At 46.0% G+C, this 125,551-nt stretch overlaps 3 protein-coding genes across 8 annotated transcripts; 1 reads left to right on the forward strand and 2 right to left on the reverse strand.

Annotated features, from left to right (window-relative positions):
* The first annotated feature begins 8,437 nt into the window (after positions 1 to 8,437).
* Positions 8,438 to 69,760, forward strand: LOC120949895 (uncharacterized). 3 transcript variants are annotated; one of them, XM_040367480.2, is made up of 16 exons: positions 8,438 to 9,884; positions 27,429 to 28,580; positions 31,106 to 31,269; positions 35,443 to 35,542; positions 44,443 to 44,553; positions 47,749 to 49,036; positions 55,660 to 55,750; positions 55,912 to 56,121; positions 56,451 to 56,574; positions 62,811 to 63,396; positions 63,474 to 63,650; positions 63,722 to 64,086; positions 64,221 to 64,313; positions 67,451 to 67,628; positions 68,127 to 68,138; positions 68,403 to 69,760. In XM_040367480.2, exons 2-16 carry the CDS (start codon positions 27,953 to 27,955, stop codon positions 69,484 to 69,486), a joined length of 5,211 nt encoding a protein of 1,736 aa, XP_040223414.2. In that variant the 5' UTR covers positions 8,438 to 9,884; positions 27,429 to 27,952; the 3' UTR covers positions 69,487 to 69,760. The 3 variants fall into 3 exon arrangements, with proteins under 3 accessions (XP_040223414.2, XP_040223415.2, XP_040223416.2); XM_040367481.2 differs by having other exon boundaries at positions 8,438 to 9,549; XM_040367482.2 differs by having other exon boundaries at positions 8,438 to 9,529.
* Positions 69,761 to 75,224: 5,464 nt separating this feature from the next.
* Positions 75,225 to 81,285, reverse strand: LOC120949905 (nuclear receptor subfamily 2 group F member 6). The gene is made up of 5 exons (XM_040367498.2): positions 79,722 to 81,285; positions 79,483 to 79,621; positions 76,652 to 76,840; positions 76,460 to 76,563; positions 75,225 to 76,325 (listed from the first exon to the last, which is right to left on the reverse strand). Exons 1-5 carry the CDS (start codon positions 79,858 to 79,860, stop codon positions 75,967 to 75,969), a joined length of 930 nt encoding a protein of 309 aa, XP_040223432.2. The 5' UTR covers positions 79,861 to 81,285; the 3' UTR covers positions 75,225 to 75,966.
* A 568-nt stretch (positions 81,286 to 81,853) lies between these two features.
* On the reverse strand, positions 81,854 to 117,715 carry LOC120949900 (GATA-binding factor A). Of its 4 annotated transcripts, none has more exons than XM_040367493.2 (6): positions 116,820 to 117,715; positions 86,140 to 86,394; positions 85,844 to 85,948; positions 85,289 to 85,461; positions 84,111 to 84,378; positions 81,854 to 84,039 (listed from the first exon to the last, which is right to left on the reverse strand). In XM_040367493.2, the coding sequence occupies exons 2-6, from the start codon at positions 86,351 to 86,353 to the stop codon at positions 83,192 to 83,194; spliced, it is 1,608 nt and encodes a 535-aa protein (XP_040223427.1). In that variant the 5' UTR covers positions 86,354 to 86,394; positions 116,820 to 117,715; the 3' UTR covers positions 81,854 to 83,191. The 4 variants fall into 4 exon arrangements, with proteins under 4 accessions (XP_040223427.1, XP_040223426.1, XP_040223425.1 ...); XM_040367492.2 differs by having other exon boundaries at positions 84,111 to 84,375; positions 85,283 to 85,461; XM_040367491.2 differs by having other exon boundaries at positions 81,855 to 84,039; positions 85,283 to 85,461; positions 116,820 to 117,714.
* Between the last annotated feature and the right edge of the window lie 7,836 nt (positions 117,716 to 125,551).

Below are 125,551 nucleotides of genomic sequence, written 5' to 3' on the forward strand. Positions count from 1 at the left end.
GGACGGAAAGTTTTACTTAACGCACTTTAACCAGATGGCGTCGATGTAACTTTGTTATTGCTTTGGATTACGGGTTCTGGGTTCCGGAAATCGGAATCGGCTCTCGTCCTGTCCCTACAGCCCTGGGTCTGGGTCGAAAGGGGTAACAACGTGGTACGAGCACTGGGCAAAGCTATCTTGCCTATCGATAGCTGACCAATGGTTAAGCGGCAGTGTGTTGTGGGCATGTAGCTGCGTAGCAAAGGGTAAGGTTAAGCGGTATTATCGAGTTACGGGTCCCTCCGACCAGTCCATTAGTAAGCATTCCAGCTGTGATGGGCCGGGTAGATTGTATTTTCCTTCCGCCTGCTCCGTGCTTTCCGGGCACCGCCCAACGGTACCGGCTTTATCTGCACAGAGGATTAAGCATTTAACAGTGGCCGTGACCGTGAACTGTGGATCGGTTGCGGTTGGCGCACAATGGAACGGTAGCTGGAGCAATTGAAATAGTGAATATTTCTTTTAACTTATTTAAAATTTTAATTTATGTAAAATGAAATGAGTTATCATAAAAAATGTTTCATTCAAAGTTATGGTTTAGTACTCGCTTAAGACATTTAGGTTTATTTTTAAGTTCAATTTATACATTTTTCTTCTTCTTTTTCCTCTCATTGTTCTTATTCTTCTTCTTATTGGTATAGCATATTTGTTTCGTTACTACTCTTCTGCGGCTTGTTGCAAACATTGTCTCTTGCCTGTCGTGTTGCATAGACTCACCGTGCATCCAGACGAATAGTGAAGGTGATGCCAACATCGATGACATTGGATGATATTCGATGACAAGCCTATATAAAAACAATTTGTTACACGGTGAATATTTTGTGGTTGCGAGAAAAAATTGGCAATTCATCGAACGTCATCGCACCATACAGAATGACTGTTGTGTACAAACATTTAGGCGAGGATTGTTTCAGCCATATTGATTCAACTTCTATTTGACGTAACGTCCTACGCGAACATGTCGGCCTATATACAGGTTTTCGAGACTTAATTCATAACCACGTAGCCGGATAGTCAATCCATGATGGGCATGTTATTGAGTCGTTCGAGTTGGTACAGTCGTCCACGGGACCGCCCCTTATTGATTAGGGTTTCTTTTTCACGATTCACAGCGTGAAATTATCTCGACATGTCTGGTTGCACGGTCTGATGTCAGCTATCACGTTACAATAATATTTTTCAATCAAACTTTTGTTTTACATGATTTATTACGAACTCAGCAGCATTTTACAAGATTAATCACCATAATGCATTAGAAGTTCTATTTAGAAGTAGTTCTTCACGTCGTATTTGGAAAGCTACGAACACATTAAAAATCATTTTTGCAACATGCCTCATTCACTTAAATTTATTAACAATCATTCAATCAACCTTCTCGCTTCATCATTCATACCACTGTGCAGCCATTTTACTTTGCTAAGGAGTGTACCCAGAGCGTGTTCCAGAGCCGAGCCCGAAAACTCGTGCATCGTTCCCAATAGTTCGACTTGACTCAAGCATCGAAAACCGAACGGATACCGAAACCTAACTGGCACGGATTTTAATGATTTTTACGTATTTCATACATCCGCCACGTTACATAAAACGGTTATGCTTTACAGTCTCGCTCCTCGCAGCACCGAAACTGCACTTACCAGATTCGGAATTTAGGGGGCACAACTCGCTAACACCCTGCAACTGGAAAGTCACCCAAATCCGGGATCCCCGTACTCGTTTTAACGTGTAACGTGCATCGAAAAAAAAAAGCATCACGCTTTATTACCAGTCCCAACAGTTGATTGGCAACCGTGATTCGATCGTTTCGAACTCCCAGCGGAAAGTGAATCGTTGGATCGGCGTACCGTTTACGGGTCGTTTTGCGTAATGATGGTAATCTAAATAGTGCCTAGTGGCAAGAAAAAAGGGACCTCGCCTACCACACACGCCCGATTCCCGACGTCCGTATATTGGAAGTGATAGTTTTGCAGGTTTTGCTCTCAGATGACCCGGCTATAAAACTTCCATTTCTGTGCTCCGGAAGCATATAAATGCACGCACCAGAGTACGCGTAGTGTAAACGATCGTGATGAACGCTCATCAATTGCTGTACCATTTGGTCGTCCATTTTTTTTTCCCGGGGTGGGAGAGATAGAAGACAAATCATCTCAGCAGCCAAACCGGGCGCCTCCGTCTCCCAGTACACTCTGTTTCGCAGCTGTATCCGTCGTAATGTTTGATGTTGTCCACTCATACACACACACACACACACACATACTGGCATGCAGGATGCCGCAGCGAGCGTTTGCCTTTAATGAAGTGCTGAACCCGGGCGGTACACACTTAAATCCCAACTGGTTTTCGCGGCCGTAACGGTCGGAGTGGGTCATAAATAATTATAGGCCGTCGTCAGCAGTGTGCCGGTCATGGGACTGGCACGTTTATCCTTTTGCTGACGTTACGGCTGGTGTATGCAAATAAACCTCCACTCCACCCCCGTGCTCCATGTATGGATGGATCCATCCCCGGGATGGTTTCAAACGGGAAGACAGTTTCCAGGAATGTAAGGCAATGTTTAGCTAAATTTGACCGCTTTGCATCTCCGCCGGGTGCTTGCGGAAAGCGGTTCGATAAACAATATGTGCGCGTTGGCATTTTAGCATAAATTTTAATACTATTTTTTTTAAATACATTTTCAACGCGGGAAATGAGTTTTGTGCACGTCGAAACCAACAAAAAAAAATCCACGACAGCTTTATTATAGGATCAATTTCAATCGCATACCGCCGGGTGGAGGAAATAAACTCAAGAGAAACACAGCGTAGCGTTCGTGCATACCGTGAGTGGTCCTCGTCTTCGGAGCACTCATTACCGTGAGCAACGATCGGAAGGTGAGTGTTTGTTGAATCGTTGGAAAAACGTGGGAAACTTGATTGTGAGTGAACCGTTTGTCGCGGCCGAAAAAGTGTAGATCTCATGATATTGCTTTTTTTTAAATTAAACTATACATCATAATGACTACACAATAGACTCCTGAATGTACAATTGAGAAGTGTTTTAAGCCAGCACGTATTAAGCTTTGGTTGACGATAGAATAACGTCTGAAAAATATAACTCGTAAAGTATGAAAATGGGTCGGTCGGGTGGTACAGTCGTCAACTAGAACGACGTAATAACATACCCGTCATGGGTTCAAGTCCCGAATATTACCGTGGCCCCATACGTAGGGCTGACTATCCTGCTATGGTAACAATAAGTCATTGAAAGTCAAGCTCACTTCACTAGTGGGTACTGGCAGGCCTTGACCGACAGCGGTTGTTGTGCCAAAGAAGAAGAAGAAAGTATGAAAATATTGTTTTATTTTTATTTAGAGTTATCTTTGGCTTCGTCGAAAACAAATTGACAGTAGTCGAGGTTGTACATTAAATCATTTTGGAGTTCAAAAGTTTTTAATGAAAATTAAATTTCAAAACTTTTAAATCATACATTATTTTTCCACGACTTTAACTGTCCTCACAGTAGCGAAAGAAAACTCTTGGCCTTACGGCTTCGGAAATGTCATTTGTTAAAGGCTTTACGTAGCCACGCAAGCCAGAAAGTAATTCACTAGCTTACCAACCAACCAAACATCATCACCACAAACACACACATACACAGCCAGTTGTGGTGTCAGTGTTGCCACGGTAAACTACCGGTATGTCATTTTCCGTTGCACATTCACGCCCGTGCCATTTTTATGCATGCACGCCCTTCCAACGGCCCGTGGGCCCGGTGCGGTTCCTGTACGGCTCCCCAAGCTAAACAACTGCACAAAGCACCACAAGGATAGGTGATAGAGCAGCAGCAGCAGCATCAGCAGCAGCAGAAACTGGCCCGTTCCGCCATCGACCGTTTGTCACTAAATCGAAAGTGGGACAGATAATAAATTCATGAAACTCATTAAATTCCCATTTTTACCATCACCGCAATCGCCGGATCGCCACACCAAAACCACCCAGCGTCAGTTGTTTGTGTGCATGTGTGTGTTTGTATGCAGGGAGAGGATGTAGCAGCAGCCCTTCGGTTTATCCTCGCACGGACTGCGACCGAAAAGGGAGCGTACGATGAAGCGGAGTAGAAATTCATCGTCAGTGTTTGTTATTATCGCCTGACCTCCGTCCTTTGCAGCCGGATGCCACCCTCGTCCAGCCGGTTCGGAGATGCTGGTGCGCTGAGCGTTGCAGAAGGTGCAAATTGAGCATGCACTTCACTGAAGGTCACCTACACATCCGATCCGCAAGCAGGAGCGGTCGTGTTCGAGGTGTGCGGTGGGCTCCGCAGGAAATCGGCACAAATCGGTATGCTTGCTCACTGGCAGGTTCACATCGGAAAAATACTTTGCGGCAGAAAACGGTGTTAGTTTATTCCGAAATAATCGTGTTTTTAAGTTCTTTTCCCATCGATTATTCACCGAACGTGCGTGCAAAGGCAGGCTGATACGTGCGAAGGGTGTCTTCGCCGGCACGGTGATTGCTCGGGGAAGTATTTGCACACTCGTCTGCTCGAGCAACCATATCCGCGCGGCACGCGGTTGTGTAAACAGCTTCCCGACAGCCCGGCCCTTGTCGTTAGCTGTTTGACTAACATGCGTTCGACAGCATAGTTCCGTGTGCTGGCAGTGTGGATGGTTAGGTTGCAGCAACGCTTCGCTCGAAAGTTTGAATAATCTTTCACACACACACACATACACACAAACGCGAACGCGAGTAACCATACGCCTTGTCAATAAAGCATCGGTACCCGTGAGGCTTACCAAGACCGGGAGCAACTCGCACGAGTACATGATGAATAATTTATCAACTTTCTTACCTTGAAGGTACTTGACACCTTCTTGCTTTTTCTTACTCCAACATAGTTCGGCTTTCTCTCTCTCTCTCTTTCTCTTTCTCTCTCTTGCTCTCTCTATCATGTCTTCTGACCTTTCCTGGGGCGAATTACAATATACACTCACTTTGTTCCTCCCACTGAACTGAGCCATACCGTGTCATCAATTTGTTTATCGCTACTGCTAGCATGATGTTTATGAATTTTGAGCACCACGCACACGACCAACTTACACCTTTGCGCTTTTTTCTCCACCTTCATCCCTCCCCCCCACCCCCCCAGTTGAAATGTCCTCGTTTTGTAAAACAATGGACGGGTGGGATGATAGCGGATAGATAGACACACATTATTCAACTGTGGCGCATCACTTAAATCGATTTCTTTAAAAGATACTGATGAACTGCTCGCAAACACCCAGCTGCATTAAGTCACCCCACAGTTCTTTGAGAAAGTGTGAGACAAAAGCTATCGCTGTACCGACTTGCCTTGATTTCTCGGTGGATTGCCTCGTAAAAGCATCACACCGCCCAGTTTCAATTCACTGAGCTGACTTGAGTGCCATAAAACGAAATTTTATTTTTAGTTTCACCGCCCGACAATACTCGCTATTCCCGTATCGAATAAAAGTACGATAAGCAGGGAGCTGCATTTTAAATCATGATCATGCTCCCCATGCTCAATACATTGCTGTTGTGAGGACTGATTGACAACTTTGTCGTGGTGTGCGGTAAATATAGTTTTGTTCTTCTGGTGCATAAACCAGGAACGGTGAAGGAGAAAACCTTTTTAAGGAATCCTTTTTAAATTATTGAGTTTTCTGCAGAGTTTACTGAGGGTTCGCTATGTCTGAGTATTTAATGTAATTATGCTCGAAACACTTAAGCTAGATACAAAAAAAAAACCAAAATAAGAATAATCTTAATTTCTGATATCTTCTTCTATGGATGAATGTTTGCATGATTGAAGCAGCATTGTCTGAAAATTTGTTACATTTTAACTCTATTTAATTATTAATTATAATTGGTATTTTTTACATTAAACCACATCAACAGAGAATAACTACGATGCAGTGGAACGAAATTGTTGGGTGGATGTTTTCCCTCACAGGTGAAGCACGTTTACGCGTCCAAACGTGTACAATCCCAACCAATACAATCTCATCGTATCGCTGTGCATTGGCACTGTTGCTGTCTGCTGCTGTCTTACAGCGGCAAAGTTGCGCCAGAACATGCATCCCAGGGAGGGAAGGAAAAACAACACATGCCGGTACAATTATTTTCAAAACAGCCAAGCCAAACTTTAAACCAAAACGGAAATGAAACGTAACGGAACGTAACAGCCGTTTGTTTTGCACAATTTCTTTTGCCGCACTTTTTGTTTTTTTGGGGTGTGCTTGTCCTTCCTTCGGCGCCGACCGTGGATGCCGTTCTCCTTTGATCAAGTAAACAAGTAAACAAACAAGCATTCCATTCGATTTTCGCACCCACCTTCGACCCTTCCTCCCACCAGACGGGTCTCCCTCGACCAAGGCAACAAAGGAAAAACGGCCTACAGCTCCCTCCCCCCCCCCACCCTCCTACCGGTGCTGTTGAACTCCAGGGCTCTGTGACAGGTTTCGCCGCGCCATTGCACCATCATCCCAGGACAAGGTTAGACGGACGTAAGGACAGGCGGAAAGGCGACTAATGGTAGCTGGCCCGAGCTGACCATTCATCGTTCGGCTAAATTGGACCATTGGAACAAGCAAAGTTTTTGCACCCCGAAGCGGGAGCACCCCTTCGAAGGGAACAAAAAAAAAACGGAGCGCTCCTTATAAAGCGACCCCAGCGCTTGCCGTTTGCTGTGGAAGACTTTTAGTGGGCAAATGGAAGTTGTTTCAGTTGCTTTTGCTGGCAGTGTTTTTTAAGGCTAGAATTTGGCCCTCCATCACTCAAGCAGCACATGTTTGTCGGGAGCGAAAGTCACACGCTTGTTTGGTTTGATCCCATCTGTGCGGCCCCTTGCGGCGTGCGGCCGGCTAGTTAGGAACGGGGAGGCGCTAGAAGTTGCGCTTCGGAGGCATCAAAGCAAAAAAAGTTACCAAACAATTGTTTGGCGTGCTTTATTTGTTAGATGGAAAGATTTGATGCTTTTTTTGACTATTTTATTTTAACAATGATTAAACCTTTCCATAGAATAATGCTAGTGGCACCTTGTTTTATATAATTTGCAGCACTATTTATAGGAATTTCTACGAATAGACGATCCATATGCCTTTTTAAACTTGACTCTGGATGGAGAGAAAGAATGTACCGCGAGCAAAAACGTTAACAATTTACGCCTACCCCCTAGCGAAATTGACAAAATATAAAAGTGGGAAAAAACTAAAGTATATGTGAAAGTAGTATGTTTTTACTTAATACAAAAGATTCATACTTTCCCTTTGATTCAGCAATTTATGCGCACGACACCTTCTGTTTCTTTAACGGACCGTAAATGCTACTGGTTTTACTTTTCACCGCAAGGATTATGTTGCAAATTTCACACATTCGTAGAGCTTTTCGTTCGAAGCTTTAGAACAGCAGTTAGAAACAAAAGCACAGGATAAAGCTTTCTCCCACGAAAGCTAAGGATGTGTGCCATAATAATTTGCTGTGGTATCGTTCAACAGTGCAATCTTGTTATAGCTGAATGTTGAAAAAAGTGCATTGAATAATAATTTATATTTTTCTCATTTTTATTCTAATATTTTCTAACTTAACCAAAGGATTCAAAGTATGTTCAAAATGTCTAAATGCCGTTTCTTAAAACCCATTTCAATGTTCTATCTCCGTTCTATAGTTATTAAATTTCTTCCGTGTTGCGTGCTATAAAAAGAGTAAATTCCAAATAACTACATCAATGCAGCCCTACTTTCATCAACTAGAAATTAAAAAAAAATTAGCAGGGTTTAATGATAAAATAAAGATTAAATAATAAAGAAATATACAAATAATAAATAATAAAGAATAATAGGGTTTAATGATAAAATAAAGATTAAATAATAAAGAAATATACAAATAATAAATAATAAAGAATAAATAAGGAAAAATAGTAAGCAACATTAACAGACACTAATGAAAATGAAAATTCTTTATAAATGTGTTGGTGTTGTTGATACACAATCAAAGAAACACTCGTAAGTAATTTCTTTTTTCTTCTCATCTTCTCATTTTGCTTGTTAAGTTTAATTTACATTAAAAATAGAAAAACACACACACATGTAATGTATCGCCACTCGCTCAATATACGCAATACAGGGTTTCCCACGATTTATTGGTCAGTTCCCATGATTTTTTGATTGTATCTCATAGATTTTTGGTTCGTGCCCATAAATTATTAGTATTTTCCAATTGGATATCAATACAATTGGACCAAAAAAATCTGGAAAACAGCCAAAAAATCGTGGGAACGCACCAAAAAATATGGGAACCCACCAAAAATTTATGGGAGCCAACCAATAAATCGTGGTAAATCCTGTAAGCAGATCCAATAACGGGCACAGTTGTGCACCACACTGTTCCGGTTGCTCGCTCCGCAGCTTCCTTATCGCTCCTTCCTGATCAAAGCAACACACATCTTATCACACAGGATAAACATGAGCGGATGCAACGGCACCCTAGGACGGCTCCGTGTCCCGGTTTCGGAGAAAACGTCACCTTGCCACGTCGGCCAAACCCGCGTGCGAGAGTCGAGACGCCAGCGACCGCACATTGCTTCTACCCATCCCATCAAAACAGAGAGCATTCCGGAAGGGCTAATGTCGCACAGTTCGGCCGTGTTGGGTTCCCGAGCAATAGTAGTAGCTGTTTACCAGATAAGGGGTGGGATGCATCGAGATAAGCGGATGTCCTGCGAAAGCGAGAGCGAGCGAGAGCAGGCGAGCACGGCTGAGAGTATCTTGTCGCCCGGGAGAGCAGCCGCACGAAAGCTCATCGTGTCGTCCTTTGCCCTGTCGAAAAAGCACACGCAGCAACCGCGCGGTGGCTGTGGCGGGCCCGATCTTGCACGGGTTCGAACGAACTCGCGTTCAGTTACGGTGAGCAGCTCGTGCGATACGGACCAGACTACGGGGCTTTCGTCGAGTGTCGTGCGCGTCCTGCGAGTGTCCTGACTGGCTGGCTGGCTGGCTGCTGTTGCTGCTGCTGCTGCGGCCCTGCTTTAGTACCTGCTTACCAGCGCCATCGTCTACCCAGTGGGACGTCCAGTTTGAGCGAGTTTGTGTTTGTGTGTGTGTGTTTGAGTGCGTTTAGTGTGAGGTTGCGTTGAATAAACAGGCTCCAGCAGGAGCCGTTTCACGGGCAGATTTCGCCCGCTCCATCTGCGCTCGGATTTACATCCCTTCGCACCCGTGAGCACCCGTGCCCGCAGTTGGTGGATTTTGAGCAGGGAGTGATGTTTAATTGAATTACCCTATCAGCACAGTCGCACACGGGTTCGGGTTTTAGTTCGGTGCCTCTGCCTCCGCTACCAACAGTTGGTTCCGTGGAAGTGTGGGAGCTTCCGGGAGAGGGTGGGCAAGGTTAAGATTTACGACCGTGCTGGGAGGAACAAGGGGCGATTCCACCCTGTTTCGTTCCCTTGACCGCGTGCGTATGTGTGATAGTGCTTGATGGTGTTTGTACGATCATTGGTGAGTGCGCTAGTTTTGAGGTGAGCAGCAAAACAGAAAATTGAAACGTGTGCACAAAAGCGTTTTTCCATTTTGATTTCATTACAATTCCATTTCCATCGCGCGAGTGTATGTGTGTGTGTGAGTGAGTGTATGTATGAGTGAGCTGGCCCGTTCAATGTGTATACACGTACTGCTCGTGTGAAAAAGCAGTAAAGGGGGAAAAGCACAGCCTCCTGTACTCGCACGTGGCTGCCACACCGTGCCACGTGGAGGGAAAAGTTGTCCCCATTAGTGTCAGCGCCAGCAAACGCAATACAGAACCCATTTATCCCGGAGCATTTTGCGAAGGACGACGGCACAGGGCAGCGTTCAGGTATGCCATACAGCTTCCGGGATACAAACAAAACATAAGAAAAAAACACACAACGAACCCACCACCACTGCAAGCAGCAGCAGGGGAAGACGGTCTTCGACGGTCTGGCGGTTTGATTCATTTCTTTTCCGCTTTCGCGGATTCCCATCCAGCCACAGCCACCCACGCAACTATCGGGTTGCTTAACCCACCCGAATCAAGCTTATTGTTTCATGGCGTCCCGCCTTTGCTAGAGGAGTGGGAGGGAGCGTGACTCTCCCCCACGGTGAACAGACGCGAACGCAACCCACAATTTCTCCCCCATGAGAGCGAGAGAGAGGTGTGAAGGGTTGTGTATGTTTATGTTACGTACCGTTTATTATGTTCACTTAGCTTAACGAACGATGTACGGGGCGTCTATTGCCTCCCCCCACCCTCCCATTCCGGATATTCTAGGATTGGCTGGGAAGAAAAGGCTACTTCGCACACAAACACCAATAGACAAAACCCTCCCCCTCGATGTTGCTCGTTTCCTCCTTCCGTGTGCGTCTTGGTGCGTTGTTCGTTTCGATAGCAACGCCAAGCAAGTGAAAAGTGAAAAGGGTCAATCGGGTAAAGCCACGGCCCTACTACCATAGCTACAAGCTACTGGCCAACAGCTACCGCTTGCCCACCACGCTCGATAGTGGCTCCACTAGCTAGCCGCGCGGGTGGCTCTAATTCCCACCCGTAGGGGGTGGCATCAAACCTCCCTCCCCAACTCGGTTCAAGAATCACCAGCAACCGAATAAACATTGTCCATTTCCGAAACGGGCGCAAAGATGTGCTAGCGTGTGCTCCCGCTCCGCGCACAGTGAGCTATTTGGGGCGAATGTGTTGGGCAATTGTTGGATTCAGTGCGATTTTACATGTTTTAAATTAAAACAAAAAATCTACTATTGTATGACGATATGAAAACATTAAAGAAACAGTGTGCTATACTCGATCGAGATTGTAACCTTGAACAAAGGATTGAATGGAGAAGAGCATTGTTTTTAATTTATAAATAATTTATTACCAAACACAACACCTTTTGTGGACATTTCGCTCGCGGCAAGCGTTCATTGTGCGCTGGTGTGCCTTTCCATTCCACCGTTGCCGTGCCTCTTAAGTGGTTACGGGTACGGGAAAAACGGACCGTATCCTTCATTTGCTCCGTTGCTTTGCAGCAGATGCCCGCGTTAGCCCGTCGTCGTCTGGGAAGAATGCTTCGGTGAAAAAAAAAAGAAACACTACGCTCACACTCTCCCTAGTCGTAGGGCCATTCGTAGTTGTAGTAGTTTGCAACAGTACCCAACGCTTCGACCAAACGGAGAGCGAAGGAAGCTATAACGATGGACAGGCGAGGCAACAAAGAGTGTACGTGTGTTTGTGATGTGTCCTGGCGTGTTCAAAAGGAAACGGAGAAAGGACAGCAAAAACACTTAAAGTGACACAATTTCCATGGGGCTGGCAAAGCCCGTCCACGGTCAGGCTAGTGCCAGCGTGTAGCGGAGCTGCTGGGAACAGGGAACGACTGTGTACTGTAGTTCACCCAGGCGAGTGAGACGATCGGTACCGACCAGCCTCCCGACCAGCACAAACAGCCTTCCGGTCCGGCTGCCTGGGCAAAGGGGGTTTGTTGATGGTTCCGTGTTTGATGGAATGGAAAATATCGACATCGGGCCCGGGCACGGAGCAGCTGCTGCCGACTCTCACGCCGGGCGGGACCGTGCGGGCTAGCTGCCCAGAACGGATGCGGTATTGCTTATTGCTGAACTGACGAGCGAGAAAGCGAAAGAGAGAAAGGGAGAGCTACATAGAACAGACAAAAAAAGCAACGTCCCAGATTGTGCGGGAACAAGTGGAAGCTGTGTGAAAACTCGACCCCGAACAAAACTCGAAGCAAACCAAAACAAAAATGGATCCACAGTGGTCGACGATGGTGTTATCGGCCGGATTTGTCCGGGCATCTTATGTGTGTGTGTGTGTGTGTGTGTATTTCATTCCTCCTCATCGGGCTTGGCCGTCAAATGAAGCGGAAACTGTACGAACCGTGTAATGCGGCCGGGATTCGGGATCGTCCGACTGCCATCTGGGACCGGCGTGTCCTGTGTGACAAATCGGATCACCTCGAAAACGCGCTCACCCGTTCACACTCGTTGGGTGTGGGGGGCCGGGGCGAAACAAACTCTTCCCGGAAGCCTCCCACCAGCGGAGCAACAGTTGCGCTACGTGAAGGCTGGTTCCGAGCACCGGGTTAGATCCCGGTACCGTCTTTGGTCCGGGGGACGCCCGGTACGCCCGGAAAGCTACCGAAGCATTATGAATGTGCACAGTACCGTTTACACGCTTCTCTGAAGGGAGTTTCGTTAATGTCGCCAGGTGTCTCGTTTCGTGGAACACAAGTGCGGCCGAGTTTTAGGAACGCATTTAGATAAGGCACCGTCACAAGAAACCGCTCGAATGGTTTGAAGGGGGGGGGGGGGGGGGTTGTTATCGGGCACAGCGACCGGTCAGCAAAAGTATCTTCAATCTTTTTTGTACATAAAAAAACAATATCTGTAAATGTATTCCAATCTCCGTTCGGCCACAATATCAATTGCATATTAATTGTTAATATTTGGTTGTTTAAGCTCAATATAATCTCGCTAGGTTAGAGACCTGACCGAAAGGGTAGTAATCTACCACTTGTTGTAATTGCAACATGAATCAATGTTTTATTTTCCACAAAACGCTTGAAGAATAGTCCACAATCATCTCATTTGCAGCTCGATTCATTGTATTCATTTTCTTGTTGAATACTGAATGGTTTTCGCTACGGAAAAACTGTCCAGCTAGTCCAGCCTGTTCATCAATGTGCCATTTTTGCATTAATCTATTTTACTGCTCCCTTGTGTACACACGCTCAACTGCACGGTTTTGCACTCCCGCTCGACCTAATTTCCATGAGCAAACTGGTTATTCTTTTTTTTCCTCCCAACCGCCGTTGAACGAAATCGAAAACGAAAACGGAAATGGTATTTATTTTCGAATTGATTCTCGCAATTTAAACAAACCGATCGCTCATCACAGTGCCAATCCTTCGGTTCGCGTGCCCATTGGCATTGGTGTGTTTGTGTATGCGAGTGAGTGTTTGTCGGCCGCCAAATACATGACAGCATAATAAAAGCGGCACACAGCCGCAAGACATCCGGCTGGCAGCGGTACGGCGGCCGCCCCCGGCCGACCCCAGCACCGGGCCGTTGTTAAGAGAAATAATTAAATGCAGCCAGCTCGCCACCCTGCTCCCAACCAATCCATGAAACACACCCACAAACACACATACACACACTGTCTAAACGAGGGACCGCCACGAAAGGATGGTTGTGTTGTGTACTCCTCCCCGTGCTTGCCAACGCAGACAACCCTCCCTTCCCAGCAGCGAATGGATTGCGACGGAAAACTCAACCCAGCGCCCGTACTACTTCGGCTGCTGCTGATGCTGCTGCTGTTTGCTCAACGAGGAGCGTGGAGGATGTTGCCCGGTCGGCGGGGAATTTTATACGCTGTCAAACCACGGCACGGCTCGATGCCAAAGCGAAATTGAGATTTCGTGGGTAATCGTGCCGCGAACTCCGTTGCCCCCGTGCGCCGTGTGTTTCGTACCGCTCGCGGGCACGTCTCGTTTGCATTCCCGGGCCGTCAGGGCAGCCCGATGTCATCATTGACTAACCATCTTTGTCAGGTTGTGGCCCCGATGGCATACTATGGGACCGGGGCAGCGGTACAAGTGATGGAGGAGAGGGCACAGTTCGCAAGCGGTCTTGTCTCACACTGCACGGCCGGGGTTTTCTTGCTTGCGGGCGGGCTTGCGATGATCGATGGCACAGGTCCGATGAAATGGGAGCAATTTATCTAGTCGACAACTGTTGTTGTCCTTTTTTTTGTTTTCATATTCCTTTTCTTCTTCTTTTTCTATTTTTTTTTTGTTATGTGGTCTGCGTAACTGGCGTAAAAACAGGCCACAGGGTCTGCCGTGCCGTGGTTGGCTTTCGATTTTCACGGTCAGGGTGATTTATGGTGTGCTGATTTCCATCGATGATTTTCTGAGTGTGCCCGGGTGCCGTTTCCCTAGCCCGGAGGCATCACTCACATGTGTCATAACAACAGCACCCAGGGTGGACCCCGCTGGAACGGTGTCGGAATGGCTTAACTAGACGGTAATTAACTGGCAAATGATGATATTCATTAGAGGGTTGATATAAGAGGCGATACTTTGCACTTTGCCAGTGGATTCAACCGACGGCAAAGCAAAGACAGAGAGAGAGAAAGACATGGTGACAGTAATAACGATTATGACACGCGCTAGTTGACATTTTGACCGCCGGGTGAATTTGTTCCGCAACTCGCAAACGACACAGGGAGGGGAGAAGGAAATAGCGTAAGCGCGTTGGCGTGATTGATGGAGACGCCTGGTGGCCGTTTTCGTGGCAGATGGTTTTGGTAGTTAAATCTTTTATTTGTATTTGTGCTGTAGCTGCAGCAATCTTTTTTTTATTTCAGTTTTTCTAAATGTTCAAGGGAGTATTTAATAAACAGCGTAGAATGAATATGGATTAAAATGAATGTGATGTGTGATTTGTTTAATTAGTTTGCTCTGTGTCATTCACATGAAACCGCTTGATGGGGAATGAACTATAGAGAAACATGTTGTTCAATTATTTGAATGCCTCTTAATCCTTGTAAAAAGTTGAGGCTGACAGCAACTGTACTAATTGCTGTTTGAATAATATACATTCAGTGTTGATAATATAATTGTTAAGACAGTTTATTTTATTTGACATGTTCAATTGCAATGCCAATCATCTTTGAAAAATACACACTACATAATTTATTTGTCAGAGTTATGTATCCTACCTCGACATTGTACTTCGATACATTTCACTTGCGTTTGACTTAATCAGTGGCATTGCGGGTGCACCACTCTTTGATGTGTTTGACAGTGCAACATTATAATTACTAGAGCTTGCTTGCTTATTTAACATAGGTCGACCAAAAGGGTCGTTTAACACAGTTTGCCATAACGCACAAGAGACACATGGGCTACCTTCTACGTTATACATTCGTTTGAACTTTATCGATCAAACCGAAACCGCTGAAAGATGACAAATGCAGCGTATTGAACGAAGGGAAATTAGTTTTGTGGTCTACGATACGATCCTGCCAGTGGCAGCCAGCCATCAACTTCAATCAAGGGTATCCCTATTTGGACACCTTTTGCTTTTACAAACCGAAGAGAGTATTTGAGGGAGCTGAAGAGTGATGTGATCCCCGCTCTACAATCCCACCTCACAACCTTTAACGTGGGAAATGGGTGTGAGGTTGGTTGTGACATTAAGTCTAAAGCGTGGCAACTGCACAACGAGAACCATACATTTGTACCGCTTCTTGCCTGCTTCTTTCACACCGTAAGCCTCTTACATTTTGATCCTTGGGCACTGAAGCGCATGCTGTTCCTTAAAATACACGTTGGTAAGTAAAGTAAGCGTAACTGCTCCAGCGAGCGCCGAATCAATTTGCCCAACAGTGCAAAACTCCCGAAACGACCAGACGAAAAATCACCCATCAACTCCCATTCCCGTCCCATCGGGCACGGTTGATAGATTAGTGATTACTGTTTGTGTAACAAATTTAAGCGGCACATTAAACTGTCTCACATTTCAGCACAACCGATCGCGCCGGCCTGTCAATCAGCGCACCCATTTTCCATCTTTTCCAACAGCGCGAACCGGGATAGATATACTTTTTCCCCTTCCACACTCACACACACACAGTTGCTCCATGGCAGTTTAACGATTTTCGTGCAACGTTTTTTTTATGCTTGTTGTTCCGCTATGCTCATCCAATTTTTTCTTGACCTGGTCAGCGTCACGATTGAAATAAAAATGAACGACATGAAGCGCAAAAGGTTCACACGCCTTTGCATCCCTCGACCGCACGGACTGCCCGGGGCAGATCCATTTTCTCACCTGTTGCACTCCGGGCATTGGGCCGAGCGCCGCGATCATCATCCATCCCCCGGAGCGAAAGCATTATAAATTTTCAAGCTGTCAAAACAAAAGGCAAAAATAATGTACTACACACCGTGGCAAGCTCTTCCCTTCCCCGGTGGAGCCGGTCGGGGCCGGTCCGATATGGTTGCCAGATTTGTGTACCGTTCCGCTCTACTCCCTTCCCTTCCCATTGCTCGCGCGGGTTTACAACATCAAAAACTGCACCAACCGCACGGAGCGACACGGTGGAGGCGATGGAGCGGTTTATTGTTTACATCAGATCATACGGTGCACAACGCACCGTAGTAACTCCTTCTGAGCGTTTCCTTTCCCTTCAGTCTTCGGTATACGGGTTCGGGATATTTCGCGGGTTGGTTTTTGCTTCTGTAGATTATTCTGTTTTTTTTTTTTTTTTTTTTCATGGAAACCATTTTTATTGTACATCTAAACTCTAAAAAGATCGACTTCGCATCGGTTGCACGGAAGAACCATGGACGAGCACAACATAAACAGAAAACTCACCCCCCCATTCTGACTGTTTGTGTACGCGCGTGAGTTTGTGTGCGTGTGTTGTGTGTTGCGAACAATCTCGGCTAGGAAAACAAGTCTGGCGCTATTTTTAAGCAGTTCACCTCCGGGGTCAGATGTTTTTTGCTTCTTCTTCTCTTACTTCCTCACCTCCATCAATCCCCCGTCATCACGATAGGTCAAACCCGAAACGTGAGCTCCACTCGAAACAGCTCAGGAAGTTCGGTAGGAAAAAAGGGAGCAAGTGTGAGAGAGAGATAGAGAGAGAGAGTGTGTGCCCGATGGGTCACGGAACTGGCACGCTGTCGGTCGGTCAATGTTTGAACTTTTCCAGTCAGCATTGATAAATTTTATGGACTCATAAATGTTGAGATGTTGTGTGTCCTGGCCTGACCACCGCTCACCAGCCCAGCCCAGTGCACGCTTTGGGTCGCCTTTCAACGCGAGTGGGCGTTTTGGTATTAAAAAAAAAAAACAAAATCACCCATGCACCCCCCGTCCATCCGTAGTCACGCGGCGGCCAAGGGGAACGACATTAGCCAGCGCACGAACCAATCGGCAAGCGACGACCGTGCAACGAGCCATTAAATTGGAATGGTTTCGGAATGGGGCAATGGGATACGGCCAAAGTTTATGTAATTGTTAGTTCCGATGGTGCTGTTGTTCGTTAAGTTTACGTTTACGCTGATGGGGCACTGGCTCTTACCCCGGCCATGTTGCTCGCTTCCTTCAAAGATATTTGTACTTTGCTGGGTAGGAGAGTAAGAGTGGCTTGAGAAGTTAAAAGGTTGCGCAATTTAATTCAAGGAAGCTTCCTATCAGAATATGTGTAAGTGTGTGTGGTTCGGTGGCTGTTGCTGGCAAAATGTCGACAGTTTTCTTAGTGCAGCAAAACCAATTGGTTTCGGGAGTAATTGAAAGAACTGTTATCACTAAAGCTATGCGAACACTACACAATAACGCAACTGGTGTACTGTATGTCCCTACGATCAAACTTCTGTGGAGATGTGTTGCGAATCAGCGTTGCATTCTTTGCAAACTTTTTATATTGTGAAATGAACAAATTCATTGTATGACAGGTAAAGGTAATATCCTAAAATAAGAATAATTTCCTATTTTGTATTAAAATATGCATTGTATTCCACTCGAACTTCATTGGAATGGTAGGTTCAAATCCAACGTGCACTGTTTCAATATTCTGTCGCTTTAGATTGAGCCCATTTCGCAGAAAATAATGCTTGAATAAATGTGAACAAAATGCGTTGCTATAGAAAACTCAATCCAGTCTAAGGAAAGGAATTGAGTTGAGTCGAACATTTGTGCGGTGGGAGAACAGGACAACACAAACTATCAGATTTGTGAGATCCAATTTAATTGAAAAGTTAATTGAAGGCAATGCATTTATTCCAAACAGCAGGTTTTATACAATGAAACCTATACGTTATCCATGCCGTGTCACTACGTTATTGAAGCACTAGAAAGATCAAGCTCGTCATATACAAACATCATCATATACATCTGGAAATAGCATTTAATATAACTCTACTAATTATGTTAGTCATACATTTTTGGAACTAATAACTTATCACCTGTTTGATGTGCTACGGAAAATTTCACTTGTAAATAGCAAATATTGTACATCAATTCAGTTGAAATTTAACTCTTTTCCAATAAGCCAAGCGCACCACACCTTGAGGTTCCTGCGAGCAAAAATATTTCAAAATTCAAATTAGAGAGGGTGTCCCTAAAAACGGAAATAGATCCACTAAACTTATAGTGTTGCTTAACTTGGATCTGAACTTGAAACAATCTCGGTTAACGAACACTACGTACCGGATTGAGAGCGCTAATGTGAATTAGAAATAAAACAACTTAAATTCTAATGGGGGTTTCGTGTCTTTTGCGCTATCTTTCGTTTACTTTTGATTGGAACGCATTATCAAATTACCAAATTCTATACTTAAACTGCGACTTTAATGCTAAAATATTGTTCTATGTGTTCGATGATTAGCGTGTAGTTTACTTGTTAGCAGTTGCAATTGACACTTTCGCATTTAATGCCTCACCGAGAGAGAGAGTGTGTTCCGCCGTAAAATACCACCTTGTTAGTGGCTTGTGTCTTGCTAGCTTCGTTGATCTGCCAACAATTAAAGATCATAAAAATCACATCCCAGACAGCAGCGGACCTTCAAAACGGCGTACAAATTGCGGGCTGCCCGTTGCACAGCAAAGATCACATTTCGCTGTTAGCATCAACACACGATCCGCACACTTGGCGCTTATTACGGCAAGCCACATGGGGCACGGTGGTCCACTGCTGCCAACCCGCATATCGTTCAATTATCACTTCACATTCGTTGCACGCGCGGGAAGGTGTGTGTGTGAGTGTAGAAACTAAATTAAATTTGAACAAAAAAAGCAACACTGCAATAAGTACCTTCTGTACTGTGCGCCGCGATCCTACCTCTCATAGGTGAGGAGGAGAAGAAGGGGGGCATGTAGAGCAAACTGGGGGAGCGATCACATTCCCGGCTTGGTACGCTGCCAATCCGATACGGTTGCATCCACACCGTACAGGTGTTGTATTTTACCGTGCTTTCGGTTTCGGCGCACGATCTTGCGGTTTTGCTGTGCGAAGCGGTCCAACCCCAATGGGCCCGGGCGCTGATGGTGTTAAATTACACGCGGCAACTGGCCGGTGGAACGATGCCAAGATTTTATCTCGAGAAATTATTCACCAAACCAGCCAGCAAACGGTCACACTAACGCGTTTTTGGGTAAATCGCTTTGCCTATACCTGACACTGTGACTTTCCCTTCCGGATCAAAACGGATTCGATTGGACGAATTGCAGCATGCTGCCCGGCCCGGCACGGTGTACCAAAATGTGCACACTGGCATAATCGAAAATGGCATTCTGGCGTTCTGCAATACAAACACCAAAAAATGAAGGCAACAACAACAGGTGCAACAACTCGGCCCGTTTCGAGGGGCGCATTTATTTTTAAACCCAACCGAGAGTGAAATGTCGATACCCGTTGATGATCGGCATTTGCCGCCGGAAGCAGGACCGCGACCGCTCGAGCACGTTGACGCAGTGCTACGCGGCGTTACGCGGCGTCAAGCTGACGTCATCGCTGTTTACCGTGCGTCGATTGTTGTGTGTTGCGCGTGAAGCAGTCGCGCGGATGATGATGTACAATGCTGACAACTGCGGCGCACTCCATGCGGAGTGCCATGTGAGCAGGCGCGAATGGTGAACGCCGAAAATGTGGTCAAACTTTAAAAATATTCGTTCAATCAACCGTACGTGTGCGCGAGGGGCAGCGGCTCTGAGCGACCGGAACCGAGCTGGAGCTGGTAGACCGAGCCCGCGAAGCTGTCGGAGAAGATGCTCGCCGAAGTGTTGACGCGTCGAGTGCTTGAGCACTTGAAACCGAGATCTTGAGCAGCGAGCGTCAGTGCGTACTGTTCGCATGGCGTGAAGCAATTGGAAAGGCAAGTTTATGCTGTGAACGAAACATGACGCTGGGGAAACGGTAAGGTAGCATGCGCGGGAGACCAGCACGAACCTGCAAACTGCTTCATTTTGCCTATTCATTCACGTTTCCGGTTATTCCGTCCGTGCTGCCTGCCATTGCGCCCCCAAAACGGCGGCATTTTGGTGGCGGAACCGCTGAACGCACCCGGTGCTGGGGATTGAAGCGTGTGCTCATTAAGTGCGTCCGTCGGGCGGACTGTCGTTGGCCGGGGCCGGGCAGACGCGCTGCTCGGATAAACTTTGCTCCCTTTGCACCACTTTAACAAGCTGCTAACCGCAGCTAACATGACAGGCGCGCCATCGTGACAGATTCGCTACGAGCAATCGTTTCGCGCCCGCTGTCGCTGTCGTTGCCGCTTGTTTGTCGATCAGCTCGCACTTACTTGTGTAAAATGTGTGCACCCGGCTCAGCCCGCACCCTTCTAGTCGGTCGGTCGAATCCTTTCGTTTGGTTTGGTCTCGTTGTCTCAAACCGCAGGAGCGGGGTATGGTGGATGGCTTACAACTTGACGCTTCCGTTTTGGGCAGGTGGCGGAAAGGCCTGGTAAATAAACACAACAAGCACACGGCCGCATACAGGCCACAACAACCGGCTGCGGTTGCGGGAGCACTCATCGATAGTTTACGGTTTCAGATCTTGCAGCTGCAAAACTCTCCGCTCTATTGTAAGGTGCAGTTACGCTGTCACCTTCGACAACGATGGGGGAGTTGATTTTTGTTTGTGTGTGTGTGTGTTTTTTTTCATAGCTTGAAAAGGTCACTGTAGCACGAGTGATGTGGTTATTGTTAATTTTCGGCGAAGAGGAGGTTGTAGATTAAGGGTGTAAATTATTGTATGTCTCAGTTGAGTAGATGTTTTATATGAATTATTTGGTTTTTTTCATAGGGCCCAAAATCAAAGTGATGCATATTTAAATTTCATTATTTATTCTTTAGTAGTGTAACATAAAATTTTTCGAAAAAGACAGGAGCTTTTTTAAAAGAATAAAATAAAATGCAACTGCCACACGAATAATTAAAAATTCCGAAAGGACTGGTATGGGAATTCAGCTACTTGTCTAGCATAGATATGTATTCGGGATCATGGCTCGGAGCTCGGACCAGGTGTTCTGAACCAGTTCGAGGTTTTATAGAGTTTGGATCAGTTCCAGGACCAACATGTCTCCAGTGTTAGATCCTGGTTTAGGTTCAGTCTCATTTCCAGGACTGATATCGGTTCCAGATACAGTATGAGTTCAGCATCGGTCCTTCGATTTCCTGAAGTTCAGAATCAGTTTCAGAATCAGAAATGCATTCACTATCAGTTCCAGTACCAGAAAGTACGCGTATAAGTTACAGGGGTACGGCATGAGTTTAGGAATACTTCAAGTGCTGGTATGGATCATTTCTGGGACCTATTTTGGTTTAGGACCAAATTCACGTCTAGTATTGATAGAGATCAGTTTCTATTGTTGTGCTCCTGGGAAATAAGAGGCACGTTGTGTTTTTTAATAACCCATTAACTATTAAAATGATCATGGAAATAGTCCAGGAATATATAACATAACCGTTGTTCCAAAGCCTGTACGTGACTAAGGCTAGATGTAAATAATCAGCAACTCATTAAAAGTCCACCAGAAGCATCATTAATAACGAGACCACTCTGTGTCCTGCTACACTAAAATAAGTACAAAATCCTTCATGTCTGTCATGCTCGATATTGATTGCAGACCGATCATGGGCTTAGTATTTAATTTTATCTGCTATCATCAACACTCGAGCGTTCGCACGCATTAAGCAGTGATCTTAAATGAACATTTACAAATCCCCGTTACGGTATCATCAATTGCCGCGCATCAGTACGGTACAATACCACCAGTTTACTTCGCCATAAGCTTTAATTGAGTTGTAAAATCCCACCAAAGCGCATATAAACATGAACCATCTGGCAGCAATTAACGGCAGCGGTTCTGTACCACACTGACGGCCCTATCAGCCCCCCTCTAATAATGGTCCAATACGGCGCAAGAGCGTTTGCTTTGCGTTAGCTCACCTTCTCCTCCCTCTTCTTTGGTGAAATGATCGTAAAATGAGCATCAAATTAACAGGCCCCAATCTCCCGGTTAATCATGCCCGTGCCGTAGGGCTTTAAACGGACCCGGTGCAGCAAATTTAATTCACTAATCCACGATTATGCGGCGAACGGAGCATCAAAGTGACAGCGGTTTATCACCGGGGCAAGGTCACAACACACGTATGTAAATGCAATTTAGTGCAATACAGTTTGCTGCACGCGTGTACGATTTGTGGTCACACTTCAGCACGACAAAGCAATTCAATAGACGCCGCTATAAAAACAACGGAGCAGGAGGGCGAGAGAGAGAGAGAGAGAGAGAGAGAGAGAGAGAGAGAGAGAGAGAGAGAGAGAGAGAGAGAGCGAAAGACACACCAGATGCGTTGGGAGCAAACATTCACTTAAACCGTCAGGTTTATATTTATTGCGCATTTTATTACAAAGTTCAGGCAAAACCACGCACAGACACTCACACACAACCAACGGATGCGACGGGCGTTTGTTTCGTGCTCGATCAGTGCAATAAATTCTGGCTCCGTCTGGACCGAAATAACGTCAGCGTGCTGGCATGAACTGGCGGTGCGTATGCAAGTGTGCGAGACGGAAGTTTGCAATCATGTACAAGCAGATGCGTTTACAACAGTAAGCAACACAAACAAAAAACTGCGGCGTGCGTTAGAGTTTTCCCACCTTTGGCTATTCCACTAGGTTACGGTGGAAAGGTGATAAATTATGTACTTTTATGTACAAATTTTATTATTTATTGCAAACTATGCAGAGGAGCACTACTAATGGTGGATGTTGGCCTCTGATAGGTCCCACTTTGGTTGGTGATGCTGCAACTTTACGATCTGTTTTTTTTTTTTAACGCACACAAACGTGCCTAGAACCTAATGACAAAATATGGCTTGAACATTAAATTGTACATGCACGCTATGTGTAAAAAGTATCGCTGTTCACTTTGCACTAGCACTGCGGTAAATGCAATCGGGATCACTTGTCCTTCCTTAATCCGAAGCGAAGCACTTGATTATAATCCAGCCCTACAAGTCACAAGAAACTCCACTCCACTCCCGACAAAGAGCCTGTGGATCCAATTAAGAAATGGTAAAAGGGAACTCATCCACTCAGACCCACTCTTATCCTTTTCTAATCTATTGCATCATCTCGTGCTGCCAGTAATCCTTCAGCACACCGAACCAGTGCCCTAAGGCTTTTGCAATAGCTTTCAAACCACAGCACAGTGAAGCACAGCTGGCCGCACAAAGTGACCGCCAGGTACAGCCGCAGCCGGCACAAGGCCACAATAAAAAAAAGGGCGACCATCCGTAAGCCGTCATCGAGCGCATCGAAACTTTAAGGTGCGCTGGATACTGTCATCGAACCAATTGCTGCCGCTAAAGTAACGAGCAGGAAAAGGCTCACTTTCCGCTTCGGACCTGCAATTGTCCACCAGTCCCTTTGGCAGTGCTACAATTCCCACACGGTTTGGCATCTCTGTCGGCCCCTTGCCTTTCTTGCATGCCGCCGACAGGAGCCTTTTGATCAACGGCTTATTAATATTTATGAAACGGTGCAGCGACACAGAAAATGCAACCACAATTGTGCACCGCCCGGAATGCACCTGATACGGACAGCCGCAGCATCTTGGCGCATCCATGAGTTTGGAGCTCAAATGGCAAGAAAGGAACAAAACCACAAAAAAAAACTGGTACGATGAAAAGTGGCCTCATTCAAACTTCAACCTCTCCGTGTGCTGCAGGTCCTTCCCGATTATGAGGCATCGCGGTTGGGTTGGGAAATCTTTACATAAAAGCCTCAAGCCACCAGCCGCCCCATCAAGTGCCTTCCCGAGCCAAACTAATGTGCCACTGTTTTCAAGGGCTTTGCAAAGTGGTTCCAACTTGCAGCGCAAGAAAAAAAAAGTTACACAAACACACACACATTTTATTTCACGCTTCGCTTCATTTGCACCAGGCTCGCGCACAAAATCAACCCCTACGGGGATGTGGCGCATTCCACATTCAGTGCACCGGCTGTCAACGGGACCGGCAATCATACACCTTATTCGCAGCAGCAGCAGCAGCAGCAGCAGCATCGTCGCTCGGCTACATCATCATCGGCACATCGTTGCTCTGTGGTTGAAGATGCGAGGCACGGGGGAAAGGACGCTGAAGGATTCATTTCTGCAGCCCTGAACACGATGCCACCGACAAACGGAACGGGGCGGTTGGGCATGCTGCCGCGCTCCGCAGGAGCAGGACCAAACGGACACAGGGAGTAGCGATTATGCGCTTCATTACATATGCATTTATTTTTACGTAACCAAGTTGGCATCCCATCCAGCCCGAGAGCCTTTCCTGGTAGAGGAGTATGTACACACCCCGTCCGTCGCTTCCCCTTCTCATGACACTCACCGGACCCGGAGCGGCAATCGGTTATGAATGTCTTCCCCGTCTCGCCGACCCTGAGTGGTCGTGTGCACCGCTGGGTTCGCGTGTATGCATTTCCAGCATCCTGGCAGGAAGTGGAGCTGGTTTGACGAAAGATATTATCCTTCACTTCACTGAAGACTATAAAAGAGGAGAGGGAGTGAAACCGAGCGAACGGCAACAACTCGCGTGACACATAACGCTTTCGCCGAGCATCCTTTCTACCAGCCGGGGCTTGTTTTCGTTTTGTGTGCGGCACTTCCTTCGTTGCTTTCTGCCTTACTCCGACGGTATTCACATTCACCGGCGCTGGTGTGCACTCTTTCTCTGTGTTACTATACTTTCTGCGTCGAAGGTTAAACGTCGGCTAGGATTCCTTTTGGCCCCCCCACCGGAGGAGGCTCACCTTCGGCACCAAGGGCACCGCGGGCGTTACGGAGTGCTTATGAAATGCAGCGCTTAACTGAATGGTTTTCTGCTGAAACGTACTCAGGATGTGGCGAACCGGTGTGCGAGCTTCTTAGTCAAGCAGAGTCGCCCGCCCTCCATGCGTGCCATCCGTCCGCACCCGCGTACGGAATTAATTAAAAGTCCTTTGAAAGAGCTTTTGAGAAAAGTAATTATTTCAACATTTGATCGGTGTATGGGATCTTTGGTTGTTTTTTTTCTCTCTCTCTCTCTCTCTCTCTCATTTCGCTACTCTGGTACTACTCTGTTGCCGTTTCTTTTGCTGATGCTTTAGGCATCATGAAGTCGACCTTCGCATTGAAAGAATTTTTGAAACCCACAGCAACAAAGTTTGCTGTAAGCGGAAGTGGAAGTGAAAGGTATGAAACAAACTCCTCCGTTTGTGATCACTTCAACACCAAACCGCGGGAGGTGCACATTGCTTTGCTAGCTTGCTGTTACTACATAAAAACCGGAAGTGTGAACACTTTAGCTGTACATTACTACCTGTATTTTATGAGGTACCAGTAAACTCTTGCAGGTATTGCGCGACTGTGGGATGCTTGTGAACGATTGTGGTACTTTTAATTTACAATTATTCCCTTGCGATTGAGCTCAATTGCCGTTCGTGGGCTTAGCTTTCAATGGAAGCGTGTACTAATTTCCACAGCGTATGTGCAGAGCAGCAAGCAATCCCATCTGTGAAATTGGCACCGTCAGGCATGCTGTAAAGACTTTCAAACCAATTTTCATACCAACTCCATATCCCTTTCCCTTCATCAATCCGGTTGCAAGGACGTTGAATAAAAGGACCGTTGGCTTTTCCATTGCGAGTGTGCTTCGGGTTACCTACGTTTGTGAAATTTCAACCACAAAAAAAAAATGCGGCGAAAATTTACCTTTGCATTTTCTCCATGCCATCCCCATATTTGAGCCGCGCCACATTCTAATGCCATTTCACACATCAACAAGCGGGCACGTTTGCTGGGTCGTTGATTGAATTTCCCCCATAAAGCGGTATGAGCGAGAGCGACGCATAAAAAAAATCCATCATCGTTTGGGCGCATTGTTAAAAATAAATCACCGCACCGACCTGCCGAACGGCAGAAAGGTTGATAAATTTCCCATTTCCATCCATAATAGGCGTTCGGGCTGCTGCTGTTCACGGTTTAGCTTAACGGGGGCGCTAACTTTTCACACGGTTGTGTGGTGGTGGGAAGGGTTCTGCCGTGCGGATGTAGAGCGAAACGCAAACTAGAAGCCGTGTATCGTATGAATTGAACAGCTTTTGCATCTGCTTATTGATACCGGTCTTCAGAGTTATGTTAATAAAGTACGATTTCGTTCGACAAATTGATGTTTTGGAATATCATTTCAAAGTAGTAAATAGAATTATCATCGAGCTAACGCTATGTGTTTGAGGAATTTGATTTATGATAAAAGAAGTGACTTGGTCTTTCAATGTGTTTGTACGATATCATCAGCATTATTTAATAATAAAACTTGAAAGTTTGCTCAAATTATTGAATTCTATTAATGTTTTGAGTTCGATGAAATCATACTTTCAATTCAATTCAATGAATATTTTAATTTATTTCGGGTTTTATTAAACGTATCTACCGAGCGTAATGGATTAAACATGAATAAGCAGTGATGTACTTACCTTTTCAAATGTTTTGAACGATTTAGTTAGATTTGGTATTTTTCAGTCATTCTAATAAGAATGAACAAATTTACCATTTTAGTACATTTAAATGGTATTATGAAGCGCTTTTTAGCACCATTTTATGGCATCATTAATACTGTTACTGTTTCTATACTGATCAATACTGATGCTATTTCATACACATTCTGTAAATAAAGGTAATAAATAAAATCAAAAATTGTTGGGTTATTTGAAACAAAAAAATTACAAATGGTACATTAACACTGAAGCTCTTTCGGGGATTATTTTGTGATTGTGAATGATCATTGTTTGGAATGTTTTTTTCACGTACGAAACCTACCTTATGCTGATAGATTCTTCTTCTTCTTCCTCTTCTTCTTCTTCTTCTTCTTCTTTGGCACAACAACCGCTGTCCGTCAAGGCCTGCGCCTCTGTACCATTTATTTATTACCATAGCAGTATGTCCCACACGTATGGGGGCACACGTTCCCTGTTCGGGGCTTGTACCCATGATGGGCATTTTGTTAAATCGCACGAGTTGACGACTGTACCACCAGAACGGCCCTGATGCTGATGGATTAAAAGATGTTTTATACTTTAATATACCTAAGAAATAGTGCTGGCATAGTAGATCAATCCCAAAAAAGGTCGTTGATTCTGACTTTTATCTGCTAATTCTTGTCGACACTACCTTAGAGTCAAACAATACTTGCTAGCAAAGATTAGCAAACGCGCTTCTTCTCCTTGTTATGTGTCATTCACTATATATTTTCAAAGCAGAAACGAATGTGATACCAATTACTGCTCGCTAATAAATTCCCGCTTTCCATTCCACTCTCGTTCCAGGTGCCGGCTATAAATATGCAAACTCCGCTACTGCTAATGTCCGGATGAACGCAACTCGAACGCGCTCCCATGACAACGGTGCGCCATTTGCACTAACGATCCCCGACACTGGCACCATGGTAATGAGCTGATCATTCAGTAGCACTAATTAAATAATGCAACACTAGGAGCGCACCAGTGCAGCGGGGTCTGTGCAGCGGTACAGGTACCAGCGTCGATGCCACCCAGCTTGAATCGCCCGTGTTCGCTCGTGCTGTGTGCGCCCAAAGTGAGCTAATTTATCATTGACCGCGGAACAAAGCGGGCGCGGAGGCGAAAACAAAGCGAAGGCAAAAAAGGAACACATATCAAACGATATTTCGTGCTGGTGCTGGAGACAGAGCGGACACACAGACACACACACACACACGGCACACGAGTGGGGTATGAAAATCGCTACCCCCTACCGCCGGGGGTTTGCACTGCTGGGCTCAGCGGGCCAGGAACGGCTTCGAGACGTGCGCTAGCGGGCCGAGAGCGAACCAATGGTCACCCACAGGAAGCCACCGTTCTACCGCATGTGCAACGACGCCACCCAACGACGACTGCCGATCTTTGCAGTGCTCTTCCTCAATTTGTTCATTGATCTTACCACTATCGATGGTCACGTCCTTCCGCGTCCTCTAGCCACCAGTACCGTCACTACCTTCACGACCTCAACGTCCATTCCCAGCACTACCAGCATCAGCAGCACCACCACCACCACTGGCAGCACTGCAGGCGAGCGTAACTTTTCCACTGCTGGCAGCAATACCGCGGGCACGAGTGTCACACCATCTCTTCCATCCCGCTCGGTACCGTTCGATCTTTCCACCCTGACCAACATCGCGCCATTTGGTACGCGCACAAGTGCTACGAATTTCTCCACTGAATCAAACGTGCGCGCCAATCAGCATACCGGAACCGTGCCGTACGGTGAGAGCGAGGTGAACAACACTGCCGGCGGTAGGGTTTTGGTGGTCGTACCTGACAACTTTGCCATCGGGCAGCTTCGCCAAGGATTTCGAAACTTTGTCACACTGCTCCAATCGAACCGGCCACCTGTGCCGAGCGACCGGATCGACCAGAACGGTACACTGCTCGACAGTCTGATCCAGTTCCGCCCCTGGCGAGGTAAGTGTTGCTAGCTGGGTTGGGTGGTGGGAAAAGTTTCGAGCGTTCATTTCTGTTACGCAGTACGTCGTGCATTCAGATATTGCCGTTTGTAACGTTGCACTTGCTAGATTCCCTCATTGACAAACGCTCAATCTGAGTTTGAGCGGTTTGTTGTTGACGAACCTTTGCTCAGTTTTGCAGCAACAATCACCGTAAAAGGCTAAGATGTAAACGATACTGGAGAAACTTTTTTCATGCTTCTCGCCATTCCTTATATGTGTTGGGTACCTCTGATTCAGATTCATGAATCTGAATGAATCTTTGAAATGATTCAATGAATCTGAATCCCGATTGGTAAGATTCATGAATCGCAAAGATTCACGAATCTCGAGGGATTCATAAATCTCCAAAGATTCATCAAGCTTGAGCTACTTATTATTCTTCTTCTTGGCGTAACAACCTAAGCAGTCATGCCACCCTATACATACTTTCGAGACTTCTTGACAAGTAACAAGCGGCGGGATAGTTTTTGTTTCGCTACAGAAAGACGGTCCATGCAAGGCTTGAACCCACGACGGGCATGTTGTTGGGTGGGATAGCGCCAACTCAATAGTTTGAAAATCATGCATCTCGAAATCCTTCATGATTCATGAATCCTTGAAGACTCATGTATCGATTGGGATTCATGTATTCTTGAAGATTCATAAGTTTTTGTTTTGTTTTTGAGATTCATAAATCCTTTGAGATTCATCAATATTTTGAAATTCACGAATCTTTGAAGAGTCGATTCGAGATTCGGATCATTCATCACTGAACATTCATTGGAACGAATCTCAACGAAAGATTCATGAAACTCAACACTAATACAGACGTGTCGCTTCCAAACACTTGTCCCTGGCGAAAACTCAAAGGTGTACGATCTATTAAAAACTCACCGTATCCTACAAACTTATTTTTCTACCCAACGTTGCTCTGCGGTGTGGGATCTTTGAGCACTTAGTTTCCTACTACACTACCCAGCTGTTCTGGCATTGTAACGAAATACAAAACTTTCTTTTCCCTTCACCGTAGTCAGCAGAAGCTCGAAGTCGAAAGAAAAAGGGTTTAAATTGAACAACGAGCAGTGCAAAGTTTCGATTTGGTTGATTTCGTGCTGTCCTTTCATCCAGCACAACTGTCAATCTGTCCGCGTTACACTTTGAGCTGTCACAGCAGTAGCACAGCTGTGCCATAAGGTTGCACCAATCTTACAGCAAACTTTCACATAACCAGTGTTTATTAGATGATGCAGTTAGTGAAGCACACTCAGAAGTAACCCAGTGTTCGGTCGGCATACACCCGCTGGTTGTGATATCACCCGCCCAGCACTTGCCCGACTTGCCGTGAAATGAAATGATTTCGAGCCTGTTGACGTCAAGTTGTAATTACTTTAGCTCGAATCGATGAATAACTTCATTTTCCTGGAAAACGAATCCCGTTCCCGTTCGACTTCATTTCCTTTTCCCAGTCGCAAATCCATTCGCGCTGTACGGGGAACGGTGAACCAACCATTTTCCGCGAAACATCCGCACCGTGCGCGGACGATCGTTTAACGTGTATCGCACTTTGCAATCGCTTTTCCAAATTCCACTCCCTTCCTTCGCCGCTTCCATGTCGTTTGCTTTCGCGAAGAAATCGGCTTCTTTTTTTTCTCTCTCACAAAACGCTGTAAAATCGCTGAAGGAAGTGGTTTTCATTCCCAATTGGAGCTCCGTCCTTCTCACGCAACCCATTGCGCAGCCTTCTTACCCCACCGGTTCCTGCGTTGTTCCGGTGCTCCAGAAGACACCGCTACTGGATGCCGGAACAGCACCCTGCCCCAGTAATTGATTTATCTATCTAATATATTTGCTTTTTTATTTTACGCAGACGTAATCCAATTTATCCGTCATCGACGTACGGGTGGTGTGGCGGCATTCCCCGTCATGGCATTTCGGCTCGATCGGTTTTGTGCCGCACCCTTCTTTCTGGGCCAATGAACCGGTGCACGAAAAATAAACCCGGGCAAAAAAGACATCCTCCACCCAAATCGAACCAAACACAACTCGATTTCAGCCGTTGTTGGGTCGTTTTCGGGTTTCGATTTTCGTCGCTCACAGGCGTACGTTGACGGAATGGTGCTTTTTGCTGTTGAAAGTCCGGAATCGATTCCGACAGCGATGGAAGGTGTCGGCGGTGATGAACCTTCCATCAGCTGCGGGCGGGAAATTTAACTCATTTCCTCAGCTGCTCAACCCGATCCGCTTTGCCCCAACCCGGAGTGCGATTGCTCTGGTTGCATGTCATATTCGCCATGCCTTTTTTTATTTCAAGAGCGAAGTGGAGGTTTAAGTGCTCCGATACAATAAAAACGCCAATCGGGCCCCCATCGACGAGATTATTTATGTTGTTTACCAACCGTTGGACCATACCAATCGTCCAACCCGCTGCTACACAGTCTCTCTCCCTCTCTCTCATTCTCATTCGGCCTTTTACTAACACTCTCTTCCTATCTCCCGCCACAGATATGGTTGCGTTCGAGCGCTGGCTGGAGGATCCCGCCTTCGCGACCGTGCTCTACATGTCCGACGAAGGTGACAGCTTCATTGGATACTGTGACAGCCTTTCGACACACTTGTCAGCCATCTACCGGAAGTCGGTGCTCTTCTGGCCGTGCCCGCGCATGAAGGTAAGCGAAAGGGGAAGGATGGTATGCGCTGTATCGGAGCGTAGGCTCGCACGTTGCGAACGCCTGTTGCGTACGTGTACGCACGAGAATGCTGTCGATGGGTGTTTGCTTCTTCGAGAAGGGGATGTTTTCTTTGTTTATATATTGTTTTTACTCCGAACGCCAAGTACACGATACCCGTTTGGGATGAGATTGGAGATTGTTGGAAAAGCACAGACACATTATTTCAACTGATACGAAAGAATGAATTATTCCAACGACAAGGGAAATTCTGTTCCGACAGCAATGCATAGAGCACAGATTGATAAATAGATTTCTACCTAACATATACTCGCTCCATCCCTGCTTGCTACTTTTACCCATTGTATACTGCTTAACACTACCCACGAATCATCTCACTAAATCATTCACTCTAATCCACAAACTACTTCTCAGCGTACCATCAATCTGGTATCGCATGGGAAACGGTACGTTTTTATTAAAGACTTCTACAGAACCAGACAGTCGAAGCGAAGGTCTGCTGGCGCGTGATTTACGTTCCAAGAATCGAATAAAAAGCAGCGGGATTTTCATTGATAAATGTGCAGCGGTAATCGGATCTCGTTTCGGTCGATAGATTTACCACCGGGCCATTAACGGCCACCTGCTGTGCCGGGTTTGGCTAATTGTTGGCGGGGGAAGGAAACGTGTTGCCAACTGCAAAGAGCACAGAAAGTGGGAGGTGGGAAAGTTTTGTTTGCTTTTTTTTTCTTCTCTGCACAAACTTCTTGGCCTACCGAGTGAATCCCCCCACACCTCTGCCCATGCTACCGAAGCCATTAAAACGTTACACACGCTCTTTTCTGCAAATTTATCATCCTAAAGTTAGGCAATCATTTTGACATTCGCGTAGCAGCACATAGAGCGTGGTACGATCGCTTAATAATGAGTAAAGTCGAATGAAGCGCCTCCAGCCCGCTCTCTCTCTCTCTCTCTCACACACCATCTCAACCAGTTTTACTATGCAGCGAGATGATAAACACAAAAGGTGCGAAATAAAAACACCGACAGCCGAATTCGACGAACCAAGGCGAAACATATGGGGCCGAAACTGCCGCGAATGCTTCCGGCCAGTCGGGCCGGGCGAGTTCAAAGAGCGAAACAGAGAGACCGGTACGAGCGCGAAACATAATTTATGCAGTTTTATTTACATAATCACGCCGCAATCAACTTTCGCAACTAACAGTGGGGCGGTAGGACGGGTGGGCTTTTTATATATTAAACATTCTTGGTGAGAGGTTTTTTTGTTGTTGGTGTTGCTTCTTTTTTGTTGTTCTTGTCCTTCTATTTCTGTTCTGTAGAATGAACGGCGGAATGGAGCCAATGGAACGAAATGAAATACAGCACTCGTAATGACGATAACGTTGATTGTGATGGTACCAGCGCATTGCCAAACAGTTCCCTCCCCCAGCTGGACGCTCCAGCCAAAGAAGCATACTTTGGTCGGCCGAAAGTATGCAGAAGAATTTTGCTTTCCATTATATTACTTTTCGTGTTCGCGTCCGAAATGGATCCACCTTTTTGATGCCGCAAAGAGAGAGAGAGAGAGGAAATGTGATGGTTTAACTCTCCCAGCGAATGAGATTTTTGTGTATTGGATCCATTTTTTTCTTCCATACTGGATCACTATACTTTCTCAAAGAATCAGTTTTTTTTTCATTTTCTACATTTAATTGCTTTATATAATGTTTAAACAGTGCAACAGCAAAAAAAAACAGATTTAAAAAACCTGTTTGAAGATCTCCTTTTCATTTTTTTTAGTGCTTTCGCGTCCACAGGTTCCCGCACGATAAGGTTCGGCTTTGATGTTGCTTCGTTTAGATTATAAACATTGCATTGCACGGCAGATTTTCGTCCCTGCCTCATCGTCTTGCAGCGTGCGCTCGATCGTGCTATTAAAATAGACCAGAGGCACATCTGCGCGACAGTTGCTGCACGGTGCCGTCTGCTCTCTTGTTGAGCGAATGAGCGAAAATTGGCCACCAAAATTAGCCGTACTTGTCTATGTGTGTGTTTGTTGTTCGCGCACTTTGCACCTTTCCCCGCATCCCATTAAATTGCCCCAAATACTTACATTCTACATTTGTGGTGAAGAAACAAACAATAAATTCTACACGGGAGCGTCCCGCATAGTCGGGCAAACAGTTGGCTTTGGCCCCCTGCCGTGTGGCAACTCGAAGAGCGAGTGCGTGTGCAATGGACGGTTTGCGTCCAGGGAGCCACGGGCACCTGTTAATTGATTACATCATTATCGTAATGAGCGCAGGCAGAAAGTAAACACACACAAACACACGCAAACGAAACGGTACTGCAGCTGGACAACAAACTTCAGCGAGCAGAATCTGTTACGCGTACCAGGCTGGTGGAGATGCTGGAGATATCATCACGTTCTGTTGCGTCGATATGGCGCTAATGGTGAGTAGCGGCAGCACCATTCTGCATCTGGCTATCAGTGATTATACCGGCCAAATCACAATTCCGAATAGACCGTGCCTCCGTAGGACGGGACGTGGGACTGACTATCCTGCTATAGGTTATCAATAAGTAACTGAAAGTCAAGAACACTATGGCTACAGGCAGGCCTTGACCGACCACGGTTGTTGTGCAAAAGGAGAGGAAGAAACCACTATCGTCGCTCGGGTATTTAGAAGGTACAAGATGGAAATCATCATCAAGTACGCGGTCCATAAGATCAACCATAGATGGAAGACTCGTGAACTGCCGGACATCTGCGCTATTAAATACGCCTTTGAAGCCTCTTTTTTCCTGGTTGAGGAGATACCACGTTGAGGTTTGCTACGCTGAAAGATAGCGCAATTGGAAAACTTTTTTTTTAGGCTGACAGCTTCCCGCAAGTATTACCAATCGTACCACGAGCGGTACACCACAAGCGTTACCGCAATCCCTGGCTCCCGGGGTGGCTAAGCAGATTTCGTCAGAGGGGCTGTATAACGAGCTGCAAGATGAAAGAGACCATAAAAGAGAATGAGAAATTACGACACCCAGAAAGCAAAGTTAAATGACAGTCTGACGTACTCCCCATTTTCGGTGGCATAACGACGCAAGGGATGCTCTCCCCATTTTTTTTTTTTTTGTATTCGAAGCGACAAGGCCCGTTAAATATGTTTTCTTCCCGCGTCAAGAGTGGGGTGAAAAAGTTTGGCTGCTTGATTTTTCACAGTTGTCCTACCACTGAACCCGCCCCAATACTCGCGCACACTCTACTCAAAGTCAATCAAACGATAACACGCGGCCTCGTGAGTGGGTGGGTGGATTTTTTGTTCCCGAGAGTGCTCATTGAGCCTCTTGCCACTCTTACCGACACTCTTGGCACAGTGGGAAGTTAATGTTTTTTCAAGTGTGGTTTACTTTAGTGCTGCCCTGCTCACTGGCGTTTTGGAGCAATTGAAAAGCATCAAAATCAAATTCACAAAAAGCCGCAATTTATCAATTTAATGGTACCTGCTTTTAATGCCTTTCCTGTGGCGTGGATCGTTCATGTTCCTGTCTTCATTTTATTAAGCTTTCTTTGGTCCAATTATACAATATTAACTTTTGCAGAAATAGATCCTATCAAACGAGCCATCTTCTGATGAAACGGCTGACAAGGTGACAGGCAATGGCCTCTCTCTCTCTCTCTCTCAAACACACACACACACGAGTAACATAGACGCTATCAACAACGTGGTAATAATGCTGCAGCAGCGACGTAAACTTTCCGTATCGTGTGTCACTCAGCGTACGAAAGAATGAAACGCTTGTCAAGGGCACTTTTCGCCCAGGCAGGCAGGCGAATGCTCCATAGCAACGGTCACGTTGACCGCACGGCTGCCCGTTTCCGGACGCTGTATCGCTCGGATGGCTCGTCAACTCGCATCCGAGTTTCTCGCCCGAACTCGTATTTCAGCCTTGGGACGGTTCAAATTTCCAGAACTTAGAAATTGTCACTTCTCCTCCTATTCACGCTGTCCGTTCTGATACCACCCCCCAATTGCTCGCTGTTTCTCACTTCACTCACCCGGTACCGGGGTGTCGGTGACATTTCCATTGCCATTGGTGTGTTTCTTCCATTTCTTGCATGTGTTGTTTATGCGGCGTCTTCTTACCTTCACTTTATCTCTGTTTCCATTGCAGGCGACGGAAAAGTTCATTCCCTCTTACGAAACAGTTTCGTTCGCCGTGAAAAGCATCGCGCAGCAGCTTAATTGGACCGAAGCGGTCCTGCTAGCGACAGGTAAGTGTCATTTGCAGACGGTTTTTGCAGGCGTACACTCTCCGCCAGCAGCACGTGCAGCCGGTGGTGAAGGTGAAGTACGAATGGGGAGGGAAAAGGCATAAATAAATCAATCTGTTGCCTACACACACACACGCGCCCGCCAGCGATCGGTTTAAAACGGTTTTGATATTTTGCCATTTTTCATTCGGCAGTGCACCGAAGTGTAGTGTGTGCGTGTCTATGAGGCTATCGATCATCAGGGTGGGAAGAAATTGAATTGTTTTTGCGTTGTGTTAGTGTTTGTATAGTGCTTTTGCTAACCCGTTATATTAGAGAAAGGAATAGCCAACTGTCGAAGCAGAGTTAGATGGCAGTGGTTTGTATATTGTTGAGGGAAATGTATGCATGTAAGGAATTGATGACGTCAGTAGTCATCTTTTGACAATAATACTTCCGTTATACGATTACACCATAGTAATCATTCACATTTGTAATCTTTTTGGTCATCTTTCTACGTGATTGATTATATCTTAAAAATAGATATTAAAACAAGCTAAACTCCTAAAAATATTCAAACAATTTAACTGGAACTTGCGCAACATTTATTTATTGTGGTGTTTTATGTTTTGATTATTTTAAATTGTTTTGCATTTTCTTCTTCTTCTTCTTCTTCTTCTTCTTCTTCTTCTTCTTTGGCACAACAACCATTGTCGGTCCAGGCCTGCCTCTGTACATCACTAGTGGGCTTTGGCTATGTATACGTATGGGGGCACGGTCCATTCGGGGCTTGAACTCATGACGGGCATGTTGTTAAGCCGTACGAGTTGACGACTGCACTAGACCGGCTTTTCTTGACCGGGATTTGAAATTCATAAAAACAGGCAGATTTCACTTCAATGTTGTAGTTCCTTTACTAACACACGAACGAAAGTCAATAAATAAGTGTAGATTATGTTAAAAATTCAAGACCATATGCTGTAAAGGTAAATCAAGATTTTGGAATTGTTATGCAAACTTTGGATAGTATTACATAATGTTTCAATAAAAGCGAGCCTACGCTATGTACTTGATAGCTCTCTACGATAAACTTCACTTCCCTTCATCGAGAAAAATTGGCATCCTTTTCAAAAAGCCGTATTAAAATATATTTTCCTCATCCACTTAGGCTCGTTTTTTTTCATCTCCTTCCTTCTCCTTGCCTCTCTTTGCTTTTCTTGCTCACTCGATATCATCTTTTTTTACGATAGGTCTCTTAGGAAATTTTGAATACTGCCGTGTGTACTGGTGTGCTGTGTAGGCAACCATAAATATTGCCGATGATGAAGCCACCCGAAACAGCCATCACAAGTACACCGGCTCCGTACTAGGGGCGGGGGGGATCCACCCACCGTTCGCTTGTTGACGGTTCGAATTACATGAAAAAGTTGTTGCATTTGCTATCGTCGTCCCACGGCTTACGTGCCATTGCGCCCGAAGCCCAATAAACGTAAAGCAGCGCCGGGCGGCACAACCTTGCCCGGCCCCCTCCCATCCGGTAATCAAATAAAATTTGTTGAAATAGGCTGCCGTAGAAAACGGGCGCTCCCAATCCAAGACGGTAACGATCCGTACGGCATACATGCAAACAACACGAGAGGGCAAGATCGGGCAGCATGGTCCTGTACCTAATCCGCTACGAACGATCCCGGTCAAACCGATGCGGCGAAGGCGTTCCGTTGGTAACGGACATATTTTGTTCGCCCGGCAGTAGCAGAATGCCTTCGCCCTTTCGCCGGCTGTAAGCTGGGAGCTTAAATTTTGTGTGCTGGCGCTTCTTCGTGGCGTTCCGTGAGCTGCTGCTGATAAGAAGATAGGCAAACAAACCGAACCGAAGACTTGGGAACGCTTGCCCTAGTCAAGCGTACACCCTGTACGCAGATGGACAAGAAGTGTATATTGTCCAGCATCTTGTCCAGCATGAGCATGGGCAGTAGTGGCTGGTTTTTTTCCCTAATAGCTAGGCAAATGGGTAAGCAGTGCATGTTCCGATGCGCTCCGTTTCGAATGAGTTGTGCCCAATAATGCTCGGGCCGGGTCTCAGTTCGGCAACTTTAAGTAGTAACACACAAAGTCCCCAAAAAGCATGAGCGAGTGAAAATTTGATCCCCGTTTCGAGGCATGCAGCATGACCCCATGGCACACAACCGGGCATGAAAAATGGAGGCTTTAGCAGGTCTTTGCAGCGACCGCCCGAAAACCAAGCTCCCAGCTCTGGGTTTCCATTAAAACTTATCAGCGAATGAAAAATGGAACACTTTCCTTTGGCCGTGTCCGAGGAGGATTGCAGGCAAGCAAACGGTGGTAGTCCGTAGTCTCCGTGGTCCAATCGTGATCCCCGTTCCTTTATCCATTCCCTCGACCCACCAACGCCTTTCCAGTGTGTTGGTGTTCGCTCGGAAACCAGCAAATTCCCGGTACCGCGCGTTCCATCCTGAGAATGTGCGCACGTGGCATTGCCGCAAGTACGGCATACCCATTGTTTATTTAGGTTCGGTTGGACATTTTGTTTGGATTTATTTGCAGCTTTGCAGTGAGTTCGCGAGCGTTGCGCTCGCTACCCGATCTTCAACCAACGGGCTGCACCAACGCTGCCGCGCCTCTTTCCATTGCAACCGGGTGCCAACAGTGGGAATGAATTTTGAAACCGTCCCGTGTGTGCTGTGAGTGAAATAATAAAAGTATTCCCGGTTTCAACTTGGTCCGTTTATTATTTTGAAACACGTCGCTATTGTTTATAGCGCCTGAATGGTGGTGGTTCGGGGTTGTAGGGTCATGAATCTGCCAAATGTTCATCAATCTTTGAAAATTTTACCAAACGAAGGAAGCTGAACGGCACGTTGAGGGAAAAGGTGGACAAAAGTCAAGCAGAGATAATATTTTACTCGAAAAAGAGCGTCTATAAAGATAAAAGTAAGCAAATATAAGGTAAGAAAAGCACAATTTCCTCAAACCTTTTTTTTCCAATTGAAATTTTTCACAGTTTTTTGTTAAAAAACCGAACAATTTACTAACAAGAATATGGAGGTGCCTGGTACTTTGTTCAAATCGATTGAAAACGACTCCAAGAAACAGAGAATAATGTCATAATGGGTTCCATGGCGACCTTATAAGACTTCAAGGCGTTCTAAGAATAATCAGATAATACCAGATATAGGATGCTTGAATCCAAAACAATCTACGACCGGACTAGAAACTCGCAAAGATCATCCTTCATTGAGCTTGAACATCATCTACTAAGTTAATATCTACCAAGTTACATGTCTGCTAAGTTACATTACTAATTTGTTTGTTTCGTTTAGTTTCAATTTAATATTTTCTAGTCATCAACTGCTACCAATCATTAAAAATGATCCCCTGTTTGTTCACAAATACACCACTGTGCGGCTCTGATTTCCATCAACTCCCAACGAGCCGTACCATTTCCACTACCGCTCACAAATTACATCGCCTCAACGCCACAACACTTTGTTGAGCCGCAATGAATTATTTGTTTGGGGTGAAAAATCAAATTTAACACGCTCCATTTTCTTTCATGTCAGCTTGTGTGTGTGATTTGTGAGAGCATTGCAATGTTGGGTTGCAACATTTTAGATACAAAATTAACAAACAAAGCACACGAGTGTCGGTATTCGTTTGGTCTTTGTTGGAAAAATAAGAAAACACTTTTTTTGGTTATTAAATGGGAGAGTTTATTACCCGTCGCACTAAATCTAATGTGTCGAATACGTACTTTTTCCAAGGCGAGAAAAGCCAAGCCGTACGTTTTGAGAGTGGGTGAATCGAAAGAACGGAAATCGATAGCGAAACTGATTAAAGTTTGAACCATTCCTGTTCGTGCGGTGTTAACAAGCATGTTAACGAGCGGTGAGTAACACGCTAACTTACAGACAGTTCAGTAAAACTTACCCCACTATTGCTACGCTCGAACAGTGTGCTACGGATGTGTGCATGTGACAGGCATTGTTACACCTTCAGTTGCAATTTAAATATTCATTCTTCACCAAGCAGCATACCACTGTTCGGGTCGAAATCGATGCTGAAGCGAAACGCGTTTTGTTTCCATTTGCCCTCCTTCCATCGATGGAAAAGGCTTAAGGTGCTCATCGGGGCCGAACCATCCGTGCCAGCTTGAAGGGCAAACAGTTTACGGCCAATCTATTGTGTGAACTGCAACCAAACTGCGGCTGGCAAAATGGAGCTTGCCGGAGCCACGGAGAAGCCGCCTCCGAGCGAACAATCGAGCTAATGTTGGAAGAGTTTCGCTTGTAAAATCACAGGCTGATTTGAAATTCCGTCCCGCCACAGCGCTCAGCTGATTGAAAGGCGGTACGAACCTTGGTACTACTTCAGTTGCCATCGAGCGCAACGGCTGGCTCATTCAACAGGCACCGCTGAGCTGAGATGAAATTGAAATCCTTTCTAAGGATGTGATTGTGTTGCCGTTGCCATTTACCTTGCTGAGTGACGTACTGATAAAGAAGCTTACTTGCCAAGTCCCTCGTCTTTCGCTCGTGCGCTGCTAGTTCGCATAAAACGTACAAAATTTCATCACTGCCTCGAGGGGCGGGCGTTCTCCACTCCTATCGCTGCGAAAGGTGTCCAAAGCTGAATATTTCATTCCATAATCCGGCCACGGTCGTTCGTCACCTTTTTTTGCTCGAAATTTTAAACCTCCACATCAAGCTCATTCTTCGGACAGCGTCCACTGGTCAGACTCATGTGTCAATCGTCTGCCTCTTTGTGCAGTGGAAAAAAGGGAAATAAAAGCCAGGAATGCAATAAAACCAGAACGTGCATCATTTTTTATTTCGCCAACAAACCGAAATTGTAGCAAAGAGTGAGAAGTTTGCATCAGATTGAGGTCAACGAAGAAAATGATGTGCTCAAGACACACTCCCACCCAAACAAAATATATGTGCATACCGTTCATATCAGCTGAAGAAGGTGACAGCTGTACGAACCCATTGCCCTTCCGGTTCAATTGCGCTTGGAGCGTCTCCAAAACTCCTGCCAAAATCAAACATCAGCCCACGGACAGCCGAAAGGATAGAATAGCGCTAAACTCCCTGTTCAAGCCGTTGAAGAAGCTTGGTGCCGTTGTTTGTCAAACCAGCATCCGACAGCGGCTGCTCCTTACGCCAAGCTGTAGGTGGGGCGTGTTGTGCCGGGACAAATGAATCGCTTGCGCTGGAATGCTTTATTTCGTCGTTGGCATGGTGAGCGTGCGAGCGAACGGAAGCACACAGCACACGGTGGTGCGATCGGCATCGCGGCAAACGACGATTCGCAACGGGCGCAACTGGCAATAAGTTAAACGGTTGTTATGGAAGGGGAAGTGGATTGTATTTTTGGAGCAAGAGTGAATAGTTAACGATGTGGTCGCTATTCAACGCATTCAAGAGGCGTTTTTTGTGAAACTGCCTTCGATAGGCATGGCACGCGTAAGTGAATGGTGTAGTGGAATAAAACCACTCATTGAACAGGAACATACAGCGAACAGCTTTCAGTTTAATTCTTGTTTTGTTTTAGAAATGCTGCTATTTCGTTTAATCTTTTGAAACATTATAGCTTTTTCAGATAGCAGCATGTAGTAAAGAATACTGACGTTGTTTCACTCTAATTATTCATGCTATAGCTATAGCTAACTATTGCTAACTATTACTATTGCTGTTATGTTGATTTAGATGATTCATGGTCAAACACGCTGCTGGAGACGCACGCGTCAAACACGCGATTGGAGAATTACATTTTCATTTCCAAAGCGAAAAACAATTCAATTCGTCAGACATCAACAATCTCCGGGACGTAAATTGTTGCAAGCTATCTTACCGTAAACACTCTCTAAAGCCCTCACCATAGCACTCCCGTGAGAAGCGCAAATTACAGCATTGACCGACACGTGCAACCAACTTTCCCAAGTCCGTCGGGACTTTTCGCTGACAGTGGATTACCGGATTGAACCGAATGTTGATAAAATCAAATCGATTCGAGTCCATTCCGTTGTTAAGCTGCACGAGCGCGAGTGAAGAAAAAAAAACGCACACACACACACACCCATGTCCATGGAATATCTGTCCAGAAACGACACCGGTACGAAGCCCCGGCCGTCAGTGGGCAGTGGGGAAAACAATTTCCACTGATTGAAATTTATTTTTATGCGATCTAGCTGTCACGTATTGATGACGATGCGTTTGTTGCGCAGCATCGGGATGTCGAACGTGCGTCCCATCCTACGCACCGGAGAGGACCCAGAGAGGGAAAAAACGAAGATTATGAGCTCATAAGCGAGCGCTGGTGTTGTCATGCCGGTTCTCACTGAACCGCCCTTGTGCAAGCGTTTGATGGTGCCGCTGAAATCGTCCTTCAGTGCCATCAGCACAACCGTTTACCGGCAGCGAACAGGGAAACACCTCCGGTGCTGGGTGACAAATTGATACAAATTTATAACCGGAGGAATTAGCTCCGATTGCGAGAGAACATTTCCACGAACGCTAGTCGTTTCTTGGTACTGAAATTCGAAAACCGATTCCAGTTGGCTTCCTTTTTCCGGTTACGGTTTCACAGGACCAACGCTGCAATCTCAGGGCTCAGCCACAGTGGGCGATCGACCAACAGATCGTAGGTTTTGAATTTGTATTTTAAAATATCATTATTTTTGTATATTTTAATATAAAGGTAAGCGCCATAAATATGTTTTGATCTGCTGCCGATGAGCTTGTTCTACTTCTTATTAATTTCTTATACACAACATATGTTATCTTGCCATGTTAGAAAAAGCAATCATTTCCTATAAATTATACCAAGTACTGAGCACCTTCATTATGTTTACACCAATTATTGTGTGTTTGAAGTAGTCGTATTATTCGAAGTTGAGAACTAATTAAAATCAACAATTTTGATGCCGAAGAGTATTTTCAACAGTTCACTAGAACATTATTCGCCGACTTTTAGTAGTAATCGATTCGAATAACTGATTTACCCGAGACGACCTGTTGGGCAACTTAATTGGCAAAATGGAATATGTTTGGCAAAGACTGGATACCCCATGGAGTGAATAAATTTGTTTTTAATTGTTTTGTATGGTGAATTTCTGTTAATGGGAGGTTTAACGGTTCTATCCAGTTGGATTTTATATGGAGTCTGACACGTGGTGGCTAAAATCATGTAAACAATCCATACAAAATCACACGTAAAAGTACTATTAGAATATAACAAACGAACAAGTTGGCTCATGAATGATAGATTTAATTTTTTTTTGCTGAAGCATAATTAGTTTATTAAGCAAGGTAAAACGCTGTTTGAGTCAATATTGTTGAACATATTAAAAATATTAAAATCCATTTCAAACAGAAATAAATAAAACAAAGCGAATAAAGAAAGTTTTAAAAGAATCTTTTTTTCAACACAAATGGTTTAATGCAATATGCCGAACAGTTATAGTCAAACAAATACAGCCTAGATGGTGAATATTGTTCCTCTGAAAGGTTAGAATTTTCAGCTTTTTGGCTTCAAACGGAAAACGATCCTATATCGGAAAACATGTGATCTAAAAGATTTGTAAAATATGTAAATGAAATAAGCGATCTATTTGCAGACTTCATACACAAGATCATTTCAAACATGCAATGTAAATGTAAAAACAAGTAAATTGTTCAATTTTGACCACCGTTACCATCATTGTCAAAGTTTGAGCGTAGCGGTTTTTCAACAACCAAACCCCACAGGCGATCGAAATGTTTAGCCTCAGTTCCAAGAATCACAGCCCGGCTCGGGCTGTGCGATTGCTTTCTTTCATCCTGCAATCGATACACAACACACATCAACTTCGCTCGCGTCGCACGGGCTTTTGGGCTGCGATGTGGAGGGCAAAACAAAACATCTTCCAGCGTCTGGGCAATCGAAGTGCGCCGCTTGGAGTTGATTTATTTCGTCACTTTACATTATCGAATTGTACTGAGACTTTTCGGCATCTTCCGTTCCATTCCCGGTATGGCTTAATTTGGAACAACAACAAACGGGGCTTCGGCAACACTTCCGGGAGTTTGGTGTTTGTGTGTTGGAAAATCCTACACACTCTCACCACACTAATGCTAGCTTATTGCTGTCGATTAATATCGATCTTGGAGCGTTGAAAACTCCGGCAAGCAGTACAGCAAAGACTACCGCCAGCGTACGGCGGAGAGGAAGCGTATCTTAACATAAATCATAGCTATCACCACAACAGCAAAAAAAAACAACAACAACAACAACGCATACATACAAAAAACACCCAAAGCGGTCTAAAGCAAATTCAGGTTCGAGAGTTTTGCTCCTGATTTTGTCTATTCCACCCCATTGGCGCTAGTCGCCCACGCCCAAGTGTGTTTGTGTATGTGTGTGTGTGTGTATGTATGTGTATAGACGATATTTCTACCAAACCCCCGCGTTGCCAGCCAGCACCCCCGTATGTTGCCATCGGTGAAGCAAATATTTACAATCTATCGAAGGACGGAAATTTGTTCGGCAAAAGTCAACACGATCGGGTTTGCGCCAGTGTTTAATATAGCGCTATCGATGCCAAAACCCAGTGCGAAAGAGTGTTTTAAATTGATTGGCTTTTTCGTGCAAACGCCGACGGGAGAAGCGGAGTTGAAGGAATCACGGTGTGTCTCGGCAGCGAGCTCGAGGAAGTGATTTTGGGGATCTATTTACGGGTTGAACTTGTATGCTCTGCGCACGCGGAAACTTTGGTGCGTTTAGCTTCGCTACTGTGAGGGAATGTATTTTTTCCTTAATTAAAAAAAAACATAGAAAAACTACTATTCGGTTGATACTTATTTTGATAGTCTTGTGAAGATGTGTATTAACAGTTTATTCTTCTTTCACTCTCCGTCTTACAGACGCTAACCGAGCGCTATCGCTAGCGCTGGCCAGCAATCTACACATACCGTACACGATAGCAATGGATGCGACCAGCATTCCGTCCTCCTTCAACGATAGCAATGGAAAAGGTAACAAATTGGACATTTTTTCCACGCCTCTCAACTCATTCCCATTGCTCAATCATTTCTAATTTCACCTCAATATCGTTAAAAACCCACTCGCCCAAAAAATGCAATACGACCATAATTTCACGCCCCATTACCTGCAATAGCTTCAAATCGATCGGTCGCTATCCGAGCAAACATTTCTCCCAAAACTCGCAAGCCGTGAGTGAGTTAAGTTGTGAAGAAAAAACATCCTCCTCCCATTGCAATTCAAAATTCGTCAAACCACACGGCATATTATCATCGAACGACAGGAATGAGAAGAGTTAAGATGGTTCGTCCATCCACTCAACAACCGACCCGATCGAGTTTAGAATGGAGAAATGTGAATTCAAATTTCAATTATTACATTTTCTCTTCATCTTCCACTGAACCACCACTGCGCACTGGATCGGTCGGTCGGTGGAATTTCCATCTGCTCTTAGCTCTTTGCTTCAATGTGTTGTGCATGTGGTGGATGTTCGCCTTCTTTTGCATCCCACACAACGTCTATGGCCAAGCGCGGGGCAAACCGTTTTGTGTATGTAAACAAGTTGAACAGCCAGGGCGAGTTGTGTGCATGTGCATGTGTGTGTGTGTGTGTGTGTGTGTGTGTGTGTGTGTGTGTGTGTGTGTGTGTGTGTGTGTGTGTGTGTGTGTGTGTGTGTGTGTGTGTGTGTGTGTGTGTGTGTGTGTGTGTGTGTGTGTGTGTGTGTGTGTGTGTGTGTGTGTGTGTGTGTGTGTGTGTGTGTGTGTGTGTGTGTGTGTGTGTGTGTGTTTGGTGTTTAGTCTGCGAATCGGTTTGCATGTGTGCTAGTATATATGCGTGGTTCGTCAATCAACAATCGCAACACCGATGATTACCATAATCAAAATTGGATTCCAGCAGCAGCAGCAGCAGCAGCAGCAGCTCAACAAAAGGCACCGGCATCAAATGGAATCCTTTCGACTTTTCTTTTCCCTCCCTCCCCCCTGTGTGCCCATCGTCAGCTTGTCGGCTATTCGCCAAATGTTAGCAATGTTTGCCTGAGGCACACGCTGAGTGTGCTTCAAATGAAGAACGAGCACGGGATGGATTGCATTGGATGAATGAAGAGAGTGATTCTTATTTTCATCGACAAGCTTGTGTTTTGATTGAGATTAGGCTTTTGATTGTTATTACTTGCTCATCAGTAAAACTACGCTTTTTGCATCCAGTATGTGAATTAGAGGCAACACTCATGTATGCAATACAAATGTTTACGCCTAAAACTATGCAATTCTTGCTTAACGTGAAATAAATGTATCAGCAATATTTTGCTGGACATGCTAAGAATCACTTCGTCTTCATCATACTTTACATCCTTTTGCGTTTAATAAGTTGATTAGTTTGTAAGTAATAAAACTCAGCTTATGCCATACTTTTGCGCAGAAAATCACAGCCCACGCATTACTGTAATGGATTACTCCCGTTTTGTTACTGTTTCACAATCGGACTAAATTTTATCTACCACAAACACAATCAATCGTAGTGCCGGTGTATAAATATCTTCCGTCCAACATTGCTTGCTTTTCCTTCGGCCACCGGACCGGACCCAACAATAAAACTACAATCTTGTTAGCCCTCCGGACGCAGCTCCGACTACGTCCAGGCCGGCTACTTCTACATCCTTCGGGATGGAGATTCTGGAGAAAATTTCCCCAATCTGCTCCGACACCATCACACACTGTACGACGTTGGCATAGCGAGAAAATAAAAAAAAAATGACCAGAACTTTGGTTTCTCTTCCCGATCCTTCCCTCCTTTTTTGCCGTGTCCAGTTACCGTTACCCCGCCCGGCACTAATGTGTGCTAGCACAGGAAAGCTAGCTAGCTAAGCAAGCAAACAGTAATACCGCAAGATTGTGTTTCGATTCACATTGTTTCTTTTGCTTTTCTCATTTGGTTTCCTGACGCTCATCGTCCTGTTTGCTTGCTCCCGGTAGAATTGTCCGCTTCCGAATTAAGACGCATTTGTACACCAAAGTGTTCCCTTGGGAGGTTTTTTTCGATCCGCAAAGCTGTGTGTCTGTTTGTGTGTGTGTGTGTGTGTGTGTGTGTGTGTGTGTGTGTGTGTGTATAAGTAACTTTGTTTTTCTTTCTCTCTTCCTATCTTCCTAACTTGTTCGGGCAGGACTTTGGCCTGTTATTTACAAAGCGTGTTGACCGACTTACCATGCTTTCCTTCTGGTTTGCTCTCTGCCTCCGCTGTACTGCAAGCTTCGCTTGCGTCTTATCCCACTGCGTCTACTTCATCTCTTGTTCCTCGCTTGCCGCTTAGCTTTGAGATACTTTTTCATATCCAATAATCTTTTCCTCTGTTTCCGCTTCTGCAAATCGTGTAAAACAATGAGAACGGCTCGCTGCACTGCGTGGCAAGCGATTTAATTAGGACTCACAGGGAACAGTGTCAGTATTCCGTTTTGTTTTCCTCTTCTCCGTCCCGGCTGTTACACGAAGGTGGTTGAAACGAACGCGCCAAACTGTTCTCGTTCTCGAGTTTTACCACACTGCTGGCTGCTCTACCCGGCCGACTGACTTCCGTTTTTGGATGATAAACTTTGAAAGTTACACTCATCAAATCTTTACATCTTAACTCGGGCAAAATCTCATTAAAATCCTTATCGTTCATTAGGAATCTAATTTTCGCTCGCCCGCTTTTGTTCGCTGTCCGCATCGAGGATTGTGCAGCATTGTAGACTTTTTGTTGTTGTTCCCCTTTCTATACCATTGGTTGTAATGAAGCGTTCAAAGTATCGCTTGTTTCATCGCAATTATCACCCCGGCTACGGCTGTGAAGCGAGAAATGGGACGGATTTAAGGCCCGGCGCTTGCAACACAGCTTTATCTTTAAAACCCGCGCACGGCTTCAACCCTACCGAAGCTGCACACAACTGTCCTGGCTGGGGCGGGGGCGATATGGTTTGATGGCGTCGTTTGTTTTGCTCACAATGCTACCACCCACAGCTGTCATAAAGGCTCATTGCAGTGCCCTGGAGCAGCGCGCAATCAATTGCGACATTGATTGGCGACAGCTCGCAGGTGGAGGGAGAAAAAAAAACGAAAACAACTCAAAAACGTTTTCGACCCATTGTGCTCATCTACGTTTCGCTTTTCATCTTTCTTCCCCCCCCCCCCCCCTTTTCTCTCCGCCAAAACAGTGGTAATCATCTGTTCGTCCATCAACTCCCCACAAACAATCAGCGTAATCAATCAACTTAAGCAGTACAGCAGGACGAAAATTCTGCTCCTCGACCTGGTCGGCACGATTTTCAACAGCAACAACGTGCTGTACCGCCGGCTGGCCGAGAACGGTGCAGAACCGTTCGGCGAAGTGCTGCGCCACCGCCGCAACCTGCTCGTGCTGACAATACTGACCGAAAAGTTTCGCTCCTTCCTGCACCGGCTGCACGGCGTCGATCTCGGCGACTACAAACATATCAGCGAGAATTTGCTGAAAATACGGCTGATGGACGACAAGCTCCCGCGGGACACCGGCAACGACGACGATGGCGACGGTGCTGATGGCTTCAACGCTACGACGGACGATGCTGCAGCGCCCAGCGCGTACGGCGATGAGCAGCCAGCGCCCGTGCCGGACCTCCCACCGCTTCTACCCCCTCACCCGCCCGAGATGCTGCTCGAGCTGCTCAGCCTCGCCACGAACGGGACGAACGCGTCGGAAAGCTGCGACTTCCACTACCTGCTCACGCAAGTCGCCAACTGGTACGAAATTCTCGCCCAAACGTTCGACACCGCCCGCTGCCAGACACTGTTCGGGAGCTATTGCGAAGCCGGCGCAGGCCACGGTGCGGACAGTGCCGGCGACCGCAACCTTCACCATCCATCATCGTCGCCGGTGAACAATGAAACCGACCGCGCACTGGCGAACCGATCGCTAGAAGCAACCATCGATGAAATAGAGCGTTTCTGTGACCTCTTTCTCGCAAGCTACGACCGACTGCTGGCTGACGAGTTGTCCACCATCACCACCACCAGTAGCAGCAGCAGCACAGCAAACGCTTCCTGGAGTTGGGGCGCTGAAGCGACACAATCACCGACCACCGATCATCTGCTCATGTTCGGGGAGCACTTTTACTTCTTCGACTATCTGCTGGCGGTGGCAGAGGATGCCCAGGCACGGGACGGCCCCGGGTACGGGCACCACCGCAAGTTTCAGTTCGACTTTGTAGCGTTCGACTTCAAAAACATCTCCCACCACCGGACGGCCGTGATGTGGCGCCCGTTTCTCATCCTGCAGCAGAGCCAGCTGCACCGGCACCAGTTCAGCATGCATCCCGTACCGCCCGGGTACGCCGACTGGGTCGTGGAGGCAACGCTCGAGACGATCTGGATCTGCGGTGTGCTGTGCTGGGCGATTGTCGGGCTGGTCGGGCTTATCGCCGTCGCGATGATCGTGGGAAGCATCGTGTTCAGCATTGCGGTGCGGTAAGTTGGCAAATTGATAGGGTACGGTGGGCGGTTAGAGCGTTCTTTTTTTTTTTGTTCTCTCATATGGTTAGAATAGCACTAAAAAAAATCCCAGAAAATGCACCCTAAACGCCATCACACGGGAACCATTAATCATCGTGCGCCATGCACCATATCGGCATCAATTTTCATTCAAGCAATTTTCCACCCGTTATAACGTCCCGTACGATAACAATCGTGATATGTGGATGGCGCTTGCGTTGGCACTTTTCATTGGCTTCAGCGCACTGTACCATCATCCTGATGAAGCATTCCTTTGAACTGGTGAGAGTTCATCAAATTTGTTCACCCAAAACCTTTAGTCCATTGCGGGCAGCTGCAATTCAACCGCAACTGGAGCTGACTGTCCCGTGCCTACGGGGAAGAGCGTTTGCAAAACACTTCCCAGAATGCGTGGTTCCAATTTACTGGTGCTGCTTTGCCGTCTTGCTGGGTGATTTCTGTTCATTTTCCCAGCAGAAAACAGGGAATTTCTATCCCTGGAAGAAGCACTTGACCTTCTTCCGCTCTTGAACGTGTACTTTTGATACGCCTAACGAAGTCAACATGGTTGGTGCTACACTCGAAATAGGGCATACCAAACGACAAGGCCCCAATGTGTACGGTCGGATTTTTTGTCTTTTTGGAAACATTCATTCACTTAACACCTTCGACTATTTTTGGCGTTTGCCAAAAACCTTCCCTAATAGGTGCGCCCGCTGTGGGCCCCATCATCATGCGCTGCCGGGTGACGCATTATTATTTCAGCACTCTCACTTCACTTCCATCTCGCGCCAGTTGACCGGTCTACCCGGGCCGGACCTTTCGCAAGGTCCGGAGATGCCCGGAAGACCCATCAAATTACGATAGACCCCGGCTCCCTGCTTGCTCGGTGATTCGACCGTTGAGCAGCACACCGTACGCAGCATACCGTATTAGCATAGTGATGAATCGTTCCTTTGCATCGGTTCCGGCTTGGGATCCCAGTTTACGGCCGGGGCACGAACGACAACCGTGCTGCCCTTTTTGATTTGTTTAATGTTTTCATCCACTCGTCGTAACGCTGAACGTTTTCAAGTGCTCGGGCAGTCCCGGAGCCGACGGCGGTGTGGCGGGAAAGTGGAAGGCCAAAGTTGAAGCACTGCTCGAAACGGGACGGGGGAAGGTTTTTGTTTTGCTTCTTCCTACGGAATCTGACTCGCAAGCCGGAATTGATTCCCTCCCTAATTTTGGTGCTCAGCGACGGGCCAGTCCCTTCGTCGTATGCAGAGCAATGTGCTATTTCTGGCCACATTGATTGACATGCAGCCGGGTGAAAAACATCAATGTTTAACCACCGTGACCTGAAGTTTTCTTGACTGGCGTTTGGTGTGTTTTTCCCCCAGTGAGCGCTGTTCGACTGATGAACCAAGTGCGCTGGTTAGGAAAGTGAAGGAAAAACAACACGAGATGGATAATTGTTTTTCGGTACAAAGTTGTTCAATCAGGCCCCGGGGGCTTTGTGTTTTCCTCGGTGCACAACAACAAAAAACAACACCCACCATTGTGGTTTTGTTGCGCTCAGTCTTGTGTTTTTTTCCTTTTTGCTTTCAACTTCCGCCAGCATGTTACTCAAATCTTGCCGGTACGATCAGTCACTTTGCCGTATTAAACTCTTTAATGCCTGCTAAAGCCTTGCCCTTCGCCTAGAACGCCACTGCCACATTAAGCAATTATGATAATAAGCCGGTGCGAGCTGGCTGGATGAAGGATACGGTACGGTTCTCACATTTTACTAATCGCCCAATTTCCTGCCCAATCGGCCAACTCATGAGCGACCCCGCAGTTCCGGAGCGTATTTGCCATGAGCTATCGCACGTGGTTGTTTTAATCGGCTCGGGAATTTATTTATTCAATCACCGAGCATCCTTCGCCGGAGATGATGGGACAATGAAGGAGAGAGTGGTAAGATAAGCACCCCCCCTCCCCTGCACCTGCAGCTAATGCGTTGCGGCAGCCATCTCTTTCCAAAAACCACCAATCATCCCCACAGCATAAGGATGATAAATAATGCAACCTCCATCTCCGGGGTTTTGTTTGGCTCGACCTGTTGCCACCGGCCCGGATGCTTCACGGACACTCCGAGATCTCCACAGCAAAGAGATTACGCTTCCCGCATCGCATCGGCGCCAAAGTTTGCTTTTAAATTCGTTCCGAGTCAATCCGCGTGTTCGGGAGGTGTTCGCAAATTTATGATACTTTTTCCACCACCGCTTCAAACTTCCTGAATCGTTCGGGATAGATTTTTAAGCTCATGGATTGTGATGTTGTTTTATTTTGCACAATGAATAATTAAACGGTTTGTGTTTGGCCATTATTTTGGACCGGATGGTACTGGGTGTGGGATTAATTAAGCCAACGATGTTAAGAATTGTTTCGGCTTCTTTCGAGTGAAACATTGAGAACGGTTTCAAAAGGTCTATAATGATTCCGTCGACCAAAGCACACGGCCCTTTTTCTGGAGTAAATCTATTTAATCAGCTCCAAACAAATTTCGCTCTCTATGATTTCCGTTGAGCCGGTCTCGTAGTACAGTCGTCAACTCGTACGACTTAACAACATGCCCATCATGGGTTCAATTCCCAAATAGACCGTGCCGCCATACGTAGGATTGAATATCCTGCTATAGGGGGAAATAAATTAGTCACTGAAAGCCAAGCCCACAAGTGGTACAGGCAGGCCTTGACCGACAACGGTTGTTGAGCCAAAGAAGAAGAAGAAGAAGATGATTTCCGTCATTCCTACGTCACATTAAAACCTGTATTAAAACCTTCACGATTCTAGTCAGTTTTTTGTATGGAGTTTGACAGTTGGAGGCTGAAATCATGTAAACACTCCATACAAAACCACACATTAAACTAGCCTGCAATTTTCAGTCTAGATTATACTAGGATCAAAGCTAGAATTAGATTCGAGAACCTGCTCGAAAACACGGTGTTGTTTACATTTACTCCAAGCCACGCATTAAAGAGATCACGTGGTGGAATCTAGAGTCAAAGTGTATGTAGTTCAGGTGGTCTCAAATCATGAATATCTCTTTTTGACAGAATGGGTGAAAACTTTTGTTCAAATAAGCTTTTTGGAGGCTTGATGAATTCACAAAACACTCTTAAAATCTTCATTCAGAAACAGAAGCGATAAAAATCAGCCTTCTACATTCATACACCTTGGGATAATCCCATCTGTATATTATACTCCCATAGATAGCTGCTCGAAAACTGCTATACAATGCAAATATCTGACAGGCTGAAATTTCAGACTACCAACTTTAAACGGAAAGGACTCCAATGCCAGGATCGTATATTCATAGATTACTGTGTCACTGTAGTCTAGAATCAGGGGGTAACTGCGAAACTGCTAAAAGGAAAGCCTGAGTAAATTGTACAAATATTTAGCAGGAACATTTCCCAAGAAAGCATATCCGTTTAAAACCAATCGATCTTAGTTCAACAGGCTATAATACAGCCGCGCTGGCTAAGCGCCAATCAAACCAGAATCCATAACAGAAAGGTTGCAAACACGATAGACCTCACTGCTAAGCGACTTTAAGCACTAAACAATTACTCAACCACTGTGTTTACCAACAACAACTCCCATCGAAACGAACCATCGCGAGGGCTTAAAGAACGATTGCCAACAGTATCAAAGGTACTTCCGAGAGCAGTTTCCCATCTTTAAGTACCACTCAGGAACCATCGCCCTCCGGGTACGAGATCACGGACAAATTACCTCACTGTCCATTTAGAACTGTCCGTATCGCAAAGCTGCGAAAGCTAGCTAGCAGGTGTACCCAAAACATTACACCCAAATCCAGCGGCCGAAGGGTCGACTTCTAGCCATCGGTGGATCACAAAGTTAACCGACAAACTTATCCGATCGCTATAGAATACACCCACAAACTAAAAAGAGAGAGAGAGAAAGAAAAAAATAACTTCAAATTTATTACACCACCCTCACAGTCCCCTTCAGACGCGGGCTGAGGTTTCGATGGATTTCCAAGAAAAACTTCTTACAAAGTAGTCTCATCATCGGATAGCGCGTTCAGGGCAGCGCAAAACCGTTGTAGCCAACGGGTACCAGGATACAAGGGACGTCGGCACGGCCAACCAGCATCAGCAACCGGTCGTAAGTAAACCGTCCTCCCGGCGCCCGGCCCGATGGGGTGTTTATCTCTTCTCCCGTCTCTTGGCGATGAAAGTATTTCCAACTTTTAATTCCGAACTTTCTAGCTTCCGCCTGTCCCGACTGTTCCAGCGCGCCTGGTGACGCGCGTATGATATGATGAGGGTCCGGTTTGGAAAAGTCGAGCGTCCGGAAAATTAATTGACTTCGATTAAGTTGATTCGCGCGCGCTTTCACTCTGCGGTGTTGAGCTTTCCGAGGTGGGAGTTTCAGGGCAAGCAGAAGCACCATTCAGTTGCGGTGCCCAGTAAACGATCCCTTTTGCTAAAGGAGAAACAACAGCTTAAAAAGACCATCGGAACGATCGCTAAATCCTTGTCGTTTGTGTAAAAAGTTGAACTGACGAATCGTTCGTCCTTTGTTTAGTCGGTTCGCTTCGGTTATGAAATTTTAGACTCCCTCAGGACACCCAGAGCAGTGGCAATGTGGTGCGAGGAGAAACTCACACGCAAGAAGAAGAAAAAACGGCGTTGGAAAAATATCTTCCTGCCGCCGCGAGGTCCACACGGGCATAACTCACTCAATTAAGTTTTCATCGGCCAGCGATGGGAGTGAAAATGAAACATTGAACATCGGCCGTTCCTTACCTTTCTCGCTGCTTCGTACCGTGGTGATCTATTTCCCCGTGCACAGTAATAGGGACGCTTTGGGACGCGTCTTTTTTCACTTCTTTTAGTGCAAAGTTAAATTCTCTTCGCACGCTTTTCCGAGAGACTAGAACATAAAATTCAACCGATGGTTTACAATTTCCAAAGCGCAACCTACGCTGCAGCTCAAACTCCTGCAGGTGATGGAAGGCTATTTACGTTACAAAAGGTAGTCAAGATCTTGATCTGAAAACATTTCTCCAGCCTCAAGCGGCTTTGTATCCTTTGTTTGAGCTTATTCTACGCCTCTGGGTGGAAGACCGGCACAAGAACGCCAGGAAACGGAACGGTTGCTCTCCGGTCAGCTAGAAAAGATCAACTTACAATTACGTACTCACGTTACCGGAATGCCCCTGTCACGGGGAAAAAATTATGATGATTTATGAGCGGAGCAGCAACGGAAGCAACGTACCCGTCAAACAAGGATGATAGTAAATTATTATCTCTGTGTGTGAGTGTAGGGTTTTGGGAAAGAACGTTTTTTTTGCTGATCGCGCTCCCGGCTATGCAAATTCGGTGAGCCAGATAATGTTTTCTATCGCGAAGAGGAGAAAAACGTAATAGACAAAGGTATGCACTCATTCATACGGGCAAAATGGAGGCTACATTATTTAGTTTTGCTGTATCTTCTCACAGAATCATAGTATATAAAAGAATTAGCAATACAAAAATGTCCAGTTTAAGGTATATTATCCGTTTGGCACTGATTAAACTGTGTTATATAACCTGTTTGGTTTATTACAGCTTCAAGTGGTTTGACGCTTTGTGGCATAACTTTGATTACAGCGTAAAGTAAACAGCAATCTCTGTTCAGTTGAATTGAAGAATTTTTGCTAAAAATCAGGTGACGACATCAGGGCACCTTTAAGAAGAATTGTACAACGACAAGAAGTTTGTATCTGCGCCTCACGCGCGGTTAGAATTAGCTTAAGCAGTACCTAGTTCAATTAGATCAACAACGTCGTAATTAAATGCCTTCAAAGTAATTTAAAATCCATCAAATTGATATTTAGAGTTTTGAAGTTTAATTGTCTGAAAATAAATATTTCCTACCCTTCTTCTTTAGCGCCAAACACGTTGATGGTCAAGACTTGCCTGTACCACTAATGGGCCTAGCTTTCATTGACTTATTGATTACTCGTAGCAGGATAGCACGAAGCCTTGGTACGTAGATCCATGTGGGGATTGAACCGATACCGGGCATGGTGTTAAAACGTGCAAGTTGACAACTGTACCCTGCGACCTGTCTAAAACACAATACTTCCTTAAATGTACCTACAAAGAGCTATACATAATTGCTCAGTATTTATTCCGCTTCCATGACTACCGCTTGCACAACACTGTTTGATGTGTCAAACTTCCGCCCTGGCAGAACTGTTTGATGTGTCAAACTTCCGCTTCACAGCTATCAGTGGTGAGCGTTGCCCATCTGCGGAAGCAATTAAACCAGAACCATCTCATGAACCATCTGCCAAAAGAAACGATCAAATATGCCTCATCGGAACGGAGCAATCTTGTAGCCGCATTTTCACCGGCTAATTAAAACGTTCTCCACTCGGAGCAGAGCCATCCACTTGAAAGGTTTGAGCTTAGCCAACGTTTTAGTGCATTTTAATACTTCAACGTTCGCTCTGCCTCCCCGGGTACCAGGAGGCGATATAGAATTATATTACGAACGTTCTCTTTTCAAGGCTCTCACTCTCTCTCTCTCTCTTACTCACTCTTCCCTCACAGAAACTACATCATCAAGACGCGCCTCTCGAAGGGACCGAACAAAATCGTGCTCTCCCCGTCGGATTTTGTGTTCCCGGTGGATATGCGAAGGGTAAGTGTTAACGTGACCATGTCTCTGCCACTCCCGTAAGCCCCAAAGGCTCTGACAGCCACCATTGTGGCGAACGCCTCTTAATGAAGGTCTAATTTGCATGTATTTTCGGCTTGGGGGGGGGGACATGGGGTTGGATATTGGGGTCTATTTTCGCGCAGGTTGACGAGGGTATCGAGGCGATGCTGTGCTGCTGGCTCCAGCAGCTGCAGGAATTCGGTGGCCCCGAGGTGGAAAAGCCAGATCTGCTGAAGGGATCGATTGGGTCGCTCAAGAATCTGGGACTTCCGGCACCGACCAAGCCAAGCTCGGGCAGTGAAACGCTAATACGGCACAGCACCGCAGCCATCGATCATAAAGCACGGTATAATGTAAGCATCCTTTTTTTTTCCCGTCTCGGTTAAGCTTTTGCAATGCCGTTTTCCCCCTCTTCTTCGTTTACTTTCCCGTTATCCTTTTGTTTGTGAATTTTTCTCTTTTTTTAATCGCACACATTCCACAAGGTGACATGATTTTTTGTCACCTCGTTTTATTCACCAAAATCGAGCGTACGAAATCCCTCGCTTGACGGTCCCATTATAAACGGACACATTCGGCACACCCGGGAAATTCGAGTCGTTCTGTGGGCATGTTGCTTTCATCTCTTTCTATCTCTTTTTCTCTCGCTCTTTCTTTTCATGGGTATCCCCACTCGACGCAGGGTGATTTAGTGCAGTTGAAGGAAATCCCATCGAGCTCGGCATCCCACGAGCTGAAAACGAAGGCAATGGACTTGCTCGTGATGGCGCACGGTTTACGACACGAAAACATAAATCCTCTAATCGGTAATTTACCTCATGTTTGGCATCATGTTTTCTCTTTCACAGGTTTACGTTGTTTACCTATGGTGATGTGCTTGGAAAGACGTACCCTACGGACAACGAGCGTGTAATTTTTATCATGGTGTGCGTAAAAACCTAGAGTTAAGCCGATGGAAGATTTCCTAGGCTTAAAAAAGGGGGCGGGAACGGGTACCGCGGTTCTCTCCCGCTCCCATATAAAATACCCGGTGCGCTCTCTCAATGCTCGCGCCCATGCGCGAGCATCCTTTCGTGTGCTTGTGTTTGTTTCTTTCGTGTTGCGCTGTGTGCGTTTCTTTCGTTCAGCGATCGCTCACACTTGCTGCGTATTTTTTTGTTATCTAAAGCTAAACAAAAAAAAAACAAACACGCGTAGATTTTTTTTTTCATCACTTTATTGAAACAATAACATAACTTTACACGATTTCACACATTTACATACACAATATCAAACTAAAATAAAATCAATCGCTCCATCGATGCAAACGTTGAAGTGGCCGAATATCTGCGTAGATCCTTTTGTACACGTTGATTACTGGAAAAAAGGTACGAAATGAAGCTGCGCGATGTACATAACATGCATTACGAATCATTCGCGCAGCTTCATTTCAATTCGCACAACACTTGAACACTTGAACACTTTACAAAATCATAACACCAATCGTCCAGGACTTAGGCTGACGCATGTGCGGCCGCTCGCTGCCGATCCTTGCGCTGTACTGACCATTTCATGTGGTAGCAAGAATGAGAGCACACAGAGGAACTTTCGGTGCAGCAGTGCAAGCGAGACACCAACATCAGCACAGCGCTGCGAGCAGATCAAACTGAGCGAGCTGGCCGAAAATGAACACACACATTTCCACATGTGTAACTGTGTTAGTGCCAAAACTGTGTCGAAACCAAAACGCGCTCTCGCCTCCGTGTATTTCACACCGATTCTCCGCTTAACTCTAGGTTTTTACACACACCATGATAAAATATCCCGCTCGTTGTTTGTAGGGTAACGTTTGCGAGCTCACCACCGTTACCACCGTTGTGTAACGAGCGCCCATCCAACCGGATGTGTCGCGTTTAGTGCCGTGTAAACAGCCATAGCACGTGCGTTTTTTCTCTTTTCTTTATGGCGTACCTGTGATTCGTCAATCCCTAGGAAGGAAGCAAGCATTGTGGAGCATTTCTTCCTTTCCTGGTGGAAATACGTTCCCGAGCAGAACGACCCATAACGTACACAAAATCATGTCACAGTAGATTTACGGGGCCGGCCCATCTCCCAAAATGCTCAAAACACTCTCGAACCCAATGGAGCACAAGTGTTGCTTGACTGTGGTTTCGGTTGCAACTTTCTTGACAGCTGCCATGAGCATCATCACCACCACCGCCGCCGCGCACCCCATCATTCCCCTAAAGAACGCACATAAACTCAAATCATCTTATTCGATCTATTTGTCATCATTAAGCTGCCTGTTTTATCGAGCACTTCCGCACTGCGCAGTAGACGGGCAGGCAGGCTTGTTGTGCTTCGTTGGCTGACGGCTTCCAAGGTTCGCTGGTGGAGACCCACCGTCAGTTGCGATTAACGGGACCGGGAGGGATTGCGCTCCAAGGTGCGATGGGTTTTCAAGATCAAATTCCCACGGCAAAGATACATTCATTATGTGCCTTGTTTGCGTCTATGCTCTCACTCTCTCCCTCTCTCTCGCTTTCTTGAGCGCATAATTGTGTCCCCGAAGTGAGCGAGGGAATCTTTAAGCGCACGTAGAGGCACGGTTGGGGCTTTTTCGTTTCCCTTGTCTAGCCGTAAGGCTTTAAGTTTTGAAAAAGCTTTATCGAGATCGACGCCGCCTACTGTGCGACAGGTGTTTTAATGTCAAACAGGAGATTAATTTTCGACAGAAGGAGACTACTTTATGGACAAAATTGAACTGACAAAACAAACAAAGATCAAAAGATTGCTGTTCGAGTAGATTTCTGTAACAATAATTCATAATGCAGACACACATTTCATAGCTAAGTACTCTTGCGTAGTTTACGTAGCGACAACGTTGCTTCGTTCACCATAAATACCTGCTGTAATAAATTGCTCTTTGATGTGTTAATAGCGCATTTTAAAATTGTTGCTCAAACGAATCCAAACAACCAGATTTAACATGTCATCAGAGATTTATAAAAACAATTCCAAACGAACGCATTCAATGCTGTTAGGTGAGCTTAACCCTTCATTGTATGTACCTCCATTATCTCATTACGCGACGCGAAGCAGGAGCTAATTATTGTGGCTCCTCCCTTCGCACGAGCCATGCAGGGCTTCCCAAACTCGGGTTGCAGCCGTTCGACACAATCCACTGACCATTAATTCCAATTATTTAGCTATCAAATTATTGACACTAGTGAGGCAACATTGTGTGCGAACGGGGCAATGGGTTCGTAACTGCCAGCAACATGATTTCGTGGAAGCGACTCTCGGTTCTTTGAGCCTGTACCAGTGTGAAATTATATATCGGTACAGAGAATGTTTGTGAATTTGTGTGTGTGTGTGTGTGTGTGTGTGTGTGTGTGTGTGTGTGTGTGTGTGTGTGTGTGTGTGTGTGTGTGTGTGTGTGTGTGTGGTTATTAATTTACCCCTCGAACCCTACGGCGAAAGCGTATTATGTACCTCCTTAGCATCTCCTCCTCAGTTCCCGTATCCCTGCGCTGTGGAGCTTTTATTATTGCACCCAATCTAAACCCAGTAGCCCGGTGGCTTGTGATCGAGAGACGATGAAACACCATCGTTAGCAGGTCCCCGGTATTGACTGCCCGGGTTCTCAGCACGACGACCCAACGACACAGAAGCAACAGGATGAAGAGGCTCCCAGTTATGGAGCTTGATGAGTGGCTTCTGCTGCCGTTGTACAACACACACTCTGTTGTCTGTCATTGTTAATTCTACAGCCTCCGTCCGCTTCCTTCCATCAGCGTCATAGTTCGAAGAAGTGTGATATCTGTAGCTCTAAATCTTATTAATTAGAGACGTCTCTGTGTGGTGCGTTGCCCGTTGCACACGAACTCCTGGCACGGTGCATTGTTGTGACAAGATCAATCTATACGCATCAATTGAATATCGGGCCACATCAGCTTGAACCATTGAAAAGAGCTTTTTCTCTGGTTGCTGGTAAAGGTCACACAAGCAATGTTCAACAGCTGGCAACATATTCATTTAAGTTTAAAATAGCATATTTTGTTTTCTTCTACTTTATGGAGCACTGTATCGTTAGCATAATCACGCGGCTCACTGCTTAATACTAATAATACTTAAACATCTATTTAAACGTGCTTACAACATATGCATTACCTTCCTCGTATGCTTGTTGGAGAGCAGAAACCTAATCATGCGTTTGCATGTGTTTTTTGTGTGCTACCTTTAAACAACCACAACAGAAAGCTTTAAATATAACGGCCCTCGATTACGCCAAACAGCCTACAGGGACAGTTGGGATAGTATCCCACAACCTAACCCTTGTCTTATTTTATTGTTCTGCCCAGTAATTGACCCTTCAGAACGATGGCAGCGGAGGATTTCCACCTTTCTCTGCAGCTTCCAAGTGTGTTGTCCTGCATTGGGAGTGTATTGCGTCGTTCGCAACCCGTTAACATTGTTTAGTGAAGTGGAAGCGATGGGACGATAGCTACAGCGTTAACCTCTCAGCATGGTTTAATTACTATCAGAGGATATCATACAGGGTGCAAGGGTGGTCACCTTAGCAGGGTAAAAATAAAAGTCTCCAGAACACCCTCGTACACCCACTTTGAATGCTGCCAAAACCGTCTACCGTAGGCGGCCTAGACGAGGATCAAACAAACTAACATGTCCATTGCGAGGGGGATGCGATGTTTGCAGAGCACATGCAATTGCTCCCAGAGCTTTTAACCTTTCCACCGCCATATCAGCGGCCAGGTTTGGCTCGGCCAGGCTCGTTGTATTGATCGAGATCCAATTTTGGGCTCCTATTTGCGAACCACTAACACTCACGCACAACACACACCGAGAAGAGAAATCAAGAGTCATTATTGTCATTGAAGATGTCATTGCCACGCTGCATAAAGTGCTCGACTGCACATTCGGCGCCCAGCGTGGGACGAATGCGTTTCCAATACGGCGGTCTACATATGTCCGCTCGAAGGAAGTCTCTAGGCAGACCGTACCGCTGCCATCTCATCTCAGTGGACGGGTTTGTGCATGGTCTCGGTTGGTGCTGACAGGCGATAAATTTATCCAACGGATTAACTCACCATCAACTCGTCGAGCCGTTGACTACACCGGGCACCTATACAGCAGCATACAGTACGCGCTATAAATGACGGCACCAGATACTGTTTCACCCGAAACTGCAATGCGTTGCAAAACGTGTAAATTCCCAGAATCATGTACGGGGCTGTACGTGTGCCGTGGAACGACTGGCTCTGTTTGGGTTCAATCTTGCACCGTTCACACCTCACGATACGACAAACATGAAGCGACAGACTGCATGAAATATGTTATCGATAAAACCGTGCCGTAGCTGCATCACCGAACCAACCGGGTACAGGTACATGCCGGTTGCACGATGCAATTACTTGCCCAAATTCAAATCAAGACACACATCGTCTACATTTCATTCACGGTGCGCACACACCACAAGGCGAGATGGTCAGGTGGATTCGGTTTTCCAATTTTAATTAAATTAAAATTGTATGTCTGGGCTGTAGCGCAGCAAAGCAAGGGCCTCATGTACAGCGAGCTTTGTGTCGTTTCTTTTTATCGTCTTGTCGACAGCGCTGTACAATGACGCTTTTTCTCCTATCGAGATGCACTCACAGGTTGAATAAACACCTGTTTACGTCATCCACCCAGTGCAGCGGGATTGTGGTTGTCCCTACGGGGACAAAAGTGCCCTCCCTACCGTACCGTTCCGTACAATCAAACCAAATGATGCTATCAGATATCAACATCATTAACCTTTTGCCGCGCGCTGACAACGGTGAGCGTTGGTCCCGCCCTGTCTGTGGGACTTGGTGTACAGCCAACTAACTTTCTTACCCGTCAGTTACTTTACAAAATGGTGATGATGATCATCTCACCGGTTGAGCAAACAATGCACACCGAGCGGTGAAACTTTTAATGAGCGTGACTCGTCCACCGACACGGCAACCACGGCCGCACCGTTTCGGCTATACAGCACTGCAAACGAGCGAGGTGGAATGGAATGAAAGCAACATTTGCAAATAATGATACTTTTTTGTGGTTTTTATTTTGTAACTGGGTACAGAAAGTCCGACTATTGCATCTTAACAGTTTCATTAACGAAGCATTTTTGGCGTTGCTTTATTTCGTTGCTCGGTTTCATCTGGATCATGCACACAATATCACTTAAATTCATCCACCGAACCGTGGAGGTGGTTTTGCGTTTGGGCGTAATATAGCAGTCTGTGATCAGCTTGAAGCGCGGCGAAAGCGCTCAAAAGTTGATTATTTAAAAAAGTTCCTGTTACTATTTTTCTCCAAACACATCGTCGCCGTTCGCCATCATCGCCCGTTGCATGAATAAATCACCCGGACCGAACAGTGCAGCCAGCACTCGCATTGCCAGCGCTGCAAACGCAATCCCTTGCTGCATTCTGAAGCTTTATTTGCAGTTTTGTTTCCGGAGAGACTGCTCAGCTTTCCTGCCGGGAACAGTGGTGAATGCGTAGAGCAAAACAACAAAAATAGGATTAAAGCATTCCGATACAAAAAAATTCGTGGAAAAGTTTCACCGTGCTGCTGATATTGTAATATCCTGCACTTGTTTCTTTGTAGCTTGTTGAACATGTATTGCCCTGTCCCGGGTCAAGTAGTAGCAATTGGTGTGGTGCACCGGGTCAAACGGCCGTACGGCTTTCGCTGCTTTTAGCTCGACCTGGTTCAGCAGAATTTATCATTAAAATGGTATTATGCTGCCATCCGACGCCAGGCTCAGTGGTGCAATTTGCTAGATTCAGGAGAATTGTCCTAGTTTGTTGTCCATAGTTTGAAATAGAGATGGATATTATTCATTTAAAGGCAAACGCACACAATATCTAGGATGATTTGTTTCTACTATTACTATTACTGAATGAGTTACTAATCTCAACGTAGTATTGCATATTGCATAAATTCCGGCGCAATACTTTATACACCAGAGCACACGTTTTACGTTCCTCATTTCAATTGCACCGCTTTGCAGGCTGGCTCAACGAACCAAGCCGCACCGCACTCGTGTTCGAGCACTGTTCGCGCGGCTCCCTCCAGGACGTGCTCATCATGGACGAGATCAAGCTGGACTGGTCGTTCCGGTTAAGCTTGCTGACGGACCTGGTGCGCGGCATGCGCTACCTGCACGCCTCTCCGCTCCGCGTGCACGGTTCGCTCTCGTCGCGCAACTGCGTCGTGGACGCCCGCTGGGTGCTGAAAATTACCGACTACGGCATGCTGAGCTTCTACGAGGCGCAGGGCATTGCGCCGGCACCACGCAACGCGAAGGAGCTGCTCTGGACCGCACCGGAAGCGCTGCGCGACTCCAGGACCTACCCCAAGGCGGGCACGCAACCGGCCGACGTGTACGCGTTCGGCATCATCATGCAGGAGGTGGTGGTGCGGGGCGAACCGTACTGTATGCTTTCGCTCACGCCGGACGAAATCATTGCGAAGATCAAGAAACCACCGCCCCTGATACGGCCCTCGGTATCGAAGGGTGCTGCTCCGCCGGAAGCGATCAACATTATGCGCCAGTGCTGGGCCGAGAATCCCGAAATGAGGCCTGATTTCGCCACGTAAGTCCTGTCCTGCTTTATCGGAGGTAAGCGAAGTGTGGTGTAATAATGTTCGAGCCGCCATCCGATTTCCACAGCATCTGCGAGCGCTTCAAGCAGTTAAATCACGGCCGGAAGGTAAACTTTGTAGATACGATGTTCCAAATGCTGGAAAAGTATTCCAACAACCTCGAGGAGCTGATCCGCGAGCGGACGGAGCTGCTAGACATAGAGCGGAAAAAGACTGAACAGCTGCTGAACAGAATGTTGCCAAGGTAAGCGCCCCACCGTTCGTTGCGCGCAAGCTCGCCTACTAATCGTTGCACCAATCCTTCGAACCTGCCAGCTCGGTGGCGGAAAAGCTCAAGCTCGGACTGGCGGTCGAGCCGGAAGAGTTTGCGGAGGTGACGATCTACTTTAGCGACATCGTGGGCTTCACCACGATAGCGGCCCACTGCACGCCGGTCCAGGTCGTCGATCTGCTGAACGATCTGTACACCTGCTTCGACGCGACCATCAACGCGTACAACGTGTACAAGGTGGAAACGATCGGCGACGCGTACATGGTGGTGAGCGGGCTGCCCGTCCGAACGCCCGACCATGCCGAACAGATCGCTACGATGGCGCTGGATCTGCTGTCCCAAAGTGGCCACTTTAAGGTGCGCCACCTGCCGGGCGTTCCGTTGCAGCTGCGGATTGGGCTGCACACCGGTAAGTAAGCGCAGCGAGTTGGAATTAGATGCTAAACTACCGTTCTGTGAGACAACTCTCTTTACACGGATGGCTTTGCTAACCGTGCGTTAAATGTTCTTCTTCGTTCTACCGGCAACTTCATACCCTTGCAGGTCCCTGCTGTGCCGGTGTCGTTGGGCTAACGATGCCAAGGTACTGTCTCTTCGGTGACACGGTCAACACGGCGTCCCGGATGGAATCAACAGGTATTTGGTGGCGCTGTGTTTATGTTTCCCCCGGAAAAAGGGACATGCATTCATTGCTACACGTACAAACGAGCACACACACATACATACTCACATCTGCACGTATGCCATCAATCATTCATCGCATGCTTTTCCAAACTCATTTCCCGCCAGCACCAGCACCGTTTGGCGTTCAGCTAACTGCGGCCATCAACCCCGTGAAGGTGGGTTTTTTTGGTCGAGCAGAAAATTAGATTTGGAAAGCAAAGCGAAACCTTCCCAGCCCCGGGGATTTTCCCAACGATGTTTGTGTATGTGTGTTCACTGTGGAAAAACAATGTGCGTTTTGTGTATAGTGCCAATTCCTTCACACTGTCTGCGCCAACGTTGTCTCGACAGTTCGAGATTCGGTTTGGTTTTTGGGGTTTTACGAATGGTTTTACGAGCAGCAGGAAAATGGAAATAATAAAAACAAGAAAACCTAGACAAAGTTAAAAACCGAACTTTTTTATCGCTTTTAGTGTGTGTCCCACTTGGTTTTGGTGTGAACTGGACGAAATCCTTTAACAATGTATGCCCATCAAATATGCAGCACGCCTGCTGGGATTAGCTGTTGTCGGTGGTTTTATCAAAGGGGTTTTGTTCGAAATCGACCGCAGAAAAAGCGATCGAACTGTTTTATCTTTTTGCTCTCTTTCCTTCTTTTTGTTACGACTTGCGCGATGATGTTGTCCAGCTGTGTAAGTGTGTTAGCTTCGCATAGATTCACTTTGCTAGGGTGTGGGGCAATATTATTTGCTATTATTGCTATTGCTATTTTGCAATATTAAAATGTACGTCCGTATGTAGCTCATAACACTATACAAAGCTATCGATAATTTGTTGACGAAATCACATGCGTTGAGCTTTGGAGGACTTTTATAGCTTTTTAAACAGCATATATCTTTATTTTTAACTTGTGAGATATCTCGTCTCTGATGTATATCTATTATGAGCTCATTTCGTTTTTATTTTATTCATAGTATTTTTAAACCCAAGAGGATCCGTTTAGAAAGAGCCTTTTTATGCTTCTCTATAATACATTATGCGATCTAATATGAGTACTTCCGAGTATCCATTTAGCTATGTTTTACTTACCACTGCAAAGTATTTCGTACACTCGTGAGCATTGTTCCTTTCACCTGCAACTCGTTCTAGCTGGAAACGTTCTACAGCAATCTCGGAGCGCACCATTGCTGCATTAAAAGTCCTATAGTTTATTCAGATGAAACACTATAGCAAATGCATCGTAATGGATGCGGAAGTAATTGAAATGTGCTTCCGTTACTATCCTGTTCCAGTTTCTTAGGCAGAACAAATGAACACCCGTGTAAGGCTCTGAGAAAATGAAGAGAAATTTATTTAAGTAAGGAAGAGAACTTTGAATTTAATTATCGTACTGGAATACTAAAGTCATTAAAATTGAATTCTTTTTTGAGGTGGATCAGGCAGGACCCAAAAAATCGACCAATAACCAACAGGATATTATCAATGGAGTGTTTAATGCATCATAATCTGTCAATGATGGTAATCATTTCATCTACCAGTGATGACTGCAATAAAGCACACTCGACTGTGAAAATCAATCGATACAACTCGTTTACGCTGTTTCACTAAAATGATACTTATTTCATCACGCTTTTCTACCTTCCACTGCTACCAGGCGATACTCTATAAAGTTCAACCGATACGGGCCAATCAAAGTCAACGCAAACAACACATTATCACCATTACCAAAACACTCGCTGCATCAATTGAAATAACAAACACAGCGGGTTTGCGGACCTTCGTTCTTGCTGGACCTTCGTTTCACCGGATGATAAACTGTCCAAACGGATGTCACTCGAACCCCTACGATCAATCTGCCATCATCTGCCCCTACCAAACCCGTTGAGCAATAAAATAATGATCGATGATTAATTTCCCCCACCCGCACACCGGACTGACAGTATAGAAATCAATTACGCCATTCACGGCGTACGTTCCGGTGCCTCGGGCACCGGGTAGGAGCATGCTGCAAATGCTGCAGCCCCTTATCTTATCGGAAAGGTTTAGCGTTTTCGGTTACCCCGCACGCACGGCAATAAGCATAGTTAGCCCGAGTTACGGGTCGCTGTCTCTTGTTCCACCCCTTTTGCAGACAGCGAAAATCACATTAATTAGCAAGCGTGTGTACCAATCACGTTCTGCTGCACACTGCATGTGTGCTGCACATTTATCAGCGTTACGGGGCTTTTTTTTCATTTCTTTGCGTCCTATTGCACTCGTCGCATGAATTACGAGCTTTATTGTGGAACGAGTGTGTTATCAGTATCATTTTCAGCTTCAGCAAACCCTCCCGGGTGTCCCGGGAGCGACGAATGAAAAGGGCGGTAGCACAGTGGTTTCGAACGTCATTTGCTGTGGTTTCGACGTTCGCGAGTTATCGCTACAGTTCAAACCCACCCGCAGCCCTGACCCTGTACAGCCAAAGGCGGTTGACGTCATTCAGGTTGGTTCGATGCAAAGCACCCTTCCGCAAGCCAATGAATGATTGCAGTAATATAGCCGGATTACACTATCCCTTGCATTTGCGCAACATTTCTTTTCTCCCACTGCAACCGCGTGCACGAACACGTTTTCCCATTAGAAGCGTTCCTGCCCGCCGCCCAGGAAGCTTCATCGCCGTACAAACGACCAAGCGTCTCCATCATCGTCCGTCCGGGCGCCTCCATCAGGCAGAACGGCTTCTTCGTGCACCATCATTCTCATCACTCATATGCATTCACCTTCATTCACGTACACCCGAATGTGAAACCACGTGCATGTAACTGTATGTGTGTATGTGTTTTTTTGCTATTGTTTTCAATCTACACTCGCCAGAGCGTAGAGCAAAAAAAAGCAAGCAGTTCACCATTCTCACAGTCCCACATGATTAAAAAGTAAAAAAAAAAACACACACACATACACCGAGTGAACGATTCTTACTTGTGTAACCCGCTAACCGCTGGCTCGCTTACGGTGGTTTTGGGGTTATCTTTTTTTTCCTGTCGATTCTTTCTCCAACCAACGTGTTTGACCCCCTACCGAACGTTGCACTTACAAAACGTGCGCAAAAAAACGCACACACACACACCAAGGCTCATCCTGGAGGATTCACATGTCCCAGCAGACGTGCAATTTGCTGGAGAAAGCCGGCGGATACGTAATCGAGCCCCGGGGGCCTATCGAAATCAAGGGCAAAGGCAAGATGCACACGTACTGGCTGCTGGGAAAGAAGGGCTTCGACAAGGCACTGCCCCCGCCGCCACCGATCGGGTAAGTTTGTGACCTTGTAAGGCTTTGAGTGGGATAGTGAGGGCATTTTTCAATCTGAAAGTGTAAACCAACGCAAAAGCGAAAAACGGTAATCATTACTTCAAGGTACAGCTACTGTATTTTTGTTGGCAATTACTAACACATCCGCACACAAGCAAACCTTCCTTTTAACTATGAGCTGGTCGCATTGGAAATGTCGGGCAAAAGCAAAACATCAGCACAAGCTGTTACCCAACGGTTCACTGCTAATCTTTGCTTATCAAACAAAGGTCAAACAGGGGACAGAAACTTTCCAGCACAGTATCCAGCGCGCCGTGTCGGAGATTAGAAACATCAACCCACAGCCACTCTCACCGTGCCAGAGGATTCTAATACTAATACAGCACACACACTCACATACCATTTTCCGATTTCATCTCTTTTTCTCGCCTTGTTCACCTTCAACTATTGGCCACCCCGTTTCGGTCGTCCATGCTCGATCGGAATCTCCTCCATCAGGGAATCGCACGGGTAAGTTTTAGGGCAAACTAATCCATCCTCTCAAGCAAACATTTAAGGAACTGCGTCCGAACTGCTGCCAAAGGGAAAAGGGGAAATTTGGGTTTACCTCAACACCTCCCCGGGAACGCCTTTTCTTTTCCAAATTTATCTTCCCCCAGTTTTGCTTTTAGTCCATTTTGCCTTTTCTTGTCTCACAACTCTCGCTCTTTCTCTCTGGCTCTCTTTCTTTTTTCATCTCTTGTTTATGACCATTCCTTCGCGCGGCTTCTTCAGGCTTGATGTGGCAATCCTGAAGCATTCCCTCTTCCAGTCGCAGCAGAACCACGGTGCCAAAATCAATAACGCCTCCATCCAGAGCAACACCTGCTCGACGGCGAACCACTCGTCCAGCCATTCGCCCTCGGTCGCGGGCGAGTCGATCGATGTGAAGGTGGAAATAACGCCACCCGTACCGCCCAGCCTCGACCCCGGTCAGCAGCAGCAACCGGGCCAAGACACGGCAGCCGTCCTCTCGACCTCGTTCTCCATCGAGTCGAGCTCGAGCAACAACACGTTCACGCTTAACCTTGGCGAGTTTGGGCAGCCGAAAGCGTCCCCACTGCCCAGCCCGCAGGCCCGCAAGCTGTCCGAGGTCATCGCGGACGGGTCGTTCCTGAGTGCGGGCGCGACCTTTGACCGCCTCAACCCGTCGCCATCGTCCGCGTCCGCCAGCTCGACCCGCCTGTTCAAGCGCATCGAGGAGCTGATCGACCTCAGCTCGCCGTACAACTACTACAAGTGCTTAAGCCCGAGCGAGAACAATCTGTCCCAGTGCACGGAGTCCCGGTACGGCAGCTACCAGCTGCGCTCGGACAGCTGCTCGAGCAAGCCCGGCTCGACGCGCTTCCTGCGGCGCCAGTTCAGCCTGGACAAGGACGACGTGGGCCCGTCGTCAGGGGGCCACGGGGCGGCGACACTCAGCGCCAAGGCAACGCTCGACACGATCTCGTCCATCTCGGTCGACCGGGAGCAGCTGGCGCGGATGGGTACGCTCACCTCGATCCCGTCGATCAGCTCGACCAACTCGGCGACGCTGCCGGGCGGCGGGCAGAAGCAGCGCAGCCTCGCAATGCACCGCCAGCAGTCGGCCAGCGTTGCGCAGGATTTGGAGAAGATCGAAGAGATCCCGCTGTCACCGCAGTCGTTCATCATCAATCATACCGGTGGTGGTGGCGGTGGAGGCAGCAGCAGCACGTCCAGCCTGCAGTCGGAGGTGAACGAACGGGGGCGATCGTTCCGGAATGGGGCGAGCACGGCACCGAACGGGCACAGCGGGAAGGAGCTGCGGCTCAGCGTGGAAGCGCTCGGGCTTCGGTGAGTGCACCAGGTCAGTACGGTGTCGTTGCTGTAACGGGCGCCGCGGGACGGGTGAAAAAACAAAAACAAAACAAAACTTTGACTGAACTACAACAAACGGCAGACAAGTAAGCACTCACACACACATTCGCTCTCTACCATGTAAGCTACGTAGGTCGAAGAGGGAGGGATGAAGCTCGCGCAAGGTGGCCACGGATGTTACCCGTGAGCGCTAGATAGATATTATTTACACTGTATACGGTGCCAAGCGCTAGCACGTGTTCAAGCATGCGGCTATACGTTATCCACTACTCGACTATCACACGTCTCCACGCTCTCCACTCGCTAAAACTTTCTCTGTGGACTCGCATCCCCCTGTTATTCTCACCCTTACGCTGCCTGTAGAGTGGGTTTGCACGCACGTGGCTATATGTGTGTGTGTGTGTGTGTGTGCTTGTTGTTTATTTTCCCGCTGGCGCACACGGAAAACAATCAACAAAACGTTAGCAACAACAGGGACAGTTCGCCGCACCGCCGAAAACACCGGCAAACGTATCAATTTCCACGCCGCAAGACACTTTTCCAGCGGAATTATTAAACGGAAGGGAGCGAAAGAGGTGAGAGCGTTGTTTGTGAAAGTGAAGGAATGGTATGAGCGCCCCGGTGCCCTGCCTGAAACGGTGAAACAACACCCGAAACCTATCGAGCAAGATCGATGTCCATCAGCTTCGTTTGATGTGTGTGCAACAGTGTCGGGGCAGCGAGGGAAATAAGTTTCGTTGCGTTGCGATTTTCTCGCCAACCTTGTCACTCTTTGTTGATGAGTACGCTTGTACGTGAGTGTGCGCGCGTGTGTGTGTGTGTGTGTGGGTACTTTGTTCTTGGAATGAAACAGAATCATTTCCAAACAAACGACTTCCACGTTTCTGAAGTTGGCCCGTGCCAAATAAACATGTGCACAGGCGGGTGGAATGTACGCTTTTGTTAATTAAGATAATCCAAAAGCAAAACAGAAGGAAACACTGTAAGGCTGTTTGCACATCACGCACAAGCATTTCCTAGAACGTTTGACAAGGCGTATAAAAACGCGTAGCGTGCTTTATCTTTCTTTTCATCAATATTACAACTTTATTTTAATGTGTGGTGAAATATTGACTACAAACTTGTTGCATATCTTTTGGCCTTTTGAACTGAACTTTCGCAACTAATGGGCACGTGGTCATGATAACGATCAAATGCTGACTAGTTCGTCAACTTTCTGTAATACTTTTCAAAGCTTCCAGTGTTCTCGTACAAACATAACCACACCAGCTCCCGAAAGCCCAATCGTGGCTACATTCCTGTCCGAAGCGACTCCCCAGATGGAAGAATTTCTTAAATATTTTAGCACTTTTGATTGCATAGTTTCCACTATTTAAACGCTTTTCCTAATTTCTTGAAAATCATTTGGTTCCTCGTTCGGGTACGACGAAAAACCGAAGTCAAAATGTTATGGTAAATACATACACGTGTGTTTCTAGGCAAAGAAAACAAAATGTTCAGAAGCGTACCATAACCTCGGTTTGCTTTACCCCCCCCCCCCCCCCCCCCCGCCTTGAAGGTAATCGAGCACATCGTCTTCAAGTTTTCCCTAAATTGTCACCCGCAAGACACCGGTCAGGAGGCTTTCCCACCCCAACTGCACACGGCGAAGAAAGATTAACACCTTAATACGCAGCCTTCAGCACGCTCGGAGCTTTCAACTGTACCTTATCACCACGGGAACGACGTCCCAAGTTGCGTCTGCCATCAAAAGCGACCAGCTAGCCGTTTTCCCCGTTATTTTCCCACGGTTTGTTACAGTCCGCTGCATCGCAAAAGGAAACGGCCACGCACACACGCACACTCGCAAAGAGGTTAATCCTTACGATCCGCTAATGCCCAAGCATTCGAATTCCTTTGCCCCTTTGTCCGGCACCCACATGGGTCCACAGGGGTTTGCGAACGCAGCATCATCATTTATTAATTCAACGCTCACGCTTCGGCTGACTTTTGCACTTCCCGTTTGCACACGCAACCACCCGCCCGGTCGGCGGACGATCTCGCTGGAACGGTCGCGGCAAACGAGAGCCCCCGAGTACGTAATCCGCTTTCGACCAACCCGAAACCGAGAGTGGCTACTTTCGCTGCAAAACGCTTCCTGCTGTTGAGCGGTACCACTTCTCAAAGGGCGAGCCGTCTTCCGGTGCTGGTGATGGTAGTGGTAATTTAATTTAAACACTACTTACTTATTCACAACAGTCAACAAAACCGTTTCGCCTCTTGAACCGTGGTGGAATGCTGTTGCTGCTACTACTACGAGCACTGGATTGCTTGTTTGTGTCGCGTTAGAATTTTCTTTACACGGAGACACACACACACACACACAGCTAGAAGGTCAAGCCCGTTTGGTACCGCACGCTGGGGCACGGGTGTGGAATTAATTAGTTGAAACTATTTTCACGACCACTTTCACACGCGGCGTGGCATGGCACGTGGCACGATCTTGCGAGCGAATCTCGGGCCAATTCGTTCTACTGATGGAGTTACGGATACTGTGTTTTTTTTTTTATCTCGTCTTTATTTTACTGTTTCCAACGACCCGGCGATCTTTGCGAGCAATTTACAGGCCATAAATCGTCCAGCAGGGCCCATTTGTGTGAAGCGTCCCGTGGGAAAATCCGCAGCAGCAAGCGTATTGCAAAGGCAATAAACGGATTCAGATTCGACAATTAGTAGACTCTCTGCGCCCTTTTTTTCTTCTCTCTCTCTCTCTCTCTCTCTCTGCCTCTCTTTCTCTCTCTCTCTCTCTCTTTCCTTATTTCCATTCTTTCTCTCTTTCTCTCCTTTTAATCGTACACCGTGTTTACACACAGGTCGTTGGATCATCGAGAACGATTCGTTCGCTAAATAGGCACATTTGCCGCCTGTTGGCTATAAACCGTAGCACCATTCCGGATAGGAAAGCATCGCAACAGCTGGTAGGAAGCAGATTGTGCTGTTCCGCTGCTATCCCTTCGCTGAATTGAAGCTGAAACAAATCCAAACATTCTTTTCACATAAAAAAGAAAGGTCAATTTTTTGCTTCCTTTCTAGGTGCGTTCGTTTAGATAGCTCAATAACTATTTAAACTCACTATTACATTGAAGAACTCACGTTAAAATCCACGCCGCCTGATGTACCTGTTCTCAGAGTACTTGCCATTATTGCTATGCTTTTCCCTTCGTTGGGTGTGTTGGAAATGGTGAAAAGTATGACACAATTGCATAACTTTAGGCGCCAATTACACGGAATGTTCTTGTTCCATATAGCTTTTTTATTTCATTTCACCTACGATCCTGCAACTTTGACCATTCGATTATTAGGATGTAATCCTATCTGTTGCTACTTCTGTTATATTTTGTTTTAAACAAATAATGGCTTCAGTGGGTCCACGTCCACGAAGCGCTAAAGAAAAGTGATAGCAAAAACCGTAAAAAAGACACGCTAAGCGAGTGCCACATTAGAAATATTGATACGATTTTTATTATTATATTATTCACGTGTTTCATCTACGTATATCACGGGAAATATAGAAATCAAGAAATGAAATTTTTTTTTAATACAAACATCTACCATGTTAGTACTTCTGATTCAATTTGTTACTAGGACAATTGTGTAGCTGAATTAGTTTTACCAGTCTATTTACCGGCTAAAAAGCGTCTGCTAATCTATCATTCCCCGCGTACTCACGTGCCCATGCCGTTAGTGTAAATAAAATGTAATTAATGCATGTAGTAGCTGTGACTGTCTCTATGTGGCCGAAAATGTACGTGTACCTAGTGAACCAGGAATGCTCTATTGTGTATGGTAAAGTGAAAAATTGTTAAGCAAAAAAGCAGACGCAGTATAGCGTGCAATACGTCACCTACGTTACGTTTGTTTCCCGTTCCGTTTATCAAGAGAGGCTGATGCATTATTACAACAAAAAGTAGACAAAATTACACACTCACCGAAACCGAACGGAAGAAAGAAAACTGTTAAAATGTTATTGCATATTACAATAGTCTATACACTTAAGCCCAACACTGTGTGTCAAATCGTGTGTCAAAGGAACGAAAATAGTGACGCTTCGGCGAGTGCTCCCGACGTAACGTTAAGCAAATGTAAATCCATAGCCGCTTCCCTCTCTCAGCCAGCCAGCAGTAGTATTTGTACGTGTGTGAGCTCAACTAGTTTGCCACTTTGAGCGCGTTATACTTTCTATCATTTCGGTGTTGCCTCCTAGGTAGGTTTCCAGTAGTGCGGATACAGACAAGCCAAAGCCATAAAATAAACAGCAACAAAGTCACACGCTTACCTGTTCTCGAAAGCCGTCTAGACGATGGCATAGTACGTGTAAGTGTTTTTAGCTACAAGACAGCCAGGTACACACAAGCAAGCAGAGGGCTTTTTATTGTTTTCCTAGAACCAACCTTCCACCCATTTGCATCCATCCTCAGGCCCGGAAGGCACGATGGATTGGGAGTAGATGCGACGAGCTGTAGCTCCTATCCTAGCTGTTGACTATTGTTTCAGTAAAGGCGACAGTGTAATATGCCACACAAAGCAAACCAACACACACAATGCCGCAATCCCGCCCGCTTGGCACACACACACACAGGGCACAGGGTGAAGAAGGTGGGAAGCGGTATTAAGTTAAGAAGTTAAGTTTGACGCCAGATTGCTCGATTGTGTTTCCGCTTTGTGTGTTAACGCCCTGCGTGGTGGGAGTTGCTCCTTTGCCGTTCCGACTCTCCTCTTCCGTTCTCTTTACATAAAACCATGCCTACCATGCCAAGTCAAACACGGAATAGAAACATAATTAAAAACGCATCTGTGTGTCTGTTTGCGCGCGTGTGTGTGTATGTGTGTTTGTGTGTATGTGTGAGGGTGCAGTAGCAATCCGGTAGTAGTGTGTATCGCGATCGCACTCTCAGCTGAAACTATTCCACTACCGTAGTGTACAGTCACGTCTCGTAGAGAGTACGATTTATATCATCTTGTGCTGTGTAGAATCGAGAACTGAGCTGGGATGCAGTTTGGAAGTACACTATTAGTCTATGCGGGTGCGTGTTTGTTTGTATGAGAAGGAAAGAAAGAGAGGGAAAGAGAGAGAGAGAGAGTGAAAGAGGGAGAAAGAAAGAAAGATAGAATTTACAGATACTATACATACAAAGAGATTGGCGGGGGAAAAAAGCGTATAAAACCTATTCAATCATGTTTATATGGATGTTAGAGATTATTTTATATTTTTTCACGCTCGAGAATATTACTGAATGGAAATAAAGACAGAAAAACAAAACAAAAATCGGCTTTACTATGAAAGAGATGTGGAGTGAGTGTTTGTGTGTATGTTTCTTCTTTGGTAAGACTGTCCATGATGGTAGGAGCAAACCATATCTAAATTGCAGTAAAAAGCGTACAATTTTTTGTTGTTGATTACTGGTTTTTTACTTACACCTACACGCTGCGATTATTCCCCGCTTTGCTATCTGTCTAGATTGAGATAGACGGGATCAGATGTCTTCTTGGCAAGTGCGATCGTACGGTTGGAAAATTGAAGTAAAACATTTTCTTTGTTTATTATAAATTAAATTTTGATTGCTTTCCTATATTTTACATTCCGCATTCTTTCCTTTTTGCGCATCATTTATTCGTATGCTGTGCTTTTGTGTAGGTGCGCGTAGTTAAAGTATAATAATAAACTAACTGGTGCTAGCATCAAATAATAACAAATCTAAGAGAAAAAGAACTCCCTGGAGTTTTCGTTATACTTGTATATTCAATAATATCACCTTATTCAACTGAAATAACTAAATCTATGGTGAAAACACGACATTGACCCCATGGTATACATTATAAGAACAAAACATGCATATTTTGAGAAACACAATACAATAAACAACCAAACATGCAGTATCTTGTTGACCTGTGAATGCGCTGTATGAAACCAACTTGTATTTAAAGCTAAAGTACATTTATAATTCCATTTACCAACTTTTTGTGCACATTTTTTTTTTCAACCCAAAAACACACAAACTTTACACTCATCTTCGTAAAAGCTTTTCGGACTTCCTTTCAGTGTCATCGCCATGGCCAGTTTACAGTATGATTACGAAAAAATAACCTTTCTGCACGAGCCGGTACCCTCGGAGGTGCTCGGGGTGCTCAGCAGCTAATATGATTGCATTACAAAACTGTTACTTGCACACCCTTTTTCTACGTGGCCGGCAGCATTCCGGTGACCTTATTTGGCAGGTGGGTGTGTCGGCGGACATCGTGCCGTACCATCCCTACCCAAAACTTTCTCAGACACACTCACCGTAGCGTAGCACACTGTGCACAGTGCACTGCTTCGTGCACATAATTAGATTCTTCCCACTCACCGCTCCAGGTACTGCGATGCGATGCGTAATGCGTTGCCACTTGGAAGGGTTGCCTGCCGGAGGGCCCCGTTTGCCACTTACAGCTTCGCGAGAATAGTTTCCAGGGCCAGCCCATCGTCACTAATTACCTCCCGCAGCATCGCACGGACGGCAAATTCGTTAAACCGGAGCGCAACTGTCCGCAGGCCGAGCAACAGCTTCCCCAGCCGGGCCGGCGCCGGAAGCGCTGCGGTAGGCTCTGTACAGGTCGTCCCGACAGACGTACACCGGACGTCCCGGAACGGTATACCGAGCGCAATGGGAAGCTGTTTTGCCGGTGCAAGCTCGTTGAGCGGTTGTTGTTGCTGCTGCTGCCAGCAATAGTTACCAAGGGCAACAAGAGCCCGCTCGGCAAACTGTTCCAGCTGGGTGGCTTCCCGGGCACTCAAAGCAAACTCTGTTACGCCCGGTTGCATTCCGGAATGTGTGTGTGTGTGTGTGTGTTGTGCAGCATGGAAAAACGACGGGGAATGGGAAGGAGTCGTTAGCAGGAGAGTTCGATCGATTGCGGGTCTTCACCACAAAACAAACCTTTCCGACACAGTATCAGCGTCTCTAGCAGCGATAGTTCGATAAGATCCACCCGCAAAGCCTTGATGTCCTCCATCACCGACCGGAGATGGCCGTCACAGCAGCTGAAGGGAAGGATATACGGTCACTGTGTGTGTGCCTGTGCGTGTTTGTTTGTGTGTGTGTGAAATGCATTAAAAGAACAAATCTTACCGTTCGACCAGTGACGAGATATCGATGGACCAGTTGGCTACCCGTAGCAGAAAGCATTCATACCACACGTGCCGCAGGATCTCGTTCTGCTGCGCCCGGCCAAAGATGGCAAAGTGCTCGTTATGACGCACTTGCCGGATGCACGCCATCAGCACCTGGGATAGAATCTGCACCGACAGCCCGTCTGCGCTCCCCGAGTGGCCGAATGGGAAGGAAGGAAGGAGCGTAAGTAAGAACAAACAGACGAAGCAGACGCTCGCCGTCCACCGTGGAGCGACGGGTGTTTGATTAGCGCTATTTGCAAACGGTGCAGAATAGCAAGATTCACCCGGCACTCGTCCAAGTGGAACGTTGTGGGGGCACTGCTCCCTTTGCAGCGCACCGTAGCACTCACGGCAAGTGAACTGGTTCTGCTGCATTGATTACATTACTTGGAATTCGTTTATCCTGCACAATGCCGAGTGTGAGGGCGATTGATTGAGGCGAACAGGTGATGATTGCCCACCCGACGCCCAGCCCACGAGTGCAGCCGTAACCGTTGCGCAAACGGTGCAATCTCCCGCAAACATATCACTCGCCAAAGTGCCTGCACGATGCAAAGCAAACCGATTGATTAGCGGAAGCCAGCAGGGGGTGGCCGTTTGGTGGGTGGGAATTTTTCAAGCTAATTATTCACTTACTTGTTGGATCGATCAAGCACAATCGAGAATGTTTCCCTGCATTCTTTCAGAAGCATAAGCACATTCCGATCTGGGGTAGTGCACGCTAGGTAAAATGTAAAACACGTGTTGAACAGAACGCGTCACGTGGTTTTCAAGAATTCCAATTCATCGGTTTACATACCAAGAACCTGTTGGCACGTTTTGTGCAAGTGATATGTAGTTGAACAATGTTACAGGGAATCCCACGATTTATTGGTCAGCTCCCATGATTTTTTGGTCGTATCCCATAGATTTTTGGTTCGTTCCCATAATTTTTGGTATGTACCGATTGGATATCAATACGATTGGACCAAACAATTCTGGGAAACGACCAAAAAATCGTGGAAACGCACCAAAAAAATATGGGAACCCACCACAAATTGATGGGAACCAACCAATACATCGTGGGAAACTCTGTATGTATTTCACCTCTTACAAGAGATTACGAAAAACTATCTTAAAAAATAACATCTTCTTAATTTAATACCCCGAAACTATACTTTAAAGACTGTTCGTTTTAATTTGGTTATGACTGTAGTTTAAATATGTCTTAAATAACTGCAGAAGCGTGCTGTTCCTATCAGAACACCAATCTAGGTGCTAAGCAGAATTATAAAAGGGGAGCTGTTCCTTACAATTCCCTTCCCTCTAATTCGTTACTGTTGAAATAATTTTTTTTACCACTCGGATTGAGTCCACCATCTTGCTTAAAAACAAGTGCGGAAATACATTAGCGGAAATTAAGCGAAAAATGATTGTAAAGTTGTTGTAAGTAAAACTGAAAATCCATTTTTTTATATATTTCAAGATTGGCAATTCATTTTTGGCAGATTCAATTTCAGCACCACATCTAAGAATTAGTGAAAATATCCATCTTAGATAGACTCGCTTAGCCTAAGCTATTGATAGGCTGTTGCAAGATCTATTAAGGAGAACAGGTCGAAGCACATAGAGTAAAGTGACAAGAAGCGATGGGAAAATTTTGACAGTTAAATTGAACATTGTTTACAAACGTCGTTAGGCAATCATAGTACCCACATACGTGTTTGTGCTATTGAGATTGTTGGTTGAGCCAGTATAGTTTTCATTGTGATACATTCTATAAATTGTAAACGAGAATAGTTTTCACATTGTGCTACTGTTTTCTACTTCTTATTGGTGTGTTTTTGTGATTGTGTGTGTTACAGGTAAGTTAACCAAACTATAAAACCAGGGTAATCATTTGGGTCAATGTAATACAAAACCATTAATATTACATGTTTTAAAGCAATTTCAGCAGGAGAATGTCTTCCTCGAATGCCTGTTCAGCATCCTTTTGCAAAATACAAGATAATACGTAAATGAGTAAAAATGGTGACAAAAGAATGAAACATAAGAAGTATGACCATATACACTAAATCGTGCCCGAATATACACATAGGTATAAGTATATTTTTATTGGGGCGAAGAAAACTGAAAACACAATAACGTGTGCTAAGAACTTTTTCATGAAACTGTCAAACGCAAGCTAAAAATGGCAACCTAGCAACGGCCTCTGCATCTACCTGTTCTCCTTAATAGATCTTGGGCTGTTGGGTCAAAAAAGAAGGAGCATCAGTTGTTGGTGGCGCCAATCTACACCAACACTGAGAGTACAAGTACATATTACAACAGTATAAGCTGTTGCTAGGCAACGATGTCGTGAGAACCGATAATAAACTTTTCAAAAAATAAAACGACCCAGCTGCTGGTAATTAAAAGCTGAGATATGCTGGAGTAAACGAGACACATTTATCTAGCAGACAATAGAAATGGAATCTTTGGCTATCTTTTTCCTTTCGTTCAATAACATCTAAATATTCTAGATTGCTGTGCTGGTGGCCAATCACTGCATGTGTATACAAATATGTCCGAATACAAGGAAAAAGGATAGAAATGTCCGTGAACATACCACTTAAACCGTGTTATAAATTAACCATTAACCATCGTTGACTACATTGATACTACAAATTATTTTGAAAACCACTAAATAACTCTCAAAACGGAAAACTACCATGCATCTTACCTCCATTTCCTCCTCCGGGCGACACTTTCCTCCCCCGACTTCCACCGCTCAGTGCCACCCTCCTAGGCTGCACTTTTTGGGGTGGCACCATTTTTCGTCCCTTTCTCGGGCCCCGTTCTTGCTGCACGGCCGCCGCATTCATGCCCACCAGGAAACATTTCTGCAGCCGACAGAACGGACACCAGTTGCGCCGTGCCTTGTCCACCGAGCATCCACCCTGACCGGCTGGGAAAGCGAGAGAGCGAGATAGCCAATTTAAACGGGCCCTTGCCTTAAAACACTCACTCACGATGGGCTCACCAACGGACCGTGCCGATGCACTTACAGATGCACGAGTACACGGCACGTTTGCGGATGCTTCGCTTGAAAAAGCAGGAGCATCCGTCGCAGCAAACCGTACCGTAGTGCTTGCCGGAGCTACGATCACTGCAGACGCGACAGACAAGCGCTGGTGACGCGGACATCGCTATCCGCCTTTTGCTGACCGCCTGCCAAAACGCAACTATCGGGTTGCCGTGGCCGTTGGACACGTTTTTATACTTCCGGTACGGTGGTCTTCACGACGCAATTATTGATTCGGCCTATTTGCTTTCCCATCGATACACACAAAGCCCCTGTTAGTCTAATAAACGAGCGTTCTCCTTCGCCAAAGGTGTTGATTGTCAGACACTGGTCGCAAGAACGGTTCTTATCGGCGGGAAGTGCGGTACTTATGCGTGTCAAATCGGAGCAGTTATTTTGTTCATGTTTACATGAAGGACGACGAGGTCCTTATGATGGTGTCCGGCAACAACGATAACGGTAGTGGATGCACGATATGCAAGTCATACTGTGCCAGCGGGCAAAGGGTGAAAAGCACGATGAAGACAGCAGCACCTCCACGCATTGGGCATCTGACCAACGTGTGAGACTGTTGGGACATTCCTGTCCACTTGAGTCGTTTGGGGGGAGAGTGTATAAGTCTACAAACAATAATAATTCAAACATCGAGCAAATGCCTCGTGGTAGGTATTTAATTGTGTTTACGCTTTAAGGCAAATCAAATCTTAACTAGAAAATGTGAAACGTACCTTCAATATTACCATACAACTCGGAGGACTACATTCACCGTACGGTAGCGAAAAAGAAACGCTAACAGGTAAGCCACCCTTGAGGTACCGGCCCCCTAACAAGACGTCACCTTTCTGCCCGATTTCAATCAAACGCAATCGCAGCCCGACGTTGGGACGTTGACAATCGACACAATCAATTGACGTTCTGTTTGGTCTTTGATCGGAAACGTAACGATGGTGATGGTGCGAAAAAAAAACACCCCTCCCAAGAGCAGGACATTTCTACCGCCTTCCCGATCGATCATCCGGCCTTTCTTGCTTCATTTCGCAATCAAATCGAACCCACGGTGACAGCAGCGTCGATCCAGGGTGGGTGGATTACTTCCGCTATGCTTTGCTCTCGTTACACACACACATACACACATTCATCTTCGAACAATCACACCGATACGTACTTTTACTGGAGAGGGGAAAGGCGGGGTGGAAAATGAGCGTTATGTGATGGCTGTAGATTACGGTGAAGGAATCATCCACCCGTCACACCGGGTGACAGGTAGGTGGGAGGCAACATTTCGTTATCGATGGGCGAAAGATTGACACATTGTGTGGTTGGGAATGAATATTTACAGCAGAGTAAACTTTGTCTCAATCCGAGCGACAGGGAAAGCGGAAGAAAGGAGAGAAAGAAAAGGAGAAGAAAGTTGTGGCAGGAAGCTCATTAGAATCATCCACACGGTCAATCAAACAACGGCAGTACGGTGTGTTTGGCTGGAAATTTTTAATGAGCGGTTCTCTTGAAATGGTAAGCAATGTTCGCTGCAAAGTTATTCATGGCAGCGAAAATATTTAAAAATGGATTAAAGCAAGAAACGCGCAAAAATTTGCTCATTTTCAGCGCTACGGTTACTTACCTTTAACCTACGGTTACTCGCCTTAAGGTATGCATTGGTTTACGATCAAACCATATAAAAACAAATTTTTCAAGAATAACAATAACATCCAACGTTTTACGTTAACGGTGCAATATTTCTAATATCGTTACACATGAAATAGCGAATAAATTAGAATACCGCTTAAACTACTATATTTTATCCCTTGCATGCATACATTTAGCATACTTTGCATGCATACATTTAGGCGTAATTCATATTCCATTACCATTCACGAACGCAGCCATTAACCATTTACACTGGTTGTGCTAACCAAAATGAAGCAAACGCTACTTGAGAAGTGGTAATAGTTGAACGATTACCAATGTACAGAATAAGGGACAAACTGACATATCTATATGCCTGCAATAAGCCATTCTTACACAAATAGTAATTTACCCTCATCACATGTAATCTTCAGACCATAACTCTCTTGCGTTAATATATAAACTCAAGCCATAATGGTAACAACCACCTTTAGATTTGACCACAACGTAGTACAGAGCATTTCAGTATTTAGCGCTAGAAACTAGAGATTCTTCTGGTTTTCTTTATTTAAAACGATTTCGCTTTCATTGGAAGACGATCGATGGGAGGATATTCCGATGGTTGGTAATACTTTAACCTTACTCGTTCGATGGTTGGAGTTCAAGAGAGTTCTTATCATTGATTTTCATCCCTCGAATCGAGGACTCTGCCGTCTGCCTTCGTATAGCGATCGGTGTATCTTGAGCCATGCTCCCGTAACGATGCCCAGTAACGCTATGTAACGCTACTTGTTGTCCATTGTTACCCACATGTCTATTCTGCACCTTAGAATAAATTAACTTATTCGCACCACATTACCATGAAAGTGAAACGTGTTCGTAACATACTACAATAACACACACCAACTAGAAGACTCAATTGTTCACCAATAATCATACATAAACCCCAGTTTTTACAGTCCATCTGCCTCAAATAGTGCTTTATTTTCCAATACTTTTGTTTTTACTGCAATGCAAATTACCACTAATACCGTACGTTACGCATCGTAATACAGTTCTCGTTGCACTAGCGGCATATATTAAATATGTTGCTACCGGTTACGCTTCCTACCGCTAAGTGCTTACACGCTAAAGTCCACTAAAAACCACACTATCTTCTTATTGCAGCGCCAAAACAAAGGCACAACGCCGAGCGCATGCTACTCCTGCTCGGCGCTCCTAGGGCAGGCGTCTTACCTAAGTGTAACGATACTCGCTTGCAGTAGTGCTCATTTCAAGGAATGCAAATGTGAACAGTTCTTCACACACCAAATGCGGCCAATATGTAAAATGAATGCACATTCGTAGCTTAAACTTTCGTACCTTAAACGTAACACCTCTTCCGGGTATTGTGCGGGAAGAGAAGATCATATATATTTACAAAACTATCCTTTACTTATCGTATTGTATAAAAATTGCATTTCGTGTATTTCTAACAGTTAGATGAGGCACTGGTTTCCTCTGTTCTGCTTCGTCTTACAGTAATACGATTAAAATACTTGCATAGATACTTTTGCCTTGTTTTGCACAGCTCAGAACCGTGCCTCGGTGTAAGTACGGTACATTCTTCTCGATCTACTACTTTACAGCTTAAAGAGGGGACTCTACTACCTTATCTGTCAACTTTACAGTGCAAATGGGATAAACACTGTCTCGGCTCGTCTTCAAACCACACTCCTTATCCTAGCACGCGATTGTGGCAAGCAAGCAACAAGCGAGGAACTTCGAATGGAATTTCTTGCACAAACGTGTCAGTACTCATACTCTAGCTCCGGGAACCACGCTACCTTACGAGGATGCCATCAGCTTTGCCGCCTGTATAACATTATGCTGATGGTGATACCCGGCCAAATCGGCCGCCGTCGGATGATGATGATGGTGATGGTGATGATGGTGCGGATGGGCATGATGGGAATGGGTTAGGGACGCGCCATTCACCGTGCTGCCCATCCCGGGCGACACATGGTGCGGGCTGTGGTGGGAGTGCAGCGAACTGAACCCACCGCTAAAGTACCCGCTCTGGAGGCAGTTGTTCATGTAGTCACCGTACCCGTTGCTGGACGGCACGGAGGTCGGTGTGGTGGACGCACCACCGAGCGGGTTCGATTCCGATTTGATCTGCCCGAAGGGAGTTTGGTTGCCGCCCGCATTGTTCTGGGTGTTTCCGAGCGCACCATGGTTCGATGGTGTGTTAGAACCACCGCCACCGGCCCCACCATTGTTGTTGCCCGGTAGGTTGGATCCACCCGTGGGATGATTGTTACCGTACCCGTTAACCGGCGAATGGCTGTGCTGTGTCGACAGCGAGTTCGAGCTCGGCGTCGTGTAGATGTGGGACGAATTCAGGCCAGCGGTAGTGTGCTGCTGATGAGCGGACGAGGACACGATACTGCCCGGCACGCCGCCGAGCGATCCGGGCGGCGACAGGGCCGACAGATCGTACTTGCCGACCAGCGAGCCGAGCGTACCGGCGCTGCCTCCGTGATGGGCCGATCCGAGCGACGAGCCCAGCCCGTACGACTGTCCATGGTGGGGCGAGATGTGCAGCGAGCGGATTGCGGGTGACGAAAGGTTCTGCGATTTGGGACTGCCGGTGAGATTCTTCGAGTTGCCGTTCCGGTCAGTTTGCAGCAGGCCTGTGCGAAGCAAAAAGAATATTGTCAGCTTTGATTGACCTTGGGGGAACATGTGCCATTAAACCACTTACCGTCACCAATTCCACCATCGTCCTTTTTGCCACCGACCAGTGCCATCACGTCCGCCGACCCACCGGAACCGCCCGTTTTCTTTGGCTTGCGCTTGCGCGTCTGTATGCCATCCTTGCGCATTGCCAGTGGTCGGTTGACGCCGTGCAGCTTGAAGTACAGCCCGCAAGCGTTACACACCGGTTCGCCGTCGTTGTTGCGTCGCCAGAGTGTGGTCGTGCGCGTGCCACAGTTCGTACAGCACAGGCCTAGCCGACGCGTGGCCGTCTGCTAAAAGAACGAAATTGAGATTGCCATGGAAGAGAGAAAGAAAAACGAGAACAGCAAAGTGCTCATATTAGTTATGACTGTTTTAGGCGGTTGTCGAATCGAAAGCACCCTCCCGTCATGTATGCAACTCTGCGAGCCAACTTCAACACCGGCAACCTGCGTGCAGGGTGTGCAGCTGAAATGTGTGGAGCCCAATGTGAATGCTTCTTTAGCTACTTTGAATGATCCTGCTCTAGCTCTGCTGGTTGGGTTATTGATATTTTAGTCGCACGATTTTTCAGACAAACCTAACTTCTTCAAAATGAACCAATCCTCCCTGAACTACTGTATGAAACGTTAAACTTGTTATTGATTTTATTAGGCAATAATTATTTTTAAAGCGATTTTCTGATAATTTTTTTTCGTTTTTCTTTTTTTGGTATAAAATATGAAGTTTACTTATTTGTTAGAAATTTACATTGATGGGAAAATAGCATTAGGAACCTTCGTCCCAAACGTGACTTGGCACGCTCGCTAGATGGCAGCACCAATCTAGCAAAGACAAGACCCGCTCCGACAACAAAATCTTCCGACACGGTACAACGGTCAAATCGCATCTCAAAAAAGGGCAAATTTCTTATTTTGTTTTAGTAATTTATCTCAGTTGCATAAGAACAGATTGACTACAATAAAATAGATCTCCTTTTTTCGATAATTGTATGTGTCTAATTCTGATTAAAAACGAATAATTATTATAACATGTTTCGGGACACCACAGTTCGCCTATTTCTGCCTTCAACCCTTTCCCCTACCTTTCCCATTCCTGCCTAGCCTGCCCCTTCTACGCGCTATCGCTCAGTGTAACGCACGTACGAACTAAACAGTTAATGGACAGAAACATGTGGTAAGGAAATTGGATACTCACACTCACCAGTCTCTTGCTGGGCTTTATCAACGGACGGTTCATACCGTTCATCTTGTGATAGAGCCCGCATGCATTGCAGAGATAGTGGCCGGTGCCGTCCCGACGCCAGAGCGGTGTTGAAATGGCCCCACAATTCACACATTCTCTTCCCTCGCCGAATTGGAAATCCATTGCGCTGTCTGCGTGTTGGTAAATGCGTGTGCGTGATTTCGATTCGCAACAAAAAAGCGCGAGAAGATAGGGTTTTGGGTTTGAGGTTTCGGGGTTCATTCGCGTAACGTTTTGAGGGACATTAAGTGATTATGAGTTTTCCCATTGGGGTTTGGGATTTATTTTTTGCGAGAACGAGAGAGAGAGTGAGATTGAGTGAATGCGCACGCGTTTAGAACGTGAATGTGGAGCCATCGCCACGATTCCGCGCAAAAGGGGGTCCACGCGAAACCGGAGCAGAACACGGGACGCAAAGCAACGACAATCAAACAAAAAACCGGGGAGGGAAAGAGAAAAGTGTGTTTTAGTATGATTTATTCGCTCTAGTTGCTATTACCTTCTTCAAATTACCATATGGCGAGGTGCGCTGAAAGCCGGTCGGATCGTAGGCGCGCCAGGAACCCATCATCACGTTCTGCGCGTAAAACTGCGGTGGAAGCTGCGTATGCGTCGTGCCTGTGTTTGCGGAGGAGGGGGGGAGGGAAAGAAACCGTCCAACAGGCAGGGAGGTAAGCAAGAGAAAAAAGAACCAAAAGCAAGTTAGATACAAACTGGCAGCCAACGAAACTCCCTCCCCACCGAACGACCAAATAGCAAATGGTGGACCATCGTCCGTCGTTTGCAAAACAGGTCGTCGGCGAACTTACCGAATCCATCCGTCGGCCAGCCATTTTGTGCGGAAAAGTTGGCCGAATGGGCACCGTACTGGGAATGGGGCAGGGCACGGCTCGAGGGTACGTAGACGGGTGCGTTGGCGGCCGCGGCTGCCGCTGCCGCCGCGGACTGATGGTAGGAGCCCGTGTTGCCGGTTGCGACCACAGCTGCCGTCATGTCGGAGTATGCGGCAGACGTGTGAAACATGATCCTGGCCGGAATGGTGCCACTCGTCGCTGCTACTACGTCTGCAGGAAAAGTATGATGGAAATAGAGAGAAAATTAATTGCCTTACAGCACAGGCATGCTTGGGTCGATGACGGTAGCAAGGCACGAGCTGTCGTGCGGACGATCGTGCGATGAAACCGGGGAATGTGAGCTATTTACGCCACCGTCTTGCAAATGAGCTGAACACGTAGTTCACAACCCCTTTATCGGCCCTGCTGCACCTGCATCGTGGGAGGCCTTCTAGCTCCCAGAACATCGACAACACATTCATGGTTAGATAAATTATGTACATTTTTTTCTAGTTCTCTTTTCATTGTGACCTTTGTGCCCGAGAATGCTCCAGCTGCTGGTGGCACTGGGTGTTAGAAGTATTAATATCTGCGTCGGAAACTATGCGTAACATCGCAGCAAACCGGGGGTTTAAAAATTGTTTGCTCACGATGGGAACAGTCTGGAACACCTTTGTAGCAAAACATTGGTTTTGATGTTGTTGGACATCTTAACCAATTATAAAGACTTTCGGTAGACTTTTTGTGGTTTGTACTACCTTATCCGTGGGATGGATTTCATCCTAAAGCCACCATGATATGGCAAAGCAAAGATTTAGCAAAGATTTCATTATCCTTAGCAAAGATTTCATTATCCAAGGTATAGAGGTGAACAAAATTACAATATATTGCTTTAAATGAATTCAAAAGTAAAAGCAGTACTCCTGATTTTCAAACAAAATCTTAAATTACACCTAATAAACAGTAAAACTAAATTACCAACAATCTGTGACCCAAAATAATCCGCTGCAGTGCATTGCTTCGGTTTTAAAATCTACCATAAAACTCCAACCGAACTCCAAAATCAAAATAATTTCATCGTTTTTAAAGCACTCCCATTTCCTCCCGATAACTCGATCGTGCCCAACTGAAGAAGACACCAAAAGTCTGGAGCCAGAGGGGTACCAGAGCAGACCGTCAAATGCTCCCCGCCCGCCCCCTCTCCCCTCTATTTGATCGAATGTTTTGGAAAGCATCAGAATCGCTCATCGTTCGCCCATAAATTGGAATTAAGATTAGCGACGCCAAATCTCCATTTTGTGCCCGAGAATGAATCGGCTGCCATCACAAAGATCACAGTTCATTTCCTCGATCGGTCGGCCGATTTGCGATGCACACACCAACCAACGTATGCGCAATGCAAAAAAAAAGTCTGCCACAAACAACAACCAACAGCACGAGTTTAATCGAAGGCACGTTACAAACGCCATTAGACCCATTTGGTGCTGCTTCGCTCGCTCGCTGCGCAGTGCGCACGTCCCTTATCGCATCCATGCAGCTCCACTAAGCTTTCCTATCGCGCATTTGGACACTAATTTTGGTAAGCAAAGAAAAGGTTGTCCCGCACACTCACTATCAGGGTCTGGAAAGCGTGCTGGATATACATAGTTGCGCTCCTGGGCACACGTTACTACGGTTTCACCGATCCAAGGCAAGGGAGGCCCCCTCCTTCGTATGGAGGATTCGTTACGAGGTTGGTGGTGGTCGTTATCGCAGACCGAGCCACGTACCACGTGTTCGAAAGGGAACAGGCAAAACAGGCAGCTCCAAACTGGTCGCCCTTGCTTGCCGGCCACGATAAGGATGACAAAAACCAGACCTTAAACAATAAGGCGGTCGACCAGTGAGGCGTACCAATTTAAAGGAAAACAAAACTGGAATCATACTGAACCGAGAACAACCGAAACGATCAGACCGGAGAGAACCCGTACACCAGCATATCTGTGTGATAAGTGACAGACAGTTTCCAACAACGCACCAGCGGAACAATTGAACGGGGTGGACTGACGCCCGTTGCTTCGTTGCCTCTGTTTATTCTTCCTTTTTATTCAAAATTCATAACTTCCGCCCCCGGAGCACTGAATTGGGGGGGGGGGAAGGGGGAGTGCGCCATCCCATTACCAGCACACCATTATGATAAGCCCGCACAAGTGCTGGAAAGTGCCGACGCATGGAACAATCCACGGTACGACACGCTGCACGGATGGATGAACTTATTCGCCTCGGTAACGGGAACCGCATTACCCCGTCGATCGTCAGGTACGGGGAGCATTCTGATCGGTGTGGGTTCGTCGGAACAGAATTGGCGCAGCAGTAAAATGTGGTCCTCTGTAGCGCGCACCGTACCGTAACGCTGCGGGTTCTAGAAGGCAAGAAGTTGCGGATCGTCCACCTCAGTACCCGTGCCTATGCGTTCTGCAGCGCTGTACTATATGTGGGTACCTTTTCCAGGTTTCACGCAACCCAGCTCGAGGTTTTATTCGGCGGGTGCAAGGGCGACTGCAAAAACCGTTTCCTTGGAACAATTCTGTACACCCTGATAACTACTACCGATCACGGTTTACCGACTATGCCGTTTCTACTCTTCCCGATCGATCATACAACCGATGTGCACACGTACATGCAGAAGTATCGCTGTTGCTTTGTTGTACCTTTGCACTATCACATTTTGAGTGTCTCATCAACACCCCTGAAAGCTGCTGGTTATTGTGCAGGAATGATACGCCTTCAAAGCTCTTCACCGATTGCTGTCAAACCGTGTGTCACTGTCTAGCCGAGCGATACCACTATGGTTTGACACGCGTCGGCACGAGGGAGGAAACGTGATCTGCTACGAGATCGTTATCAGGTGCGATAAATATCTCACTATCGTGCGGTCGTCAGATTGTGCTATCTAGCATGTCTCGGTGGCGGCCTGACAGATGACATGTGTTTTAGCACCGACTTTTTCCTCTTCTTTTTTTTTGCTCCTGTTATCTAGCGATCTCCGAAGCGATCCGTTTGACCAATTACCGAATTGCTACCGGCAGCAGGAAGGTATCAGTAGTACTCGTACCGTACACGATTGGATGTTACTGTAAATGATTATCATAATTACATGCCGCTTTGGAATGATCGGACATTACGTGCAAATACAAAGATATTGCGTATTATTTGCTTCTACCGTGTGAGTTACATGTGAGACGTACATCAAAATGACTTTGAAGACTTTACGAACCACATAACAGAACTTAAATTCTTGAAATTGTGGTCAATATCACAGTAGGTTATTTCGAGCATCGAGTGTATCAATGCATTAATTAAAATTCTACATTATCACGTGAGAATAGAGCCACATTAACCGACATTTTGAACTACAATAAGTTAGAAGTTTAAAAATATATCAATCATTTCCAGTTACGCAGAAACAATTCCAAATTAAAATGTAATAATTGATCAAAAATACAGCAAAAATTGTTTCCAACAAAAGCTGCTCTTTTAACATCAAATTGAATTTCAACAGAACTCAAAAGGCTAAAGTAGTAATGCAATGCATAGTATGAAGTAAAACGTTTGGAGTAAACAATACATCCTTACCGTCAATACATCGTAAAACGGCATTAATATGATGACATGGTGCCGATTGAACAATAGTTAAAGCTATTTATTTATATAAATAATCTAAACTTTACCAGAAATAATTAGACTTATTTACCAAAATAAATAAGTTTTTGTAAAAATATCATCTACATATGTCCTTAGCGTCGTCGTCGTCGTTCTAATTTCTTATTTACAATCATACCAGTTTTAAGGTTAAAAACTGACTTCTTTCGCTGTGATAAACATTTATTAAGATCTATTTACCATTAAAAAAATGAAGCCAAAAGGACAAAGCCCAATCGAACTAGCAGCAAATTGGCAAACTTCAATGCCCATTCGTGGCATTTTTAATGTTGCTGTTGTTTTTATTTTTCCTTCAGCATGATGAATTGAATACGGCAAAAACACCGTCCCATGCTACATACCTGACCGCAAAAATGCTCCCCGAAAAGAAAGCCTGAGCGCGTTAAGGTGCACATGCATTTCGGTGCATTTCAGGCCGCCTCAACCCAATACTTCCCCACTGCATACCGTCCTGAGTTGCACTCGCTCGCTCGCAAGGCTGACAATCAGGCTGACCCGATAAGTGTTTGGCGCACGATGCAAACGATCAACCGATGGTGGTCACACCGGGGCAACACGGACGGAACAAAAAGGCAAACGTGTCTCGCGGCGTCCCGAACATAAAACAGATTCTTTCCATTAAGGTTCTTATCGAACGGGTACGAGGCGCCACTCGGCGTGCCTGCCCCCTGTGTTGCCCTGCCCTGCATCCCGCGCTAACCGAGGGTGAACTCTTGAGAATTCGTTCATTTGCCCCGGGGTCCACCCGCCTGTCTCTCTCTCTGCTTACTGTTTCAGGTAAGCTTCTCTTACTTCCGAAACACCCTTAGCATCCCTATCGCTGGTAATATCCCCCCCCCCCCTCCGTACGCATTGATCGTATGGCTGTCATCAACTCCTACCCGTTACCCAATGATACGGTCACGTTTTTCCGATCTTCTGTTCCGGTGCTGCTTTTCTTTACTTTCCTTCTCCCATCTCCCTATCCCTTACTTCAAAGCAATTCAAACGACACTGCCTGCTGTCCACGCGCTCATAAGCTCATTCGCCGGCACGATCGACCAGCCAGCGAAAGGGCAACATAACAGCGAGCATAGCCGCGTTTGCAGCCGCATTTCCACCAATAAGAACGGACTGCATCAACTCGATCGCGAGTTCACCCCGGCGGCGGCGGCACACCACGCCGACGCGGACGGAAAAGAAACGGGAACAGTTCGAGCGCAGCACCAGAAAACCCAGCCGCAAGACAAAGCTCACCATAGGGCGACAGCTTTTATTCTCGTCCCTCTTGTCTCCGCTTTTCGTTCGGTTCGGTGCGGTGGAACCTACGCCACCGGCTGCCCGCGCCTCCAACACCCGCGAACGACGGAATCGATGGAATAAATGCGATGAACGATGAAGATTCCGGAGATTTCGTGTTTCCACCCGTTTCGCCGTCGCTTGGGGTGAAGCAAACCCTATCCGCATTCGACCTACGCGATCGAAACTGGCCAATGATGGTAAAGCAGACCGGATTGCCATGCCCGGGGTTTGCCTCGTTCGTGTTTTCTTTTTAAAACGTTCTCCCCATTCCCAGGCACATTTGCACTGTTCCCGGTGCATCCCTTTTCTCCTGCGCATTTGCATGGATCGCGGTCGGCTTTTGGATTGCTTTTTTTTTGCTCCCCAAGCGATCGCTCGATACTTATACAGTGGCAAAGGGCTAGCCAGACAGCCGTGGCGGCGTGGGGAGCACTGGCTAAAGTATGGCGACGGATAATTTATTATGCACAGTTGCGGCCATAAATTATAATCCTTTGACAAATATGATCTCGTTTGGTACAAAACAAAAGTCGGCAAAGGGGTTTTTGGTGCATTTTGTTTTTTGTTGCTTTTTTTTGTTCCCTGGATCAAACGCACGTTGTATACATAAGTTGTTTTAGTTTTATATACTTCAAAGAATAAAGTTAAAAAATAATTCATGTAGCAAATAATTTTAAGCTTTTTTATGTAATGAGAAGCCGCAAAACTATTTTCTATTTTGTAAGCGATTTTCTTATGTGTTTGTTGTGCTCAAAGAAGATTGAGTCGTGTCTATTCTAACATAGCTTCAAATTTTCAGCTTTATTAAATGTCCAAATTAGGTCTTTAATTAAAAGACTGATTTCTTTCCTATTTTATAGATGATAAAAAAAAAATGAAATTGATTTGTGTCTGGTTTAAAAACTGAACGAAGAATTTAGTCAAACATTTGCATTTCCTGTTTATTTTTAATGCTGTAACCGTTTTAATACAAGTAATATAGTTGAATTATATCACACAAATTGCAAGAAATTACTTTCGAATAATTATCTTTTATTGCAATACAAAGTGTGAAAATATTAAAATGCACAATGTATGGGAACATTATAGAACAGGACAGAATTTTCATGAACAGATTTAGAAAAAAAAGATGAGCTAATGGAAAAGATTATTTGACTAAAATAATAATAAAATGCTGCTTGTGCTTCTCGTTGGTGTTTGGTTTAAAGAACCAAAAGCATTGACGGAAGAATGTGAAAGCAAGTTCTCACGTCAATGAAAGAAATATTTAACGAAATTTCTATTTCTTCTATTCATATTTCTATTTAACGAAATCTTCTATTTTATGGATAAAACTTCCGATTGTTCAAAGAGGGTTTGTTTGACTCAGATAACTGATAAACCAAAGCATAGATAGCTAAGTCCATTAGTGGCTTACTGAAGTAGATCGGTTTGTTGGGTGACAAATAAGTTTGTCTATAAAAAATATGAACACGTTAGAAAGTGTATAAAACATGAGAAAATAATCAAGAAAAAATCACCAGAAGTTTATGATTTACACAATTATGCTCGGCCTAGAAGCCGTCTCTTTATGTTCCAGTGCTCAAATATCCTAAGTATATTGAGCATTTATGAGTCGTTGCAAAGAACCCCCATCATCCACATCAAGTAAAATATCTATGAGAAATTATAAATTTAGAATATATGTTTTTCATCAACTTTTCCTATTTAGTATTCTAGTACAGCTGCTTCATAAATCCCCTATAAAATTATGACTCTCTTCTCTTAGTAATTTTTTTTTAATTATTCCACGCGTTTTCTACGCAAAGCACGGGATTGAAAAAAAAAACAAAAGTTCCGAAAAAAAACCTTTCTATGTACTTGTCATAAAACTACGTTCTAGTTAACAATTATCACACCACTACGTACCATCATATAGCGTTATCAGCCATTTCTTTCGGTTGCTCGTAAAAACGGCAAGCTTTCCCGAGTGCAACTTGAACCACAAAACGCTCTCAAGGCTGAGGAGCTGCACTGCACCTTCTAACGCTGTGGACCGATACATCAAAGATACTTTTAAAGGGGTTTTTTTTACAACTTTTTGATTTGCTTGCCGGCATTCTGTTGCCCTGCTGTTGTACTCCCCGCAGGACCGGTGTGCCTCTGGGTGCGGTTAAATGTATTCATAATTTTATGATCCATCGTTTTCGCCCCCCCCCCCCCCCCGCACTGTCCCTGCATAGCCCAAACCAACCTCATCACTCCTTTTCCAAAAAGAAAAAAATACTTAGCACAAAACTGCTTCAATTTGAAGTCCATAAACAAAAGCGTACGAGCCAACCTACAGTACCACTAACAATACACTCCCAACTCCTGCGGAACTGGTTCGCTAACGCGTTCTATCAGCGGGTCGTAAAACTCGAGCCGATAGCATCCACCGAACGAAAGGAACAGTTTTACGACGGCGGCGGCATAGACTAAACTTTATAACCCTCGTATCGTATTTTTTCCATACTTATTTTTTCGTCCCCCTTTGCTAGATGTGTTACGCGCAAACGAGCCGACTGGGGACGGTGGGGATGAAATGAGGAAAAAAACACACTTCTTGCTGGAAAAAATGCACGCTTCCTAACGCTCATTGGCTCATATTGATGGTCGTAAAATGGGCGAAACATGCCCAGAAACAAGAAGCACCGAGTGTGTCGAATTAGAATGAGGCCTAAGCCGTTCTAAGCCAAGCGAACGATTTTATTGACCCGTCTAACTGGTCATTTTTCCACTGCAGGCTTCAATTAACGAAATTTTTCCTGCAACCACCTCCTCAGCTGAATGATTAATCACACCCTCCCGCAAAAGATATGGAGGCTCAAAAACTCTCTTATCAAGTGACCGAACGAAGGCGTCAGCCCGTTTTGCCTACCTATACCACCAGCTCCATCGCCTCCGGGACCTTCCTTCAGACCCCATAGCCGGGTGGGCTGGACTGTGCGAAGTGATTTCTTAATTTTTACGAGCCGAAAAGCGCAATTAACTTATCTGATACACCAATCTACGCAATCAAACCCGTTAATGTGTGATTCCGGGAACACTGCCCCGGGTGAGAGAGAGATCTTCATTTTGACGGCTACAACCCGAGGCTCACAATTCCAGCAGCCAGCCGCAACCATGCCAGGGGGGGAAATTCCTAGAAAATGTATACTAAAATACCATCCCTCCCTCCCCATCACCCAACCCAGTTGACCAGTGGTGATTGGTTCGCTGGACCGAGAACGAAAACGCTAGACGAGGCCACGGAATTGTTTCGGAATTTCTAATGTTTCCCTTTATTTCTCTCACTGTTGGGACTCGAGGAAAACTCCCCATCCAACAACGGGCATAGGGTAGTTCCGACGTCAAATGGGAGGGCGTGCTCCGCGGGAAAGGGAACAGGGAGGGTACGATCAAAAATTAGAAGCCCAATTTTGGAGCGTCTCCGGTCGGTTGCGTTTGAAGTCCATTCCATTTCTTTATCAACTCATCCATTCCGAACTGCGCGCTCGCAAGACGACAAATGAAACGAGTGCCACCGCGATGAATAATTCGAATTCCGAACAGTTTCTTACAGGGCGGCCATCTTTTGTGTTTAGGGAGGCGGGACGGGTACGGCTGGTAGACCGGGCCATCGAGAACACAAGAACACATACCGGAAGCGTACAAACAAGATTTTTACGACCGTTCCCATTTGGCGTTCCGCGATGCCAGCTCGTGTAAGGGCTCGTTCGGAAGGCACCTTTGGTATGTGTGTGTGTGTACGTGTTTTGAGGTTAAATACGGTGAAGACTTAATGTGGAGTGTTGGCGCTTAATACCTAATTGCAATTCCATTGCCACTCGGAACGGCTTGATAAAGATTGAGTAATATTAGAAGCAAAGAATATTATGTTCCACATATTCGTAGTTTCATTGCTACCGTTCATATACGCAAACCACCGACGGCAGTTTGTTGAAGACATTACAGTTTGGTAAAATCTATTTTTTACAGAATTAGGTAAACAAACCCCGTTAAGTTAGACTGTAAATATGGATTAGCATAGATAAACTGAATAATCATCTTTTGACTATAATGTAAGCAAGTTTTATAAAAAGTTTCGGATTGATAGATTCCAATTTTGAGCATAATCAAAATCAATACAAATTCAAAACAAATAATTCATCCAACAAAATGAACAATCGTTGGTTAAGTATAGAAAAATCTAAGAAAATATTAACCCAAGCATCATAAAGAACCAAGGTGCTAAAATAAACGAGAAATCTCGAAAACAACTTAAAAAAATACTGCCAACACTTTGATCTAATTCATTAAAAATTCTTCTTCTACTTGGCGTAACGTCCTACGCGAATATGCTCACTTCCAAGGCATTATATATAAATTTTAAATAGTATACTGATCATCTTCATAAGCTATACACTATTTATGTAGCAGAAATGAGTCATATCACTTCCAAAGAGTAATGGTTAATCATTTGCTTTATTTTGTACAACAAAGAACAATTACTAAACCCTCTCAAAACATTTTAATAGCTTACTCAACGCTCCAGTCAACCGGTATAGCGATGTTTCATGCATCTTCTAAAATTATGTAAACCAATTCTGCCTTGAACGTCTAAAATTTCAACTTCAGCCAGCTTTCACCCCAAGCCCATGCTCCAATTTGCCATTGCCAAACTAGCCAGCTCCCCCAACTCCCTGTCCGACCGAAATGCTTAACCAATCGGTCACTGTTGCAGAACACTGGAGATTGTGGCAAGCCGCCGCCGCCGCGCAGTGGTCGTTGTTTTTGGAAGATTTTGGTAAAATTATTCCGAGTGTCGTTCACACCAAGGCTACCAAGGCCCCTTTCCCATACCCACTGTATTGCCCAATGCAGCCAAACCGCAAGAGAGAAAGAGAGGGTGAGAGAGCGATCTCCGCGGATGTCCACAAACAGACCGACACCGCCGCCATACCGTACTCTCAATCGATCACCTGTCACGACGGGGTAGGCCAAATTGGTAACATCAAAACCCCCAGCGCGCCCAAATCGATCCAACCATTTGTCTCCGGGCGACGGATGACGCTTGATGGTCGATAAAGGTGGCGCACTACCGCTACCGACACGGAGCAGGGTAATCACCCATCCCAGAAGCGCATCACCCTTGTCATCTACCGACACACACACACAAAAATCGGTGGGAGGCCCACGATACTTCGTGGCCAAATCCCTGCTCTACCCGCTCACGCGGTGGTGCAGGTGACCTCGATCGCGTTTCGATTCCGTTCGGGGCTTCCGTTCCTTCGGAAATTATGTATGCCACTTTTTCGACACGCACTTACCTCACCTCCTGACTGGCCATCTTCATGCCCTCGCGCCCTGCGGAGGGAAAAAAACCGCCCCGCTGGGTCTGTCGGCATCCATTAGTCCAGCTCGACACCGAAGCAGTAATTAAATCATCTTAAATCACTCTCCCAAAACACCACACTCTTGCCCACCGGGCACCGGGCTAGCCGCATGATTCGAAGGAGCGAAACCCGAAATGAAACTCCCCTAATTGATTCAGCGAACCCAGCCAATTCCTTATGCAAATTCGAACCATTCGCGCTCGCCCGTTCGAACATTGTATGTGTATATTTCAACACACACACGCACGAGCGCTTGTACATTCGATTGGGATGCCAGAGGGTAGAGAAAACAACGCCGCAGCCAATGTGTCTACCACGAGTGTGACACCACGAGGTCTTCGGGTCTCGGGCGGGCCTTTCCAAACGCATGCACGCATGAGCATAAAAGAGTGTGTTCCATCAGGGCGGATTAACCGACATTGGGGAGTGGTGGCGGTATTGTATGCGATGGTATCATCTGGTCTGCTACAAAACGTAATCATATCGTACGCAGTAGAAATTGTACACTCGGAAATAGCTCACATTCACTACTGGCCACTACACCACACACTAAGCAAAACACGTAAACACGCCGAATATGCGGTTAAAGGAGCGAAACGAATAGGGCGGTAAGGTTTGAAGAAAGAGCTGCATGGCGGTAAGGAGGTATGGAGGTCTAAAACAAGGTGTCGGCTTCCTTCCTTTGTTGTTTGTTTGTTTTGTCTCAAGTCGACGGCTAAGCCCCAAAGCATCTCAAATATTTACTCACCCCCGAACGGTGGAATAGTGGTAAATGCTTCCGAGTAAAAGTGGTCAGTATTTGAGCATAATAGTTGAACGAAAAAAATGTTTATTATTTTTACCAACAACAAGAAGCTAATCCACACTGTTTAACAAACTACCAAAACTACACACATCCCATGCAGCCCGTAAATTTGACCACCGCCCAACGCCCCACAGTGCACAGCATTCGGAGCCGCTCTGTGTGGTGATTAATTAATTCACCATACCTGATTCCCGTTAGTGTCAACGCTGACCGCGCTCCGCCCGATCTTTCACATTTCGGCACCGGGTCTCGTTTGTGTGTCGATACGAGCCGCGATACACGGTTGGAACAAAATCTCTCACCCTGCCCCTGCCGTTAGCATCTCATGTCTACCACTCCTCCCCTTTCCCCCCCCCCCCTCCCTTCCATAACACCCCATCGTTCACTCATTGACTCATTTGCAAATGAGACATTTTTACGATCACCATAACCGTATATTATGGCGTACTTAAGACCAGGGCTTTTACGACGTCGGTTTTGCCTCTTAAGCTCCAACCCAAGGCAATAGTGGCAACGGAGAAGGAGTGGTGAAGGGGGGGAGGGGGGGTGGAAGAGAAACACACTCGTCACCTGCCGCCGTTACCATCCATCCTTCCCCTTTCGCCTTGCGTTACATTCTGTCGCCCCAGCAACCCTGCAAATCATAAAACAAAGACAAAGGACATCAACGGCCGAACGCGCCACGAACGTACCCGGAACCCACTCCCCCAGCATCTCAGTCAGCGTCAGCGAGAATCGATCAAGCAACAGAACGACACACTGAAGACGATCGGTAATGACAACGATCAACACCATGAGCCAAGCACTCACACTGCGCGCCCTGGCTGCAGGGTGTCAGTTGGCGGCAACAAAACAAACGAAACAAAAAAATACTTCTGCGTGTGTGAGGTTTCGCCGACCAACGAGATTGATCACTGCAGCGAAAGTTATCGACATCAACCCGTACGACCGTACGCGCGCGCACTCAGGCACACACACAATCAAACCGCAGAACCGCTGAAAGGGGTGGAACTGACGGCACAAGCGCATCCAAAACGGCTACGGATTTTTTTTTTCTTCTGTCCCTCCCGGACAATGCAAAATTGCTCGCTCGGGAGCTGGCGAGAAGGGGGGAAACGGACAACGCCCGAGGCGCACCGGGAAGACCGGGAAACGACAAAATGCATATTATATGATAATTTAGCACTCGATCATTTATTGATTTTAATGGAAATTGTATGTTTTATATGGTCACATGGCGTATGGGCATGGCGTCGGACTGATCGTTGTTCGGTTCTGTGTCCTGGTCCTGTGGGTGATTGTTTGTAAGTGCCGGCATCCTTTCTGGGGGTTGTTGCATTTCTGTTTTTTTTTTTTTTGGTTTTGGTTTTGGTTTTATTTTATTTTCTCCTTTTGTGTGTTGCTCTGTGACTGCACTTTGGGCTAGTGATTTGCTTCTCGCAGTTACTTGCTCTTTTTGTTTCCGTTTTCTTTCGCCTCACTCCGGATGTCTTTCACTTTTGAAAAGAGTTATATGTACTTTGTTTTATTCCCTACATCTACTTCTCTGCAAAGAATGCCATAGAATCACTTTATGTTGATTTAAGTTTAAATTATCGAAAGTCCATTTAATTCTTCTGCGTTCAACTGCGCCTATCTTCTCAGTGTCCTGGCTAAGAATACCCCATCCACAACTAAACACCCGATAAGAGATGGCTCTCGATCGACAAGGTGAATAAAATTTGCCCCCATTCTGCCTGCAGCCACTCACTGATAGTGTGACAAATAGAGCGAACGGCAGGAACAGAAACAGAAATAAACAGAAGAATCCCCCGCCCTGCCATTGGTGTGATTCTGTTGTGCAAACGTAGCACAGCCACAGAAAAGCAGCCGATCGCCATCGCAGGGGAGCGGCCCAAGCACGGCTCACTGACCACCGCCACCCAAAAGAAGAAATATTAAGCTTTCAGAGGACAGCGCAAACGTGCCGACAAATTTGAAAAATGTTACCAAATATTTCTTGTCCCCACGGTTGTGCGCACGGAACCGCCATGAACCCCACTCACGCCCGGGATGACGCGATCGCACAATCGGAATCCATTACGCAAGCCTCATCGAACGCCACCGGTGTGTTGGGAGGGTATCCGGAACGGCGCTGCGGATGCGTTTCACGAGCCCGCGCGACCCTCGGAGCAAACTCACGAGCAAACCCAAGCGGAAGGAATATCTATATAAACTAAATCACTGCAATTAATTTCGTTAATGTTTGTTTTTCTCCCCACCTCTTTTCCAATGGCAGCCGTGAAGCCGGCGTCTCGAGCGCGAACACCAGACCACGTTTGGTAGGAGTGCGGTGCCCATCTTCGGCAAACTTCTTCGTTGTTGTTTTTTTTTTTCTCCCTAATATGCTTAATCGACTCCGACTGAACGATTGAGGTCCATTGAGGCGTCACCGGAGCGATCAGAGCACTCGGCCTGTTTCCTTCCCTTCATCTTATACTCCGTTTTTCCCCCGCTCAGCTCGCTCGATCGATAAAGCAGATGGAAATGGTTGCTCACGAAACCACTTTCGCTCCTTTCGAGATTGATCAGATCCCGATAGGGGAGGGAGTTTGTTGCTACGACGGTGACAAAGATGCTCCCCAACCGATCGCGACTTAAGTGAGACCGAAAAGGATTGCCGACGATCGTAAAACTGCCGAATATATCAATTCCTGGGCCTGGGCCAACGGTCAACCATTTCCCGCCCGCCACCCGGACCCGGATCCGGAATCGAAGCGCACCATGATTGATCGCACACACGTTCTGGTGCCGTGCAAAGGGATCGTCAGCGCTGATGCTCCGCTGCCCAGCCGATAGACTTGTAATGTGCATCTGGCGGGGCCGTTTGGGCTGCTAGAAGGAAGCTGCCAGCAAACGGTGCTGGCGGATGTGGCGGAAACTGTCCCACCAAAACATTTTAATGCCACTTTCATGCTCTCGGAGCGTTCGAGGGTGCGCCGGATGTAAGCGTTTTATTCGTTGTTTTTCCTTTTCTTTACAGTTTTTTTTGTTAGTAGACATCAAACGCTCTCATCTCAAGTAAAAGCAGCTAGAGCAGAAGCTTAGCACAAAACGAAGTGAAAAGAACATTTCTCTCTGATCCATGCACACACGTACAATCTCAAGCCTGGCAGAAGAACGAATGACATCCGAAAGAAAGTGCCCATCCACTGGCTGGGTAACCCTTCGCTTTTCGGGTGACATGTACAATCCGAGCGGGCGCTTTGTGGTTTGCCGACGGCGGGAAAGAAAAATGAAGCCGAGGCAAAAGAATCTTCAGATCATCGTTGTCGCCAACAGCAAAGCCAGCGATAGTACGGCGCCGATCGTTGCTTCAGATTTACGCCGCTACCCCGCCTAGAGACGTTCGGTTGATACAAATCGCTTCGGAATCTTGTTAATCGAAACCTTTTTATTTATTGAGCTCGCGGTATCCGCCGCATCTCGTCACCTTTTCGCTGTATGTGTGAGGTTTTGTTTTTCTTTATATTCTCCTTATTTTTTTTTCAAAGACACGGTTGACAACTCTAACCAATATCAACCGCTTCTCCAGCTGATGAGGATCGTAGGGCTGTGAGCCGTGATGGGGGATTTCGGGATTGATCTACCTCGGGCACCTGAAATCCCACGGTGAAAGTTCCCACTGGCGCCCGGTCACATTCCTGTCCGGCACGCCGGAATGCCGGATGGATGCTGTAACACGAGTGAGCGATTTTTCACGCGGCACAGGAAGTGTAACGATAGTAGCTGAAAGCTTTTTCTGTTATACAAACCTCTCGCTGACGGTGGTAGATGAGTTCTCCCTTGGGATAGTTAGGAACAAATTGAGAACTTTTCGTGAGAAATTTAAATCTTTAATAAATCGAATTTTCTCTCATTTATTCTGGGAGTTGTTTAATAAACCTAAATTTTTAAATATTTATCTCTTCATAAAGCATAGTGAACATGTCCATCCAGTTGAAAAACTCATTTTTATCGCGATTTGAACACTGAGCATATTATACTGAATTTAGTGTATATGGTTGCCGATGACTTTCTGCACACAAACCGTTAAACGAAGAGGAAATTCACCTCTACCTAGTATAATTACACCTCATGAGCAAACAAGTACATACATCTTACATAAAATAAAACAATATTTTAAACGTAAGCTCCAGAAAGCTTACCGAGCAATTAGCTAGCCTATTTGTCCTAATTACGGTGGAAAGTTATTAAGTGCTTCAATTAAACTGTAATGCGTACAAAGTGCATCTATTTGCAGCTACCATAACAGCTGCATTCCTTTTTATTACCTCCATTGTCTGTTAAATTGCTACATCTATCTACTACTGCGTCGGTAATCCCTTAAGCTCTTCCCGGTCGGAAATGATGCGCGTCTTAAATTTGTACTCTGCTCCACACAGCGTCAACTAGCGTTGCGTCCATCTTGCTACAATTATTTGTTAATTAATGCTCCCTACGCGAAGATCGGACCGCAAGCCGTGTTAGCTGGGAATGGTTAACGAGCAGCAAAAATGTACAATTCATAAAAATGCACTCAAATTTTTGTTTCCCCCTTCCTTACAAACCCCCCCCCCCCCCCCCCCCCCCCCCCCCTCACTCGACCGAGCGAACAGGCGCGCCAGACATACGGTGCGCTTCAGACGTCGATGGTTTCTGTAGTGCATCGTGGTGGTGGTGGTGCACCTATTCCGATGCAGCTATTAACGAACTGCGCCCGGAACTCCACCCACCAGCAAATGGACCCAATGGTCCATTGTGCAAACAGTTGCTGTATCTCACAGGCCATGAGTTATGGTTACGAATGGAAATTTATGTGCTCCCAATGGCGTCCGGTGCGCCCTCCGCATGCAGCCTTGCACTCCGTACCGCACTGGCACTGGCTAAGAGGGTGCGTCATTCTGGATGCATTCGGTCGATTGGTTAATTTTTGGTCGCCCGGAAGCTATGGCAAATATTAAACCCATTAGCAAAAACATACCGGGAAATTCACCTCCCCTGCCCTGTGTATCGTCTGCACCAAACGGCCTCGCGAGCACATTTCGCCTGCTGCTTTGCTCCAGCCGATCCGTCGATGAGCTCATGCCCTCGTAGTACGACGCCACGTCCCAGTGAGTTGTTTACCACCGGAAAAATGATTTTTCATTTCAGAACAAATGCCCGCACACACCGTTGAAGTGCTCTTTGTCCAGATGCGCACCCAGGCGGATGGCAAAACCTCGACTGTGAGACCGGGCTAGCACCATCATCATCGTGCGGTTTCGGGCGCATTATTGAGATGTTCAATTAAAATTTATAAGTCCCGGCCTGTCTCGGGATCTGACGGGCCTGTCTGTTCGCCGAAGCCACGAACAGAGCGTTTGACGGTTCAGACCAGACATACACTGCCACGTCTGGTTGAGTTATGGTCCAGTTCGCCTTTATTATATTTTTTTTGTATAGCTATGATTCATTCAACTCAAACAACTTCCATCGCTCACTTCCACGGGGAGCCATTAGAAGAAAAGTTATGGTTTTTTCTGTGTTTTTCCCTTTCTTGCCAGCCCAGTCACGAGACCTTGCATTAGTTCAACACACACACACAAACTTGCTTCGATTTAAAATATGGGATCTTGCGAAGACAGTGCCCAGACGCGATGAAAAATTAAATTGTTCTACTTTTTATAAGTGGTACGGTATTTTTTCAACTATAGCCTTCGTTTGCTACTTTGAGGAGAGTAGTGATTTCCCTGAGCAATTTTCCATAATTTGTGGGTCGTCGCATATGGACTACTCTATATTTGGCGTGGTTTTATGTTAACGAAGTAATAGGCAATTTTCCAGTGCAATTTATTTTTTGCGATCAATTTTTATCAAAATATTTGAATTCTATTTTTCAAAACCGAAGATCAATGCAAGATCTTTTGAAATAATGCTACGAAATAACTGAAATTTAGAGTAATCAATAAAACAGTACTCATTACAATAAGAATTCTACCTTCGTCAATGAATAATCATCTACAATCTTCCTAAAAAGCTGGTAATACAATCTTATTTGAAAAGCTTGCCTTCCTGTATGATACCATCGTTTTCCCGGTACTAATGTGTAGTGAAATATTCGATCATCTTTATGGATGTACGTGGATGCCATTTTGAAATCATATAATCCAGTTTCCCCAGACAAATACACACAAACATATTTGTTTATGTATGCAACGAACAACACACTGCAAGCAAATATAGTGCTTCCCTCTCACCATCTGCATATGAACGAATATGCTCGAAAATAAGCACCACTGGCAGATGCATAATTATGTGCATCCAGTAGAAACATGCCACTTTGCACAGGTATTGATCGACGCACACACAGCACACAACACATATACACCAGCCGACCAGCCATAGTGGTCAGCATGAAAGGGTGAAATAAATTACCAACACGCATGAGCTACACATTACGCTCGCCGTTCGGTTCACCCCAAACAACGCAACTGTTCCCACGAAATTATGCTTCCAGCGTGAGCTACATTCGCCGCACTGCCGTGCTCTGGCACTCTGGAACGCTGCTGCAGTGCATTTTTCATCCCAAAACACATCTCTCCGCTCGCGATGCTGTAAAGTGCTGGGAAAGCAAGCCACAAACCAGAAACAGCTAGGGAAGAAGAAAAACGACGATCCTTCCCATAAGTAATGGCCTTCCGCACGCCGGAGGAGGTTGCACTTGAGAAGTGAACGGTACGGTCTGGATCGCATGTCGCTACACTGGCGCCTGTGGCCAGATTCCGTGCACCAGCGTGTTTCCGTGTTCGTCTCCGTGTCCTACCGATCGGGTTCGAAAATTCGAATGTGTCCTTTTTTTTGCTTCTTCTTCCACACACCGTCCCAACGGCGTGGCGTGTCAGCAGGAAACATGGAAGTGCTTTATCCCAGCTGAAACATTACCTCTCGCACGCTGCCAGCACGCACTGTGCACACCTTTTTTTGTGCACACAGCGCAGGACGGCCGAGTGGCCAAACTGGAGAAGGGCAACCAGTTATGAGAAAATTTCACGCCGCTTCAACATTACGCCATCGATCAGGTAGCTGAGCGCAATCTGTCTTGCTCCCAGGCGAGCAAGGGAAAGAACTTTTATGGCCATGCACTGCAATCCTGTCCTCGGAAAGCCTTGCATGGCCGAAAGGCACCCAGGGTCTCTTCTCCACCGAGTAGTCGAACATGCGGCAGCAGCAAAACCGTTGCCATAAATTTTTGCAAACTCACAACTCACCAAACGAACAGCGCTGCAGCTAACAAGCACAAAACTGCACACTGTCAAAGCGTATGCACAATTCACATTTCCGGGCTTAGGAGTTGGGCCGCTCGCTACTAGCGCTACCATTCGGGAACATCAGCTTGCATGTGTTTCTCCATCACTCTCCATCCGTCTGTGGCTTATTAGTCTTCTCCATTCTCAACGAGTCGCGTGATTTATGATACCTCACGCACGCACGCAAACACACTCGCTCGTTCAACCAAACACAAAGCCAGCTCAACCGTATCGGAAGCACCGACAACAACTTGGCAGCGAAACAAACGCTAACCCAACGCCAAACCGCACCAGCCCTAGTGAGTGAGGTAGTCCGATCCGGTTGACATTTACACCTAATATTCATTACCGCAAATGGTGATAAAACGATGCTGAGTGTGTGTGTTGGTGTCTGTGTTTTGTGTGAGCACAGTCCCCAGGCTCTAATCTCGTCAGCAGCTCTAACAGTGAGATGCCATCAATCATCCATCGCTGAGACGCATCCTATGTGGGTGCCAACGCCACTAATGCCTAAGTACCTAAGTTGCCGCTGATTAGCTACCGGTTTGCAGCGCCACCTTCTAACCTCACTTCCATGCCGGGGGTCAGGTATCGAACTGTGTGCCTGCGTCCCCGGCGGCGCTACAGCTGCAACTCGTTCCCTATCTTGCCTCCTATAAGCCTATTACGAACATTCCACCCGGGATCGAGTGCACCCGCCGACGAAAGATCAACGACGAAATCCCGGACGGCTGCTGTCAACGCACCACCAACACCGATCACATCGTGGACGATCACAAATGCGACCGTTCTTGTCAGCGGGCATCTTCCGCATCAATCACTCCGTCCGCAGCTCCGCTTTTGGACGGGAACCTGTCATCAACGTCACCCGTGCTGATCTGCCGTTCCCTGCGCTAATGAATGAGCCGCCCGGCACCGAAACATAGCTCCCGTGTGCGCGCCACGGTCAAGATCTGGATCACTGCAAATCCCGCTCACCGCTGCTGGAGAGATCACTTCAAACAGTGAACAATAACGATAACAAAATCAACAAAAAACACACACACACAAACACCAGAAGCAGCTCACTCTCGGGGACTATCCAAACAACAAAAGTTACTTATCTAATAGCGCTAATATTTTGAGCCCCGCTCTACAGCAAACAACATCAACAACCATCCCCGTGCTGCTACCGGCCTACAACACCCCTTTTCGTCACCCGTGGAACATGAGCTGAAGGCATTGAAGGCATTATAGCATCAGATAACCCGCCGCTACCTGCCCGATCGTGCTGGAAGGATGGTTGTTTACTCTCCCTCTCTCTCTCTTACTGCTTCAATCGATCGACTCGAGGAAACGGTTGTAATATTGCAGAACAGACGCCAACGCAACCGGCCCGTGTCTGGAGCCAAATCCGAACATACGGATCGTTGTCCCAGAAAGATCCCGGTATCCCGGGTAAGTGCCGACCCAGTACGATCAAGATCTAGTAGCACTTGAGATATTTTTGTTCTCTTCTAGAGATCGTACCTGCTCGATAAATTGCATGAACGACGAATCGACGACTGTGAGCAGTAGATACGAGCTACGAGATATGAGTGTTGAGCCGGGTGAAGGAAAATAGAATCTCAGCTCACACACGCCCTCGCAACTACCTGAATTACGGGTACGCTAGGTTTAGGGAAAGCGAGTGCTGGCAAAGTGGCAAAAAACCGGGAAGATGACCCGTGACCCTGCCGGAAATGATGATTTATTGACTTCGTGTTGAGAGTTTTTGAACTTTTACAAGGATCGTTGTGTAAGTGAACGTAACCTGCTGTTACTGCTGCTATTGCCGTCTGCGTCTACGAGTGTATCCTTGAGCGCTGACGAAGGTGTTTGCCATTCTGAGGATATCAGGTATACCGGATGTTTCTCCAAGTGAAACATCACAAAAAGGCAATGTTTCAAAAAAAGGTAGACATACAAATAGGCGCACTATATTGGGCTCTGCATTTCAAAAACAAACATTAAGATCTCAACACAAAAGATTAATTATCGAATGAGAAAGCGTCTAATTTCATATGGTTGCAAACGGAATGCAACTATTACTGATAAGGTTGATTTTTTAATCCATGAAGTAAATTTAATGAAGAATTGCAAGCAGCCCAATAATTCAATTTTTGACAGTTGTAAACACTTTGTAGTTATTTAATATGCTTTTTTTCTATTCCTGTCTAATTCCCTGTTTTGATATGCTGAGATACTGATGACCATAGCTGAGTACATTATTGAACGAGTTGTCTTACTGATGTGCGATAACTACGCGGCATAAAACAGTTGTCTTACCACTTTACGTTATACATCGTCTGTGAATGATACTCACTAATTGGGTAAGTTTTGATAAATAATTGTTTTAAATTAAAGGTAGTAACAATCCTTTCGAGGAAATTTAAAGCATAAGTATTTGATGATACTATTCTGAAATAAATGATACAATTAACAGTAGATTAACACTTCTCGCAAGCTTTTCTCGATCCATTTCCACTTTTTCGAAAGATAGTCTCTTCTTTTAAAATATTACATCGATTCATCAAAAAAGAACCTTCCAACCTTCCTTCCATGCTCGCAAAACTGCCACCCGATATCATCCACCATCACAAAGCCCGACTGAATTATTCATAACCAACCAGTGCCGTACTGCCAGCGCCGGTCTCGAAATGTGCTCGAAAACTTTACACTAATTGTACCACCGAAGAATGTCGTAACAAATTGATGCAACCCCTGCCGTTGCTCGCCACTATCACGCCACTAATCATCTGCTGCTCTAAACTCAATCCTTCCAAGCACGGCGGCGGCAACCCTTTCGAAAGTGACCCGTGTACAATGTTTCTGGCACCAATAAAGTGAAAAATTGATGAGGCTTCATTGGAGGTTTCATACACAGAGCGAAAAAAAAACGACCGGCGGGTGAAAAGCGAAAAACCACTCACTCCGGGCCGGCCCAAGTGGTCGCCACGTCCGTGCTTTGCTTCTTAAAATGCACGGCAAATGGGAAGGACGGAGTTGGCGTTTAATTGCATCTTCAAACGCAACCTTCGCATCGATCTTCCGGCACGACATTCACGAAAAAAAAGCGAGAGAATTAATATCCCTCCACACACACACACATGCGCACTAGCTCGTTAAAAGCACGAAATACGGGATGCTTGGCGTTAAAGCACTTTTCGCGTTGCAAATTGATGTTAACTTTCGTGGTGCTTCGAGTGAGTGAGTATAGTGGGACAGAAACCGCAACGCGGCCGAAAGCCCCAGAGGCGTCCCACATCAGGTAGCACAGAAGCTCGCGGTTAATCATTCCCAAATTGCTTCCATCAGTGTACGCGTGACGCGCAAACGCACGGACTGGCCGCCCCCGAGCGCAAGAGCGACTTTTGCCAAATTAGGAAGCTTATTAAGAAACGTTAATTAATTGCCAAAAGTAGCATAGCTGGGCCCATATTTTGAGCCGCCTTCTTACTCCCGTGGGTGAATGGTCGATTTTTTGTTTGTGCTACTAAACCGATTACACCGTTTCATTTGCCTCTCGCTACTGCTTTCAAAGCATCGTCCACTCCCACAGGGGGAAGACGAGTGAAGCTCATTACGCAACCCGCCACCCTCGCTGCTAAGCGCTTCATGAGTTCAGCATGGTCAACAAATTGTCTTACGACTGGACCGCATGCCATCGGCCCATTTAATGCCACAAATTATGGTGCTACAATGGTGCTGTGCCGCGTGCGCCCACCATTTTCTTCCTAGCCGACTGGACGGTTCTGGCTTGTGAAAAAAAGGGGAAAACAATTTTCCTCCCTACATCTTTTCTAATTGCTAGCCCGAAAAGGAAAGATGGAAGCAAACCTCCTCCCTGGTCCACGTGTGTGTGTGTGTGTGTTTGCTGTGTTACAAATTTTCACCTCTCGGGGAACTCGAGCGTGCGCAATGGCGGCCACAACCGTTCGCCCGTGCGTTCGTTAATTAAATTGTCCAACTGCTTCTCGTTTGCGTTCTTTAGCACCGCTGTTAGAACTCTTCAGGGGCGATGATTGTTCGGAAACATTTTCCCTCTAAAGGAGGAACGAAGAAGAAAAGCTTCACCGAAATCACTACAATATGGCGCTTTTGGCGAGTGCCGGATTGCATGCAACCGGCCAATATATCTTCCACCTTTTGCCACAACCGTTAGCGCTGTGTCACACGGTGTGGACAGTTTTATGGCCCTCATTCAATTCAAACCTTCGGTGGGTTCGAGGGCATTGCTTGCACGTCCACTATCCCTACGGTTTGTGTTGGTGTTTTAGCTTGACACTTTAATTTCTTTCCAATCAATCGTGCCCGCCCTGCGGCACCGTTCCGTTCGAGCGCTCCCTACGGTTCGCATCATGCTGACGCCCATAAAATTTCCCCGTACGGCTAGAAGTGTCACCGCCCGGCTCTTGATAATGATGATGCTGATGATGGCGCTCATTATCAGCAGCGACATTCTCATCACCAGCAGCGCCAGCAGCAGCAGCAGCAGCAGTGTACACTTTATGTCTCTATTTGCTCGAAATGGAAAGAAAGAAGATGATTTGTCCTCGAGCGCAGTACAAATTGCTATGGGGTCGGAAAACGCGTCATTCCCCGCTTTGTTTCAGGCGGGAAATAGGCCCAATAAAAGAGTACAGTTTAAATAAAAGCACCAACGGAGAGAGCGAAAGAAACACACGCCAGCCGCGACACTCGTCATACAAGCTGTCGCTGGTAAATAACACACACACACACACACACACACACACACACACACACACCAAAACGTACCTCTGGCAACTAGCAACTGGAGGGGCCTTTTCTTTTTCGGCCCGATCCATCCCACCGAATGTGCCGCACCAGTGTGGGCAGCCCCGCGGGCCAGATGGCAAGGCGCAAGACGAGCAACGAGCCAGCGGAGTAAAAACAGAACGAACCCGATGAGTTATAGGAGAATGCCATTAAGCGGCCCAGCCGACAGAGGAGCAGCAGCAGCAGCAGCATCGACGATGGCGGCGGCAAAAAAAAAACTGCGCCTAACATAAACACATAAAACCCACCGCGTACCCACTGCGGAAGAAGCTCTAAAACCTCGCCTTAAGTGCCTCCGAAAGCGACGGCAAATCGGGCGCTCTCTGCGCGTATGGGTGTAACGGGTCGAATAACGACCAGAACAAATGACTTCTCCCGGTGATGCTCTTGGACACGCCAAGATGTCATACACGGGTGTGTGTGTGTGTGTGTGTGAGTGTGTTTTTTTATACGTCTGCTCCTTTCCGAAACAACTCGCCCAAGATGATGAAGAGATCTCTGGCCATGAATTCTAAGGTTCTCAAGGGCTTTACGACAGACGCGGATCCAGCGGATAGGATAGGTACTTGGTAACTAGCGTGCGGCCACATGATCTATAAACAGTCACGGTGAATAATTACGATTCAATAAAACAGTGATGACACGGTTGCATTAAAAAGGAAATGGAAATGTAAGCTATGAGTCTAAGATAACTTCGTCCTCGTCCCAAGGCTTGATAACGGTTGACCGTTCAGATTTGCAGCGTGCATCATGGACCGAAGATTTATGACACTTGCAAAGTGTCTTGACTAGAACCAAAAAACGATCGTGTTTTTATGCAAGCAGATTATCGAAGTTTTTACTTTAACTTGTACTTCCTTTTACATAACTCCTTACTTTACGTGCCATAAACGTCCTCCATTTTCTTCTAAAAAACATTTTCACTTTGATCGGTATCCAGTGCAGATTATCAGGGCGTTTATTGAGTCGTACATTTGTCACCACGTTTACCGATTGGTTACAAACGTTTAACCGCTCGTGAAATTGGATCCTTATCATCACCCCGTTCGATCCGATCGTCAGCCAGATCATCGCAAAACGATCCCGAATAACAATCATTCCAGCAATCTACCAGCACAAGCTCCACGAAATGACAATCTGTCCTGCTGTTGGGTCCGGTACCAGGCGTCTTAAGAGTTAAGATGTTCCACATCGATAACTTCATCTCGCTACTAAACGCACCCGGAGAAGATGATACACACGCTGTGCAGCGGCTCACCCCATTTGCGGGACGACTATTATTCGATCGATCGATGGCAAACGAATAAAACACACAGCGCCACGATCACGATGCCAGCCGTATCATATTTCAACCACACACAGCCGAATCGAATGAATTCGCCACCGTTGATGCGCGGTGCGAATGGCTCTTACACGCTGTTTTGCACACGTCCCAAAACTTCCTGGCTTTCGCGAAACTGTCCTGAGCCGGATTGGCACCACGATTCAATAATGCGCTCGCCTGCATCCACTGCACCGGGTGCACATTTCCTCGAGTTTGTACGTGTTTTTGTGTGAGTGTTCTTTCTTTTCCCCTTTTTCGGTGGTTTATTTTTATGTGCTACGTTCGGTTCGGACACACTGCGGTGGGTTTTTAGCTGACTTGAGGCCCACTTGAAAAAACGCTCGAAACGGTACGGAGTGAAAGCCGCTCTTAACCGGACCGCGGTATGCAATGGAAACTCCGCACGCGTAAGGAGCGCACAATTACAGAAATTAGGCCCCGGCGGCACTTAGCGATACCACCACCGCGGCACGGAACCACTTCACCCTGAGAGGACGGTGCGGTGATTTACTTGCCTGGATGGCACGGAAAGGATGCACCGAACCCTTCGTGGGGGGAGAAAGTGAGCGTAAGAACAGCGGTGTTTTAAAATAATCGACGATCAAGAGTGACGTTTCGGTAGGCCGATAAGAACACGCAGGGACAAATGAGTTTCAGAAGATGAAAAAAAAAAGTCCGATTTTTCTTTCCTTTTTAACAAACGGTGAGCTGTATGGTATGAATATTTTGGAGTTAAATTTAAATCAAAAGCCAACTTTTAACACGCATCACATATCAAGCATACGCTTTGGCTTGTGCTCCGTTTTAGCCCAAAACATGCAAAGACGACACGCAAATAACAACAGCCGTTCGCTTACGCGTCCTACCTAGGCTAATGTTCTATTCCGAAATGTAAATTAGAGTTGATGTAATCTTAAAAGGTTTCTTTTTTCGTTGTGCCGTGCTCTAATTTTATGTTTAATCCTTTTTACCTCCAAACCGTAGAGCGAGAGGTAAAGCCAGTAAATGAAATGAACAAACAAGTTCAAACCGCAGCACGAACGTAGTAAAAACTGAAATCTCCTAATCGAAAGCTTAAATTAATAAACCAGATTGCATTATCACTCGGGTCTATTTAAACCACCGAGCACGCGACCTTGCTGTTGTTGTGCTCTTGGCATAAGCTCCATATTCAAAAGGATCACTTTTCTCTTTGCGTGCTGCAGGGTTACAGTTATACACTAGATTTGCTAGAAAAAGGAATTAGCACAAAAAAGAGGTTTCGATGACATTTCACCCCCCTGCAGGCATTCATTGGCTACACACACTCACGCGCGCGTACACAAACCACACATTTCCGAATCGCACCGCTCCTTTTGATCGGAACCGACCAAACGCGCAAAACACAAATCCCCAAAGTCTACCCATTTATCACTGCTGCTGGCATACCGCACATACCAAACAATTCACCGCAAAGCAAAAGCATCCGTCGGAATCCCCAGCGCCCATGGCGGCAAAAGCAGCGCGTGAGTAAGAAAGCATTTTCCGGCGGGCCGGCCAGGTCTTAATTGAAAATTTCAATCAATGATCAATTAAAACAAATTGTTGTCGCATAAAATTTGCATACATCTAGGCACTAGCCACGCACACAACCGGTGCGAAAGCACTCAAGCCCAAGCAGGGTGACGCTAATGCAGGAAACTGAGAGAGAGAGAGAGGTAAAGAGTGAAAAAGTGAGAGAGAGATTGAAGCGAAAAAACCATCCACCCAGGCGTCACTGGCGCATTAGTGGCTCCTGCCAAAAGCTTGGCACAAAAGAAGCCAACAAACGAAGGATTGAAGTTTTTCTGACCGGCAGCTCTTGGTCCACAGAATGTGCGCAGCCCTAATGGAGCCATGCGCGCAGCGTAGAACGAATGGCGGATTGTGGGCAGATCAATCCCCCAAAATCCCCAAAAAACGAAATAATAAAAAAAGAAAAAAAAAAGAGCCGAATCCAGAGCCTAGCCAAAAGCGAAAAAGCACTCCAGCAACCAAAGCGAACCGGCCGATCGGCAGTATCAAAGGCAGAAGGTGCCGCCAATCGACAACACACAACCAAAGAGTGTGTCCGAGCCGATGGATTTCAATGTATTTTGAATATTTTTTCAAGCCCAAGCACAAGAAGGAGGGGAAGGGAAGATGGAAGCGAAAAAGTGATGCCGATTTTCCTTCCCATTCCCACCGGACAATTCGGCAAAAACCGGGGGAAAGAAATGCCCGCAGCTCGCGAAGGATTCTAGTCTCCCGCGTTCCCGCCATCCGTTTCCCGCGCGCACCTACCATACTTGAGCGGCGAATTAGCAAGAGCTTTTGGGGTAAGGTGTCGCTATGGCATTCTCTGTTGTTTTTTACTCTTTTTTTCGTTTGTTTGTTTTTTGGTCTGCCTTGGTATGCCGCGTGTGTCGCGGTCGGGCCGGTCGGGCCTACCGTTTTGGCCGAGTGCCGCGAGTGCCCCTTCAAAGGTGAGAGGCCGAAAATAATGTTTTAAGTGAAATTTTATTTCCTAATAAAAGAATAATTATGGTCGTTTCCATCGACAGGCGGTACAACGCCGCCGACAGAAGGCTTGGCAGGGAAGGACTTGGCAGCGGTGGAAGAAGTGGCCGCGCGCCCCAGTAGAATCAAGCAAGCGGCGTGTGTGACGGTTTGTAACAGCATTTCGACTCGGTTCTAAAACGAAGACACTACGATCTAAGCATCCCATCTTGCCGCAGCCTGCCACTGGACCACTGGTCGTCCGAGCACACACATAAAAAGAGGCTTTACGAGCGGCCTTTACTCAAGCGAAGGATGCATCGGGCAGTGCCGGTGGTGGTAGCGGCAGACGCACCACCGTGTTGTGACAGTGCCTGGGTGCCGGTCGGTATAATGTTGTCTTAAATGGGCCCGGTTGACGAAAGGGAGGAATCAATCATTCGCTTAATACACGCTTGTTAAAGGCGCACGCAAGGAAAAGCCCGCCCGGAGAACGCACCGGATCGGGTTGGGTACTCGTTTGAAGGGAACTGCAGCGAAGGACCGATACGGCGGGTGGCGTGTAAAACGGCCCATTAATCTGATCGAGCCGGTGAGCCGTTCTGAAAGGGATGAACCTGGATCGGGTTTATTTCTCACCGCTTTAGGAGGCGCACCAAGCTATTGCTTGGGTTACCAACATTGCCGGACGGTTGAATGGACGTTCCGTGACGCATCTGGGTGGTGTGATTTATTGAGCATTCAGGCTCGGTGTACTTGGCGAGCGGGAGAAGAAAATACAAATCATAAAACCAGACCGTACCATGCCTTGTACTGTTTAACGATAAGAGCAGTGTGTATATGGTTTACTTAAAACAAGATTGCTCAACTATTTGACTTATTTAATATGACGAAACACATCTCATCCCCATAGGCTACACGTGCTCCCATAATGGCTCGATCTTATTAGATGCGCAAAACTCGCCACTAGCCTATTCTCGATCTACAAATGCCATCAGCGCCCCAGGGTTTTGACATTTCCGCAACATTATTCGCCCCAAACCCTCGCGAAGCTTTGCCTCTGTTCACACCTTTGCGCGTTTGCGGTGTTCACCTGGTGCTGGATATATACAAACACACACAGTCCGGACCCTGTCCTCTCGCAGATAATAATGTAAACAGTCGTAAAAAAGTTTTACGATCTCAGAGATCTCCGGATCGGTTTGATTGATCCAGCAACCAGTTTATTCGTTTTTTTTTTTTTTTTTGTTCATCAAACGTCTCTTCCTCTCTGCCTCAGTTCAGCTTCAACTCAGCCAGGATGAGCCGTAGGTTCTCAAACGATGAGCCAAATCCATTAGTGCATTGATGCGTTGGAAATAAAGCATAACTTTAAGTGGAATATCTGATGCACGATGATGATGATCGTGATGATGACGATGATGATGGTGAGGATGTAGTAAAGCAGCAAACAAAAAGGTTCCATAAAGTCGTCTACCACCTACACAAACCGATGGGGCAGATTGGTGGTGGAGGTTATGATGCAGTCCGTCTAAGGTTGAGTGGCGGCCTTTTTTCTGGTTTCGCACAAAACAAACTACTTAACAGTTTTGTGACTCCCTGGAAGGGGGTATCGATTCGGGGCACACCTTTAGTGAATACATTTGGTGGAATTAGATCAGCCAAGAGGCATACAAAAATAATTTAGTGATCTCACAGCGGCCTTCCAATGTGTGTTGGTTTGTTGTTGTATAGAAACGAACATTATTTAAATGAAATATTACAATACGCTTTTTTTCACAGCGATACTTTTTTCTTAATTTATCCTCACCCATTCATGCGAAACTCATTCAACAGTTCATTCATTCATCGGTAACATCTCGCTTAGAAGCGTATCCCTTGATCGGCGGCCTACAAAGCGGAAAGAATGCGTACGAGCATTAAGCGTCAATCGGCTTCAGTGTGTCAGCACACTGTCACAGCAAACCGAAACCGCAAAGTGGTCAGCACCGCTTGCTCTGTTCGGTGACTAACTGACGGTAAGAGCCCGGTGATCGTCGGTGACAACATCCGCCGGCAAGATCACTCGTCGGCACGGTGGCTTGCGAAAGAAGGAAACGGTCGAAAATGCGCGCGTCCGCAAGAACTGGTTGCCAAATATCCGACCGCGGCTGTGATACACATTTCGCCCCGCTAGCGCGTCGCACCTTCTCCTGTGCGGTGTGCTGCGATTAATCCCCGCCCGCAGCTCACCTCGCACGATCGACGACAGGCGAGGACGACGATTTTGACTAATTTTCACCGCCAAACTAGATACACGATTTTGGACTTAAAGGTTTTTTGGGAAGAAGGTGTGCAGACGAGCGATCCGCTTTTGTGGCAGAAGTTTGCCGCCCTTTTTTTATTTTTTTAGTTCGAGCAAGATCGATCGCCGGTGGTCGTCCGTTTGATGGAGAGCTCCCGGATTTTGTTCTCATTCCCTTTGGCTGTGATTTGGCTTGTGTTTTTTTTCTCTTCTTTGTGCATGTGCCAGTGGATGAATGAAGGAAGCGATTGAAAGCCTTCAGCTGTGGTACTCGCTTCAATAGCATCTTCTACGTCGGATCCTTCGCTTGATCCGTTTGTCACGTACAAATGCGACAATGGTTTAATGATATATGAATGAATCGATTTGCTGTTTGTGTGGCAATGTTATTGACCGCGGTTTAGTGATCGAACATAGTGTAATGTGTAACAGTTGTATGACTTCCATGCAACAAAAACGTTCTTTTCGTATAAAATGTAACATTCGTATCTTGTATCTTGATCGCAACCTGTCCCGCCTGGCCAATATTTTAAACAAGTCCTCTCTATCTTATAAACAAACTCATAAAACAGCAAGAAAATATGATCTGATTCCATTTTTATTCCAATGGGTAAATCGATTTTTTAGTATTCTGCCATCTAACATCCTTGAGCATTTCTACTACCCCTAATCATTGGAATCTTTTTTTACAATTAACAACAAAGTAGGCTCGTTCCTCCTTCGTGCGCTCATTTATTAGTAGCACCGTGATGATTATGATCTTGCCCCCTCTCGGCCATCCAGTTATGACAGCGGCCACTCCCGCTCTCCCTGTCCATAGCCGACTCGATCCGCCTCCAAGCCACCAGGTATTACTGCCACAATTTGATTGCCGTCCCCTAATTGGGGCCATTAAATTTAATGATTTACGTACGACAGACTTTGTGGCGTGTGTGACTGTTTGCATTAGAAAAAGGTGCCACTTTTATCGGTTACTCCAATTCCATGTCACCATTCCCCGCGTTCGGTAGTTTGCACCCGCTCCGACACGGTGCCACTTCTTTGGAGTCATGTACTTAGTGTCCCCAACAACGTTGCAAAGAACGGGTCCGTGCGCGGAAGGTACAGCGAAAGTATTCACTTCAGCCACATTATCGTAAATAAGGCTACCATAGACCGGGCTGCGGGAGGCACTAATTCCATCCCCTCTGGGGCGCAGTATGCTCCCGCTAGCCTTCGCTATAGAACAAATCAATTTGCTTACCTTAGATCTTGTTGACACGCAGTCACACAGACAGGCAATCACGGGTACTATCTGCCGAAGGACAGCTCCACTTTCCTCAAGGCTGGCTAAATTACGTACTTTACTGTGTATTCATTGGCAGACGATTAGCACACGGTGACCCACAATCAATGGCTCTACTGCTTTCAGTGCTAATTTAAGTTGTGTATCTGGGTTTTTTAATTGCTCTCTTGCGATCACTTGCTTTGCTTGCACGAAAGCATTACAATATTGCACTTAATTTCAAACACTTGCCAGATTTGCCAGAATATTTGCCACACAAATATGGTTGCTTAAAGATTATTTGCTTTTTTTATTAATCTAAATCAAGTTTTACACACATGTTCTAAGCCCATTCAGCTGGTGAATACTTTTTTATTAATTACACTTAAACCACAATGACACCCTTAGAAGCAGTTTGTTTAACAATCACTCGCTTCCCGTGAATCTCAAATCGATGGTATGCAAATGTACACGCAGCACGAGATGCAATTGAATTTCACATTCACCCACTCACTGCCACACACACACCGATCACTAATTACCGAAAACGCAAATCACTAGATTACTACTCGCCTTATCGTGCAGTACAAGATAAATGCTGATAGCCTTTGTTTGTTGTTGTTTTTTTTCTTCCTTTCCTTTTGTCGTTACTAGAAATACGCACCACCAACCAGCACCGACAAGAGCTTCCGTTCAAAACAAGCGACGAACGCAAACTGGTCGCCATCTGATGAGGAGACCGCCGACTGCTCGATGCTCTACCGGCCACGCCTCACACGCTGCGACGGCACTAAAATGGCGGATGCACAAAAAGAGGGCGTGGTTGTGCTAGGGGGAGAAACTGGAATTTTCCTACCCGTGCTAGAGGAGCATTTTCTTTCACGTTCACGATGAAACATGAACGCGTTAAAAGGGGCAACCTTAATTAGGAGGGTTTTTAACATTCAAATGGGTGTTAGATTTTGATAACATTTTAATTTAAAAAAAACTTTTAAGATTTTTGGAATTTTATATCGATAAAAGTCATTCTGTCTCCAACCGTCGATGCGATCGGATGCTTATCACGATCGCTCCACAGCAACAGATCGAAATCGCTTCAAAGCCGAAAGTTCACCGACTGCCCTTTTAGTAGTATCACTGTGTGTCCTGGTGGTGAGTGTGAAGTCCTACTTGTGTGTAACGAGTGTATTTCATATAACGCACCACATGCCTAGCGTAAGCAGTGTGGCAAGTGTGTATTGTGCTGAGTGTGTAGAGTGTAGAGTGTACATAGTACCGTTACAGTCTCCGCCTTTGTGAGTAGACATCAGTGCGTGATGATAGGTTGATGACAAAGTTCTAGTAGTTTTGTACGTATTAGTATTTTGTTCTTGTTTTTTTTTTTCTCTCTCATTTTTTTTTCTTATCTTGCATTTCTCTCCGCGGTATTTCTATTAAATAATAATATCTGTTTGCCCCCAACTGTTGTGGCCAATATGGCCAATATGGAAATTGTAACGATTTCCTCTGATGAAGGATTCACTACGGTATCCCATAAGAAAAGGAAAGCACCCGTAGTAGTAGAAGAAGGAACCAGTTGCAAAAAAGTTCTTGCTACCGTCACACCAATGTCGACTGACAAAGCAAGACATCGTGAATACCCATCTTGCTACCGGGGAGACTTTCGTGTCTTCATGATGCCCGGAAAAAGTGAGCTCAACCTAGTGGCTATAACTGCATCCCTGCATAAAAGCTATCCTGCGGTAACCGATGTATTTCGTGTTCGTACTAACCGGATACGAATCACCGTTAGCGACCGAATGCAGGCGAACGCTATAGCAGCTGATCCACAATTCACTGACCACTACCGGGTGTATATACCAGGTGGAATAGTTGAGGTAGCAGGTGTCGTAGAGGATCTGGATATTCCATCCGAAGAACTGCTAAAGTTGGGAATGGGTGCTTTCCGGACTCTTTCCACTCCAGGGGTGAGGGTGATTGCGGTGAAACCACTTTACACCTCTTCCACAGTAAACGGGCAAAAGACGTACACGGAAACAAAATCAAAGCGCGTTACGTTTGAGGGAACTGTACTCCCTAGTTTCTTGGTGTACGAAGGACTCCGCATTCCTATTGCAAGACCCTTTGTTCCCAAGATTCCAACATGCGAGAAATGTAGTGAAATAGGTCATACAAAAGACTTTTGCAGCAACAAGTTTAAATGTTTTAAATGCCAAGGTCAACATCCGTCCTCGGATTGCACTGCAGCGCCATTCAAATGCGCTCAATGTAAAAATCATTGGCATGAACTAAAAGAGTGCCCAGTGTACAAGAAGTCCCAAAATGAACTAAAAAAAGCCCAGTACCAATTGGCCCGTGAGTCATATGCTGCAGTTCTAGCGAATGGTAGCTCGACCGAAAACACATACAGCGTGCTAGCTGAAGAGTTCACATCGGTAAACCAGGAACCAGTCCCTAAAATCTCGGAGGTGATAATAAGAGTGAAGAGATCCGTGAATCGACGTCGTCCTAGGAAAACTCCTATGAAGGCTACGCCTCCTAAGGAGAAGAAAGCTTCTCTACGTTATGAGAAGAAAAATTCTCCTCCCCAGGCACCACCTCGTCTAGCACGTGCCCCTCGTCCCAGAAAACCTAACAATCCTTCGCTGGACGAGGATCTTCCATCACTCCCTTCTCCTTCCCTCCCCCGAAATCCCCAGCCCAAGCCAGAGCCAAAAAAGAAACCTCGACGAAAGGTTCAGTCGCTGTCCATATCAGAAATGATTGACTCAATGATTACAGCGCTGGCTTTTCCAGAACCATTGAAAAGCATAATTGCTATGACACGACCAATGTTGGTCAGCGCAATAAAGCAATGGCTTGGGCAATGGCCTGCTTTGAGTTCGTTGGTACAATTGGAACATTAACCCCTCCATGGCTAACATACTCCAATGGAATTGTAGAAGTTTTCTTGGAAAAATAGATATGTTTAAAGTACAGGTAAACAAGCACAACATAGATGTATTTGTCCTATCAGAAACTTGGCTCTCCCCTGATAAAAAAGTTACCTTCCACGGATATAACATTATACGCCAAGATCGAAACACTATAGATAGGGTTAGGCGTGGTGGGGGAGTACTCATAGGAGTACGAAAAAACATACAATTCTTTCGAATACCCCTCCCCTCACTACTAATTATTGAATGTGTCGCAATCCAGGCAAAGATAGGCGATCTTGATTTATCCTTTGCATCTGTATATATCCCACCGGAAGCCGAGATTGAACTTGAGAAGATCAAAAAGGATCTTGAAATAATAGCATCTGCAATGAAAACACCTTTTCTTATCCTGGGAGATTTCAATTCTCATGGATACGACTGGGGATGCACACGAGACGACTCACGTGCTCCAGTCATTAGGGACTTTTGCGACAACCATAGATTGATAATATTAAACTCCGGCGATGCTACTAGAGTGGCAGGGCCTTCGGCGCGTGACAGTGCAATAGACCTGTCTCTATGCTCAGTGTCGCTTGCTCTGGATACTTTGTGGAAGGTTATCCAGGACCCTAATGGCAGCGATCACTTACCGATTGAAATTAAAATCACTACTGGAAGGCGCCCAATCAATAGCATACCGGTCAACTACGACATGACAAGGAATATTGATTGGACGAGATACAACGCACTTATGTCAGTGAGGCTGCCATCTGTGACATCCATTTTTGACCCACTAGTGGAATACAAAAATCTCGTAGACTGTGTAAACGAGTGCGCTCTTGCAGCCCAAACAAGAGAGCCCCGCCAAATAAGGGCGCATACCAAGCCTCCCACTCCTTGGTGGGACAGAGACTGCCAAACTGCATACGTAGCGAAGCGAAAGGCATTTGGACAATATAAACTCCATGACTCCATTGCCTTATACGAAAAGTATAAGGCACTGGAGAGAACATGTAAAAACTTACTTAAAGCGAAAAAGAGAGGATTTTGGCGCAAATTTGTCAAAAACCTCCCGCCTGACACTTCGCTACGTGCGTTGTGGACAATGGGTAGAAGGATGCGAAACAGCACAATTACAAATGAGAGCGAAAGATTTTCAGGAGACTGGCTTTTTCAGTTCGCCGAAAGAATCTGTCCAGATTTCGTTCCAGCGCAGAAATTTGAACAACATGCGCCTTGCAGTGATCCCAGCTTGGATGCACCTTTCTCCATGGTCGAGCTATCCCTAGCTCTCCTTTCTTGCAATAATTCTTCCCCCGGACTGGATAAGATTAGGAGTAGTCTTCTCCGAAACCTTCCAGACGTGGCGAAGAAGCGGATATTGATGATATTTAACAAAATGATAGATCTCAATATAGTCCCGCAAGAATGGAGAGAGGTGAAAGTAGTCGCCATCTTGAAACCCGGCAAACCGTCATCAGAGCACGGGTCTTATAGACCTATATCCCTACTATCGTGCTTGCGCAAATTGTTCGAGAGGATGATTCTTTTTCGATTGGACAACTGGTTGGAGTCTAACAACTTGTTGTCCAGTACCCAATTTGGTTTCCGCAAAGGTAAGGGTACAAACGATTGCTTAGCGCTTCTAGTTTCAGAAATAGAGCTGGCACATACTCGTAAAGAGATGTTGGCCTCTGTATTTCTAGATATAAAAGGGGCATTTGACTCAGTATCGATTAGCATACTAGGTCAAAAACTTCAAAACGCGGGGTTAAGTCCTAAACTAAACACTTACCTTTGCAACCTCCTTTCTGAAAAAGCAATGAATTTCGATAATGGTCTCGCTCAAACAAGACGGATCAGTTATTTTGGACTGCCACAAGGGTCCTGTTTGAGCCCCATTTTATACAACTTTTATGTAAATGATATCGACTCATGTCTTGCCCCAAACTGCAACCTAAGGCAATTGGCAGACGACGGTGTTGTGTCAGTCGCTAGCAACGACATCGTAGGTCTTCAAAATCCTTTGCAAACCACGCTGAACAATCTGGAAGCGTGGTCAAACAACCTAGGTATCGAGTTTTCCCCAGAAAAAACTGAAATGCTTATTTTTTCATTTCACTACGATACACCAAAAAATAGGCGTGAGAACGTGTACAAACCAAAGTTTGACATATATTTATATGGAGAAAAAATCACGATTGCCCAAACTTTTAGATACCTAGGGGTTTGGTTTGACAGCAAAAATGTGTGGAGGTCACATATAGAACAACTGGCAAGAAAATGTGCCAAAAGAATTAACTTCCTCCGAACAGTCACGGGATTCTGGTGGGGTGCACACCCACTAGATCTCCTAAGACTGTATAAGACAACGATTTTATCCGTCTTGGAATATGGTTGCATATGCTTCCATTGGGCATCCAAGACGCATTTAATAAAACTAGAACGCATACAATATCGTTGTCTTAGAATTGCGCTGGGATGTATGAAATCCACCCATAATATGTCCCTAGAAGTGATGTCTGGAGTGATGCCGCTAAAACTGCGTTTTGAACAATTATCGCTTCGCCTTCTACTTCGTTCCACAGTATCTAATCCACTAGTGATTGATAATTTCAAATCCCTACAACAGGCAGGTTCTAACTGCAAAATCATGAAGATATATCAGGATTTTGTATCTTTACAGGCTAACCCTAGTGCTTCACAAGCAATCAGCTGCGCCAATCTACCGGAGTCCTACAATTCCCTTTTGGTAACTGATTCCTCTTTGCAAGAGGAAACAAAGAACATACCAAACGATCTTCGCTGGAGGACAATTCCCAGCATTTTTGTGAACAAGTATGGCCATCCCAACGAAAAACAATATTTTACGGACGGATCCTTTTCAGACGTGGGCACGGGCTTTGGTGTATATAATACATCCAAACAAGCCTTCTTCAAATTGAGACAGCCATGCTCAATATTTGTCGCAGAGTTGGCTGCCATATTTTACGCGTTGCTTCTAATAAGCGCGAGCCCTCCGGATCAATATTATATATTCACTGACAGTCTCAGTGCTGTCGAAACTTTGAAATCCGTGGAGGCGATAAAGAGCTCTGATTACTTTATTAAAAAAATTCTAGAAACACTAAGCTCTCTGTTCAATAAAGCGTTTCGAATATCGCTTGTCTGGCTACCTGCTCATTGCGGAATCCCTGGCAATGAGAGGGCAGATCTCTTGGCCAAACGAGGCGCCTCTGAGGGCGATTCCTTTGAACGATCGATTCAGCCTCACGAATTCCTCCGCTTCCCACAGCAATTATGCATGGCTCGTTGGCAGAGCATGTGGGATGCCGATGATCTCGGGAGATTTCTTTACTCCATCTCTCCTAGGGTGACACAACGTCCTTGGTTTCAAAACCTACAGGCAGATCGTGGATTCATTCGCATGACATCAAGACTCATGTCAAACCACTATGCGATGAATGCACATCTACAACGTATAGGGATCGTCGATACAAATGTATGTAGCTGTGGCAAAGGATTCCACGACATCGACCACGTCATATGGTCATGTGTGGAGTTTGAAACAACAAGACCCGCACTACTATCGACGGTTCAAGCAATAGGGAGGAACCCTGAAGTCCCAATACGTGACATCCTTGGTCAAAGGGACTACGAATACGCGAGAATTCTGCACAGATATGCTAAGGAGGTTGGCATCACCTTGTAATCACGTACCGAACTTATATGTTTAGAGACCCAATAAATGTATAGGTATGATCATGTATGGCTTAGGGTGTATGGGCGTTCGTGTGCATGGGTAGGTGTCTGCATGGGTGTGCGTGTGTGCATGTGGATTTTCTTTATATCCACATCTACACACGCATAGCCATGTGGACACTTGTTGGTGTTCTCGCGCGTATATATTTACCCGGTTATGTATGATTGTACCTATTAGCATATTTGTTAGTAGTAACCTTAGTGTGTAGTATATTGTCTACGTTGTATGTTAAATTATGTTTAGTGATCCTCGGGCAGTCTGAACACTTAACCGACGGTTGGGGCAGAAGCTCACCACCATGACGAGCTCAGAGTGGTGATTTAGAACAACCAAGCCATCGCGGAGCACTAGACAACCCGGATGCTGGAAACCATCGCTCACCTAACATCTGTAAAATACGGTGTCGATGCCATATACACTAAATCCCTGCTCCCTTGGATGGGAATACTGGAATTACCCATAGACACTATGGAAAGAGAACGGCTGGCATACAACAGAATCCGAGCCCACCCGGAATAAGGTGCACAAAGCCGAGCAAGGAAATGTGCTTCGGCCAGCCCATAGATATTAAGAAATACAATAGAACCAACAATGTTAGATTTAAGTCTAGTCCATAATGATACGGCCAACCAGGCCGTCCTTACGAGAAATAAAAAAAAAAAATATCGATAAAAGTCATGTTACCGAGTAATGGGGGCAATTGTCATGAGCTTTTAATTGATAGACTTGTAAAAGAGTCCCATTATAATAGTTTAATATTCAAAACAACTCATGAACCGTTGATTCATCTTACCATACACATATAGCAAAATACATTGCTGTGAAGCACATGGAGCACACTAAATTCCTAACAAACAACCCTCTAGCATTCATTTCAAAACTTTCTTTCTGCGGGCAGGTTTTCGTGTTATCAGAGCACATACGAGCCATGTCATACGCCTGTGTCTTATCGGCACCACTCTGTTTCTGACTCGTTACCATATCTCACGACCGATACCCCTCCCGGACGTTGATGGAAGAAAGTCTTTCATGTCTCTATTTCAATCGCTCAAAAATGCAGCCTAGTGATAGTTTTGCATGTTGTTTATGCTCCTAATGGAATATAACAAAGCATATGTGCTGTCCTGTTACTTTGCTGGTCAAATGCTTTCAATTGTTTGTTGGCAACGCTTACATACCAAACAGAAAGCAATGACATTGCGCTGTACTCAACCTGTTAGCTTAAAATGCGTGCACAGCTCTACATCAAAATAATTCCATATCATATCTATCTAGCTAAGCCTTCCATTCATCGTGTCTGTCCGGTAGGTTACCATAGATCTCCAACCCAAACACACAGCGCATGCGGACGCAAGCTGCTAGAACGGGCATGCTAAATCCACGCGTCGCCTAACCAACTACCGGGAGGCGCCATCCAGAAGCGTCCCACAATCAGCCCCTTTTTCTTTAACGTGATCGATCCCAAAAGTCAGATTGCAGACAATAGACACATAAAACTGTCACATAAAATCCCAACCTACGGCGTCCTAGGCGCCTCGGGGCGCAGGGCCTTTCCAAATGCTGCCCGGCCCGGAGGTTGCGTTGCGTTGCGTGCGTCCATATCCACCTGAGCGACCTCCTGATCGAATGAATTGGTCTGGCTCCTAGGCGATGCACCTTGGAATGCGTGCGTTGCGTAACCATTCTGGGGTTTCTTTTTTTACAGACACCAACCCAATGCTGGCGACATGCTGCGGTCCCTTCCTGAATGCATTTTTTTTTTCATTTAGTATGCTGTCCCTTTCTTACGCAAAGGTATACTTCCTTATTTTGATGATTTTTTGTTGTCTTGACTGAAGTCTTTGCTGGTGGATATACATGGCTTCTAACGATCCCTCGATCCCCGATCCCAAACCAATGGCGATCACGCCACACTGACGCTGAGCCAGCGTGAAATTAGCCCCGGATCTGTGGTGGTAACCCATAATTCTTATACTTAATGGGATGTCCTTTGCAAGTAGGTGATTGCGAAGAGTTCCTTTCTATGAATG

This window comes from Anopheles coluzzii, chromosome 2 (assembly GCF_943734685.1).
Source record: "Anopheles coluzzii chromosome 2, AcolN3, whole genome shotgun sequence".
NCBI lineage: Eukaryota > Metazoa > Arthropoda > Insecta > Diptera > Culicidae > Anopheles > Anopheles coluzzii.

Excerpts from the sequence above, each read along its gene's own strand:
- LOC120949895 (XM_040367480.2), top strand. The coding sequence starts at position 27,953 with ATGGTCACCCACAGGAAGCCACCGTTCTACCGCATGTGCAACGACGCC. Across the intron at positions 49,037-55,659 it reads GTGTTCAGCATTGCGGTGCG|AAACTACATCATCAAGACGC; the intron begins GTAAGTTGGCAA and ends CTTCCCTCACAG. Across the intron at positions 63,651-63,721 it reads CTGAACAGAATGTTGCCAAG|CTCGGTGGCGGAAAAGCTCA; the intron begins GTAAGCGCCCCA and ends CGAACCTGCCAG.
- LOC120949905 (XM_040367498.2), bottom strand. The coding sequence starts at position 79,860 with ATGTCCGCGTCACCAGCGCTTGTCTGTCGCGTCTGCAGTGATCGTAGC. Across the intron at positions 79,622-79,721 it reads TGCCGTGTACTCGTGCATCT|CCGGTCAGGGTGGATGCTCG; the intron begins GTAAGTGCATCG and ends TCGCTTTCCCAG. Across the intron at positions 76,841-79,482 it reads AGAAAGGGACGAAAAATGGT|CGCAGACGGGCTGTCGGTGC; the intron begins GCCACCCCAAAA and ends CCACTCGGGGAG.
- LOC120949900 (XM_040367491.2), bottom strand. The coding sequence starts at position 86,353 with ATGTTTCACACGTCTGCCGCATACTCCGACATGACGGCAGCTGTGGTC. Across the intron at positions 84,379-85,282 it reads CCAGCAAGAGACTGGTGAGT|CAGACGGCCACGCGTCGGCT; the intron begins GTGAGTATCCAA and ends TCGTTCTTTTAG. Across the intron at positions 84,040-84,110 it reads CGATGGTGGAATTGGTGACG|GCCTGCTGCAAACTGACCGG; the intron begins GTAAGTGGTTTA and ends TGCTTCGCACAG.